This window comes from Pteronotus mesoamericanus, unplaced genomic scaffold (assembly GCF_021234165.1).
Source record: "Pteronotus mesoamericanus isolate MK-2021 breed Mesoamerican mustached bat unplaced genomic scaffold, CSHL_Meso_final contig_50, whole genome shotgun sequence".
Taxonomy (NCBI): domain Eukaryota; kingdom Metazoa; phylum Chordata; class Mammalia; order Chiroptera; family Mormoopidae; genus Pteronotus; species Pteronotus mesoamericanus.
Genome location: NW_026555186.1, coordinates 28,940,439 through 29,084,617, shown reverse-complemented (window position 1 = coordinate 29,084,617; position 144,179 = coordinate 28,940,439). Strand labels below are relative to the sequence as shown.

The following is a 144,179-nucleotide window of genomic DNA, read 5'->3' as shown; positions in this document are numbered from 1 at the left end:
ACAGGAGCCCCTCCCATCTGGGAAATGAGGATTCCATATTGCACCCCCGTGTTCCTCAGTCTCCTTGCGTGACTCTTTAGTGCTGGGAGAGCAAGTCTAGCATGCCCGCCCTGTGTGTTGGGGGAGGGGAAGCATCAGGGGAGGCCAAGTGAGAGGGCTCGACCCAGTCATATGGCTGGCTCTCTTAAGGGGGCTCTGTATAATGTTAGGTAAGTCACTCATTCTCTGGGCCTCTCTGCTCTGCCATTTATCCAACAAATACTTATTAAATGCCTTCCACGTGCCAGGCATCATTCGAGGCACTGAGGATACAGCAATGAATAAGCCCAAACAAGTCCTTGACCTTAAAAGAACTCACATCTGGAAGAGAAAAAAGACAATAAATCAAGTGAACAATATCTGGTAGAATTTCAGGTGGTAATAATGTCATAAAGAAACCATTCGTTATAGAACAAAGCAAAGTCGACAGGACCACAGGAGCCATCAGCATTTTTGGTGGATGCCAAGGAGGACCAGAAATGTGTCACAACTCTACCAGGCCACTCATGTTAGACAATATAAAATTCTTATATTTGGGGTCTTTTGATTCAAGAGATATATGTGTCAATTTAATTTTTCAATTACAAAATCTTTAATTCTCAGTGATATTGATATGGCTACAATCCATATCAATTAATATCAAATCTGGTTTTTATATAGATGGATTGGAAATTTATCAAGTCAAATCCACCCAAATAACAGCACAGGGGTTGGGAAAAGAGAGAGGCCAAACTTATTAGCAAATCTGACAGTTTTATTAAACGAAGTGTGGCTGGAGTAAGGGAAGTGCTGAAACCAGAAGCATAAAAGTGAATGAATGAATGAATGAAAGAATGAATGAATGAATGAGCGAGCTAGTCAATACCTGCTCCCCTCCCCCACAAAAGAGCTGTACACTGTCTCAATAAAGGAAGTACCCAGTTTATAATAGTAAATAAGAGAAACAACTACAAACAACTACAGTATGTCATTCATTGCATAAACAGGTACTGACTACCTATTACTGTATGTACCAACGCTGTCATAAATGATGAAAGATACTTCTTTCATCATTTGAAACTTGGGAAGTTCAACATGTTTTTGTATTTAAAGTACCCCTTGTTTTATTTTTCTGATTACAAAATAATAACTTGCTTTTTATAATTTTGAAGCTTCAAAAATTGTAAGTCATCCTTTAAGCCAGGAGTGTGGGAAGGGGAGAGGGGATGCTCTCAGACTGGAAAGTGCTACTGTAAGCGACCCACTCTGCTTACACAATAGGAGGCTCAGACGTGAAGGCCTATGGAGAGACCCCATTTGTCCTCCAACCAAATAAGCAGGAGATTTGCTCCGGAAGAGTCCTTCTACTCCTTGATACCACCACACCAGCCCTCCAGAGAAAGGCAGTGCTGTCCCAAGTCTGGACTGCAGGACAGAGTAGGGGGTGGGGAAGGACAGGCTTGGGCTCTGCTAAGGGGATCAGTGAGCTTCTGGAGCTTACACTGCGTGCGTCATAGCAGCTGATCCAGGCCTTGCCCCAGACCTGCACTCCTCCAAATGAGCTTTGCTAGCAAGCCTGGGAGAAAAGCTTCCCCTGTGCGAGGCTCACATACCCACATGGAAGTCCAGCAGTCTGTGGCTGCCCTAAGCCAAGCGGATTAAGACTGTGCCCGTCCGTCTTGAGCACTGTACTGAGAGAGTCTCCAAAGCTGGGAGCAGGGCACGCCTGCCTGTCTACACCCTGCTCTAAGGACTTTACAAAGAGTCCATTGTGCACAATCTAATCTAAGATAGAACCGACACACCCATGTGGCCATTCACCCCATCAGTTTTGGCCAGTTCTTTGGAGCAAATGCTGGTTATGTAGAAGCAAACATTTTCAGTTAATAGAAAATGCCAATGTGAGCCCAAGTCAGGCACAGCATTTGTACGTACCTGTAACCTGGGTCCTGATTGCTTGGAAAAAGAGGGAAATTACTTTCATGTGTTACCTATTAGTGACTCAGCTTTACTGGTTTCCAGTCACAGAAAGGAGAGCTGGAGGAAGAGGGAAAGAGTGAGAGAATTCAGGTTCTGCTTTTATTCATTCATTTCCTGAACACGGGATGAGTCTCCAGTGTGTGCCCAGCATTGTGCTCTGTGCCTGGGGAGAGGTTAGCTTTAGATGGAGTCATTCAGGGTTCGCAAAATTAAAAACTTCCAGAGCTGGATAATGACATATAAATGAGGGGACCATGTTTATGCCACTCCTCAGCTCCAGTTGCTTGTTGCCATAAGGGCTACAAGCCAATTTTGTCAGCTTTTCTGAATTTTCCAGAGAAATTGGAAAACAGGGTTTTTGTGTAAAATCTTTTAATTTTTAAGCATAGACTAGAATTTTAAAATAAAAACAAAACCAAAAAATCCCTGCGTGGACAAAACCAACCCAGTCCCAAGCCTTCAAACTATAACCTCTGCATTAGAGATGCTGAGGAATAGTGGTTAAGAGTAAGGAACCTGGAAGGGGCAAGCAGGATATTTGGCTCTACCCGTTTGCCATGTGGCCTCGGTTAAGTTACCTAACCTCTCTGTGCCTTACTTTCTTCATGTATAATATGAGTATGATAAAGCATACTGTAGAGTATGTAGCTCAATAAATGTGAGCTATCATTTTCCAAAGTTACCTGGCCTACTCTCCCAAAGATCTTTTCACAACAGCTTGGACAGTTGAACATTTATTCATGCTATGAGCTTCCTGAGACAGGGCACTCATGCCTTTTTAGGGAATGCCAGCTGTATAACAATCGCCAAATCTCAGTGGCTGAAGCCAATTTATAGTCATTTATTGCTTATGTCCCAGTCTAATGTGGGCAACGCATAGGGTGCTTTATTACACCCTATGCTCTGTGGATCCTTGCACCTTCTATTGGTGGCTCTGCCAACCTCCAGGACCTTCCCAGAATCCTCTACTGGGTTCTCTGCTTTCGGCTAGCTAAAAGAGAGAGAGATTAGGGGGTGGGGTGGGTATCAGGTATATCACATCTGCACATTCCCATTTGCCAGAATCCTGTCACAAAGCCCCAACCTAATTGTAAAGGAAGCTCAGGCAAGAAGTTTCTCTCCACATCCAGGAAGAGAGAACAGCATTGGTGAACATCTAGACAATGTGCAGACTCAGACTGTCTACCTCTCAGTCCCAGTCTTGCCCTTTGGTGCAATACACACGGGACAGCAGAAAGACACAAGCTGCGCGTAGGTATGGATTTGAATCTCAGCTCCAATATTTGCTAGCTTTGGACCCTGAGCAAGTTCCTTGAACTCTCTGTGCCTGTTTCCTCATTTGAAATACCAAGATAGTCATTACCTCCCTGAGTTGTAGTTAAGGATGAGATAAGATAATATATGTGCTAGTTCATTATCTTATCTCATCCTTACAACAACTCAGGAAGGTAATGTCTATCCTGGTATTTCAAAAGTTTAAGGAACTTGCCCAAGGTCCAAAGCTAGCAAGTATTGGAACTGACATTCAAAGACTATCGGGTGATTTATCAAAAGAAACTTTGCAGGCCCTGAAGGGACTGGCAAGTATTCAAAGTGATGAAAAGCAAGCACCTACAACCTAGATTACTCTATGTAGCAAAGCTATCATTTAGAATTGAAGGGCAGATAAAGTGGTTCCCAGACGAGGTAAAACTAAAGGAGTTCATCATCACCAAGAAATTATTATATGAAATGCAGAAGGGAATTATATAAGAAAAAGAAGAAGATCAAAATGATGAACATTAAAATGGCAATAAATTCACAACTATCAATAATTGAATCCAAATAACAAAATAAGCAAACAAGAACAGAAATAGAATCATAGATATGAAGATTGCTTGGAGGGTTACCAGTTGAGAGGGGAAAGGAGGAGAATGGGGTAAAAGGTGCAGGGATTAAGAAGCACAAATTAGTAGGTACAAAATAGACAGGGGGATGTTAAGAACAGTATAGTAAATGGAGAAGCCAAAGAACTTATATACATGAACATGCCCTAAGGGGGGAATTGCTGGAGGGAATAGGGGTACTCACTGGTGGAGGGCAAAGGGGGAAAATTGGGACAACTGTAATAGTGTAATCAATAAAATATATATATTTTTTTAAAAAGGTAATGTATGTGTTAGCATACTGCAAATATCTAGTACATAAACTAGAATGGGCTCAATTAATGCCGGTGTCTCTTCTTCCACATGAATTCTTCCCAGATATTTAAAGATGACTATGATTTCTTCTTTAAGTTTTTACGTCTCCCAGTTTTCTAGTCTATTTTCACTGTTTTTATATGATGTCATTGCCAGTCCCTTCACTCTCCTGATGGCTGTTCCATGATCATACCCCAGTTTGTCAAGAGACCAAATGTGATACCTGTCTTGGTTTAGTTTTCTCTGAAAGCAGAACCTGAGACGTGACTGAGGCACAGGTAATTGGGGGGGGGGGGGTTGTAATCTCAGGAAACAGAAGTGAAGAAAAGGGGTAAAGGAAAAAAGTCAATAAATGAGCAGGTTACAGATGTGGGCAACTGGAGATCAATCCCATAGGGTGCTCTGAGGAACCATGTAGAGGCACCTTAGAATTGTTCCACATTCTCTGTCCTATAGGATAAGAAGGGTGAGCCATTTGTCTCTGAAATCCTTTTCTCACTGGTTCAGGGCTGCGTCCAACCCAGGGGTGCTAAATGCCTTTAAATTACGGGTTGTGCCTACCTGTAGCTGAGTAGGCTTCCCAGACTCCTAGAAAGCAAAGGTAAGGGACACTGTGGCATGAGCTCATATGGATGCTGGCAAAGTGCATGGCAAAGTCCTCCACAGTCACCTTGAAAGCTGGTGGCTGGAAGATGTGGCTCAGTACATCACAAGCTCTTTTATGGTGCTTCTAGCAAAATTCGAAGGATCCACCCCACATATTCATAAAGGTTGTGTCTGGGCATAGGGATTATACTGATAGTTATTATCCTTTTCATTTTTGTTTCTGTTTCACAAGGAACATGTAATGGCCAGAAATAAATACTATGATCGAAGAGAGCATCTGACGAGTGCAGAATGCAAAACATAACAGTTCATTAAAAGAAGACTGGAGGTAAAGAAAGTCATACAACTGCTTATATTAATAGATGAAATCATCCCACAAATAGAAAATCCAAAGGAATCCACATACAAATTGACTAGAACTAGTAAATGAGTTTAGCAAGGTTGTAGGATACAAGATTAATATTTAAAAGTCAACTGTATTTCTATACAAGCAATGACAAATCCAAAAATGAAATTTTTAAAGTCTATTGGCAAAGCATAAACAGAATAAAATACTTTAAGAATTTAATTAAAGAAGTACAATGCTTTAAAAAATTATAAAGCATTACTAAGACAAAAATAATAAATAATCAAATAAATGGAGAAACAGTCCCATGTGTGGACTGGAAGACTCAATATTGTCAAGATGGCAGTTCTCCCCAAATTGATCTATATATTCAACAATTGATCTATATATTCAACACAATCCCTACCACAATTTCAGCAGGAATTTTTGGTAAAAATTGACACATTGATTCTAAAATTTATTTGGAAATGCAAAGCATAGTCAAAAGAATTTTGAAAAAGAACAAAGTTGAAAGATGATTGGAAAAATTTACTATAAAGCCATATGAATCAATACAGTGTGGTATTGGTGCTAGGATAAATATATGGATCAATGGATAAGAATTGGGAGTCCCAATATAAAGCTTTGCATTATGGTCAATTAATCTTTTACAAAAGTGCCAAAATAATTTAGTAGGGGAATGGGGAGGGATTTTTTTTCAACAAATGGTGCCAGCACTATTACATATCCACATACTAAAACATGATCTTAGGCCTTCCTTTCTCTATCTTTCTCTCTCCCTCTCTCTCTTTCTCTGTGTATGTATATGTTGGGTGTATATATGCATATGTGTATCTATGCATATATATGTGCACATATATGTAAACTGGATTCTCTGTTTTTCTGACTCCTGGGCCAGGTGTATGTGTTTTGCTCCATGATGAAGGACCCCAGCTTCCATAGGATACTCTTGTCAACAAGGGCAAAAGCAATAAGAACAAACAGGTTTTAATCTGTTCTTGTGGGCTTCTGGCTTATGTTCATGGGGTCCTGGCCTGCTTGTGATCTTCCCTTCCTGCCTTTATTCCTATGGATTTCAAAGGTTTGACTGCGGTCAGATCTGCTTCCACATTCATGCAGCTATTAGAGACTTGTTTCTGGTAGATTGTCAGACTGAGAACCTCATTTTATTGCTGACTATCAGTTGGAAGCTGCCTTCAGCTCCTTGCCGCATGACTCTCCCATATGGAAGTTCACAACATGGTAGCTTGTGACAGCTGGCTGGGGAGGGGTGGGGGTTTGGGGCTGGTGGGGTGGAGAAATTGTGAAAAAAAGAGAAAAAACTCATGGATACAGGCAACAATGTGGTGTTTACAGGGGGGTGGGGAGGTGGAGGAGGGTATAGGCAGGATAAATAGTGATGGATGGAGACTTGACTTGGGATGGGAAACACACAATACAGTATACAGATGATGTGTTGTGGAATTGTGCACCTGAAACCTGTATAATTTTGTTATAAAATTATAACAAAAGCCAGTGTCCCCCAATAAAGTCAATAGAAAGGAAAAAAATAAATAAAATGCAAAAAAATAAAAATAAAAATATGGCAGCTTGCTCTTTCAAAGCCAGCAAAGGAGAGAGGGTCTCCTAACAAGATGAATTACAGTCTCATGTAATACAATGATGTCAATATAATTACATATATCCCATTACTTTAGCAAATTCTACTAGTTAAAAGCAAATCATGGGTCCCATTCATACTCAAAGGAAGAGTTCAGGCAAGGGTTGAAACCAGGAAATAGGGAATGATATATAAGGGCTCCCCTAGATTCTGCCCATCACAGGCCACACTCTTTGGGTCCCCAATAATTTGCGTGCTTCTCACATGAAAAATACATTCATTCCCTCCCAAGTTCCCTGAGAACTCCATGCCATTATGGCATCTGCTCATAAAGAATCCAGAATATAGATTTTAGAATCTAGAATCTCAAATATAGATTCTAGAATCTTGACTAGATTCTAGAATCTAGAATCTCATCATCTAAATCAGGTCCAGATATAAATGAGTTTCCTAGGATACAGTTACTCTCAATCTATAAAGTGGAAGACAAGCTACTTGGCTCCTAACATACTCAACGTGCAATGGAGGAACAGGTATAGTAAAACACTTATAGACATTCCATTTGAAAGGAGAGAGGGAGGGAAATGGAAGGTAAAAAGGAGTTACCACTCCAAAGTAGTTTTGAAATTCGGCTTAGCAAACTCTTGCCGATTCCTTGAGTAGATTCCAAGATGTGGGAATAATCCACAACAGTTCTTGGTTCTGCCTTCTGAGTCATCTTTTCTTTTTCATGAAAGGTAACATGCGTTTGCTGCTGAGTAGTTTTATCATCCTGATTCCTGCTGGTAGAATCTGGAGTTCCGATAGCCTCCTTTGGTTTTGCATTCTCTTTGTCCCTTTCAGTTTAAGTTGGCAGTGCTTGTGCTGAAATAAACTTCTTAAATATTTTGTGGGTCTCATGTCAATTTCCCTTTATATAAAAGCAACATCCACAGTTCTTTTTGAGACAGGAGCGCCTTTACCTAGGGTAAAGATGCTGAGATGGTTAAAGGACAACCCAATTAAACTTCCAAAAGGCCTCACTTAAGAAGTTGTATGAGGCATACCCCAAAACTCTGCACAAGGCTCTTTGTGTGACTGAACACTATTCTGATCCTTTGATCTTCTTGTAGTCTTAACAAAAGCTTGTACAGTCACCACTTGCCTTTTTCTCTAGGCCAGGGTTTATCTCTATGCCACATGCTTGAAAGTCATTACTTAATTTTAACATCTTTTGCCATCCAGAGAGACTGAGAATTTTCAAAATCATCAAATACTGGCTTTTTAAAAACAGTTCTTCCCTCAATTTATCTCTTCCCTCTTGCATTTGACTATATGCACCAAGAAGAAACCAGCTGGCATCTTCAACACTTTGCTTGGAAATCCTACCTAGATTAGCAAGTTTATCACTTATTTGTTCTGTTTTTCATATAACTGCAGGAGACATTTTTGCTAAGCTTTCTATTACTTCCTAACAAGAAACCTTCTTTCTCCAGTTTCCAATAACATGTTTCTTACTTCCCCTTGAGCCCTACTGACAGCATCCTTCCAGTCTGAATTTCTAAACGGCCTGATCAAGGCTACTTGGGCTTTTGCTATCATAGTCCTCAAAATTTTTCCAGCCTCCAGCCGGTTCCAAAGTCACTCCCACTGTTTCCAGTATTTGTTACAGCAACCCTCCACTTTCAGGTACCAAAATATAACCTTGGGTTCAAAGTTTAATTGATTAGATCCACTAGATTTAAATTAAGTTCACAGGAAGGGTTTGTATATTTGTAAGAAATTTCAAAACCTAACACTTCCAACCTGAGCTACTCAGAGGTGACATTTTTTTCTTTTTGCTTTTGAGTTTGATAAAATTACTCTATTATCAGAAAGGCCATACATATATAAAAGATACTGTGTCCTCAGGAGAGTATGAGAATATTTTTAAGTGTAAGTAGAGTGATAAAGGAGAAATAACTTTAAACATAAGTATCTTATAACACTTTAAGTATTAGAGTAAGCATTGCAATCATTTTGATGATCCATTTGTTTCTTTTTAAGAAGTGCTTTTTAAGGCATTTGTAGCACTTAAAAGATTCAAATATAGGATACTTGTGATTTTAGGAGAATCACTTTGAAAATGTTTAAATCTCTGGAAAAGTCATGTTCATTATATTCATAAATTTTAATTTGTTTAGTTCTATAAGGAGTGCTTGGATTTTTGTATAATGAATAAATCGAGCACTAAACAAAGTACAAATAGAAGTGATTGTGCCTCTGGATGTACAGAGGCCCCTCGGTACTCAGCTGTTAGCAAGCAAGAAAGGGTCACGGGGGAGACGCTGAAAGCAGCAGAATGAGGGAGACAGAGCCAGGCCCCTACAGTCGCCCTTTGAAGGCAGAGTGGGGATGGCGGCTCTGCAGAGCTGCTGTCCTGACTCCCTCTAGTGGTTCATGCCGCAAGGCCCGCCTTTCCTCAGCACCTGGAGAAAAATGCTCGTTGCTAGGTCACTTCTCTCTCCAAGAAGTTTCCCTTGATTAGCCAGACCAAAAAAAGAATGAGCCAGAAATTACTCAGCCAACGCTCTTGTGAGATATTCACCTGGTCTTTGCACAAACATTTCCTGCCTCACTAGGCACCGTGATCTGCTTTGAGTATCTCCAATAATTATAAAATGTTTCCTTCTTTTCAACTGACACTCTATCCCTGTAACTGGTCCTCACTGGCTCTGCATTTGCCCTCTGGAGCTGAAAGGCTCAATTCTAATCTCTCTTCCACCTGACAGCACTTCAAATATTTGAAAACAGCTTCCTGTCATTCCCCTTCCGCCCCTCCAGCCCCTCCACGTACATTTTCTCCAGGCCAACACACAGAGTTCCTTCAGCAGTTCCTCATTTGACCCAGTTTCCAGTTTCTATCCCAGTTACTCTCCTCTGGAGGCATTTCTGATTTGTCTGACAGCCCCTGAAAACACACTGATGGCAAAAACCACATCCTCTGCCCGAGATGGGGCCCACCTGTGGTGCAGTGCCATGGGGCTGACACCACCCCACGCCAATGACTCCAAGCTCTTTGGAACAGCTTTGTCAAATGATGGCCAGAAGGCTGAGAATTTCCCTTGTCTGTGTGTTTCCCACACGAGGCAATTTCACTCTTGCCTTATCTCTGTAGCCCTGAAACACTTTCTGTACTTGGGCAGAACTCATCAGTTGCCCAAATAATGTTATATTCAAACAGTCACAGGCAGGGGACCACATCAGGGTGCACTTTGCCTGCCCCTAATCAGAGAGCTTAGACCTCAAGAATGGCCTATGCCCTTGTGAGACTGAAGCTTGGCAATAACTTAAGAATGGGTTCGAATCTTCAGGTAGGGACATCTGACTGGCCTAAATTCCTTCTGCAGCAGTTTAAACTCATCTTCTCTCATATCGCCCTCTGTGGACATGGAGGAAAAAAAGACTTTGTGTCAATAATGTAATATCCCTTTACAGTCTGAAGACTGATAGTCTACTGACACCTCTCTTCTCTGAACTAATGTAGACTTTTCCCTGAAGGGCTATTTTTCAAAAACCTTTCATCATTTACTTTGTCTCCCCTGGCTCCTTTCCAATTTCTCTATAACATCCTCCACTTATGGCCCCCAGGACTGAACAGTATGTTTTAATGACTGATATTGCCTATAGATTAAAAATTATAACTGAGAAAATATTTCCATTATAACATAGCTCATTGTTACAAAGATTTATATGCCTAAGGAATCTGTGGCTGGCTTATAATAGGTTATGTTTCAAAACTTTCTTTGTAGATCAGTTAGTTGATATTTGGGCACATTTTTCTACAGACACAATGTTATATCTAGTACTTGGGTTCCCAGCCCAGCCAACAAAAGCCAATTTAAGTCACAGAGCAATAATGATATTGGGTTGATTAGAGAATAAGAAATCTGTAATCTTAAGAATAGGGATGCAGGAAGATAGAATGGAAACTTCTTCCTCAGTTTCTCAGCAGACACAGCTCCTTGGGGACATTTTGAAATGGGTGACTCTTAACTTTGGGTATCTTCTCTAATTTTTTCGGGCCTTCTCCCACCTCTTTGGGTCCTTATCCCGGTACCCCAATTCCCAATAGGCTTGTGTTGCCCGGAGTCTCGTAGGGTGCTGCCACCCTCTGATCTCCCAACATTTCCCATGTCTCCATGCTTCGAATACATCCTAGCCTTCCTCTCTTATGATCTTTGTCCTTAATTTTTACTTTCTTGATTTGGTAAAGTCACAATGTAGTATGTTAAAGCCTTCATTACCATTGTGTCTCTAACAAAGCTTTCTTTGCATATTTTGATGCATTGTGATTCAGCATTACTGATTTCCAAATGTTATATCTTTATTGTAAATTTTACCCTTTATTATTATAAAATTATACCTAATATGTGTGGAGGAGTCTAGCAATTCAGTGGGCTAAGATGTTGAAGAAGAGTTCCCCTTCAGATACTACTACAGAGAAATACTCAACAAAAGAGTTATAGACATAAATATATATACAGAAAGAAAGGGAACTCTTTGGATTCCAGAAAGAGAAGGAACTGAAAGGCTGAGCAGTAAGTCAGGGCTAATGCCACTGTAGTGCTGCAGGGTTTGGACCAGTTCTAGGCCCTGGCACCTCCTGGGATTTTAACACCCTTGCAGGCTAATAAGATCATGTCTCTGGTGTGAGCAAGGATGGCAAATGGAATTGAGCATCCTGAAAAATCTGGGTTCCTGGGGGCTATGCTGTTGGCGAAATCAGGATCAGACACGTTCCTGTACCCTCAGGTGGGAAAAAAGTTCATCCACAAAAAACTTGAAACCAAGCCTATGCCATACACCGGCATGAGTTCTGACTTTTCATGATGAAGTAGAAATACTAGGCTGAGAATAAACAAAAACAGCTGAGAACTGGTGAAGTCCCTAGAGCTCCAGCGGAAGGAAACTTGCAGCCACAGTGAAGGTGCAGTCTAACAACCCGAGGCACACAGTTCTTCTTGAGGGGAGAGAGACCCGTGCTGAAAATAAGCTCATCATAAAAATTACAGATGATAGGAGGAACCTACCTTGAGGGTCAGATCATCAAATTAATGGAAGTAATGCCCCAAATAGAGAGAGGAAATCAATCTATAGATGGCTGTAAAATAAACACATTTTAAATGACTTACAAGATGAAATAAGAAATAGAAAATATAATGAAAAATAGGAAAGCATGTAAAGAGAAAAGGCAGATCTTGAAAAGGACCAAATAGTTCTTTTATAAATGAAACTTACAGCCTTTGAAAGTCATAACTAAAATATATTTATTACCTGAATGGAAAATAAGGAAACTGGAACCGAGGAAATGATTCAGAATATAACAGAGATAAAAATAGAAAACAAACAAAAATTAGATTTTAAGAATCACAAAGGACAGAATCATAAATAACAGAAAGGTTATCCAATAGGAATTATTGAAGGGGTGAATAGAAAATAGGAAAGACAGGTTATTACATCGACAAGTACACTCTATCAGTAACTACTGCTGTGTTATAAAACCACCCCAACACTTAGTGAATTAATACATAACTATTTATTTAAATCACAGTTCTGTGGGTACACAACTTGGGCTTGGCTCAGCTGAGAGGTTGCCGGCGCACCTGGGACCAGCAGGCAGCGACCTCACTCGTGTTAGCCCCCTGAGAAAGGCAGAGGAGGAGGACCATGAGGGCTCCCTGCTGAGAATGCTCTGTTTCACTTGGCAGCCAGCACACCAGAGGCGAGTTATCCTTGCAGCGACCAAATGCCTCTGCGTTCAGATATAATGTTTTGCAGCTAGGTTTTCAAGTGTGCTGTTGTGTAGCACGTTTCGCCCTTTTATAAGGATTTTGACAGATGTTGACTTAGTGGGAACAACTTGGTTCCAAGACAAAATTTGGACTCATTTTCATTAATCACTTGAAATTTCTTTGCCTTTGTTGCAAGGTTGGGGTAACTAATTATTAGTTTTACTTATAACCATTTCACCCTCCCAATTCAGCTCAAAGTATCTAAATGAAAAACAAATTACTTTGGCCAGTGTTAAAATTTGCTCTGTTAGGATTGCAATACCAGGAACATTTTTTTTAAAAAGAAAAAATTATGATTCACATTTTAAAAATTCAAAAATCATATTTATACAGTCTTATAGATCAGTGAATGGGCAAAGTAGGAAAGATGGAGCTGGACTATGGGAAGTAAAAGCAGGTAGAAAAATTAAAAACACACATCAATTAAGAAAAAAGAAGATTTTCCTATTTTGAGCTTCCTACACCATGAATCTCCATTCCTTGCAGCCCAGTGGAAGTCAAAAAGAAATTTGTTTTTCCTGAACAAGCTTCACACTAGAGTCTTTTATAAACAGATTCATAGGAAGTAAGGAAATCTTACTCCTAATTATAATAGACTTTAGAATGAGAGCAGCTCTTTTTCTTCTGGTCTGGAAGCATCTTGGTCTGGAAGAGGTTCTCAGGCAGACAGTCCTCACCCAAGTGTTCTATACAAAATATACAAGCTATTGGCATGGGGCAGAGGGAAGGGAGGTGGAGAATTAAGGAGCGAGAGGGAAAAAATGTCACCTGTCCTAGGAAACTCCTAATTTAATCGATTTAGGATGCAAAACTAGGACCAGAGGGTGAAGGGCTGGGGAAGGGTGAGGACAGGGAACTACTGAGAAGGTGGCAGCCCCTAGCCTCCAAATTTCCAAGGACGGTGCCTATAGTTCAGATATTCAGACTCCCACCCTCATGAATGCCCTTGGACTTGTCACACTGGATGTTCAGATACACAATTTTAAAAATTTGGTCATTTTCAACACGGACAATGAGGTGCTAAGGAAATGGAAGGAATCTTTCTGCTACCTGGGTAGCCATTCTTGTTTGTAATGACTTCTGGGGCGGGCAGCAAGTCTGTGCCTTTGCTCTGGTTTGTCTGTAGCCTGGGCACCCCCCTTTGCCATCTCAGACTTTGAAGCCTCCCCTTTGCTTAATGGCAACCAATATCTAGCCCTAACACCCCCTATCTGTCACACCCTATTTAACTCCTGCAGGGAAAAAAAAATGCCCACATTGAACAAGATCCGCAAAATGTGAGGGAAAGTAAGTAAAATTCATAGCTAGAGCAAGAGTAAGACCTTGAAATTTCAGAAAGGAGGTCTTTCCTGTGGGGTGTGCAAAGGGTACTTGCTGAGTGGAATTTGACCACTGGTGCATCTTTCTTTGTGTTCAGACACTGAGAACCAGGACGCGGTATTCCCTAAGGCAGTGGCATCAAGGTGGGCCTGACAAGGCTGCTAGTAGACCTTGGACAGAAATCCATCTTGACTCTGCTTCCATCTTGACTCTGCCTTCATCATCCCATTAAGCCTAGAGCCTCTCATATCTGTTCCTTCTTCCATATCTGACTGACCCACCACCAACCCAATTACAGTTCATATCCCATCTGTGAACAGACCATTTAGAAAAGTAGCCTTTCCCAGCTTCACCCATGGTGCTCCTGCTCTCGACATTGAACCCACGTACAATTGCATTGCTGGTTCTCCCGATCCTCCTAGGTCAGGCTCTCCTGGGATAATTTACACAAGCTAGTTATGAGTTAGGCATTTACTATTTTAACATGGAAAAGGGCCTGGGGAAGACTTTCAGTTCTAATATGGAGGAAGAAAGACATTTTTTTCTCCTTTCCCCTCTGAGAAACAAGTAAGATGAAAACACAGCAGCATCAATGAAATGTGTAGAGCCTTCTGTTTTTAAATCACAATATGTGAAAACAAAAAGTAGCCGGAAGGCTCTGGCCTTTAAAAGGTGGAGAAAAGTAGAACTTAACCTCCAGAGAATGAAACCACTAAGAAGCAAACTGATTTTGCATTTCACAGCTTCTGTAAAGCTGAGGCTTTGAGACACTAGCTGGAGTGAAGCAACTGATAAAAATAGGGAGATTTGTTAAAAATATATTTAATGAGCATTTGTTCTTCACCCACAACCCAAACACAGTAATAAAAACCCTTTCATACACACACACACACACACACACACACACACACACACACACACACATATTTCTGGAAGGTAATGAACCCTCCAAAACAATGTCATATGATGGGGTTAGATTCCACAGTAAAGATATTGAATGAGATTAGAGGAAGATGGCGGAGGAGTGACTGGGAGTGACGCTGACCTCCTCCTCCCAAGACCAAACTGGAATTGCGACTAAATAGTGGAGTAATCACCTGGAAAACAATGGAACGATAGTGAGAGAGGAGCCTTGGAGCCGCGGACAGTGGATTCGACACTCACACATCCCAACGGGTGAGAAGTGCAGTGGAGGCTCGAGAGGGTGGGCTGGGTGCCCACGGGCACTGGTACCAGAGGGACGTTGAAACGGCCAGTTAGCCTCCCCTGAGAAGAATGGGGCCTGAATCATAAACAGGAACCCCTAAACTACAGCAGCTAAAACCAAGAAAATACAGACAAAATGCAACCCTGAAAAGCTTAGGGGCGCTCTCTGCCAGAGACAGGCGGCTGGGGATGCAAAGAGACATTTAAAGGGCCAACGCAAAAATTGCAGTGGTAGCCACCCTCTTTGATCTCTGGGTAGAAGCAGCAGCAGGGTGGGCTGGTGCCTGGGAAAAGACTGGTGAGGAAAACTTTGTGAAGAGAACTGACACAGCGGCCGGTGGAGCCCCGGTGATAACGCACCTCCCACACTGCAGCTACCATCTCGCTCAGGTATAAGGGAATCAGTTAACCTGCCTTTTGTGCGCTCTGCACACAGCTTGTGCGCCTGTGAGCTGCGGGGCTGAGTGCAGACTGGCTGGGAGAGCCTTGAGGAGAGACTGGAGACGGAGGCGTTGGGGAAAGAACAGGAGGAGGAACCGGGGAGTCCCAACTCCCTCCCTGTTCTGTAGTCTCCATTGTGGGTTGGAAAGGCGCGCCCCCAAAGAGGCAGAAGCGGGGCGTGCAGGAACCAGACTGCCCGCGATTGAAATGCAATCTGCACAGGTGGTGGATCCTTGGCCAAAGGGGTCACAGAACTGCCCAGAGACCCCCGAGGAGAGACTAGAAATGGAGGCATTGGGGAAAGAACAGGAGGAGGAACCGGGGAGTCCTGACTCCTTCTCCTTGCGTAGTCTCCATTGTGTGGGAAGAGGTCACACCCCCAAAGAGCCAAAAGCGGAAAAGCACACTCAGACACCCCAAAACCACCCAGTGCAGGTGCACACACTTGCGCTGAGTGCCCGGCGAGGGTTGGCGAGCGTGTGTGTGACCCGGGTGGGCTGGCAAACGCTTGCACCAGCCGGCAAGGCCTCCCACAGATTGGCACCGATATGGCCTGCGAGGGAGTGCACAGAGCATCGAGGGCAGGCGTAAATTGACCCGCCTGCAGCCCGTGATTGCGGAGCGGCTCACAGAATTAGTAGATCCCGGGCTGAAGGGGTCACAGAGCTGCCCAGAGTCCCTGGAGGAGAGACTGGAGACAGGATTAACTGGAGAGTCCTGGAGGTGACTTCCTCCCATTTCCGTAGTCCCCATTTGGCAAGGGCAAGCAATGCACCCAAAGAGCCAAAAGCGGGGAAAACACACAATAGAAGACCCTAAACTGACCAGCGCCGGGGAGCTCGCCGGCCAGGGGGCCAGATGAGTACGCGAGGTCATGAATAAGCCCCCTGGGCTGGGGCAAGCACACGCAAGCCCAGGCAGGTGGGGTATCCTGCCGGGCTGGGGAGCGCGATCAAGGAGCCCGCATGAGAGTGCAGAGCAATCCCAAAAAATAGTCCATCCCTGACCAAAGGGGTCATAGAGCTGCCCCAAGTAGGAGTCAGACACAGACAGTAGACTCCTGGAAGGCTCAAACAAACAACCCAAGGTCATATAGAGTCAACAACTGACATCATCAGAGGCAGGCCCAGAAAGAAAAGTAAAGGGGAAAATAAATAAATAAATAAATAAATAAATAAAAAGACCCACCTACAACCATAGAAGTTTAATCCACAAAGTCAGGAAATCTAGACAGCCCAATTGAAGCAGAAGCAAAAATAAATAAAAAAATAAGTAAATTACTTAACAGACTCTCACAAAAATGGGAAGAAAAAGAAGTTCCCCCCAAATGAGTGGAAAAGGGGACTCCCCACAGAGAGAGCGAAATGAAATAGAGGCAAGGGAACTATCAGATACTGAATTCAAAACAATGGTTCAAAGGAAGCTCAATGAGCTCAGCCAGCTCAAAGATAACTATGAGAAACTGCAGAGAAACTATCAGGATCTTACAACAAACTATATCAACCTGGAAAAGGACATAGAAACCATCAAGACAACACAAGAGGATATGAAGAATACCATTTCTGAATTGAAGAACACAGTAGAAGGAATCCAAAGCTGGCTGGATGAAGCCAAGGATCGAATCAGTGAGATGGAGGATAAGGTAGGAAAAAGCTCCCAGAAAGAACAAGAAATGGAAAAAAGACTCAAAAAGAATGAAGAGGCATTTAAGGAAATGTGGGACAACCTGAAACGCAATAATATCCGCACAATAGGGATACCAGAAGGAGAAGAAGAGGAGCAAGGGATAGAGAACCTCCTCGAAAAAGTAATGATGGAAAATTTCCCTAATTTGAGGAGAGAAAGGGCTCTCATGGATCCAGGAGGCACAGAGGACCCCACTCAAGAGGGACTCAAAGAGGTCCACTCCAAGACACATCATCATTAAAATGGCAACTATCAAAGACAAAGAGAGAATCCTCAAGGCAGCAAGGGAGAAGGAGAAACTAACATACAAGGGGGCCCCGATACGGCTAGGAGCTGACTTCTCAGCAGAAACACTACAAGCCAGAAGGGAATGGCAACAAATATTCCAAGTCATGAAAAGCAAGGGCCTACAGCCAAGGCTGCTCTACCCAGGAAGGCTCTCAATTAAAATAGAAGGGGAAATACGGAGTTTCCCAGACAAGAGAAAGCTAAAAGAATACATCTCTACCAAACCAGCACTCCAAGATATGCTAAGGGGACTGGTTTAAGAAGATGAAGGAAAAAAATGAGAGAGAGAGGAACACAGGTACAAAGAGAAAAGATTAGTAAGTTTCTATCAGTAATATCTCTCAATGTGAATGGACTAAATGCCCCAATCAAGAGACATAGGGTAGCTGAATGGATAAGAAAACATGATCCACACATATGCTGCCTACAAGAGACCCACCTAGAGCAAGAGACCTACACAGATTGAAAGTAAAGGGACGGAAAATAATATTCCAAGCAAATGGGCATGAGAAAAAGGCCGGGGTTGCCATACTTGTATCAGACAAAGTAGATTTCAAAACAAAGGCCATAAAAAGAGACCCAGAGGGGCACTTTATAATACTTAAAGGAAGAATCTATCAAGAAGACATCAACATTGTAAACTTATATGCTCCCAATACAGGAGCCCCCAAGTTTATAACGAAATTGTTGGATGACTTCAAAAAAAATAGAGACAGCAACACACTGATAGTAGGGCATTTCAACACCCCACTGTCAAAAATGGACAGATCTTCCAAACAAAACATTAATAAACATATCATGGCGCTGAATGACACACTGAATCAAAGAGACTTAGCTGACATATATAGAACCTTACATCCCAAAGAAGAAAAATACACATTCTTTTCAAATGCTCATGGCAGTTTTTCAAAGACCACATGATAGGACACAAAGCAAACCTCAGCAAATTCAGGAAAATTGAAATAATACCAAACTTTTTCTCGGACCACAAGGGCTTGAAACTGGAAATCAACCTCAAAGAGAAACTTCAAAAACTTGCAAACTCATGGAGACTCAACAGTATACTATTAAACAATGAATGGGTCAATAATGAGATAAGAGAAGAAATAAAAAAATTTCTGGAAACAAATGAAAATGAACAGACAACAGCCCAAAACCTATGGGACACAGCAAAGGCGGTCCTGAGAGGGAAGTTCATAGCAATACAGGCTTACCTAAAAAAGATAGAAACATTTCAAATAAAAGACCTAACACTACAACTTCAAGAACTGGAGAAACAACAACAAATAAATCCCAGAGCAAGTAGAAGGAAGGAAATAGTCAAGATTAGAGCAGAACTGAACGACATAGAGATGAAAAGAACAATTCAGAGGATCAACCAATCCAGAAGCTGGTTCTTTGAAAAGATAAATAAAATTGACAAGGCTTTAAGCAGACTCATCAAGAAAAAATGGGAGAGGACCCAAATAAATAATATCAGAAATGAAAGAGGAGAAATAACAACTGATACCACAGAAATACAAAGGATTGTAAGAAACTACTATGAACAATTATATGCCAAGAAATTTGAAAATCTTGATGAAATGGACAAATTTTTAGAAAAGTATAATCTTCCAACACTGAAGGAGGAAGAAACAGAAAGCTTGAACAGACCGATAACAGCTGGGGAAATGAAACAGTAATGAAGAAACTCCGGGCTCACAAAAGCCCAAGGCCGGACGGTTTCACAGGAGAATTTTACAAAACATTTAAGGAAGAGCTAGCCCCTGTTCTTCTCAGACTATTCCAAAAAATCCAAGAGGAGGGAAGACTACTCCCAGACTCTTTCTATGAGGCCAGCATCACCCTGATCCCAAAACCAGATAAAGACCCTACAAAGAAAGAAAACTACAGGCCAATTTCGCTGATGAACATAGATGCTAAAATCCTCAACAAAATATTGGCAAACTGCATCCAGCAATACATTCAAAAGATTATCCACCACGATCAAGTGGGATTCATCCCAGGCATGCAGGCATGGTTCAATATATGCAAATCAGTAAACGTGATACAGCACATCAATAAAAGACAAGACAAAAACCACATGATCATCTCGATAGATGCAGAAAAAGCATTTGACAAGGTACAGCACCCATTTATGATCAAAACACTCAGCAAAATGGGAATAAATGGGGCATTCCTCAACATAATAAAGGCCAGATATGAAAAACCTACAGCCAATATCATACTCAATGGGCAAAAACTCAAAGCTTTCCCCTAAGATTGGGAACACAACAAGGATGTCCGCTCTCGCTGCTTCTTTTCAACATGGTATTGGAAGTCCTAGCCACAGCGGTCAGACAAGAGAAAGAGATAAAAGGCATCCAAATAGGAAAGGAGGAAGTAAAGCTATCATTGTTTGCAGATGACATGATAGTGTACATAGAGAACCCTGTAGACTCTACCAAAAAACTCCTCAACCTAATAAGTGAATTTGGCAAAACAGCAGGATACAAAGTCAATATTCAGAAATCAAAGGCATTTTTGTATACCAGTAATGAAATAGAAGAAGAAATCAGAAAAAAAAATACCATTTTGATATAGCAAGAAGAAAAATAAAGTACCTAGGAATAAATTTAACCAAAGACGTAAAGACCTGTATGCAGAAAACTATACAACATTGAAGAAAGAAATTAAGGAAGACACAAATAAATGGAAGCATACACTGTGCTCATGGATTGGAAGAATTAATATCATCAAAATGTCCATACTACCCAAAGCAATTTATATATTCAACGCAATCCCTATTAAGATACCAATGACATATTTCACAGAAATAGAACAGACATTTCAAAAATTTATATGGAACCATAAATGATCCCGAATAGCCGCAGCAATTTTGAGAAAGAAAAACAAAGTAGGAGGGATCACAATACCAGACATCAAACTCTACTACAAAGCCACTATACTCAAAACAATCTGGTACTGGCACAAGGACAGACCCATAGACAAGTGGAACAGAATAGAAAGCCCAGAAATAAGCCCAGGTCTATATGGGCATCTAATATTTGACAGAGGGGGCAGAAGCATAAAATGGAGCAATAATAGCCTCTTCAACAAATGGTGTTGGGAGAGCTGGACGGCTACATGCAAATAATTGAAATTGGATCATCAGCTGACACCATACATAAAAATAAACTCAAGATGGATAAAAGACCTAAATATAAGTCGCAAAACCATACAAGTCCTAGAGGAGAACATTGGCAGGAAACTCTCAGATATCCCACACAGCAATTTTTTCACTGTTATGTCTCCTAAAGCAAGGGACATAAAGAAAAGAATAAACAAGTGGGACCTCATCAAAATAAGAAGCTTCTGCATGGCTAAAGAAAACATCAGCAAAATGAAAAGGGAGCCAACCCTATGGGAAAATATATTCGCTAATGATACATCAGATAGAGGTTTGATCTCCAAGATATGCAAAGAACTCACTCGACTCCACTCCAAGAAGACAAACGACCCAATCAAAAAATGGGCAAAGGACCTGGGCAGACGCTTTTCCAAGGAGGAGATACAGAGGGCCCAGCAGCATTTGAAAGAATGCTCAGCATCACTAGCCATCAGAGAAATGCAGATCAAAACCACCATGAGGTACCACCTCACACCGGTCAGAATGGTCATCATAAACAGATCAACAAACAACAGGTGCTGGCGAGGCTGTGGAGAAAAGGGAACCCTAGTACACTGTTGGTGGGAATGCAGACTGGTGCAGCCACTGTGGAAAGCAGTGTGGAATTTCCTCAAAAAGCTGAAAATGGAACTGCCTTTTGATCCAGTGACCCCTGCTGGGACTATACCCTAAGAACACCAAAACGCCAATTCAAAAGAACCTATGCACCCCAATGTTCATAGCAGCACAATTTACAATAGCCAAGTGTTGGAAGCAACCTAAATGCCCATCAGTAGATGATTGGATCAAAAAGTTATGGTACATATACACAATGGAATACTACACAGCAGAAAGAAAAAAAGAACTACTACACTTCGCGACAGCATGGATGGAACCAGAGAGCATTATGCTAAGCGAAATAAGCCAGGGGGTGAAAGACAAATACCATATGATCTCATCTATAAGCGGAACCTAACCAACAATACAAAGATGCAAGGAAAATATGACCAGCAACACTGAAAGGAAAAGAAATCAACAGAGACAAGAGGGAAGGGGGGGGGGGGGGTGGGGAAAGGGAAGGGAAGGGGAAAGTCAAGGAACACATAGCAAGGACTCATGGACAAAACCAAAGGGGAAGAGCTGAGGGAGGGAAGGAGGGAGGGGGCAAGGGAAAGTGGTGGGGGGTAGGCAGAGACAAATGTATTTGAAAAAATAAATTTAAAAAAATGAAAAAAAAAGAAACAACAGCAACAAAAAAGATATTGAATGATGCAAACATCCCTCTCAACTCAGCTGCAAAAATGCCAGCAGCTAGCCTTATGCCCTTTAAGAAGCAGATTGAAAGCATCTCCTCTCCAGACATTAATGGTCCCAGAGAGAAGTCCAATAGATACTGACATATACATTTTCCCCACTGAAAAAGCCTGCTTACTGTCATATACACTGCAGTGCAGCAGAGGGGCCCCTCCCAAGCTCACAGATTTTCCATTTAGCTGGTTAGTATGAGCCTGACTCTTAAATTAGAACAGATAGTTGGGAATCAATAGACATTTAGGAAGTTTCCTGCATGAAAGGCAGAAACAAAAACCCAACCAAAGCAACCCAAAAAAAAACAAGCAGAAAAGACCACTTAGAAGAAGTAGAGACAATGGAGGAATAAATAAACGTTTCAAAGACCAAAAAAAGCTAGAAAAAACCTCCTTAGATAGATATGAAGAGAAAGTGCACTCCTGAAGTAGAAACAGGATACTATAGGAAAAAAATAATTAGAAAATAAGAATGAGCTCTTAGAAATTAAGCATAAGAGAACTGAAATTTTGAAGTTGATAGCAAAGTTGGTTAATAAAGTTGAAGAAGTCTCCCAGAAAGTAGAATAAAAAGACAAAGATATGAGCAACAGAAGAGAAAAGACAAGAAATTTAGAAGCTTGATTCCGGAGATCCAATATCCAACTAATAGGAGTTCCAGAAAGAGAATTCTGGAAAGAAGTTTTTAAAAGAATAAATAAATTTTTTTATCCAACTGTAAGTCTTGAGTCCCTTAATTGAAATGGTCCCCCAAGTGCTTAGCACAATGAATGAAAACCACAGCAAGTCATAGTGTATCAATTGCTACTGCCAAAGAATACTGTGGGATGATAGATCCTTGGAGCAAATATCAATACAAGATTAGAGAGTAGGTTGGGAGACCCTTCAGACCACATTGTAGGTCTAAAACCTGTGAAAGGAGGGAGGAAAGAGAGATTTGATAGAAGAGGTTGCAGACAACAGCACAGTTCAGTAGTCTCAGCCAGGCCAAAAGGGAGCCTCTGAGCCAAAAGTTGTTTGCTAGAGGAGCCTCTAGCATCAGGTAGGCATTGCCTGGCTATAGCACCCTCACCCTATTTAGTTACGGGCTGGAAGTTGCCTAAGGGAAGTATGGCCTCTTTGTTCATAGGGTGGACTTAGAGGTGTGGCAGCCGGGCTGCCATTCAACAATGCCTTCCAGGGCCGATTGTCTTAATGGGACATCTAAGCAGTGTGCCTGCATGACTGAAAAATCCATGTCTTACCATGCACAGATCTAATTCTCCTTGGTTCCTGTGGGCCTCTCCCCACAAGGAGAAACAAGAGGAAGTTGGTAGGAAGAACTCTAGCCCCTGATGCTGGCATTTGTGTTGAGATCACAGCTGCTACTCACCCTTTCCCACCTGCACCATCCCATCTAGACTCCGCTCCCCCTCAGCCATTAATTCTGTGGCTCTTGGCAGCTTACCTGGTAGTATGACCCCAACTTTCATTTTAGAGGGGTCCTAGTAATGACAAGCTTTACAGGTAGGATTTGTTGCTCATGTCCAACCAAAGACACAGCAAGGCTGCAGAAAGAGATGCCCGTGAGGATCACCTGGGATCCATACACATTTCCCCTGGCCCCTATTGTGTGAAAGCAGCCCACCATCCTCCTGTTCATTAAGTTCAAATACCTCTGCCAAGGTGATGACTCCTCTTTTCACCTGCTGGTCTTTGGCCATAAGGCATCCAAAACGCCCTGGTGGCAGCCATAGCATATAGTTCAGTGGGACTCTTTCAGTGCCTTCTCTCAAGAGTGCACCTTATAGGGGTAGCAGGACCTGCAATCCCTCAGAGCCCAGAGTTACAGAGATAAGAAACACAAAGTTCCCCAGTGGGTCATTGTGAGTGATAATTGGTGGGTCTGCTCCTGCTTCCACCCTTTGGTTCCCAAACCCATCATATAAAAGACTCGACTAATGTGTATGGTGCCTCCTGAAGGATGGCAGCCCATCCTTTCAGAGTAGTCTCCAAGTTGGAGCAGCAGCTGTGCCGTGGTAACCATTCCAGTGCTATGGAGGCTGGCTCCTTCTAGACAATGTGTCTGTGTCATGACCAGTGCAGCCATGGTGACGCGCCTACTCTCACATCTCTTTTGGTATGAAATGGGTCTCCTGGTTGATATGATGTTGAGTGGGATTCCATGACTGTAGATCAGGCATTTCTTGAGCCCCTAGATAGTGGTGCTTGCTGAAGCCCCGGGGGTAAGAAAGGCAAACCTATAGCCAACACAGGTTCTCTAACCCTGTGAGGATGAACTGTGAAGCCTTCCGGGACACATTAGTTGACCTGCCACTAAGTAGCCATCTGGAGACGAAAGAGTTCTATTTTTCAACATAGCAAATCCCAGAAATTCTGGGCTCTCTCTATTCCATATATATTTCCTTGAAAAATGGCTGTTTTTTCTATGAACCCATCTCTTATAGTCTTATTATATGCAGCTAAGTCCAACTAGTCACACTTACATCATTTTGTCTGGAGACTCCTTGGAACAAATCCAAATATTTTAGGTGTATATTCTAACTTCCAAATTATGAAATATTTATAAAATATTTCATCCTTACATAACACAGATGTCCATTTTCTTTCCAGCCTCTTATTTAGCTTTCTTGTGCCCACCACTTAGTCCCTAAACCAATGCTGCTTATGTTTTATTTTTCCTATTATCGATACCAGTTTCTCATACCAATTAGATACAAATCTCTCATACCAATGTAGCATTGTAGCACTGCCACCAAATGCTACAATGACAAACATCCAAAAAAACTCAGTGGCTTAAAATAACAGTAATTTATTATCATTGATCTGTGAGTCAGCTGAGGCTTGGAGGATCTCAGCTGGGCTCAGCTTGGCAGCCCTGCTGATTTAGGTTGAGCTTGGCTAGGAAGGATTGGCTTTCTTCCACACATTATTCATCCTCCTCCTCCAACCAATGGACTGCTCATCAGCATGTTCTGCTGCTTCTAATGACACAGCATAAGATAGAAAATTCAACCACACAAGTGCCTTTAAAGCCTGTGTTTGCAGCCTATCTGCTGATATCCCATTCATTAGCCAAAATAAATCAGGTAACCAAGCCTAGAATTAAAGGGCAGGGAGGGAAATGCCACCCACATAAATGGGGGGAGGGGCCAAGGGAAAACTGTAAATTTTTTTGAGCAATAATCTAATCTACCACATGCTATTACGGAATTTTGGATCACCTCCAAAGTGGAAAAGTCATCAAGCACAAAGAATTGGGAATTAGAATGCCACAACTTCTTGGAGCAATACCAGAAGCTAGAAGACAGTAAGAATGTCTACCAAATTCTGATTGACGTGATTTTAAACCTGGAATGCCATATCCATCTAAACAGTCAGTCAATTATAAAGCTAGAATAAAGGCATTTGAGAAATGCATGGTCTCAGTTAATTTACTTGTCATACATACTCTTCCTCAGGAAGCTCCTGGAGAGTAAGGTCCACCAATAAAAAGAAGGAGGAGGAGGGACCAAGAAAGAGAAACCAAGAAAGAGAAAGATGGAATTCAGGAGATAGGAAATCAACACAGAAGTGGGATGAAGCACATTTCTAGGGTGCTAGAACATGGAGGATCCACACTGTTGCCTAGAGAGCAAAAAGACCAACCTGGAGCAGAAGAATAAAGGGCTCCATGACTCTCTGCAGTGGGGGGAATGTAATTGTGTAGAAAAACATATAAAATGCTATTGTAGAGAGTAGGAAAACCCAAGTACAATACAATAAGCAAATGAAAAAAGTGGCACAAATATTAACTGGGAAAATAAAAAGAGATGCATACAAAAAGAAATCTAATTGGTGTTTACTATGGTTCAGCTGTAAACAATATTTCATATTATGAGTCACAAAATTCTATTGGGATAATGGGTAGAGGAAAGTGAAATCCTCATCTACCATAATAAAGTCACTAGATATTATCAACATTGATATATCAGGAGAAAGCAATATAATACATATTATTTAGCAATATAAAAGAAATGTATTGACTCTGGAGAGTGGACTCAGAAAATATGAAGGACGGGAAATGGGATTGCTATTTTTACAAGTCTTTTTATCAATATTTGACTTTCAAAAAAAATTTCTGCCTATACTATTCTGATAATTTTTAAAAGCCTATGGAGAATTAATACAATGACCCTGAATAATACTTTGGTGAAAACAAATGGCATCTATTTTATCATTTACTGAATAAATATTTATGCTTAGTGCTGGGCATCAAAATAATTATTACCACACAGCATTTAGTGATTGCAAAGCAGGTTTGCATATATTTAGCCTTATGCTTTAATGTTAACCATTCTGTAAGGTTGATACAGAAGCAAATTTACCATGATCCTAATGAATCTTAAGTTTCAGGACGCTCCCATGAATGGGCCACTTCCTAACTCCAGGAAGGAGCCCTAGCAATAGGTTCCTATGTCATATGTTTTTGTAAGTTATATAAAAAACAGTCTTTGTTAAGCTGACTCTTTCTTTCCAACCCAATTTCCAGTGCATCAAACCTCACCTAATGTGGCCACGAGCATTGTTTCTAAACAAATACATTTTGTACCCATTCAATTTGTATTCACAGCTTTATATTCTTTGTTTAAAAAAAGCTCTCCCAAATAGTCTAAACTTCAGTCTCCATAAAACCTGAACTCGTCCCTGGATAAGTATTATCTATCCCATTTTATAAATTGAAAAGTGAGGTTAATTGGTTTTGCTCAAGTTTGCACATTTGAACTTAAACCCAGATATCTGAATGTCTAAGCTGATTTTCTTTCTGCTACTCCATAATACATCCCTAGATGGTGGAAGAAAAGTTAAAAGGCATTAGAAAATCAGTTGTGAAACATGGTGGAAAGGTGACAAACTTGACCCATCAGGGTTCATGTGGCATTGTTCTGGGTAACTGTGAGAGTGAAAGATTTAAAAAAAAAAAAGCCCCTGAAGACCCATCATGATGACACAACTTCCATCTTCAGCTGGCTGTGCCTAGTGGCTGGGGAGCCACTGCACTAAAGTGCCTTCTGTGAGACACAATTCACCTACTCCCTCTTCTTCACCTGAAGAAGAGGGAGTAGGGCTCCAGATGCCTGTCATTTCAAACTGGCCTCTGAGATGAGACCCTGGTATCTCTCTGGGAAGAGCCTGAGGCTGCTTGAAGTCAGAGGTCAGGAAATCAAAGACTTACAGGGCTGGAGGAGACATCTGTGGGGGACCTACCCAACCCCTCAATGAGAGGAAGCAGAGGATAGTGAGAGGCGGCACATGTCCTGGTTGAGAGTGTGGCTTGAACTTGGCCTCTGGGTGGAAGCTGTATAACTTGAAGCAAGTTATTTAATCTCTATGCCTCAGTTTCTTCCTTTGTAAACTAGGAATAGCAAAATGAGTCCACATTCCCTTACCTACAATTCAAAATCCATAAACCTAAAATTATTTAAAAACTTATTTGGTGGAAAGAACAGATCTGAACTCATTTGGCAGCAAAATCTAACCCAATTCATGTAAAAGTATGTATTCCATTTAATGTAAAAATTCATATACCCCACCGCAGAAATATATCTGTGATTATGAAGTACACTCCCGTGGGGGTGTTTTCTAACATGTGTCATGTACCTTTCTAAAAATCCAAAGAACTTACAACCACCTCTGGTCTTACGGCTCTGGGATAAAGGCCTGTAGATCTGAAGTGCCTATCATTCAGTCTGTCGTGAGGATTAAATCACAGCAGTTCACCTTATTCATGAGGGATCAGCCCAAGACTCTCAGGGATGCCTGAAATCTCAGGCAGTATCGAATCCGATATACTGTTTTTTCCTATATACAAACTTATGATAAAGTTTAATTTATAAATTAGGCACAATAAGAGATTAGCAATAATAACTAATAATAAAATAGAACAAGCATAACAACATAGTGTAATAAAAGTTATGTACACATGGTCTCACTCAAAATATCTTATTGTACTATACTCATCTCTTCATTTAAAAGAACTGCTTGATGGTTTCTCTTTGACATGCCTGGATTGCCAGCATCACTACCCCCATGCTGTAGGGCCAATATGAAGTAAAATAAGGGTTATTTGAACACAAGAACTGAGATACCATGACAGTGAAGCTGATAACCAAGATGGCGACTGCTCCATGGCTAACAGGTGAGCAGCGTGTACAACGTGGAGGCGCTGGGCAAAGGACTCATTCGCGTCACGTGCTGATGCAGCAGGACAGTGTGATATTTTATCACACTATTCAGAATGGCATGCAGTTTAAAATTTATAAACTGCTTATTTCTGGAATTTCCTACTTAATATTCTTGGACCACAGAGGGTAACTGAAACCACGGACGGTGAAATGACAGATGAGTGGGACTGCTGTAGTAACATAGGAAAGGTGTTTGAATGGGACTTGGCACACAAATAACGGCTCCAGCCAAGTTTGCTGTTATTACCAGGAACTCCTCTATCATTATAATCCTGAGAGATGTTCTCTGGCATTTATCTGACTCCTAGAGAGACGAATTCACTTCTTTATGAGATACCTAGTTTAAATGTTGAACATCTCTAAACTAATCTTACAAACTAGAATTTTCCTTCCTCTACCCCTCCCTCCACTGGTCATTGTTAAATTTCAAATACAGCTTTGCAGATAGCTACAGTGTCTCTCCTGGGTCTTTTCAGCATGGTTAATTGTTCATTATGCACAGGGTAGGGCAAGAGTAGTTATGAGAATGCAAAACACAGTTTACCCTTGTACTATTATTCATTAATTACTGTAATATTTTTCACATGAACAATTGTGAACCTACTTTTGCCCCACCCTGTATTGCTCCCAGACCAACCTGTTGGCTCTCCCCTGCCACACTCCAGTCTGCCAATATACCCTCTCATATGCATGCCCCAAAATATACCCCAAAGTCCATATGGATTCCGATCAGAACAGAGTACAGTTCACACTTTCTCTATGGTCCAGACAGTGAAAAACAACTGCGTTTCAGTGTGAAAACACAATGAATTGGGAGATTTGGGAAAACATAATGAAGGCAATCACAGAGTTTCTTTAGAAAGACATACTAAAAATTTCAACTTCAAAGCAATTTTTTTCCAGTTTCCCTGAACTAAGATGGAAAACAGTAAGCAGCCTAGACTGATCAAAATGCAAGAGGCAAGTAATGTCCAAGTGAGGTTGGTGATGTTATGCCAATTCATTTACTGTGAAATACTACAGATGGTAATGCTGGAGCCCAAGTGAAGGTCACAGACTGTATCCCACAGTCCAACAAAAATGAACGATATTCCAACAGGAGAAGAATAGAGTTCAATAAAACTCTGACAAGTTATCAGCACGAATTTACAGCAAATTATGAGAAACAGGAGGACACTGCTCCCTCTGGTGGGCACAGGTAGACCCTTCCTCATCTCTAGCCTTGACACCCCAGGGTTAAAAAGAGCCTAAGCAAGCAAACCCACTGAAGGGAAAGAAATCCATTTCCAGAATGAGCATTGCGATTATTCACTCTAGCTGTCATGGGAATAGTGAGAAAATCATTCTTCTCATCTTGACTACCTGCAATGTGTGCCTAGAAGTCTAGATTCCTTTGGAGTCTTGGTAAAGATCCTTAAGAGCTAGCTGGCGGGTAGGTAGGGATTTGTTATTCTACTCTTTCTATTTTGTATATGTTTAAAAATCTCCATAATAAAATGTTTTGAGCCCTGGCTGGTGTGACTCAGTTGGTTGGAGCATCATCCTGTAAACCAAAAGGTCACGGGTTCGAATCCTGGTCAGGGCACATGCCTAGGTTGTGGGTTTGGTCCCCTGCTGGAGTGTATACAAAAGACAACCGATAAATATTTTTCTCTCACATCAGTGTTTCTCTCCCTCTCTCTCCCTCCCTTTCCCTCTCTCTAAAATCAGTGAGCATGTCCTTGGAGGAGGATAAAAAAATAAATTTTAAAAAATATTTTGAAAAATCTTTAGGCAATAACTTTGTAAAAAAAATTTTTGACAATCTAGTAGTTGAATCTGTCTTCCTTTCCCCCATACTGAGGATACTTTTAGTAGGTACCACCATTAATAAACTGGGAAAATGTTGGTAATTTTTTATGTAGATGGATTAGATCATATAATAGCTTACATATCTAATAACTTAACAAGGAAATAAACTATTCAGACAGTTTTGAAACTAAAAACTGTGTTCAAAGTTATGTTGGTGAATGAAGACCATCAGGTTAGTGTCTGAGAAAGGCAAGCATGTTAGTAAACTTGGGAATCTTCAGCATGGTTTTTTCCTTAATCCACTGATGAATGGATTTGTGATCATGGTCCTTGGACTCAGACCAAACCCAGTACCAGAACCACACAGATAAAAGAGTAGTCAGAAAATTGACTGGATGAATAGACTTTGGCCTAGTTCTGGTCCAACACATCTAAGAACTGACCTGCAATTTACCTTGGTTCAAGTAAACACTTGGAATGGGCTGCCAATGTTTTGTATACTAACACTTAGCGGGAGGCAGGGCCTCCCCTGTACCATGACTCCTGAGCATCATTTCTGGTTCTGGCCCTGCCACTCACTCCAGCCACTGTTGTGGGCAACCTGTCCATATAGGCTTTGTCCTGCTCCACAAAGTGTAATGTGATAGCACCTCAGTCCACAACACGGACTTCTAGATTTCACTCCAGGGCTTCTCTGATACTGAGATCTGTGATGCCTATGGAAAGCAGCTTGGTAGTCACACTACACAATCCAGAAGTGTTGAGCAATTACTGCCTTTGAGGATTCCTTTGGAGAGGATGTTGTAAGTGGACAGAAATGAGGACCCTGCAGGTGCAGGGAATACTGTCTGAACATTAAGCCAATGATTTAGTCAAAGGTGACAAAGTTAAAAGGAGACAGAATGCAAAGCCTCAGCAGGTCTCCATTTCAAGGCCCCTTATAGGAAAATGTGAAGATATTAAGACATGGGATAAGGTAAACAAGTCCAGAATACTGAGTCACTAGATTGATTTTAATCCTCTAAGAGAGCAGAACCAGCCTTCTTCCCCTTGCTAGAAGAGAACAGCCTCACTCGGCCAGGAGGTCCTGAAAAGACCTGGCCTGAACCTAGCCTTGCAATGTGATTCTTGTCTTCAAGGTCCTCTCCTACCTCCACTCACTGTTTCCAGGATCATTAGAGCCAGGTTTTGGCTCAAGCAGGAGGAAAAATATGTCCCTCCTCCTGTAGGAAATAGTTTACTGAAGGAATCAAAGGCCCTGGCAAATCCTTGCAGACAGAAACCTGAACATGCTGGTGGGAGTGGTCCTTGAGGATGTTGGGCCAGGGTTGGTGAATGGATACGGAGAATTTATTGACATGGGAGTGCTCTTCCTTGATTTAAACTGTCCTGGCAAGGACACCTGGAGCAATCCACTGCAAGCATGGTTTCTTGAGGCTTGAAAAGAATAATTGCCTGCAATAAATAAAGTTCAGTTGCTGCAACTTCACTGGCACAGCTGAGGACGGAGTCAGAGAACTCGCAGGTAGAAATGTTAGAATAGACATTTTTCTTTTGATTATTTGTTTATGACAGATTACATAAAGTGTTCATTAGGAATTAATAGAGGCAAAAGGTAATTTGTTTTTAAAAGTGTGTAGAAAAGAGAGAGGCCACTTTACATTGGTTAATAAAATTTTATTGGTTTCAGGTGTACAATTTAACTGCTACTTCTTCAAATATATTTTTTATCTCTTCTTTCTCTCCTTTCCTTCTGTTACTTCAAATGAACATCATTTTTGTGTTCTTCCTTCATCTGTGAGAACACAGAACATATTTCTAATAGCTGTATTAACTCCCTTGTCAGTTAATCCCACAGCCTCTGTCATTTCTGAACCTGAGGTTGTGACTATTTTTTCTCTTGGTCATAATTTCTCTCTTCCTGATTCTTCATACATCTATTAATTTTATGTTAGATTCTTGATATTATAAATTTTCCATTGCGGGGTGCCAGACCTTGCTGTCTATCTTCAATGAGCATTGGACTTTTTCTGTTCCACTTTTACTTAAAGATTAGTTTTATCTTTTTGAGGTATGTTGTTTGGCTCTTCTAGTGTGGTCTAGAACAGCATTTATTTGAGAGGTAACTTAGTCCTACTTCCAGGATTACTTCTGAATTTCATGTGTTCAACAAGATCTCTTACTCTGGCTGGAGGAAACTCAAATGATTTTCAGGCCCGTGTGAACTCCAGTTGTTATTTATTTGTCTTACCACTTAAACATAACTGGTTTTTTCCTTGGGAGTTGTTCTTGCCCACACTTCTGGAACTTCACTCTATTCCTCAGTAGACTGGTATTCAAACAAAGACTCCTTGAGCTGTTTCTGTGTAGCGTTTCCCCTCTCAGTTACTCTGCCATACAAGTTACAGTTACCTGGGCCTTCTTGAACTATAATATCTACTTACTTAACCAGCGAGAATGCCATACTCTTTATGGTTTCTCTCCCTGAATCACATTCTTAGAGCTACCTAACAGCAGGAAGTCTCTGTAATGATAGGTTTTGTTCCATTTGTTTTCATTTTCTCAGGGATCATAATCTTGTCTGACTCTTGTTCAATGATTGAAAACAATTATTTCCTATATTTTGTTTAGTTTTCTAGTTGCTTACATTCCATGGTAATTCCAGACCGACTTACTCCCTCATAGCTGGAACCAGTTCTTGGAGTCATTTTTAAAAAATATTCACCAGAGGATATGCTTATTGATTTGAGAGAGAGAGGAAGGGAGAGAAACAGGGAGAGGGAGAGAGAGAAGAGGGAAGAGAGAGAGACATCAATGTGAGAGAGAAACATTGAGCAGCTGCCTCCCACAACCTGGGCATGTGCCCTGACCAGTCATCAAACCCACAACCTTTTGGTTTATGGGATGACACTCCAACAAATGGAGCCATCCAGCCACATCAAGTCATTTTAATAATTCAACTAAAGTGTCAGCTCAGGGACAACATCCTGTTAGGCCTCCAGAATACTGTATGTATGTGCTAAAACAACAGCTGGTATATGGTACCATGTGCCCAGTGTATAAGAACATTGGTCCAGAAAGAGTGAGTTGAAATTAGAATTGCCCCTCCCACCAGCATTCTACCTGATCCAATTAAAACTTCATGTTTCCCATCCTACAATCTTAGATTCTGCTTGCTTAATAATCCTACTTCCAGCTAGGAGAATGTTTCCAACAGGAGAAAAGTTAGGGCTCCCACTGAACTTGAAGTATGGCTACACCTGTTATCTTTTGTCTCCTTATGACAGTAGATCAGCAAGCAAAGTAAAACGTTACTATACTGGCAAAAGTAACTGACTCTGAGAGCTAAAGGCTGCTCTTAAGTAATGTGCTCAGGGAGGAGTGTGTCTGGAACACGAAGATTCACTGGGATGTCAACTGATGATTCCATGACTGCAATGATGAAATAGGCAACTGCAGTGACCATGGCCTTACGAAGACAACCAAAGGCTCAGGCCTCAAAGAGATGAAGGTCTGAGTCATCTATCAGGAAAGTGACCTAGATCAGCCAAAGCATTGGCTGAGGCTAAGGAAAACCTAGAGCAGATAGTGGGTAAAGGAGATGAATTAGGTAATTGCCAGGGTGGGGCAACCGGCACCTGTGGCTCTGTGTAGGGGGAGGATTTGGAGAGGGGTCTGTGCTGCTGCCTGGCTCTGGGCATTTGTCCAGCACTTGCCCTGTTTCCAGTCACTTTACCCACATCCTGTATGCGACTGGCACCCTTCCAGCTGTTGCCCTGGTGTTGAATTCCAGAATGGGTAGGTTTGCTTATGTTTTAAGATCCTGTGGGCCCTCTAAGCAAAGGGTTTTCTGAAAATCTGGCAGTTTCTTCTTGCCACCCCAACCCACACTGGTTTATACAGCCAGAAGTTATAGGGATTTATCTTCCCAGTGCTGGAACCCTGGGCTGTGCAGTCGGAGCCAGGGGCTGGGATTGCTTGCTCCCAAGGTATCCCTCCTGATTTTTATCCACTACAGATGAATGTGGGGCTGCCTGGGCCATTCCACTGCCACCGCCACCGCCACCGCCACCACTTCTCTGCGCTACACCGCATCTCCTTGCCTCTCTACTCTGTCTCCTCATCTCTGCCCCTCCTACCCATCTAGATGATTGTGGCTTCTTTAAATCCTTGGTTGTTGGACTTCCATACAGTTCAATTTTCTGACAGTTCTGGGTAATATTTGTTTTGAGATTTAGTTGTAATTCTTTTCATGGTTGTGCAAGGAGGCAAAGCATGTCTACTCACAACTCCATCTTGACCAGAAGTCCCCAATCCTAATAGCATTTTTTGATGAGCAGAAGCAATAGTTTTGTAAAAGCTCAATTTCCTAAGTAAATCTCATAGTTTATGGTTTTTATGTCCTATCTAAGAAATATTTGTCTATACCAAAGTTGCAAAAATTTTTTCCTTAGGTTTTCCTCTAGGAGTTTTAGAGCTTTCACTTTTACATGTTGTCTACTATATAGTTTGTTAATTATTGAGTGTGCTGTGAGGCAAGGGTTGAAACAGATATCCAATTGTTCCAGCATCATTTGTTGAAGCATCCTTTTTCCCCATTGAAATGCCCTGTAGATTTGTAGAAAATCACTTAACCATATATTCATGGGTCTATTTCTGGACTATCTCTGTCGCTTTGATCTACATGTCTATCCTTTTGCTATTATCACACTGTCTTTATTACTATAGTTTTAGAGAAAGTCTTGAAAAACTTTGATTATTCTAGGTCATTTTCCTTTCCATAAAAAGTTTAGAATCAGCTTGTCAAGTTAAAACCTGTGCATACATTTTACATGCTTTGTTACTCCAAAGTATGTCATGTATTTTTTTTGTAGTATTGTAAATGAAATTATATTTTTAATTTTACTTTCCAAATGTTCATTGTTGGTATACAGAAATAAAATCGAGTTTATATAGTAATCTTGTATTCTATGACCTTGCTAAATTCAACTTATTAGTTCTAGTAGCATTTGTGTGTATGTGCGTGTGTGTGTGTGTGTGTCTGTGGTGTGGGAGGGAGGCATAGATCCCTTGGCATTTTTATGATACAATAATGTTATCTGTGAAAAACAATTTGAATATTCATCAACAGGAAAATGTATAAACAAATTGTGGTATATCTATATAATGGAAAAACTCAGCAACAAAAAGATACATGCAACAAATGGGTAACTCTCAAAGCAATATGATAAAAGAAGCCTGACACATTCCATTTACTATGAAATTCCAGAAAATGCAAACTCTTTTATAGTAACAGAAAGCTAATCAGTGGTTGCTTAGGAGTGGGAAAAGGGAGAGATCAACCAAACAGGATTTAAGGGAACTTTGGAGGGTTATGAAAATATTCTGTATCTGGACTGAGGTGGGGCTTACATGGCTGTATACATTTTTTTGAAACCCATCATAAAGTATATTTAAATTGAAGCATTGTGTTATATAAAAATTGTACTGTAAAATTCATGTTTAAAAAAATAAAAAGCAAGTCCCTAAATGCTCACCTAGCTGCCTATTGTCACCTAGGGTGTTAGGTTGTAAAGGTAGCATCTACTTTACTGAGGACTTTCCAGGAAAATACGGGCTTGGCTCCCAGGCTGTCCCGTGGTCTCTTACTGTGGCAGAGAGGACTAGCCTGGCATGAACCCACAAATGAGGCTTGGACCAGAGGCAGGTGTAAAGCCAACTCTGTGCTCCCCCATCCTGGGAGCATACTCTGCTTTCTAGGTGAATGAAGGGTACTTCCTCCTAAGCAGAATGCTCAGCAGGTCTTAGGAGGTGGCCACCAGGCTTCCAAAGAAGTAAGCTAGAAGGGGGAAAAGGGTGCAAGAAAGAGAAGATACCCTAGTCATCTCTGCTTTATAACCCACTCAGGAACAATAACCATCACTTAGGGATGACTCACTCCATGCAAAATGTGTGCTACCTTATTCAATTCTTACCATAACCCTAAGTGTAACTCCTGTTATGCCAGTTTAGAGAGGAAAACACAACAGAAGCAAAGAAACTAAGGAACCATCCCAAGCTTTGGAGCTAGTATAAGGCAGAGCTGAACCCAAGAGCAGGAGGTCAAAGCCTGTATTTTTAACCGCAACGCTGCCCCTGCTGGTGAACTAGGTATGCTCCTGATCTCATGCCCATCCTCCCCGCCTCTCCCTGCCTGAAGCACACACACAGCTGGGGACAGGCTCTAAGGCCGGTGGTGCTCAGGGCAAAGAGGACCCAGGCCCAGGACACAGAGTCCTGTTCTCTCTGTTCCAGCTACATCAAAAGCACCCAAAGTTTAGAATCCTATTTAGTCATTTTCTCTATAATTCAAATACAGATGTACTTTTAAGAGGCACATAGCTATTCCCATGAGTTATAAATATATAATTTATAGTGAAAATGGGAACTCTGTGTTATATTCAAATTGAGAACTGTTTAAAGAAAGGGGGAAAATATCCCATAATACTGAGTCATGGGGAGAATAACTCCAGTATATCATACTAGTAAAGAGGAATGTAAAAATAACTTCTGTTTGGAAGTTTGCGTTAAATGTTAATGTAGCCTTGAGTTTATTTCAAGTATTTTTCATTAAGCACTTTCATTTTTCCTGTTCATTTTCACTTTCACAACCTGGTAAGTTCCCCCGACATTAAACCAAGGTCAAATAATTTTAGATGCCAGCTTGAAAAAAACTTCAGATCAATGTGCTCAACTCCCTTTGAAAAGAAGAAACATAAGGCAACTATTCTTTGAAAACAAACTATCATGCCACATAGCTCATTAGTCACTGAAAAACAAGTTCCTTGAAGGTGGGACCCATGGCTGATTTTTCTCTTTTTTTAAATTTTTATTGAATTTATCGGGGTGATGTTGGTTAATAAAATTATATAGGTTTCAAGTGTACAATTCTGTAATACTTCCTCTGATTGATTTTTCTTTGGTTTGCTCGGAGCATGAAGTTCAGTGTGAGGTGGACACCTAATTTTTATTTGCCCAACACTCTTTTTTCTTTCTTTTTCCAGGAGTCAGCAACCTCTTTATTTTGGAAACTGCCCTCCCCTACTCCAACATCAAGGTCAAGTGAGAGCAGCCACACCGGGCATCCTGACCACACAGGTGAGAAGGCCAGCCAAGCAGGGTCTCTTCGAGTCCTTTCCCAGGATGTTTTTGGACAGAGAACACATCAGGGAACATGTGTTCTGTCTGAGTGGGGATGGCCAGTCTGAAAGAGCCCTAAGTCTTTAACTTTCCCAGCTGGGTTGCTCCTGTGGCTGCACCACCAACCTCGTGCCCTCCAGGGGTTTGGTTACCTGTGGGATCACAAGTCCCAGACAAGGCACTATTGGTCTATCAGTATCTGTGGTCTACTTTCATTCTTCTCAAGTCTTTGAAGAGACAAAATCAAAGAACTCTCAGCTGTCATTCAGAAATAATTAGCCATACTTTCCAGCTTCTATTCTGTTTCAGGTGCCCTACGAGGTATTTCACGTAATTCATCCCAGTTAATCCGCACAGCCACCCCACGGAGGAAGGGGCTATGTATACTTATCCTCATTTTCCAGAGGAGAAACAAAACCAAACAAAATTATAGGCTCAACTTTTTAAGACCCTAAGTGACTAGCCCATATTCACACCATCACTAGCCTTTTCCCATTACTCTGAGGGCAACTATAATACTGCTTGGTCGAGATCTGGACTCCTTCCTAAGCATTCTCATGAAGGTATGAATAGGGGAAAAAAATCTACACTAAAAGCCTGATGCAAATGTTTCAATGTCTTAAAAAATGGAGCTAGCAAGTAGGACGCTGAGCAGGTATCTGGAGGCTGTCCAACAAGCCCATCAAACTGGAAGTTTCATTCACATACAGATATTGATCCTACACATGGGCACCAGTTGAGGGTCGACTTAGGGAAAAGTCTAAGATTTCTATAGTATGTGCCTTTTTAAAAAATCTATTTTCTGTTATGGTAAAATATTCATAAAACTTACCATTTTAGCCCCTTTAAAGTGCACATTTTAGCAGCACTAAGTATATTCATATTGTTGCACAACTGTCATCGCCATGAATCTTCTGAACTTTTTCATCTTTCCACACTGAAACTCTGTCCCCATTAAACATTAACTCTCCATTCCTCCCACGCCCACCCCTGGCAGCCACCCTTCTTTCTGACTTTATGGATTTGACTACACTGGGTACTTCAAGTAAGTGGTAGACTATGTGCTTTGAATTTTTAGCCCCTCCAAGTACTTACTGAGACCTCCTATTTGCTCAGTACTGTGCCAAGCTTTGGGGGGGAAATACATAAAATATGGAATCTGATTCCTGCTACTGACATCATTATAGCCAAGCCAAGAAGACAAGCCTAGGCTCCTAAGAAACAACATGTACACGCATGATGTTGACTTGGAGGGCCGGGGAAATTTAGGTAACAGAGACACTTGTAAGTTGGTATAGTCTAAGAAGTCTTCATAAGAGGACAGAGGATGAGGTTTGATTGGGCAGAGAGGAAGATTCTGAATTAATTAAATCATTCACAAATCCAGGCAGGCTGGATCATCCCAAGTAGATAGGCCAAAACCAATGGGCCACAGCATTCTGATCTGGTTTCTGAGGACAGGATGATAAACCCTAAATCTGTGGATCAGACTTCTGTTCGTATCCCCAAATCACACATACAATGGTTTCCTTTTCTCCTATTGCGAAAAAGACACAAAAGAAAATCAAAGGTTTTCTGTTGTTGTTGTTATTCTTTATGATTATATCAGAAAATAGCCAAACCAGCTCTTTGGACAAGTGTGTCTTTGGCAAAAGGAGTTAGTAAAAGACCTCTGAGGTTTGTGTGTAATGTCTGGCCACCAGGGTCAGGTCATATAACCCTGACCACAGCTGGGGTCACGAACCCCTGGAGTTGTGAGGAGCAAGATAAGCCTCCAGATGCTCTAACTGGTCATTCTAGTCACACTGGCCCTTTAAACAAGCACTATGGAATACCTCCGCCACCCGCACCCCTGCCAGCACTCTGAGCAGGAGGCCAGCAGAGCGGAGCAGCATGCTACAAAGCTGTGTGGGGTTGCCTGCCACACCCCTTCCCACATCTCCTCCTGCGGGGTCTGCTTCCCAAGCATAAGCCTCAGCTCGGGACCCGGTGTACGAGTGAGAAGAGGAAGACTGGAAGGCCTGCAATGCTGTCACCCATTTTCTCTCTTTCCTTCAAGATGTGGTAGTAAAAAAAAAAATGCAGTCTCTACTTTTAGACATAAACATTCCTTGGGGTCTCAGAGCATGTAGGTTTGATTCTGACTATCCTTTCCACTTTATGTATGTTACCAGAAATTGTAAATGTGGGGCTCAGGGAAGCAACCAGGAAGTGGACTGTGGGTCTTTACGTGGCACTTTACAACCGTAAGAGAAGAAAAGTGTGAAAAGGCACCAAGTGGGTCCTGCCTGGATAACCTGCACGCCCCCCACAATCATAGGCGTACAGCAGCGTACAGTGAATGGATGCATATAAACCACAACAAAATACAGGAAGAGGGGTTAATGGATTCTGTAAAGGGGGTGAAATTCTGAGATAGATTCTTACACTATTTCCTCCTAATAGTTCTGAGAAACAGGACTCAGTGTTTAATGCCTTTCTCAGAATTCCCATAGAAAGGGAGCCATTTCTTTCTGTTTCTAGTGTTTCCCTCTCATTCCAGTGACCTGGGAAAGGTCACCAGGGAGCATGGCTCTCTAGAGCTGAGTACCACAGGGATGATGCCCTTTGAGCCAAAGCTTAGTCTCCTCGAGGACACATGACCAATAAAAGACATCAGGGAGACATGAGAACTACACACCACATTGGAGTTGCTTCCTACCAATTCCATTATCCATCCACTCTCTTGTTTACTACTTTCTGCTACATACAAACAGGTTGAATCTTGAAAATACGTCAAGTTCTGGCCCACAATATTGCAACAGTCAAAACAGTCTCTAGTCTGTTTTTCTCAAACATATTCCCTATATTTCCCTGAAATGGTATATTTAAAATATTAATCTCACTATATAACTTTCTTGCTAAAAATTACCTCCAGGATAAACTCCAAGCTTGGTTATGTTTCAAATAAAAAAGACACTTGCGTATATGAGTGGGGACCCAAAAATACCTGGAATTTATTTATTAAAAAATGTGTATTTATTCTTACGTATTTAAACTTTAGCCACCCTCAAAGCACTCTCCAGTGGATGCAATACACTCTTGACACATTTTTTTCCACTGTGCAAAACAGTTTTTGAACTTGTTGATTTTGATGCCTTTTAGTGTCTCTGCCATTTTTTGTTTCACCTCTTCCACATCAGCAAAATGTTTCCCTTTGAGGAATTTTTTCATCTGGGGAAACAAACAAAGTTACTGGGGATGAGACTGGGTGAAAAGGGAAGGTGGGGGAGGGATCATGCCGTTTGGGGGCAAAAACTGCTGAACACTCAGTGTGGTGTGGGCGGGTGTGCTCATAAATCACCCATCATGAAATGGGCAAACATGCTGAAAAAGTCTTCAAAAAAAATAAATCCACCGAAGCCCAATGCAGCCTCTCACAACAGTGTCAGCTGGTACACTGACACAGATGGATCTCTAGAACACTCACCTAGCAAGGGAAGCCTGTACTACAAGGGGCCCATCCTCCAGATGATAATTCTGTTGTGTGTGTGTGTGTGTGTGTGTGTGTGTGTGTGTGTGTGTCCCCTCCTATATAATTACAGAGAAGACATCAAGTTTCGAAGATAAGTTTTAAAAATTTCATTAGTCTCGAAGCCAAAAGTCAACGAACGAAATGAACATAAAGTCTATGTTAACATTTTTCTAACACTACATAATTGAAAATGAGGAAATTTGGTCTGATAAAGCTTAGAGGTAAAGATTAAAAACAGTTTACAATGCAGAATAACTTTTGTTACAACTGTAATTACAAATATAAAACAAAGACATTATTTAGAAGACAATGATAGTTCTTAAAAGCCTCTTTATTTTGGCATGCATTTCTTTCGTTATTCCCATTACTGTTCCCCCAGTCCTGACTCCTGTGATCACCTCTCAAACTTCCTGCATCCTAGTCCTTGTTTTAGTTACACCATTTCAGGGAGCCCAAGCAAAGAAAGTAAGTACCAGAGTCGCGCTAGAAAGTAAAATCTTAGGACCTCTGAAACACCAAACGTCAGGATGGGATTCTGGACCTGTATTACTTACCCATCAGATGGTGACAAGGATCTTATTTCTAGTGGTAAGTGGAGTGATGGTAGCTCTTAGTGTGCTGTAAAATTAAGATTCTTACCTGCGATGGATTAAAATAAGGAACAGATGAAAGTGGAAATATTGGTTTATTCAGTAGCTTTGGCTGACCGTATAAAAATACACAGTTGACCCTTGAACAACACAGGTTTGAAGTGTGTGGGTCCTCTTATATATGGGTTGGTTTTTTGGGTTTTTTCCCCCCCAATAAACATAGAGTTGGCCCTCCACATCCCTGAGGTTTGCAAATTTGACCAATTGTGGATACAGAAAGACAAATGTATGCTTTGTTCTACACCATTTTACACAGGGCACTTGAGCATTGTGGATTTTGAAAGCCAATGCCCTGTGGATGCTGAGGGATGACTGTAGTTAAATTTGGGGAAGTCTAAAGTTATATGCAGATTTGTGACTGTGTGGTGGTCAGCACCCCTATCTCCTGCATGTCCAAGGGTCAGCTGTACATCCAGTAGCAGCTAACATGACAGACTGTTAGAACAGCTTATTAAAATTTCAGCTAAGATGTCATTTGGGGAATAACATTCTACAGAATGGATGCTATCCTCCAGGGTAAACTGTATGCATCAAATCAATGATTTTTGGACCTGTGTCCCCAATAAATAGAATACCTGGGTCCTCAGCACTATAATAACCTTTCAAGCACCACAAAACCCAGATCCATACTGTGCCAGTTAATGTGGGCATTAAAAGTTGCTAGCTCACACCCTTTTTCTCCTAATCCTCAGCCTCTCAAACTATCTTCCAACTTTTCCTCTGTCAGTTAAGCTGTAGGCAGCTGGTAACCACTGCTCCCATCCCCCCAAAAGAGTAACACTGAGGCTCTGATGAAGCCCATACATCAAACGCACTTTTCTGTCAACTTCCCCACCCCCAGTTTTCATTCTTGCAACTCTGTTCCGAAATTCCATGTCTGATTTTTCTGGAGCAAACTTTCCTTCCTCCTTCCCTTACTCTCTTCTGCCTTTTCTTCCCTTCCTTCCTCTTTCCTTTCTGTCTTATTTCCTTCCTTTCCTGCCAAAATGCATATAATTAAGGAAAATCTAAGTAATCCATGGAATCATGACAAAAGGAAAATATAGGTAGAGAAATAAAATATTAGCACAGAGAAAAGTTGACATTGTGATGAGCTGAACCATGCCTGCCTCCCTAAAAAAGATACTGAAGTCCTAACCCAGGTACCTGTGAGATCTTATTTGGAAATACAGTTTTTGCAGATGTAGTTAAGATGAGGTCATCAGGGTAGGGCTTCATCTAACATGACTGGTGTCTTTATAAGTAGAGGAAATGTAGACACTGACACGCAAGAATACTGCGTGGCAGAGGCTGAAGTAATACAGCTCCAAGTCAGGAATTGCTGGCCATCGCCAAAAGCTAGGAAGAGGCCAGGAGAGACTTTGCCCTACAGATTTCAGAGAGAACGTGGCCCTGCTGATACACTTATTTTGATCTTCTTACCTCCAGAACCATGAGAGAATAAATTTCTGTTGTTTTAAGCCACTTAGTTTGTGGTACTTGGTTACAGCAGCCCTAGGAAACTAACAGAGTAGGCACTCCATATTTGACTCTTAGCTTCCCCAGCAGCTAAAGCAAGGGAGTGGCCCGTTACGCGCTCCACAGCGCCCATGGGATTCAATGATCCTGTTTGTGCAGTGGCCGCGGGGCCTTTCACCACCTGAGGGACCAGAGAACGGCCTCCTCTGGGTCAGGAAAAAAAAGCTGTGGGAATTGGTGGACAGCTGCAGCGAATGACATCAGGACACTAGTTCTGATAATAAATTTTATTCAGCTGTTTCCTACAAGGTGCCTCACTGCAGGCAGATGACATAACCCCCAAGGGACAGCTCATTAAAAGCAGATCTAAAAACCAGAAATGGCTATTAGCAACAAGACTGGTAATACCAAGTGTCGGAGAGGTTGTGGAGAAAAAGAAACCCTCGTTCGCTGCTGGTGGGAATGTAAACTGGTACAGTCACTATAGAAAACAATATGGAGGTTCCTCAAAAAATTAAGAATAAAGTTACCATATGACCCTTCTGGGTGTCTACCTGAAAAAATTGAAAACATTTATTCACAAAGATATATGCACCCCTATGTTCACTGCAGCATTATTCACGGTGGCCAAGACATGGAAACAACCAAAGTGTCCTCTGATCGATGACTGGATAAAGAAGATGTGGTCCACACATACTACAGAATACTACTCAGCAGTGAGAAAAGATGAAATACTGCCATTTGTGACAACATCGATGGGCCTTGAGAATACCATGCTAAGCAAAGTCAGTCAGTCAAAAAAAAGCCAAGAACCATATGATTTCACTTATATGTAGGGATAAAAAGCTCAAACTCATAGACACAGACAACAGTATGGTGGTCAGAGGGAAGGGGGAAGAGGAGTAGGGTAAAGGGAACCAAATATATGGTGACGGAAGATGATTTGAGTGGTGGGCACACAGTGCAATGCACAGATTATCATAGAAATACACTCTTGAAACCTATATAACCTTATTAACCCAGGTCACCCCAATACATTTAATTTAAATTTTTTATGTTAAAAATTAAAAAAGAAACAGAAATGAAAGAGGAGACATTACTATCAACCTTACAGAAATCAAAAGGATTATAAAAGAATGCTATGCACAGTTATATACTAACATACTAGATAATTTGGATGATTATGGATAAATTCCTAGAAAGATTCAAGCTACCAAAACTTACTCAAGAAGAAACAGACAATTTGAACAGAACTATAACAAATTAAGAAATTGAATTAGTAATTTAAAAAAACAAAACTACTCCAAGAGAAAAGCCTAAGCCCAGGTGGCTTCACTGTTAAATTCTACAAAATATTTGAGGAAGAGTTAATACCAAGTCTTTATAAATTCTTCCCAAAAACATAAGAGGAAGGAATATTTCTCAACTCACTTTGTGAAGCCAGTATTACTCTAACACCAAAACCAGAGAAAAACATCACAAGAAAACTACAGACCAAAAGCACACATAGGATGGACCAAATGAGTGTGATCCAAATACACTGCTCTGTAATCTCATGTTTTTGAGGTAATTTCCATAAATAGTTTTCTCAAACTGGGTTTTGGGTAAGAATTAGACAGCAAGTTTCAAGGCTATAATCTCTGGCAAGAATCTGGAGAGAAAATATTCTGCACTACCAGTAAAATGCATGCCCTCATGCTTTGCCAACTTCCAGGGGATCGGGTAGAATTGCGGTCTTCTTATGAAAATTAAATGTTGTTTATAGTTAAATGCACAATGAAAGTTAGGGGAACTTCCACTACCAAAGTAAAAACTGAGTGTTTTTCTTGCTGAAGGCTGAACAAAGAATGTGGGGCAGAAAAAGAGAGTTATCAGATATTTGAGATGTATTGTTATAGTTTGATTTAAAATTTAATATAAAACAATAAGAAAGATTTTGGATTATAAGAAAGCTTGACTCAAACACAGAAAAGTCAGGCTCCTTTTCTCTGCACTTTAAAAATAAATCCAAAACACACCCTCCTAGGATAGTAAGCATTCCAGGAATCTAAATCCTACCCCTTTTTAGGTCTTGTTAAATGCTGCCACCTTCCAGAAAATGTAGCTGTTCTCAATTTGGTGTGGCACTACAATGTTTCTTCTTATACCATTTTTCACTTTCTTCTTGCAGTTGCATTTGTGTCTCTTACTGAAGTATAATCTTGAGGTCAGGAATGATCCCTTGAATCTCCAGATTCTTCTTCAGGTTTAGGGTAGTGCTTTGCCCATAACCCGCATTTACTAAAAACTGTCTTACGAACTAATGAAAATATCGTGTATCTCATTACATGGTCAGTTTAAAGCCAAATGGATGTTTAAGGTACTCCAAGTAAAAAGTCTCTCGTTAAAAGTATTACCACAATTAACTTTAAACATTTGTTTATTAATTAAACCATGAATAAGAGATGGCTTTAATCTAATTCATTGATATTGCTTTTCTTTCAATCAGATGTCCACAGCCATCAATGTTCTCTTGGCTGAGAAGAAGAACATTAACCTAATAGTTAATCTTCACATTATAAAATTATCCGTTTGAAGACACCCAACCAGTTTCTTCTCCTTAAACCATTCTTAGAATGGTAAGGTGAAACTCCTTTAATGGACTTTAAATCTCTATTTTATAGAAAGGATGAGGTTAAAAAAAAAAAAATTCCCTGAACCAAAGCATGTAAAGTAGATTATATTTTTGTAACCAGTGTTCCCTGACCTCCTTTTAACAGGATTATACCATCTCTGCCCATTGTCATGATTTTGCAAGGCTGCCTTATGAGAGGAGTGTACTTTCAGGCCCCATTGGCAGCAGACTTTGTCATGTGACTTGCTTTGGCCAATAGAATGTGAGCTGTTTCAAGGGCAGCACCTGACAGTGGCATGCGAGAGCTGATTGTTACATTTCCAGAAACTTGGCAAGACACTTGTTAAACTGTCAGTTGCTTGAAATTGGCCACAGTGGGAGTATTTACATGATGGAAACAGCAAATAGTACAAATCAGGACTCCTCTTCCCTCACCGTTGGTGCTCGCACACACTGAGTGTGTCTCCTGAAAGCTGACCTTTCAACCTGGAGCGTGGAATAGAGGAAACTGGTGGAGTGGTGCCAAAGCTGCCAGCAGCAGAAGCTATTTGCTTCAACATCGGCAACAGAATCCTGGTTGTAAATCACTGAATACAATGTATCAAAAGCTGACTGATACACCATGCTGGTGTTACTAAGTTTTAGTGATCACCACTGAGCCCTACCTACCTTTATCTGTCCAGACCTTGGTTCAGGGCATTTCTTCTAACAACTCGTGCCATCACACACCTTGAACCTGAAAGGATACAAGTTGCATTCAGAGACTCCAGAGAGAAATCCAGGTCTTGGAAGGTTAATGGAAAAAGGTACATAACAAAAATGACATTTAAAAAAAAAATTCACTAAACTCTTGTTTCATTTCTAAACCTTGGCAAACATGTATCTGTCACTCGTGGACCTAGATGGTTTAGGAGTGACTCGCCCGTCCTTTTAACTGCAGTTCACACGTTGCCGTCCCCCCTGCACCCTCCAGACGTGGGAACTGAGCGCTGTGTCTTTAAGGGGGACGAGCGGAGGTTTCCGCTCCGGACAAAATGTCTGCGAGGATCCTGGAGGGACCCGCAATCCCTCCGCCAGGCTCCCTCCCGCCGTGCTCCAGGGATGATGGAGTGAGTGTGGGCCTCGAGGCTGGTGCAGCAAGTACCCAGGGCACGCTGGGGCCTCCCCAAGGCACAGTCGGGGGTGGCGCAGTGGGAGGGGGTCGGGGTGGCGAGGTCGGCTGGGGGGCTCGCCCGGGCCTGGGGCGGCAGGTGAGCCACCGCCCGAAGGCCGCAGCCCGACTTGTGTTGTTACCGTTATCACCGGCTCGCTGGGCACCGGGTGCTGGCTGCGCCTTTTCCTTCACGGTGGTCAGATTGTCGTTATTGTAAAAGATGCATTTGGCCCTGGTTTCTGCTTAAAGGCACCATTTAATTTCTTTCAGGACCTCATTTTTCTCCTCTACAGTATCCCCTCAAAAACATACTCGGCAGTACTGAAAATCGTCTGCCCTCCCTTTGTTAACAGTGCCTAGGACAGTCAGGCTTTTAACATTGTGCAAGGGGTTGGGGGCCCTCTCTCTCTAAGCGAGACTCCCTTAGTGGTTCCCACCTTGGGAAGGAGAAACCCTACCCCCCACCTCCTCGGTGCTCAAACAAAAGAATTTTCTGATCCTTTCCCAGTACAAAGAACCAATTTGCTGTGACTACTTACGCTAACCAAATGCCTGAAGCTTACCAAGCGAACTTGTTTTTCCCTCCATGAAAGAAAAAAGTAAGTACCTGCTACCTTCTAAACTTTTAATTAGCCCAGACTAAAAGACTGTGTTTAAGAGAAACTGCTGTAGAAATAGCTCAAGAAATTGATGTTTAATTAAGTTAATCATTTTCTGCACTCATCTTTATTTGTATACCCTTTTTGGCCAAAAATAGGTTGAGGCAACGCACAATAAAAAGTATTCAACAACGTGCAGAAAGGCCAAGAGCCAACATGAGGTGATTCTCAATTTAAAACTCTTGGTGTTACAAAGGCCTTCAAAGTGCAGCTTAAATCCCCTCTAATTCATATTAAATTATGCACTTTTCCAATATAAAATAGATCAACACCGTTCTTTTTAGGAATATGTGTATTAAGTAAAGCAACGTAGGACTGAAATAAAGGTCTACTTTAGGGCAAAACACTTTATAATTTTCATTTAAAAAATGCATTGCTAGAGAGAGAATACTTCTGAGCCTTTTAGCTAATGGCAGAGTTATCTACGAGTTTGGCTTCTGACATCTAGAGAACATCCCTGACTCGCTAGATAAATAGCTGCAGGTCCAGTAAATGTTTTACAGTCCATGTTTAAGCTTTTTCTAAATACTTTCACACTTGATCTTTTCCTCCCTGACCCAGATATCCACACTTTACAATTTGGAGGCATTTTACTTGCTTTTAAACTTCAGCCTGGTGATTCCAGACTAATTTTTCTAATTATCTGGATCTCTTTATAAATAGATTAATATTTGGCAGTAAGCTAGTATTTCAACAGAAATGGACAGGTTAACATGAGTGAATTGTGGTTTCCTTGATACTTCCCCTTGTCAAGGCTAATTATATGTTTTAATTATGTTCTGCTTTGATTTAAATTACTGGGGGATGAAATAAATGAAATTGTTTTTAGTGTTTTTACACAAGTCTGTATAGATTTCACATTAAGTGTGAATTTCTTAGCTTAAATCCAGATTCAACCTGCACATAATTCTGTATAACTCCAGTGGATTAATCTAAGTGAAGTGATTGACAATGGAAGGACAGATAGAGCTGCAGCCCCTCCACTTCTTTTTGAGAGCATTGCCTGATTCTTTGGCCTTTAGCCTGCCCAGTGTTTTGTATGTGTACAAGCATTAAGTATAAAATAATATAATTAACTTTTATGGGTGGTTTATAGGATGATTCTCAGTGTTTTAGTCATACGCTGTGTACACATTATCATATTTACACAAATTATTCATCCAGGTTTTGATCTCTTCCCTTATTCTCTATGTTAGTATTCAAGGAGAACATACTGAGGAATCTGGGTTTTAACCTGGTAGGTTATTGGCAGACTAGAACTTCTTCAGAGAATTTCAAATAGAACTTCAAATACAGAGGCAATTAATGTATATTATCTTCCACAGGTTTAGACTTTTTATTATCTCTTCCAGAAAATGGGCCCTTCATTAAACTCACTCACAGGACAGTTCAGAGATGCAGTCCCAGCGTTGCTATTCTCTCCCCTACCACGGCATAACTAAACTCTGCTCCCCCTCCCCCAGCTTGTTTTTCCCCTGAAATTGGGCTGAAAATGTCCACTGTTAATTTCATGCTAGTGTGCTTTTGTTTGGTTTCAAGAAATTTTATTTTAAAATATGAGCTTGGAAGCCTAGCTATTTGACTAAAGAACTGGAACTTTATGAGCCAGCACGAGTGGTAGTGTGTTTTTGTGAATTTTGTACCCTGAGGGAGGCGGGGAAGGGAAGGGGTGCTGAAGCAGCAGTGTCTGCATGAACATTTGTGTTAGGGTCCCGAAGACCCACCCCTTCCCCACTGTGGACACGATGTGATGGATTCGCCTGCCTAAGTGAACCTTTACAACGTGCACCAGAGCTACTGCTGGGAGCACCTCTCCCCACCAGACGGTGAGCTCCCAGAAGGCAGGGACCTACGATGTAGTTACCCTCTGGGCATCCTGGGCAGCAAGCAAGCGCCTGACCCTGAGCGGATGCACAATGAGCATGTGAATGAAAGAATGAATGGGGTGAATGGAAGTAAGCAAAATACTTACATTCATTGGCACCTTTCTGGTAGTTTAAAAACTGTTTAAAGAAAAATTAAGGGGCCTTTTATTTTGTTCATTTTCTTCTTGTTAACGAACCAACTAGTTCATGGATGTGCCTTTTGCTGAGTACTTGGAAAGGAAGAAATGCGTATCACAGGGCTCTGGGTAACCAGAGCTCCCCACCGCCTTCTACCTGAGTAATGAGTAACCTATTCTGCGTGAAAGTTAATTTAAGAAGGGAAAATACATTTGGAAGGGAAAAGATCTGTGATTCTTTGCTTTTTATATTCAGAAATCCTCAGGAGAATTCTTCCAACTTAAACTACCTACTTACTGTATTGAGTAATAGAATGTCAAAGAGAAAAATAATCCTGCCTTTTAGGCGCTAAGATCTTAATGTGGGCATGCTTGAGCAGTAAATATTGGGAGCTTCATTCATTCATGCCTTGAATTTATATAGCACTGGAAAGTCCAACAGTGAGTCACTTGCATTATCCAATGTGGGCCACCAGTGTAGAGGCAGATAATCTTATCTCATCCCTTGACAAGTGGAGATATGGAGACTCAGATGAACTGGGTAAGAAACACAGAGTCAGGTTCATTGCATTCGGTGCAGTGTCCCCTGAGTGCCTGCCTGTGCCAGGGAGCTCGATGGGCGAGGTGGGCTGCTCTCCCGTGGCACCCTGCATCTCCTGTGGATATAGAAAATCCTGCATGGGCAGGGCACAGCACACCACCCAAAACCAAACAACCCCACACACCGCGTTCCCTCCAGGGGCAGAGGGCACTATTGCCTCACAGAACTGGTCCCTCCAGCCTCCATAGTTAAGGCTGCCTAGCCCAGCCCGAGCTCACAGGCATGAGGAATGTTTTATAAATCTTTGTATTTATGTAGAGGTCCTACCTTAGACATATACTACCTAAGTGTATACACATGATCACGGGCAAGCTTAGTACTTTTTTCTCTCCCTTTTGTATTTACCTCTCACCCTTCTTTCACATCAGTTCTCACCCCTTCAGCCCATAATGTGTCTCCTTCCTTACCTATCTTTATATATACATAGCTATACAGATCTTTATATTATTTAATAATCATAATATCATACACACTCTTCTGAAATTTGCTTTTCTCCAAAGAAACTGAGCAGTTCCTTTAGAAATCCCTCTAGCTCATCTGGCAGAGCTCCAATCCATCCTTCTTAATGGCTGCATCATAATGGCTGAAGTAACCATGTATTATTTACCTGGCCATTCACTGATAGATATTCCCTTGTTTCTAGCTTTCTGTTACAATAAGTAATACTGTACACATATGAGTTTACACCTTAGTACTTTTAGTTCTTCGGAAAAATTCCCATGAGTGGAATTCCTGATTAAATCCATTGTTAAACAGTCAAAATTGCCAGACTGCTTTCCTAAAAGCCTTCACATCTCCACTAGTAATGCATGAGCGTACCCTTTTCTCTGCCTTCCTTCCAGCTTTGGCTGACAGACTCCTTCATTTCTGTAACTATGATGGATCTGAAATGAGATCTTATTATTACTTTAACAGCACTTCCCTGAATATAAGTGATGTTATGTATCTTTTCACAAGTGTCCTGGACATTTGATTTTATGCTTAGGTCCTTTGCGTACTCATAATTCTCGCCCATTTTTTTAAATTGGGTTGTTTGTCTCTTCCTTGTAAGTTTGTATGAGTTCTATATGTATTAGGGTTGTAGCTGAAGAGTCTACGGCTTCACTTCCAAGCCAAGGTGGTTGACTGGGAGACTTCTCTCCCTCTGCACGTACAGGGGTGGTTGAAATGAGCTCAGGGGCTGTTTAGCAGAGCTGGGCAGGCCGTTATGACCTGCGGCCCCACACTGCTGGTCTCTCTCTAACTACTGAGTCTGAAGAGAAGGTTGTATGAGCCAGAATGGAGCTGTGTGCGGAGGACTGAGAAGGTGAGGCAGTTCTGTACCGTGCTGCCTTCCGCTGGTTAAGACCTCCAAGAGAAAAGGCCTACCAAGGCAGAGGATGTCCCTCTGTCATGCTTGGAGGGGCAGCGCTGAGCTGGCCGACATTTGTGGTGCTGCTTGTCCCTGGCTCAGAACAGATGTTCTACTAAGTCTAAAGGATTAAGGCATCAAAATTAGTACTTCTCACCCTTGTTTACACCTTCACTCTTACAGAAGATGGTACCCATGTCAGCGGCACTCCTCTGGGCACCCCAAATTTTGCAGAAACCCAGACACATCTTGCAGGGGGGAATGCATGACAGTAATTGGTCACTCTGGTACTTTTAGGGGAACTCTCAGACTTTGGCACAAGAGGGTCTGCAGGTTATGTGCAATTTTCAATCCCAGCTCAAGAAAGCATATCAGAATGCAAAATGATTGTCTTGATATTACAGAAAAACTTTAAATCTCTTTTCATATATCCAATAAAAATAGGGATTCATTATACCATGTAGTCCACTAGGAAAGATAAGCTTCAAATATAGAAGGAATTGGAATTGTAAAAAAAGGAAAAAGAAGTGTAGAAAAGTTTAATATATAGATGGGTAACGAACAGCATTTCTAAGACTAAAACCTGGTTCTTTTTACTAACCATAATGCTTACTAACAGTAAAAAAAGTAATCCACCCTGACAGGTGTGGCTCAGTTGGTTGGACATCATCCTGCAAAGCAAAAGGTCACTAGTTCTATTCCCACTCAGGGGACATGCCTGGATTGTGGGTTTGGTCCCAGGTCGGGGTGCATGTGAGAGGCAACCAATAGATGTTTCTCTTTCACATTAATGTTTCTCTCCTTCTATTTCTCCCTCCCTTCCCTTCTCTCTAATAAATAAATAAGTAAATAAATAAGTTCTTTAAAATGATCTTTGTAGGTGCTCTCTAACTCCCCTCCTCCTCCCCCTATTCCCACTTTGAGGACTTTAGTAATTTAATAAATCTCTTAGGGGAAATCTAGCCTTTAATTTCAAAAGAGCTTTTATACTAATTGGGAGTAACCATATTCAAATCAATGCCTATTGTATCAGAAGATATTTAACTGGCTATTTCTTTAGTTAAAAGAGACCTGATGCTTATCTCTTCTGCTGATTCTTGTAAATTCATTATGTTTTTCAAAATGCAAGAGATGTATTAAATGTTGTGACTGATCCTAAGTAGACTTGCTTAAAGGGGAAAGGAATAATGAGGTTTAGAAAGTGGTAATTCATCTGTAACAAAGCTATTAGCAATTGAATTAAAATCTTAAAGTAAGTTCTATTGATACAGCAACTTATTTTTCCTGTTCTCATCTTTGTCTTCAGTCATTCACAGTTGCATTTAATGAGAGATTCTGAGGCTTCATCATCTCACTGCTGCTGGTTCAAACCCTGACAGTAGGAGGGGGCATTAGCTATCTCACTGTGCAGCATTCTCCCACCTTGGCCTTGATTTTCCCCCTAAAATAAATTCTCAGATGAGTTCCAAGAGGCTGTCCTGTGTTCTCTTATTATCTTTAAACTTTCAAAGCAAGTCTGTCTAGAATCACACATTTGGTCCTTTGTAAGGCTATTTCCTAAAAAATAAACTTCACCTTTCCTAGCCCCCCTTGTATGACAGGTTACTGCAGTGGTAAATTGTTTTCCTAATAGAAAAGACTTTCCAGTGATAGTACTGTGTTGTGTTTGGATCCTTTTAACGCAGATATTTTGTTGGACAAAGCAAGAAGCTATTATTTTTCTTTATTTCTCTTCCTTAATTAAAAGTATTGACCAAGCTACATCTCTTGCAAATACATAGAGGGGGTCAGTTATTGGGGATGAGCAATATAGAAAATTTATTTTATTTGCTTTATGACTCAAACACTTAGTAGGAGGTCTTAAAAAATGGACACTAGAAGGACATGGCATTAACCAGTGTTTCTAGTATCTATCTTGAAGGTTGTTTCATTGAATTTCTTTTACTCAGCTGCTTGTCCCCTGAATTTACTCCTGGCACTGCTGATGGTTCTTCAAAACTCAGGGCTAGCGCTGCAGTCTCTGCCTGAGAACCTGGGGTTGGCCGGAAACCCTGAGGCAATGACAGGGACCTCAGTGCCCTCAGGACATGGACCTCCGACTAATTTAAAGGTAAAAGTTTAGAAAGCCGCTTTGTGTATTGTTATTTCCTAAATGTGCAAATTTTAAAAATATTTTAGTGGCTTGTAGTACTGTTAATTTTCTAATAAACATTTTTACAATCGCAAAATGATACACATGGAACTAATACAAAATAATATTGAATATAAACTGTAATTGAGAAATAAAATTTAAAGTTCTTTTCTTTAAGAAAAATCACAAAATGAAGACACTTTTTATCTTGAAAGAAGTACCCTTTGAAACCTTTTTAAAAGGCTGTTCACTACTGGCACTTTCACCCCTGAAGTTTAAGAAACTCACTCCTAAAACTTTATTTTCTGCTTACTTCTAAAGCTTACTCTGCAACACTGAGAGAAAACTGCAAAAGGGAACCTTGCTCTTATTCTGGAAAAAAAAAAAAAGAATAACTTTTTGTAGGAGATCAGAGGAGACTAATTAAAACTAATATATAAGCAGACTTCCAGTCAAGGTGGAGGAGTAGGTAAACGCTATGCTCGCCCTCTCTCATGACTGCATCAGAACTGCAATTAAATTATAGAACCACTGCCACTGAGAACCATCTGAAGACTAGCTGAACAGATGTTTTATCACTAAAGATATATAGAAGAACCCACAATGAGACAGGGTAGAAGGGGCAGAGACATGGAACAGGTAGTTACCACACAAACGGTGTGGCAATTAAGAATCTGGAAGAATATCTCAGCTGCAGAGATCTCTCCTGAGGAGCAAGGGGTCCCAGCCACCCAGTAAGCTCCCCATCCAAGGGCACCAGCCCCAGGAAGAGGCGATCCCACAACATCTTGCTGTGAAAACCAGCAGGGATTACATACAGGAGGGATATGGGGCTTCTGGACACTCAAGTGTCCTCTCAAAAGGCATGTGCACATATTCACTCACTCACAGACTCACTTGTTATGAGCTCCAGTGCAGGATCAGCAACCCCAAAAGTACTAAGGACATACAGGGAGAAACTAAACTGACTAGCTTCAGGGCAAGGCCTAGAGGGTCAAGGGTCAGGGCAGCTCTCTCCAGGATGGAAGTGCTGGCAGGCACCATTGTTCCTTTGTTGAGCAATCCCCCCAGCAAACCTGCAGGTGCAGGCAGGTACCAAATCTGTGGTCTCCATGAACCTGACTAACACTACCCAGCCCTGGTGATTCCCAGAGATGCCACCCGAGCCCATCTGGTGGCTTTTTCCCATAAGTGGGCTGCCTCGGCTAGTGCTGCGAAATTTCCTAAAATTTCTCAAAGATCCACAAACCCCCAAAAAGCAGCAGCTGGCCTCAGTGTGCTCTCTACCTCTTGCTAAGTTGCCCCAAGCCCAGCACAAAGAGTGACTGGTCTCAACTTGCATCGCAACTTCTCCCATCAGGTGACCCCAATCCTGGCATAAGGGGCAGCCAGCACTGGCTTGGAACATAGCTTTAGCCAGGGGGCCACAAACCTGGAGAAAAGTGGTGGTTGACCTCAGCACACATGTGGTGCCCACCAAAGGGTCCCAAGCTCAGCACTAGCAGCATCTGGCCTTCGCTCACAGCGCAGCCTCTCCCAAGCATGTCCAAGCCAAGCACAAGTAACAGCTAACTACAGATCGCTTTGTAGCTCCCACAAGACAGCCCCAAGCCTGGCATAAATGGCAGCTGACCTGGGCCTGCACCAGAGCCTCCCAAGGGGCTCCAGAAGTAACACACATGGTGGTTGGCTTCAGACCATGGCAGAGAACTACCCACACAGCTCCACAAACAACATACCCAAAGGGCAGACTCAGCTGGCACCAGAGCCATACTGAAGTGACTCCTACTCCATGGAGTCAGCCCCCACACAAGAACTTGTCCACTGCAGTCATGGCTCACCCTCAGACTGTCAACCTGATGGTCAGTCCCACCCACTGACATGCCACCTGCAATCAAGATTCACCACAACAGGAGGGCACACACAACCCACACAAGGGATACTCCTGGAGTGCCAGTTCAGGTGACCAGGAAGACTACAGCACTGGTCCTCACAGAACACCTACTACATAAGGCCACTATGACAAGACTGGGAGGGTAGCAGATCTATATACATAGAAACAATTATAGGGAGTCCGCCAAAATGAATAGACAAAGAGACATGTTCCAAATGAAACCACAGGACAAAACTCCAGAAAAATAACAGTATGAAGACAAGTAGTAAATACAGAATTGAAAACATGGGTTATAAAGATGCTCAGTGAACTTGAGGGAAGAATAGATGAACTCAGTGATAACTTCAACAAAGGATGGAAACCATAAAAAAGAACCAATCAGAAATGAAGAATACAATATCTGAAATGAAGAATACACTAGGAGGAATAGCAGGTTAGATGAAGCAGAGGACCGAATCAGCAATCTGGAAGACAAGGCAGCAGAAAACACTCAATCAGAATAGCAAAAAGGAATCCCCCCACCAACATGAAAATAGCTTAAGGGGCCTCTAGAACAACATCAAGCATACTAACATTTGCATCATAGGAGTACCAGCAGGAGAAGAGAGAGAGCAAGGAATTGGAAACCTGCTTAAAAAAAATAATGACTGAAAACTTCCCTAAAATGGTGAAGGAGATAGACATGTAAGTCCAGGAGTGCAAAGAGTCCCAAACAAGATGAACCCTAATAGACCCACATCAAGACACATCATAATTAAAATGCCAAAGATTAAAGACAGACGGGGAGTCTTAAAAACTGCAAGAGATAAGCAGTTAGTTACCTACAAGGGAGCACCCGTAACACTGTCAACTGATTTCACAATAGAAACTGCAGGCCAGAAGGAATTGGCACAAAATTTTCAAAGGGATGGGGAAAAACGCCCCTTCAACTAAGATTACTCTACCCAGCAAGGCTATCATTTCAAGTTGAAAGATAAAGTTTCCCAGACAAGAAAAGAACTAAAGAAGTTCATCACCACTAAACCAGTATTACAAGAAATGTTAAAAGGGACTTCTTTAAGTAGAGAATGAAAGATAAAATATATGAATAAGAAAATATAGGAAAGAAAAATATTTTCACTGACAGACAATAAAAGCAGTGGATCAAACAACTCTAAAGCTAGTACTAAGGTTATAAGCCAAAAGTAGGGAGAACATGTGCATTTATAACAATAAATTAAGGGATACTCACACACACACACACAGTAAAAAATAATGACAAAAACAAACATGGAGGGGTCAGTATAAACTGAAGTGATTTTATGTGTTTGAACTTAAGCAACCATCAACTTAAAACTGACTGCTATTGGGTTGGCCAAAAAGTTTGTTTTACTTTTTTCCATACAATGGCTCTAGTAATGCTTAGTTGTTGTTAACTTCATTTGAAACAATTCTGTTAGATTGTATCGTGACAGTGTCTTATCAGTGTGCATTTAAAAAAAACATCAAAATTGGTGAATTTTTGTGCAGCCATTTTAATATTGAAGATGGAAGAAAATAAGTGACATTTTTAGCATATCATGCTTTATTATTTCAAGAAAGGTTAAGATGCAACTGAAACACACAAAAAAATTGTGCAGTGTGTGGAGAAGGTGCTGTGACTGATCAAATGTGCCAAAAGTGGTTTGCAAAGTTTCTTGGTACTATTGACATTTTGGCAAATAGTTATTTGCTGTGGGGCTCTCTTATTCATTAGAAGACATTTAGCAACACTCCTGGCCTCTACCCACTAGAAACCAATGGTGGGAGATAGCCGACATACTCAAAATATTCAAATCAATAAAGTTATTGGTGAAAATAAAAAATATGTCATTTATTTTATGGAAAAAACTAAACGGACTTTTTGGCCAATTCAATATAAACATAGCTTGATACATGTGACAAACACATGGTAACCACAAACCAAAAATCTATAAGAAAGAGAATGGAATCCAAATACTGCAACGCTATAGAGAGTCATCAACATGCAAGAGAATAAAGGAAGAGAGAACTACAAAAACAACAAAAAACAATAAAATGGCAATAACTACATACCTATCAATAATTATTTTAAATGGAAATGGACTAAATTCTCCAATTAAAAGACGTAATTTTAAAAAACTAAGTCCTGTACATATTCTGACTATAAGAGACCCACTTTAAATTGAAAGACATACACAGACTCAAAGTAAAGGGAGAGAAAAAGATATTTCATGCAATGGAATTTTTTAAAAAATCTGGGCTAACAAAACTTAGACAAAGTACACTTAAAACAAGGGCCATAACAAGGGGTAAAGAAGGGCACTTCATAATGATAGAGGGATAAATCCAACAAGAAAATATAACTCTCATAAATATCTATGCACCCAACATAGGAGCACCTAAATACATAAAGCAAACGTTGATGGACATAAAGGGTGAGATCAACAGTAATACAATAACAGTAGGGGACTTCAACGCCTCATTGCCATCAATAGGTAGGTCATCCAAACAGAAAATCAACAGGGAAACAGTTGCCTTAAATGACACATTAGACCAGACGAACACACATACTTTTCAAGTGAACCTTAAACATTTTTTTCCAGGATAGACCACATGTCAGAAAATACAACAAACAATTATATGCCAACAAATTGGACAAACTTGAAAAAATGGGTGAATTCCTGGAAACACAACCATCCATGAATGAATCAGGGAAAAAAACCCCCAGAAAATCTGGCGACTGATAACTACTAATGAAATCAAACTGGTAATCAAAAAACTCACAACAAACAAAAGTCTCTGACCAGGTGGCTTCACAGGTGAATTCTATCAAACATTTAAAGAAGAATTAATATGTAACCTCAAAATATTCCATAAAATTGAAGAAAAGAGGTTTCCAAATTCGCTTTATGAGAACAGCACTACCAAAACCAGACAAAGACACTTTCAAAAAAGAAAATTATAAGCCAATATCCTTGATGAACATAGATGCAAAAATCCTCAACAAAATATTAGCAAACCAAATTCAGCAATACAGTAAAAAGATCATATACCATGATGAAGTAGGATTTTTCCCAGGATGCAAATCAATTAACATGATATAATACATAAACAAAATGAATAAAAATCATATGATCATATAAACATATGCAGAAAAAATATTTTTTGACAAAACCCAACATCCATGTGTGAGAAAAAGCTTTCAGCAAAGTGAGAATTAAGAGAACACACCTCAACATAATAAAGGCCATATATAACAAATCCACAGCTAACATACTCAACAATGAAAGGCTAATAAAAGTGTTTTCCCTAAGATCAGGAACATGACAAAGAGGTCCACTTTCACCATTTTTATTCAACATAGTATGGGAAGTCCTGTAGCAATTGCCACAAAAAAAAAAAAAAAAAAAAAAAGGAATAAAAAGCATCCAAATTGGAAAGGAAGAAGTAAAACTGTCATCATTTGCAGATAACATGATACTATATACAGAGAACCCTAAAGATTCCACAAAAAACTATTAGAAAAAATAAATGAATTCAATAAAGTAGGATACGAAATTAATATGCAGAATTCAATTGCATTTTTATACACCAGTAACAAACTATCAGAAAGAGAAATTAAGGAATGAATGTCATTTATAATTACATGAAAAGAATAAAATATGTAGGAATAAATTTAATCAAGAAGATAAAAGACCTGTACTTGGAAAATTATAAAACTAAAAGAAAGAACTGAAGAAGATACAAATAAATGGAAGAATATACAGTGCTCATGGATTAACACCATTAAAATGTCTGTACTACCCAAAGCAATCTACAGATTCAATGCAATCTCTATCAAAATACTAATGGCATTTTTCATAGACTCTAAACAAATAATCCTAAAATTTACATGAAACCACAAAAGACCCCAAATAACCAAAGCAATCTTAACAAAAATGAACAATGCTGGAGGTATTACATGACCTGATATCAAACTATACTACAAGTCCATAATAATCAAAACAACATGGAACAGGCATAAAAATAGACACATAGATCAATAGCCCAGAAATTAACCTATGCCTATATGGTCATTTAATAAATGACAATGGAGGAAAGAATATACAATGGGATAAAGAGAGTCTATTCAATAAATGGTGTTGGGAAAACTGGACATATACATGCAAAAGAATGAAACTGGATCACTTTCTTACACTACATACAATAAAATCAAAATGGATTAAAGACTTAAATGTAAGACCTGAAACTGTAAAATTCCTAGAAGAAAACAAAGGCAGTAAACTCTCTGACATTGCTTTTAGTGATTTTCTCTTAATATCTCCCTGGGGAAAGAGGAAACAAAAATAAGCATATGGGACTACCTCAAACTAAAGTTTTTGCCCAGTGATGGAAATCATCAACAAAACAAAAAGACAAGCTATTGAATGGGAGAAGACAGTCACAGGATACATCTAATAAGGAGTTAATACCCAAAATATATAAAGAACTTACACAAATTAACACACACACGCATGCATGCACAAACAATCCAATTGAAAAATGGGCAGAGGAGCTGAATAGACATTACTCCAAAGAGGACATACAGATGACCAACAGACTTATGAAAAGGTGTTCAGTATCATTAATCATTACAGAAATGCAAATTAAAACCACGATGAGATATGATCGCACCCCTCAAAATGGGTATCATCATAAATGTTAGCAAGGATGTGAAGAAAAAGAAACCCTTGTGCATTGTTCGTGGGACTGTAAACTGGTGCAGCCCCTATGGAAAACAGTATGGAGGTTCCTCAAAAAAAAAAAATTAAAAAACAGAACTACAATATGACCCAGCAAGTCCACTTCTGGGTATTTATCCAAAGAAATCCAAAACCCTAATTCAGAAAGATATATGCATCTTTATGTTCATTGCAGCATTATTTACAACAGCCAAGATATGGAAGCAACCTAAGTGTATGACCATGGACAAATGAATAATGAAGAGTTGATACATACACTGGGTGTGGCAAAAGTAGGTTTACAGTTGTGAGTACATGAAATATGGGAGTTTATTCTGGTATTATTAATTATTGTATTATTTTTCCATACAAACAACTGTAAACCTACTTTTGCCCCACTCTGTATACAATAGAGTATCACTCAGCCAGGAGAAATGAAATTTTGCCATTTGTGACAACATGGATGAACCTAGGGGATATTATGCTAAGTGAAATGTCAGACCGAGAAGGACAAATGCCATATGATTTCACTTACATGTGGAATCTAAAGAACAAAATAAACAAAACAGAAACTAATAGATACAGAGAACTTTTTTTTCCCCAGAGAACATTTTTGTGGTTGTGAGGTGGGAAGGCAGTTGTGGAGATAGGTGAAAAAGGGGAAAGGATTAGGATGTGCAAATTGCTAGTTATAAAAACAGTCTCAGGAATATAAGGTACAGCACGGGGAATATAGTCAATAATATTGTAATAACTATGTATGGTGTCAGGTGAGTACTAGAGCTATCAGGGTGTTCCCTTCCAAAGTTACAAAAATGCCTACTATGTTGTACACCTGAAACAAATATAATACTGTATGTCAACTGTAACTGAAAAATAAATTTTAAAACTAATATATACATACAGCACTTACATAGCTAGTTCTTTTCATTTAAGAAGCTTGGCTTCCCAATTTTAGTGTAAATACACATTAGCTGGGGACCCATTTCTTAGAGAATTCTTAGGAAAAGAGAGCTGAAAATTTTTTACGTTTTTTTCCCTGAGGAATCAGTAATTAATAATACTGAAAAAGAAACCCAGGTATCTAACGAAAACTGACAGAATTTTTACCTGTAGTAAAGGAAGGCATTATTTCCACAGGCTAACTATAATCATAGAAGTTGTTTGAGTGTGTGTATATCTATGTATATAAAATTTGTTGTTCTTACCTTTTCTCCCCTCGGTATGCAGTCGCTGCAAAGAGGATGAGGAGCGACGAACTGGCAGTGAGCATGGAAGAGCCAGGTGGGCAGGACGATGCTGCTGCGCTAGGCGGCCCTTTTCCTGGCCTGGAGCCGGCGCCTGCCGGCCGCCTGGGGGCGCCATATTCCGAGGCCTGGGGGTACTTTCACCTGGCCCCGGCGCGCCCTGGACAGCCGTCGGGCTACTGGGCCACCTGCCGGCTGTGCGGGGAGCAGGTGAGCCGAGGCCCAGGCTTCCACGCGGGCACGCCGGCGCTGTGGAGGCACCTGAAGAGCGCGCACCGGCGAGAGCTGGAGAAGAGCGCCGCCCGCCGCTCGCCGCCACCCGCCCCAGGCCCTGCTGCGGCCGCAGAGGGCGACTGGGCGCGCCTGCTGGAGCAGATGGGCGCGCTGGCCGTACGGGGAAGCCTCCGAGAGCGCGAGCTGGCGCGTCGCGAGGCGGCCGTGGAGCAGGGCGAGCGCGCTCTGGAGCGGAGGCGCCGGGCCCTGCAGGAGGAGGAGCGCGCCGCGGCCCAGGCGCGGCGGGAGCTTCAGGCCGAGAGGGAGGCGCTGCAAGCGCGGCTACGGGAAGTAAGCCGTCGCGAAGGCGCCTTGGCTGCGGCCCCGCTGCAGACTCCGCTCAAAGAGGAGCCCGAGGGGGAGAGGGACGGCTGCATGATCACTAAGGTCCAGCTGTAGGTTTGGGTCGCTCCCGCCGTCCCGTGCCAGTGCTACTTTAAGTGTGGTCCGCGGACCGGCGTTTTCAGCCTCCCCTGGGGGCTGAATCTCAGACCCGCTGCCTCCCGGTGAATCGGGATCTCAAATTAGGACCTTGAAAATTGCTTCCGAGGCCTGAACAAAACCAAAAATCATTTCTACTCTGCCTGGGGTGCCTGGAAGCGCAAGCTCCAGCGGCCCCCTTTTCTGTTGGCATTTAGTGGGCACTCGTGCAGGGAGCGGTTTTCCTCCAACTGCCTTTGGGAATCGTATCTCAAGCAGCCCGTTGAACCTAAATCTCCTGAGACTTTCTACCTGGTGACTCTGAAAGGACAGCTTCCTTACACACCAAAGGCTATCACCATGTGCCTGTACACTGGCCAGGACAACCCAGGGTGAGGGTCTCTGGAAATAAGGGTAAAAAGCATTTTATCCAAAAGGAAGAGTTTTATTAATTTCCTAACGAGTAAATAAATCTTTGATGAGCAGTCTTTACCCAACACCAAGTTCAGAAAAGCGGGCCCACTTAAGTTTCCACGGCTGCTCTTTACCCTCATGATCTCTTACGCCTCCGCAGGACAATCCCGAGAAACCCTGTTTACTCTCCTCCCCACTTTGCACACCACCAAGTGCACCTTGGTCTGTTTCATCTCAGCCGTATTCTTTCCCGTTTCAGACCCACTGGCAGCTGTGGTCAATGTCCCCACTTTCTCACACCTGCTCCCTTAGTAGCAAAACATGACCTCATCCTTCCTTGCTAGGAAGAACACTGCCTTCCCCACCTGTTCCACAGTGCCCACTTCTGGCTCAAAGGAGGTATCCCTCCCACCTGAGGCAACTTCCTCTTATGTTTACATCCACTCCTTTTCCACCTTCACTGGCTCTTTGCTTCATTCGAGTTCCCCGTTTCCTCTTTATTCCCTCTCTTTACCCAGACTTTCTCTTTGTCAGAAATGCCCAGTTTCCCTTGCACTGAAAAGAAATACTTCCCCAGCCTGGACGCTCTCACCTGAACCACCATCTAAGGAGGATTAGGCCATCCTTCCTGCCTCTTCTTCTTCCCCATTCTTTGATTCCTTCATTCCATGGTCAGCTTTCTATGCTACACTGGACTCTTTAAGAAGCCACCTCAATCTCCCAGTGGCTGAATATGATTATTTATTCAAGCTTCATTTTGCTTAGTCTCTCCCTTCTTGAAGTTTCTCCATTGGTAGGGGGAAACTGCTTTTCCTCTACAGAATTCCTTTTCCTAATACAGGCTGGTTCCCAAACAATTTTTCTTAGGTCTATTTTCCCTCATTTTTTTATATACTGAAAAATTTCAAGCATCTAGAAGAAGTTGAAAGGCTAGTGCAATGAATACCTGTAACATCCACCTGAACTGAACAATTAACATTTTGTCATATTTACTTTTTCTTCCCTCCACCCCATACATACATCAGTTTTCATCCCTAAGTATTTCAGTATGTATCTGCTAATAAAGACATTTTCTACATTACAGTGCAATTATCATACCTAAGAATATAAAGTATTTCCTAGTAGTCTCTAATAGTCCTCAAAATGCCCCAATTTTCCCAAGAATGTCTTACCTTTTTTTAAAAAAAGGCTCCAAAGTTAATATGTTTTGATTATAACCCTTTTATAATCTTTTAGTCTACAACATCCCCCTTACTGCTTTTTTTCTCATGACACTCTTTAAAGAGTCCCAGCCACCTGTCTAATAGAATGTCCTACATCTGGATTTGTCTAATTGTTTGCTTAAGCCAGTTTCCGCACTCATTCTTAGCTCCTCTACCTCTAAGAGCTGCAATAATCATCTCTATGCCAACGGCTCCTGAACACTTCCAGCACTGAGTGTTCCCCCACCCCAGCCTGTCCTTCATGTCTAATCCCCTGCTGCGTGTTTGCATTTTTACTTGCATAACTGCCACTACAGATGGAAAGGGCAAATCTATTCAACCCCACATCCCCAGCCCTCACCTTTACTGGACTCTTAAAATGTATCAGGTACATACACACTTTACATGTATTCTTTTACTTCATTCTCATAGCACCTCCACAAGGAGGTACTAATATTGAGTTGGCCAAAATGTTCGTTTGGCTTTTTTCCGTAAGATGGCTCTGGTAGCACTAAAGGCGACTGTCTTTAACTTCATTTGAAACAATTTTGTTAGATCATATTGTGATAGCTGTCATGTCAATATGCATTTTTTTAAAACGTATCAAAATTGATGAGTTTTTTTGTAGCTGTTTTAATATTGAAAATGGAAGAAAATACACAAAATATGGGCATGTTATGCTTTATTACTTCAGGAAAGGTAAAAATACAACTGAAACACACACAAAAAAGATTGTGCAGTGCATGGAGGTGCTGTGACTGATCAAACGTGTCAAAAGTGGTTTGTGAAGTTTTGTGTGGGAGATTTCCACTGGAAGATGCTCCGCGGTCAGGGAGACCAGCTGAAGCTGATAGCGATCAAATTGAGACATTAACTGAGAACAGTCAATGTTCTATCTTGCGGGAGATAACCAACATACTCAAAATACACAAATCAATGAAGTTATTGGTGAAAATGAAAAATGTGTCTTTTATTTTACAGAAAAAACTAAGAGAACTTTTTGGCCAATCCAGTATTATGCCTGTTTGGCAGCTAAGGAAACTGACAGAGGAGTTAAGTAGCTTATATAAGAACTCAGCTGTTAAGTAGTAGAGCTGAGATACAAATCCAGTCTTTACCCAGATGCCAGGATCCTAGCTGCTGTATTAAGCCACCTGGCTGACACACCTGTTTCCTTCCTAACTCCAATTCCAGGTTAAACCATCAGAGACATTAACACACACTAAGCATTCACCATGTGCCAGGGCCGTGCTAAATGCTTTACAAGAATAACTGCCGATCCTGCCGCAACCCCCGTGACATAAATGCTCTTATGCCCATTTTGCAGAGGAAAAGACAGGCTCAGGGCAGCTATGTAATGTCTTCAGAGTCACATAACTACTAAGAGACAGTGTGGGACTTGAACTGCAGCCTCACTGGATCCTAATCTACTGAGTCTATTTCTACAAAATCTCACACCTGTCTTTCTTAAGATGCCACCTGTCAAACTCAAGCCCCATTTATCAGTAATCTGGAATTCATCTTCTCATCCTTGTCTTCCCCCACTGTCCCCTACCTGACACTCAACTTGGCCTGAAGGATTGTACCGAGCCAGTGCTGGTATCACTTTTCCTGCTCAAGAGCCCCCAAAGAACACCTATCATCTACAAGCTTCAACTTCGTGGCCTGACATCCAAATCCACCCACACTGGCCAGTCTTAGTTGTCCCCTCCCCTACATATTCTCCAGCCAAACTGGATTCCTTGTTCTTCCTGACATGCCCTAGTCTTGGTGCCTCTGTGTCTCTGATCACCCTGCCTCCACTTAAAAATTCCTTTAATCTGAGTATGAAAAATCCACTCATTTTTCTAAGACCAAGCCAAAATTTGACTGCCCACACGAAGCTTCCCTTGGTTCCTCCTCATTTAGAGATGATTGCTTACTGCACTGGACTCTTATAGCATTTATATCTCACATCCTTTAGAACAGACCATTTAGCATATGGCTAGGTGGGTTCTTTGCCAGACCCGGAGCCCTTGGAGTTCACTCATTCTTTTACTCCCACAATGCCTTGCATAACATAGCTGTTTAATAAATACTTGAGGCATCAAATCCACTCAGTGTGTTTAAGATTTTTATGGGTTAGTTCTCTCATAATTATTAATATAACTAATCATTTAATTCTCTGAGTAGAATTAGAAAAATTAGCCTAAAATGAAATTGCAGTAATGATTTTTTAAGCTGTCTAGTCAATAAAATCTAATTAGTATCAGTTATTGGGCTGTTTGATTTGAATCCAATCAACTACTCTAGCATGTCATTATCAGGAATGTTTTTCTTAAAACTAATTTTTTCATTACTCAAGTAATATAAATGCAATGCCCCAATCTGGGAAGAACAGCAGGGGGGAAGAACAAGGCCACACAGTCCTGTGACCTTGGTAAAACTGCTAACAACATGTTTATGTATTTCATTCTTCTTTTGCAATTTTTGCACTAATAGTAAAAATTTCTCTTAAGTACTGACACTTAACTTCTTTATATGGATTTGTAAGCTGGACTGTAAGATCTGAATTTGGACTTTTTAGAAAGGAAAAAATACCTTTACGCTATCACTCTTCTATTGGGTTGGCCAAAAAGTTCATTTGTTTTTCCCCATAAGATGGCTCTTGTAGCACTTAGTGGTCTTCAACTTCATTCAAAACAATTTTGTTAGATCGTATTGTGATAGCTGTCATGTCAATATGCATTTTTTTAAAAAATGTACCAAAATCAGTGAGTTTTTGTGTAGCTGTTTTAATATTGAAAATGGAAGAAAATACACAAAATATGGGCATGTTATGCTTTATTATTTCAGGAAAGGTAAAAACACAACTAAAACACACACAAAAAATATTGTGCAGTGCATGGAGGCGCTGTGACTGATCAAACATGTCAAAAGTGGTTTGTGAAGTTTCATGCTGGAGATTTCCCACTGGAAGATGCTTCACGGTCAGGGAGACCAGTTGAAGCTGATAGAGATCAAATCAAGACAATAACTGAGAATAATCAACATTCTACCATGCGGGAGAGAGCCGACATACTTAAAATATCCAAATCCATAATGTTTTTGGTGAAAATGAAAATCTTATCCTTTATTTTACAGAAAAAACTGTACAGACTTTTTGGCCAACCAAATATTTCACCAATTGTTAGACCCATTAAAATAAGCAAAGATTTACTTTTAGAATCTTAACCACTCCCTCAAGAAAGATAGCTTATGAGAACCTGAATAGCTGTTCAGGGACGGACGGCAGAGCGGGACGGGTGAACAGTGACCTTACTGATGACTGCCGGCTGGGGGAGCTAAGGGAAGGCATTCTACTTTCTGCGTTATACACCACTGCACTTTCATACTAGAATATAAAATTACTTGCATTTTGCAAATGAAGAATCCTCACCATTAGTGTTCAGTTTCCTCAATTAAAATAAAATCTCCAACACAAGGGCTGAAATAATCCCTACTTCCAGAAAAGCCTAGAAGGAAATGTAGCCCTTACCCAATCCAAGTCCATCATTTGACAGAGGAGAAAAATGAGTCCCAGAGTGGCATGTCCAGTACCAGGGGACAGTGGCTATGGCGGCTCACATGACTCCAGCCCCCTGAATAGGTATTCTGCCTCCTTGGCCTTGAGTAGAGCACTCAAGCCAAAGCACAAGAACTATCAGGACCAACCAGCTGAGCTGGCATCTTGATATCAACTAAACGGTGGGACTGGGGAGTGCCCACGTTGGTTTTGGGGATTGCTTCAGCCTCTCTGGCTGTAGCCTCATCTGCTCACAGAGTTGTCACTACTAATGGGTGACAGTGACAAGCCTCACCTGTATCAGCAGGGTTTCCCTGATTTATGTGACTGGACTTGCCAAGAGCAAGGCATTGCATTAGCGAGGTGGGTGGCTGGTTACTGGGATGCAGACAGCCTTGAAAGCAACTCAGCTCCTGCCATGATGCCACTGTGGGTGGAAATGTGGCATGAAGAAGGGGACATGGGTACAGCAGGGTAATGACAACCGAGCTTGAACAGTTAGGGCCTTTTAGGCACCAAAATTTGTCATCCTTGGGGGTTGGGGAAGGGAAGGGTTTGGCTTGGTTTGGGCTGAGTTTTAACTTTAAATAGCCGTCCATATCTTTAATTTTTCAGAAGAGATTCAGAAACACTGGGCTTTGTTTCGCTGCCATGGAGCCATTAAAGAATGCTATTTCTGAAGGCTTGAACTTTTTGCCTTTCCACAACTTGACTCTGTTCCTTTGTCTGGAAAATGGGTGAGGTGCCTATTAAGGTCCCCTTTGACTTTAATATGCTATGATGACATGATTACAGTGAAACATCAATTGACCTCTGAGTGAATCAGTTGCTCTGTTTAATTGGATTTTCTTGTTAACTGCAAATGTAGAAGAAAATGTTGAAGGTCACACATGTATGCTTATTATTAAAAATAAAAGTTGTGTATCAAACTACTTCTTCCACAGTACTGAGGTACTAACTCTGTCAGATTTCACTACTGAGAACTGAAACCGTGTGCAGCAGTAATCAGCACGCTCTCCCTCACTATACTCTTTCTGTGTGCACAACACTGCAGGCAGGGCAGGTATAAATGTCCACGTTTTACAAATGAGCCCCACACTTCAGCAAGGTGAAGTGGCCTGCTGAAGACCACACAGCTAGCAAGCAGCAGATTGGAGCCAGGGGCCCCACCCATGGATCCTGGTCATGTCAGGAGCCAAACAAACAGTTACGCTTCCTTCCAGGCCTCTCTTCTGGCCCATCTCTTCACCACAGCTAGGAGTTCTGTGTCCTGGCCTGAGTGCCTGCTGACCCTCAGGTCCCCTGGTGGCTATTTCCCACCCACGAGCTCTAGCGCTGGGTGCCAGCCAGCTTTCCCAGGGGAAGCAATGTTGGTCTCTGTATTAGTTTCCTGTTGCTGCTGTAACAAATTACCACAAATTTAGTGGCTTAAAACAACATGAGTTTATCTAATAGTCCTGCAAGTCAGGAAATGGATGTCCAAGTGCTGGCTCTTTCTTAGGGCTCTGAGAGAATCCGTTTTTTGCCTCTTTTAGCTTCTAGAGGTTGCCCACGTGCTTTAGCTTGTGGCTCCTTTCATCTTCAAGGCCAGCAAGGGCCATTCTCACATTGCATCGCTCAGACTCCCTCTTCCACGTTAAAAAAAACACTCTCCTGGCCCTGGCTGGTGTGACTAGTGGATTAGGCGGCAGCCTGCCAACCACAGGGTCGCTGGTTCAATTCCCAGTCAGGGCGCATGCCTAGGTTCCGGCCCAGGTCCCCAGTAGGGGGCAGGTAAGAGGCAACCACACATCGATGTTTCTCTCCCTCCCTTCCCCTCTGTCTAAAAATAAATAAATAAAATCTTTTTAAAAAGTGCCACACTCCGAACCTTATGGTTAGTTGGTTAGCAACCTAATTCTATTTAAAAATTAATTCTCCCCTGCCAGGTGACATATTGAGTGGTTCCAGGGTTAGGACACAGGCATGGAGAGAAAGTGATTATTCTCTTACTGCAGCACCGTACTGCCTGGTGCAGATCTGGGAAGGGGCGTGAGAGAGGCATTTGCTTATGAGCCTCCCTTTCCCAGAAATCAATACATTAGTGGGTATCCTAATCTTTCCCCTTCTACATCTCATTATCTCTGCCCAGTGCAGGGAGCATTTAGACTTTTGAGACAGATACCTGTGGGTATGAAGGGATGCCTCTGGGAGAAAATCACAGGCCTCCATAGTTCTGAGAACATTTGTAAATTTGTGCACTAACAAGGATCCTGTTGACCAGGAAGGCCAGGTGGTGATGTCTGAGGAGATGATCAAGCTTTTGGAGTTAGATGTGGATTAAAATACAAGCTTTTAACTACACATGTGAAGTGTCACCTTGGCATTCACTTTAAGCTCTCTGAAATCCAGTATCCTCCTTAGTAAAATGAGGACAATAAATACTTAAAGGGTTCTTATGAGGATTAAGCAAAATATGATGCAGGCAAATTCTGACATATCATTTAAACTCAGTAACTATGACTTCTAGTTATCTACATGGTTAGATATGTGGTCCTGTCCAAAATATCCCTGGAGACACAGGCTCCATGCCCAAACATCCTTGAGGTTTGGTCCTGTCAAAAATGTCCATGAGCATATTTGGTCCACGCCAAATGGTCCTTGTTTTGGTCCTGTCAAAAACATTCATGTTTAGCAAACATTCTTAGGTTCAAATATCCCATAATGTTTATTTATACATTTGATTTACAGGATTATTATGTAAAAAATACTTTCATGTTTTATTGGCCCAATAACTCTGCAGTGGCTGTATTGCCAATAACCCCTCTTGTGTTGGTAGCCTCGCTGGCCACACATGATAGTAGATGAGTCAGTGTGAATTAAATGTCTCCATGGATGTTCTGGTACCAGATCAAATAAGTATCAAGAACATTTTGGTAGGGACGAAATGTGACCATGGACATTTTGGACAGAACCAAGTGTCCTGCAAGGATCTAAACGGGAGCTCAAAACCAATCCAAAGAACCCCAGAGACTACAGGTTCCCTGGGATGGTTCCTGAGAGCAGATGTGCACAAGTCACGAAGGTCTGCCAGGCCATTTCCTTTCATGGTAGAATCATTTTTCTATCAAAACATAACTTCAAACCTGATTAGATTAAGTCTAATCAGGCCAATCAGCTAATCTTGTCAAAAACACAACATGACTTTAGACTACAAAGTACTCTGACTGATCTTACAATAACTGTATTAAAAAATACCCATCTAAGTACCTTCCCTTCGAAGTAGTCACCTTGGAAGATGGAGTGACTCCAAAAATACTCCATGCTTAAATGCTCTGGAACTCCTCTTTCAGAGTAGTTCTCACAGTTGCTGGCATGCTCTTTAAAAAACATCCTTAAGTTGGCAAATATCATCTTTCCAGGAAAAATGTGATTTTTTTAAAAGACCTGACAGTTATTCAGAGCCCAGTCTGGTGAATGCAGTAGATGATTAACCAAATTAACTTTTCTGGATAATAAATACAGTGTGATTATCATAAATCAATGATAACGATTTTTGAGTGGCTCGTAAATTGGCCTTCATAGTGTTGTATATTAAGGTTAAGGTAGCATGGTCATAGAGATTAAAGCCCATTTTAGTGGGTTTATGATGTGAATGAATTCAGAGAGCACTGGGAGTCATTACATATTTAAATAGCATTGAATGTTTCTTTTTATGAAAATCTTAATTATGACATTCTCTGAGATCTGATTTCATAATACTAAAATGAAAGCTTTAAGGAAAAGCATTAAATGCTAATGAAAGCTTTATTATTTCAGTATATATTCTCCTGGGCCTTTGGTCAAGATAAGTAATGATCAGATGAATGAGCTGGCAACCTTCCTGGCCTCTGAAGTCTGCTTGTAATTGGAAGCTAAGTAACACACTGTCGTGCGTAAAAATACATTTAATAATATTCCACCAACTTGTCCCTGTCTTTTGCTTTTGGGGCAATGAAATACCATGGCATTTCTACAGAGATGAAAAAAGCTGCTTTTGGCTGGAGAATTTCTGGAAAGTCATTCTTGCTCAGCAGGCAGAAGACATTGTTTGCCTTCATTCAAATCAACTTCCCCAAGTGTTTCTGTTCTTCATTCTCTACCAAGTTTTTGCTTTACATGTTCTCCATCAACTCCAATTCCAGTGACCTGATTCATGTTGCATTTTTTTCATACTTCAATGATCTATTTTTTAGACTTAGAACCACAAAACCCAAAATGTCTGAGCACGCAGAGTGACCATCATTCTCAGGTAATGAAAAGAAATATGTAATAAAATGAGGGGCTGCAGCATCAGTAAGGCTGTCCACACACCCAAATCCCTCAAAAGCCTGACTAACATTTTTTTGAAGGCAGAGTTTATAAGATTACCCTAAAAAGGTCTGGTTTGAAGAGAGATCTGAAAACATTAAACAACAACAACAAACCAAACTGCCCCTTCCCTCTCGACCCTAAGAACTTCTGGTTTATGAAAAAACTTTTAAATGAACAAAAACTATTTTGGATTAATACTCTTTTGGGAACTATCAAGGCCTTCACTGACTGCTTGACCTTTCCATTCTACCAAATAGTATCTAAGAAATAAATGTAAGCTCCAAGAATGCAAGGAGTCTTACCCAGTTTGCTTACTTGCTGTATCCCAGGTGCCTAGAATGGTGCCTGGCCCGTATTCAGCACCTCATGGATGTCTGCTGAATGAATGCATGCTGTCAAAATACCTTCATATAAGAGTGTCTGAAATCTAGTTGTTCTTGCAGTTCTCCCTGCACCTCCTTGCTCCCACAGGGTACTGAGAGCCAGGGGGAGCCTGCTAGATCTCCCTGCTGGGCCTCCAGGTAGCTCCTTTTCCAGTCATGTAGAATCCACCCCTCCTTTGAGGATTATAAGGGTCATCTACAATAGTGTCTACCCTTTCTCACTGTTTTTCTCATTATCATTCTCCTGCTCATTCTCCAATATTCATGAAGAAATCCAGCTCCTGCTCAGTGCTCTTGTCCACTCCTTTCTTCTATCATCACCTTGAGGAATGGCCCAACCACTTACCTCAGCCTCCCTGGCTTCGATAATCACTTTCTCCAGTCCTGGATTCTACTACAACTGTTCCCTTGATAACGGCAGCATGGCATAATACTTATAATTGCTAATATTTGAGGGCTTTTATTATGTGGGGGACACTGCTCAGTGCCATATAGGCCTTATTATCTCATTTAAACTTTCCAACAGTCCATGAAGACTTTAAGGTGCAGTTTTAAATAATTGTTAAACATCACTTGGCTCAGGAGTGGTAGGTCTGTAATGTGAACCCTGGGCAGTCAGACTGTTTAACCTGTGCTCTTAACCAATGGGGTGAAAATAATCAAGACTTAAAACACTAGCTCTGCCACTCCGACACACGAGCTTTTTGACCTTGAGCAAAATTAAAACCTTCCTCAGCCTCAGTTTTCTAATTTATAAAATACTGTCCAAAATAAAGAAGATGATATATGTTCAGTGCCTAGCACAGTGACATACCACAAATGTGTGTTCCATCCATCCCACCAGCAAGCACTAATTGGGCACCTCCTAAGCATCCACCTGTGGGAGGTACTGAAGACACAGCAGTGGACAAGACACTCCAGGCCCCTGCCTTCATGGGTCTGCGCCGCATCTGGCAGGTGCTCTGTAAACATTCGATAGATGAAACGAGCCTTCAAGGAGGTCTGCCAGCCTCCACTCTACCTCTCATCAATCAGCCAGTTTTCTGCTGTAAAGCAGTCTAATGAGGGCCTTTCCCTGCTTAAAATCCTTCATCAAAAAAGACAAAAATCCACATTTCTTAATATAATATGCTAGAATGGCTGTAGGTCCCAGTTCCTCTCCCCACCCCACACCACTCCACCCTCTTTTTCTTTTAGCAGTGAAAACCTTTCTTCCTACGTAATCTATTTGGAAGCCTGAACTGAAAACCAGACCAATACAGACCTACTCTGGCACAAGCATGAGAACTGGAGTCACCAGTTTGGCATCCTCACTCCTTTCCACCTCCATCAGGTGTGTGCGTGCGCACACACAGCTGCAGTTATGTAAGGAATTGACATCGGTTCTGTCAAACAGATTGAAAACCAAGCTTCCGATCAATGTTCTTCTAACTGCAGGACGCAATCTGTTAGAGGATTATGAAATTAATTTAGTGGCTGGAATCAGTGATTTGGAAAACAAAAATAAGAGTGCATTACATAAACTAATGGCTAAGTACTGGTATACAAAACCTGTTATATACGTAGACATTCAGGTACTAACTTGTGATATAAACTGTATCTCTTAGTGTGGATCATGGTCAAAATGATTTGAGAGTCACTGCATTACATTCTCTGTGTAGCCTCATCTCCTTCCACATTTCAAGTCACATAAAACTCCATCTATATCAAGCCATTTGCAGTCCCCCAAACCCATCTTGCTCTTTCACTTCTATGCCTGTGAGTGTACACGCCAGGCCTCATGATAGGCACTTACGAGAAAAACCAAGGTCTTGCCCACATGGCATTTAAGAATCTAGACAGATAAATATACTAGTCACCCTGATTAATATATAACTGTGAACCAAAATAAGCAGTCTAAGTGAAACAGATATGGATATTTATCTAAGGCAGTTAGTCTAGGGGGACAAAGGAGGTATCCCTGAAAGAGTCAATCAGCAGAATCTAAAGAGTATTGCAGAGCTGACTAGGTAAAAGGGTGGAGAAAGAACATTCCAGACATGACAGAATATAAGCAACCCTGGGATGAGAGAGGACATGGCATATTTGAGAAACTGAAAACGAGCCAGCATGACGGAGACCACAGAACAAATGGGAGAGAGATCCAAGATAACTGGCAAACTTCGCAGTGGCTAGACCAGGTAGGGTCTTGTGGGATAGGATTTTATTTTCTGTCCTCAGAGTAAGGAGAAACCATTGAGTTAAACAGGAGATGATGAAAGAGGAGTTGTGAAAACAGTGTCTGCAGTGTGGATGAGCTGGAGGGAGGAAGGAGTGGCTACCTGGAGACCAGTTAGGAGGCTGCTGAAATAGTCCAGGTGAGTGGTGACAGTGAACTAATTTAATATACTGTAAATCAGGGGGAAGGGGAGAGAGGGTGGTGGTACTGAATAGAGGCCGCCTCCTAGGTTCTGCCTTGTACAACTGGCTACATGGTGCTGCCCACAAAGTAAGCTGGAAAGACCAGGTTTGGAGAAGACTATGGATTCGATCTTGGATAAGTTGCATTTACAGTGACTTTAAGTTAGGTGTGTATCTTATCTAAAAGAACCTGGGAGTCCTGTGTATAAATGGTAAATAAAACTGAGCAGGAGAATGAGGAAAATGCCCAGGGTTGAGCCCCAAAGGCCCATTTCCTGGTGTTGTATTCCTACCTGCTATAAATACAATTTATACCCGGCTAACTATACAATTATACCTACTTTAAAGTTCAAATATAGAAATTAAAAACAAGTAGAAGTCTGTTCACTCTTTGGGTTAATTAATATTAACAGCTCAATATATGCCCATTATTTTTTTAAAAATGGGATTATGTTTTGCACACTTTCCTTAATGTTTCTTTTTTAAATAAAAGCAATGTAGTGAAAATATCCTTTTATATCAGCGTATATATAGTTCTAACCTGAAGGGTGACACAGTATTGTTAGGACTGTATCATAATTTAACGAACCCCCTTGCTGAGTTACTTGCTCATTCTACTGTCCCCCTTCTGCTTTGCTCACTGAACCCTGATTCTGTTCTTACAGCAACATGGTCCTCAGGTGATGGTTCGTGATTGGCTTAAGTCAATTAAGACCATCTTGTTGCCTACCTTTTCTTTCTTATTTTTCTTAGGTTTTAACATACTTTAAAAAAAAAAACTGTATTGATTTTAGAAAGAGATGGAGAAATACGGATTTGTTGTTCCACTTATTTATGCATTTATTAGTTGATTCTTGTATGTACCCTGACTAGGGATCAAACCCACAACCTTTGTGTACTGGGATGATGCTCTAACTAACTGAGCTACCCCGCCCTGGCCTATTGCCCACCTTTCCAACTTCCCTTGCAGCTTTGGGTAGTCATATCATCAGGTGCTGGCTAATGAACTTAGGGGAAGTCTGCTACAACAGCTTCTGAGTAAGCTTTTGCTTTCCTAATAAAAGAGAACTAATACGAGTACTACTCTCTCTATCCTTTCTTCCTATTTTGGACATAAATGTGATGACTGGAGTTCCATAAGTCACTTTGCAACTACAAAGCCATAAGTCAACACTAAGAATAGTGAAGCAGAAAGGCAGAGTGGAAGCCTGGGCTGATAAAAATACACACACACACACACACAAATACTGACTCATTTTAAAGAACCCAAATGTATTTCCGACTTTCAAGTCTAAAAAAGTAAAAAAAAACTTTTTGAATCGGAGATTCAAAGACGTAAGTGATGCCCTATAAAAATAAGAAGCACATTTAGAACAAGATGTTAGAGAAAATACTTCCAACTGTTCCTGAGAATGTCTTTACGTCTTGGGTCCAGAAATGCCTTTCTGGCTCCCTGTCCAGCACATGCCTGTGTCCTGCAACTTGACAGGTTGGCCTTTGTGCTAAATCTCTGCTACCCCTTGCTTTACTTTGTCTGAGATTTCTATCTTCTCTTGCCCTCAATTTGAAAATGTACCAAATTAAGAAATAATCTTTTACATGAACAGTTGAAAGGTTTTCGATCTGGGTGCATCATTACTTCTTAAGTGTATAACTAGAAAAAAAATGAAACATCAGAAGTGAAAACTGTTTAAAAGCAGAAGAAAAAAATTCCTCTCTTCTTGAGCTTCCTAGCTATTTAATTCTAGAAAATATTCTGTTATTTTACTCTAATGTTGATGGCTTCTTCTGTTCTCAATTTTACCAGCTTCTCACGTTTTGGCAAAAATATAAGATGTTAGATTTCTCAGATTCCACAACTTGTAGCTCCACTTAAACACTTAAAGGCTATTAAATTAATAAATTTATATTATGTGAATAAACTGTAGTTTAAAATATTAGACACAAAATGATTTTATGCGTAATCCAAATTATACACAATTCACATCTATGCTTCTAAACAGACAGAAGCTCACATTTGTACTACTTTTACAGTTTACAAAGTGCTTTTATATACATTTTCTCATTTTCTATTCAAGACAGACATGTGAGATAAATATTATTTCACAGTTGGAAATAGACCCAGACATTACGAGTGCTTTAACCACTATACAGTGTAGCCCTGAGACTTTGATCTGCAAAGGGTTTTAATAATGCAAATATCACATATATTTCAATTTTTATCATCATTTTCAAGTTTCCATTTTCTTAACAAAAGAAAACAATGAAAAATGTTTTCTGTAATCCAATAATAAAAATGGGAAATATGCACACAATATATTAACACAATGAGTAGGATCTACCAGAAGAAAAGCCTTCTTTGGTAGTTCTATATTGTTACCTATATACAGGGCACCAGTACCAAAACCACATTTAAGTGAGTAAATTTTTTTCTATTTTAGAGAAAATAATGCAGGCAACTCCTGTTGCCTCCAAGTCTAATGTACATATACATATGTATTAGGGCATGTAGGTGGCCAGGAAAGATACAGAAAATTACCTTATCCAGATCTGGAGTTCTAGGGCCTCTGATTATCCCAGCTTAGGCATAAAGGAATTAGACAATTTAGTAACATGTCTCATCTTTAGTAATATATTTCTTTTTCTTTCCCCACTCCCTTTTCTTTCTAAGCACCCTATACCATTTATACTAGAAATCCCAACCCTACTGTACTTTTTTTCCTCAGAACTTCCCCTTCCTATTCCAAATCTTGAAAACATTTCTTCACAGTAGATGAGGGAGCCATAGCTTATGTTGCCAGGAAACAGTCAGTCCCAGCATTCGTTTCCCAGCAAGGAGCTGAGAGAAACTCTGAACAGAACGAAGAGTGGTAACTGGCAGAGCAGAGACACCTGCTCTGAGAACCTGCACTCAGAAAGCTGCACTGCGGTTCTCCGAAATTTGAAGATACTCTTTTGTTGCTGCTCTGACAATTTAAGAAGGAAAATTTTGGCTGGTAGTAAGTTTAAATTGTTGGTTCAATGAATCGCTCTTTTAGATGTTATAATGTTTTTATTGCATTTGAGAACATTTTCAATAAACACTTGAGTTTGAGGCTTTGGCTAGGTAATCTGTTTGTAGTTTAGAAATCAGATTTCTGTGGCAAAATTCTTATCGCCAGCAATGGGATTTATCAAAACTACAAATGCCAGCACACTGAATATTTCAATACTGTACTCAATTGTTCTTATCTAAATATTTCAGCTATGAAACAAACCCATGTAAATGCTTACTATATAGTACAAATCAACAGATTCTTCACAGAAGAAAACATGAAAGACTAATTTCCTATGTGTCACCTGTTCATTAGTTCTTCAGTAACATTACTTACGTTATTTCAAGGATAATAAAATGTATGCACCACTGCTCATGTTTTCTTAACATTTTTTATCTAAGTTCTAAAGGGCATAAACAAGAATGTATATAATCAGAATTGTTTTTATAAACTTTTGATTTTTTGTTGCACATCTTACAATAATGAACATATGGAGACAAGGACAAAAATACATTTAAATCATTAGAGGGTACATGAATTTTGCCTATATGGCTAGTTACTTATATATGTCTTATAAATGACCGGATAAAAATAACAAAGTTTGATAAGCTTATCCATGCCCTGTGAACTTTAATCCACTCATCAAATAACTTGATTAAGTGATTATTTGTTTTGTTTTTTTTTTGAAAACTACAAACCACACTTTATTATACATTTCTGAATCATGAGGGGGTAAGCTGTGATACAGTACCCTCATGCCACCGGTTCTTTTGGAGGGAAAAGTTCTGCAATGAAATAAGAGTTTCCAGACTCTTTGTTAAAAAAACCTTGAACTGTGTTCTATGACTGACCTTCACTCTACAGTCCCTTTGACCCAAGGCACTGTCCCTGGTGCATCTTGTTGAGGTTTAGTTTCTGGGAAGTTTTCGGCAAACCTCTCTCGTGCTTTCTCCCAGTTCTTTTTGCTCTTGTTTTGGAGAAGGTGAACATCTTCAATTGAGGATGGTTTGCCTGTCCCCAAGCCTGCATGTGTCCGCCGAAGCTGAAGCTGGATCTGTTAGCAAAAGTTGAGTAGAGGACTTATTTATTGTACAAATCAAAGAACACTGAAATCTGCTGTGTCCAACTTAGCATTTTAACTACAATTGTTTGATTTAGAAAATACCAATGCAAAAGAAAAACCTGTCAAATTCATCAGATACAGACAGGAATACCTATGATTAGACATGGAACTTAAACTCATTTTTCTGTATTGTTTTACCTGTCAATAAGACAGTAACTCTGCTCCTACAACAGCACTGAATTTCACTGAAATGCTGCAGAATCTGTCATCCCACTCTGAACAACAGTAAAGGCAATAGATGTATTTAAACGTACTGTCCTAGCCTCACGTATGTAAGTGAACAGTTAGGTTAAACATTGAATCATAAAAAGAACATGACTGCTTATTTTCATAAGAAGGGAATACTTCTCATTATTTTGAGAAGCATTAAAAGCTACCAGTTACTGAGTGTCTAGTGTATGTCAGGCGTCATGCTGAGGTCTGTATCTTCATGATATCACTGAAAAAGTGTTTATCATCCCCATTTTTACTTATGAAAACTGAAGTTCAAACTTGCCCTAAGTCCCATCGATAGCAAGTGAGAGCACATATTCTAACCTAGGTCTGAAAATAAAACCCAAGTTCTTCCCATTGTATCTCAATGAAATAAGAAAGCTTACATTAAACTCACAGTGATCCATTCATTATTTCTTTAGGTACCAAGTAATTATTAAGGAAGTTCTTTAGTCATGTTATTTTGTAAGGTTTTTGTGAAAGATAATCTGAACTTTGATGAACCTTGGGCCTACAGAATTAAATCACTGTACTATTTTTCAAACATTATTCTCTCTATTACTTGTTGTTACATTCTCTGATTCCTGAACCCAAAACCTGCTAATACAGCTAATGTATTCCCCATGTAATGGTTCTCCAGCTAATACAGAACCTGCCTATTTGTAAAACAACACTGTAACTGCTCCTGCAATGTTTAGTACCAGAAATCATTAAAATCACCTAAAAGACACAGAAAAACCTTTGGCTCAGGAAATAGCATTTACTATCCTAGCGCCACTGAAGAAAACCTCAATTCTAAGAGGCTCCCTAAAAACATTAAAAACAAAACAATGTACATAATATATACTTGGTAATCATGAATACCACAAAGGCAGTGATCACATCTGTTTTTGTTTGCTACCACACCAGTGGCTCTTAAGACAATGCCTGGCACATATTAGGTACACAGTAAATATATCTACTGTAAAAGTAAAGAGTGAAAGAAAACGCAAGTCTTACCGGAGTTTTCATTCCTCCACCGTCCTTCCCTAGGCCCTCTCCTTTTTTCCAACCCATCTTCTCCAACATCTTCCGACCCTTGTTGCTATCAGTAATTTCACTTTTTAAAAAATTAAAAAAAAATTAAGATGATAGTTGATCTCTAAAAGACTATTTAGGTCACATTTATAATAAATGAATAAGTTAAAAATAATTGGTAAAACTACTCTAGAAAACCACTTTGGAAAAGTTAATACTTACGAATGAACAGATGCAGGAGCATCATCCCTTTGGAAAGTTCCTTCACTTCCAATCTGCTTCCTACGCTTTCCTGCTCTATCTTTATATTTTGGATTCTTCAATGCCTTTTCATCTTCATAGTCTGTATTCTTTATAAACACAAAATAATCATTGAAAAAAACAAAGCTGATAAATAAAAATGTCATTGTCTGTATAATTTGCCTTACTTTGCAAATATGATTCAATGTGGTCTCTATTAAATGATGAATTAAAACAAGCCATGATATAAATAAAGACAATTGTGTCATTGAATACACTATTTTTAGCCTATCCCCTTTAAAATGTTTATATTATTTGAAATTGTCCTATAACACAAATTGTATACAGAATATAAACATGTAAATTATAATATGTAATCATAATAGTGAAATACATTTTATTTTGACTTAATGCTGTGTAGTCACATTCTCATATTAACTACCAGTATTCAAACAAATATGCAGAACCTCTGGAATTGGGGGAAAAATATCTATTTCTCCTTTTCTCTAAATACCTAAAATAGTTTAATTACTGCTCCTTAGAAAGACAAACATAGAAAGTTTTAAAAATGGATAAAAAGCAAACACTCTTTTACTCTAGTAATAATAGCATTTGGCTTCAATTCAGCTCCATTTATACAATTAATCAGTCACTCAACAAGTATTTACTGAAGAAAGAGTGTGTTAATTCCAGGTTAGGTGATGGAATGCAAAGAAATTTATAATCCTGTAAGACATATATAATCTTAAGCAAACTAGAGTATAATTGGTTCAACCAAAAAAAATACATATTATGCGGCAGTGACACAAAAGAGGACATAGTCCCTTCAGCTTGTGGCATCGGAGAAGACTTCTCTCCACCCTTCCTTATTACTTGTTGAACTTTATATAAAAAGTATGACATTCCCCTGACCAGGTGGCTCAGCTGGTTGGAGCATCGCCCCACATAGCAAGGGCCTAGGGGGAGATCAATTCCTGGTCAGGGCACATACGTAGGTTGCAGGTTCAATCCCCAGTTGCGGTCCAAATGGGAGGCAACAAATGAATGGTTCTCTCTCACATGTATGTTTCTGTCTCTCCTCGCCCCTACCTTGCTCTAAAATAAATTAACATATCTTTGGGTGAGGATTAAAAAAAAGAAAAAGTATGACATTCATCCACAGAGATGCTAGGGGCTACCAGAGTAAATTCAAGGAAATTACCATGTAAGTTTTTACTTAATTTGCTTTTAATCAGAGAAGAAAAACAGAACCACTGGTCATAATGGCCCCCCCGCCCCGCCACCAGAAGATGGTACAGAGACTGAGTTAAAATTTTTGAGAAAACATTTTATTCTCTCCTTATATATCTTCTATTTTCCTCCAAAATTAGTCCCTTGGCATTTTTATTATTTCTTTCCCTTAGTACAAAAGTAACAACAAATACAATTTTGCAGAATATATATTATTTTGGTACATCTTTTCTCTCATCTTCATGAAGTGTAAAAAGCACTGGACAAATACACTCAAGACCTAGATTCTATATCTAGCTCTTTCATTTTAGTAATTGGGTGATCCTTAGGCTTTAGTTTCTCAAATGTAAACTGAAAATATTAATTACCTTCCTGATCTACTTACATGATTAAATAGCAATGATTTTTTACAGCCTTACTGAGATATAACATAATAAATTACACATAAAGTGTACAACTAGACACTTTTGAGATGTGTATGCCTATAAAACCATCACCAAAGTCAAGATAAGAAACATACTCATCTCCCACAAAAGTCCTTGCCCTTTTTTGTAATCCATCCCTCAGATCCTCCCTGTGCATCTTTCTTCTCCTATATTCAGGTAACCACATCTTACTGTCACATGTAAGTTTGCTTTCCTAGAATTTTTTTAAATTTATAAGCAGAAGTACATACTATGTACTCTTGTTGTCTGACTTCTTTCACTCAGCATAACTGAGATTCATCCATATTACACCCCGTATCAAAAGCTTACTTTTTTTATTCCTAACTAGTATTTGGTTATATAGATATACCAGTTTATTTATCCATTAATGATGAACATATAAATTATTTCCAGTTTTAGCCATTAGAAAAAAAAGCTGCTATGAACAATTGTTTACTAGTCTTTCTCTTCAATAAATATCACAGAGTAGAATGGTGAATCATATATTTAACTTTTAAAAAAAACTACTGAACTCTTTTCCAAAGTAATCACGCCATTTTATGTTTTCATCAGCAGTGTGTGAGTTCCAGTTCCTCCACATACCCAGCAACACTTGGTATGGTCAGTCTTTTTATTGGTTTTAATTTGCATTTCCCTAATGACTACTGATACTAGACATCTTTTCATGTGTTTATTTGTCATCTGTACATCATCCTCAAGTGTCTATTTAAATCTTTTGCTAATTTTTTAATTGACTTGTTTTTACTGAGTTTTGAGATCATTATACATTCTAAGTATAAGACATAAGATTTTTTATCAGATACATGATTTGCAAATATTTTTCCCAGTCTGTGGCCTATCCTTTCATTCTTTAACAGTGTCTTTGGAGAAAGAGAAGCATTGGAGGAAGTGTAATTTATTAATATATTCTTTTGTGGATTGTGCTTTTGATGTTAGATATCTAAAAAAAAAATTGCCTAACATTTTTTAAGGTTTGCTTCTAATAGCTTTATAGTTTTAGATTTTAAATTCATCTCTATGATCCATTCTGAGTTCATTTATATGTTGTGTGGTGTGAATCAAAGTTCTTGTTATTTTTGCATATGGTGATCCAACTGTTCCAGCACTGTTTGTTGAAAAAACCATCCTTTCTCCACCAAAGTGTCTTCACACCTTTGTTGAAATCACACACACACACACACACACACACACACACACACACACCCCGTCTATATAGATCTATTTCTGGATTCATTATTCCACTCCCAACCTAGTTGTTTATCTTTATGCCAATATTATGCCTTCATTACTATAGTTTATATTTATAATAAATCTTGAAATCATGCAGCGTTAGTCTTTCAACTATGTTCTTCCATAGTAACATTTTAATGCAAGTTTTTAAAAACCAGATATGGCTATTCCAATGAAGGGTACTATTATCATTTTAAAAAATATATTTTACTGATGTATGCTATTTAGTTGTCCCAATTTTTGCCCCTTTTACCTCCTCTGCCCAGTACCACCATTCCATCCAGCAATCCCCTCCCCTTACTTCATGTCCATGGGTCATGCATATGTTCTTTGGCTTCTTCATTTCCTATACTGTTCTTAACATCTCCCAGTCTATTCTGTACCTACCAATTTGTGCTTTTTAATCCTTGCACCTTTCCCCCCATTTTCTCCCGACCCCTCCCAACTGATAATCCCCCAAATGACCTCTATATCAATGATTCTGTTCCTGTTCTGGTTGTTTGCTTAGCCTGTTTTTTAGATTCAGTTGTTATAGTTGTGGATTTGCTGCCATTTTAATGTTCACTGTTCTGATCTTCTTTTTCTTATATAATTAGTTCCCTTTAACATTTCATATAATGGCTTGGGGACGATTAACTCCTTTAGTTTTACTTTGTCTGGAAAGCACTTTATTTGCCCTTCCTTTCTAAATGATAACTTTACTGGATAGAGTAATCTAGGTTGTAGGTCCTTGCTTTGCATCGCTTTGAATACTTCTTGCCAGTCCATTCAAGCCTGCAAAGTATCTTTTGAGAAATCAGCTGACAGTCTTATGGGAACTCCTTTGTAGGTAACTCTCTTCTTTTCTCTTGCTGCTTTTAAGAATCTCTCCTTATTTTTAACCTTTAGCATTTGAATTGTGATGTGTCTTAGTGTGGTCCTCTTTGGATCCAACTTGTTTGGGACTCTCTCTGCTTCCTCGACTTGTATATCTATTTCCTTCACGAAATGAGGGAAGTTTTCTTTCATTATTTTTTCAAATAAGTCTTCAATTTCTTGCTCTTCCTCTTCTCCTTCTGGCAGCCCTATGATTCAGCTGCTGGTATGTTTGGAAATGCCCCAGGGGCTCCTTAGCCTATCCTCATTTTTATGGATTCTTTTTTTCTTCTTGCTATTCTGATTGAATGATTTTTTTCTTCCTTGTGTTCCATATCATTGATTTGATTCTTGACTTCATCCCCTCCACTGTTGGTTTCCTGTAGATTTTTCTTTATTTCACTTAATGCAATCTTCATTTCTGCCTCAGTCTTTTTTATGCTGTTGAAGTACCCAATGAGTTCTTTGAGCATCATGATAACCAATGTTTTGAACTCTACATCCAATAGGTTGTCTATCTCCATTTTGCTTAGTTCTTTTTGTGAGTTTTGTTTTTTTCTTTCATTTGGGCCATATTTTTGTCTCCTCAATTTGGCAGCCTCCCTGTGTTTGTTTCTGTGTATTACATAGGCCTGCTATGACTCCCTGAGTAGTACGGCCTACTGCAAGAAAAGTGCACCTGTAAGTTGTATGGGGCAGAGCCTTAGGTTATAGCCAGGGTGGAGCAACACATCTCACCAGTCTGTGGCTCTTTGTGGGGGAGGGCTCAGAGAGGGGACAAGCCACTGTCTGGCCTCTGGAGTTTTGCCCGGGAGGAAGCTGTCTCCCAGCACTCCCCCTGTTGCCAGTCACTTCAATTTCTCCCCATATGCCCCTGGTGCCCTTTCTGGTGTTGCCCTGGTGCTGAATTACAGACGGGGTATATCTGTGTAAGTTCTGAGGCTGCAGGCCCCGTAAGAGGAATCTCCTGAGAATCCGGCAGTTTCTTCCACTGCTCCAACTCCCACTGGTTTTTACAGCCAGAACTTATGGGGACTTATCTTCCTGGTGCTGGAAAGCTGGGCTGGGCGGTTTGGTCTGAAGCTGGGATTCTTTGCTACCCCGTTATCCCTTGCTCCCAATGTATCCCTTCCAATTTTAATCTACCACATGTGAAAATGGGACTGCTTGATCCACATCTCTATGCCTCTGCAGGTCACTCTGCATCTTTGTGCCTCGCCATGCCTCTGCGCCTCTGTATTTCTTTGTATCTCTACTGCTCCTACCCATTTGGATGAATGTGGCTTCTTTAAATCCTTTAAATCCATAGAGCTCGATTTTCAGATGAATATGGGTGATACTTGTTTTGTAGTCTAGTTGTAATTTTTGCTGTAGTTGTGCAAGAATGCAAAGCCTGTTTACCTACACCTCCATCTTAACCTGAAGTCCTATTATCATTTTTCTACTTCAACAGTTAAGGTAATATTAAACTAAAAGAAATGACATAAATCTCAAAATAATTCTAAATACTCTTTTTTATATGTAAAATGGACTATGTATATCTAAAGGCATTTTTACTCAAAAAAGGCACACAATTTTGAATGCATATAACAATATTTAACATCCTTACCCGCAAACCATATTTTACTCGTATTTTCTTTAATTCTTTTCTCCTTTCCAACTCTTTTTCCTCTTTGCTTAGTGTTGGACCAACTAAAAGGAAAAAGTGAGTTTGGTTTAAAAAGAAAAACTCCCTAAATCTGACAGATTTTATATAGAATACTCATATTTAATAAAACTAGTTAACAATATTAGTAGTCCATCAGTAGATTAATTAAATGTGGAAATAAACATTAATATATCGGAATCTTGGGTTGTGAAGATGTCCTTTCAATATTTTGGTAATTGAAGTCTACTTGGAAGGTAAACCAAAATGCAAAAGATTATAGGAATGTTACAGTATAGGTAACAAAATAAACACTAAACATCTTAATTTTCTGATATGAGTATTATACAAGAATCCCAAATGCAGAAATGCTGTGAATTTTCTAAAGAAACATATGCATGTGCAAAAGAAAAATCACAGAGCCCAAGATTCATGTTACTTTGTAATATGTCATACTTATTTTTATAATCTAATATCAGAAAACAAAAAATATGCAATGACCATGTGAAATTGGTATTTAGAGGAGTAAGTGATGTGAAAAAAATTTGTTTTTACTCGTTCAGAGTATCTATTTAAATTTTAAAAGCCTTAGACGAGTGGGTTTAAAGCAAGATAGCAACTTCCTACAGTGTTATTTACTATAGAAAATAATGGTATATACACAGCTGATGTATCAACATGAACTGTAAGTAGGAGAGTAAACATATCAACCAACAACTGTAAATATCTTGGCCTATTATTTTGTTACAATATTATATGACAGAGTTTAACTGTGGATGACTTTTTCAAATCAGTAAGTAGATGTTAAAAGGAAACCAATATTTATTATAGTTATGTCACAGTTACTTTTTTGAAGAGCATTTAGCTACCACTGCAGTGCTGCTTCAAAAGCCAACTAAACTAGATTAGCAAAAACAGAGCTAATGATTACCTCCTGGTCAGAAAATAACCTAATGCTATAAAAGCACAGCTAAGCGATTACATAGAATAACCAGGTACAATCATAATCAACTAACCTAGGTCTCAAGTTTGAAAAACATGTCATTTTTGAGTCTCATTTGATAACATTCATGGAAATATAAATTATCTTAATACAGTATTATATAAAAATTATTATATGAAGATATGAAGCTCATAGCCAACTGATATATTTTTAGAACACTCCAGTGAATTAAAAAGATATCATGCCCTCATATAACAATATGTTTCACATACCAAAAGATTCATCTTTCTTATCAAGACGAAGGTGAGCTCTAACCTGCCCTGGCTCGCAGCCATCACAGGTGTCACTGCCTGGGTGAATGTGAAAGGACAATACAGTCTCTCCAATTTTCACTTCATCTCCATGCTCAAGTACGTAAGGGTCACATTTAGTTTTTGGCTGAGGGGAAAAATTACCAAACAGAAATCCAAAAGATTTATATATGATTATTTTATGTCAAATGGAAGTAACGTTTGATTATAACAAAAAAAAAATTTTTGAGACTAAGTTTCAATGAAAAAGACACACGTATGCATACACATATCCACAACTCAATGACCCATGATGTACTACTATTGGATAACTGAACTGCGAAACTTCTAATTTTTGTATTATCAGACACCACAATATCCTATCTCCATGCCCAATCTCATCAGAGAACTACCTAACCCAAACTGCTAAAAATCTATTACCAAAACAAATAATCATAGTAAAAAAGATGAAGTGTTAAGGGGATAAGTGTACCATTAGTCTCCTTTTTCCCTCTTCTTTTCTCATGATAATTCAGTTTTATTTCATTTTTGATTCTTACAGACTAATAATAAGGACTCCCTTCCAGTGCCAAGCACTTTGCTACATGTTGAAGATAGAAGAGTTAATTAAATAGACGTAGCCCTTGGCTTCAAGGAATTTACAGTTTAGAAACATTTTCAGTAAAATAAATTTAAAAAAACACAAAAAAGGACCTCTCAAGTTGCTGTAAAAACATTTACTCTGAATAGCTTTAAAATGCATTTAGCTCTAAAAACAAGGGATAGATACATAATTAGAGGTCAAAAGTCAATAGTCAAGAATCCACTTATTATATACGTCTTCAGCCCTTTCTGGGAACCCCCTTCCACATAACAGATTTGGACTTGAACACTGACCTAATCAAATGATATGTATAATAACTATCAGGAATAGCCATCAGGAATAAAAATTTTAGTTCAATTTTTTAAATAATGTACAAGTAATTAATATATATGCACTCACCTGAAGAATCTGTTTCCCATTAACAACTGTACCATTTTGACTGCCTTGATCCACAAGGACATAACTTTGTAAGTCATGGTCAAAATAAATTTCTGCATGAAACTTAAAAAAGAAATCAGGTACTTACAAAGTTGCATACTTTTTTTAAACCATAGATGATAATTTCTCTATGATAGAATGCAAGAGACTTTAGTCTGATTATTTAACTTCTATTATTTATTATTTTTTCTGAATACAGAACTGTAATACTTCTGGTACAACTATGGAGGTTACAGATGAAAAAGGCACGTATAATTTCACCTGTAACTACCATTAATAACTTAGTGTGTCCTACCTTTTCTACTTCTATAATATAGTTGCGACTATACTAGACACACAATTAGAAATTGTTTTTTCACCTAATATAAGTATCTGTCCATATAATTAAAAATTCTTCTTAATACAAAAGGTGATTTGGAATATTGAAAGTCAACTTCTCAGAGAAGTTTTCCAGTTTTTTAATACTAAGGCTAATAACTCTCTCCTAGCTCCACAGCACTTTATTTATATAACACATTATATGAAGTTACTGCAGATGTGCATGTTACTGTACTGCGTACAATTACTGCTTACATTAGTTTACATTTTTACTTACCTCTCAGGACATTATAGAGTGCTTCATATATCCTGGATATGTATTCAATACATGTCTCTTTAATTGGGTAAAGAGCTGCAGAGATATTTAATTTACTATTTCATATGCAATACAATATGGTAGGAACATAAAATGGTGCAGCTGTTTTGGCAAGGTCTGGCAATTTCTCAAAAGGATAAGAGAGTTACCATACAACCCAACAATTCTACTCCTAAGTATATATCAAGAGAAATGAAAAAATACATCCAAACAAAAACTTGTACACAAATGTTAATAGCAACACAACATTATTCTTAATAGCCAAAAATTGGAAAGAATTTGAATTTTGTCAATTGACAAATCACAAAATGTAGTATATCCATACAATAGAATATTATTTAGCAATAAAAAGAAATTAAGTACTGGCATATGCTACAAAATGGATGACTATTGAATATATGTTAAGTAAAAAAATTAGTTACAAAAGATTACATGTTATATAATTTTATTTACATAAAATGTACGGAATATGCAAATCCAGAGACAGAAAGACTGGTGGCTGCCTAGGGCTATGGGGGTTGGAAGGAACTGAGGAGTGACTACTATGAAGTTTGTTTCTTTATATGATGATGAAAATGTTCTAAAATCAGTATGATGATTGCAGGACTCTATGAATATACTAAAAATCTTTCAATTATACACTTCCAATGGGCAAATAGTATTAATATATGCTATATAAACTATATTGCAGCAAGGCTGTTCTTTTAAAATTTCCATAAACATAAAATGTTTCAAACAAAAGAATATATTGAACCTATTGATCTGTGAACCAGCTTTAATAAATTTTACCCTATTTGTCTCAGGTATTTAAAATTAGTTATCAATTAATGTGTACCTCACTCTGACCATCCCCCACCCTTCCTTTTCAGAAGTTTGATGTTTATTTAATCATGATACATCTCTTTGTACTTTTACCACATATGTATGTATCCATAAACAGTATGTTTATTTTGCCTAATTGGAACTTGATATAAAGGAGTCATAGTGCATGAATTTTTTATTGAGATATAACTTACATATAGAAAATTAATAGGCCTTAAATGTATAGAGTGATGAGTTGTGATGTACGCTACTGTATGTATTTCTTTTATTTTACTTCTTTGATTTGTTACTATAAGATACATCCATCCAGTTGCTGGGCACAGTTGTACCATTTCACTGAATGGTAATCCATTGTACAGAGGTCCCACAATCTACATATTTTTCTGACAATAACATCCATATTTTTTCCAAGATTTTATCATTTTTAAAAATGTTTCTATGAATGTTCTTATACACGCAACCTTCCTGTGGACAAGGCAAGTGTTTCCCTAGGGTATATACTTAGAAATAAAATTGCTATGCTACAGTACAGGCAAATCTTAAGCTTTATTAAATACTGCCATACTGTTTTCCAAAGTGGTTGTACAAATTTATATTGCCAACAGCAGTCTGTAAGAATTCTTGTTGCTCTATATATAGCCTTAATTACACTTAGTATTGATAACATTTTAGTTTTACAAGTATAAAAATCTTATCATTGTGATTTTCATTTGCATTTCCCTGATTACTACTGAAGTTGAAATCTTTTCTTATATCTATTAGTTATTTGGGCTTCCTGTTCTGTAAATTTTCTGTCCATGTTCTTTGTACATTTCATTCAATTGGGTCATTTAGAATAATAATAGCTGTATCAAAAGGTTTAAATATTTTCAAGTCTTTTGACTTGAAACTTTATTCCAAAGAGCTGTTCTAAATTATGTTCCCAAGAGGAGTGATATTTAATAAACATGATGAGAGAGGAAATGATATCTTAGACTGATTGGTAGTTCCTAAATTACTAAAAAGATTGAATGGTTTTCATATGTTAACCATGATTTTACTCTACTGTGAACTGTTAATGTCCTTTACTCATTTATCTATTGGTGTCACAGTGGGGTTTGAAAAACTGAATTTGTATGAGTTTTAAAATGAAAGAATATGTATTTTGTCTTATTTGTCTGACTGTCCTAGCCTGTTTTTTAAACATGTTTCTTAACATACAAAGAACTTCAAAAGTGTATGGGGGATGAGGGGGTAATTTAATTTTTTTCATCTGCCCAGGTATGTGTGATGTAATATATACTGTCAAACTGATTTCACACAGCTAACAAATTGTTTACCTCAACAGTGGACATGTTAGTTCAAAAGAGAGAAAGAAAAAGCAGAATGCCACCAGAGATCTACCTGTATTTTTAGATTGGAGTGTGAGAAGGACTTCTTTGCTATTTAAATTACAGAATGTGTTTTCTTTAGGGACTAAGAAATAAAGGGTCACCAAAATCATGTAAAATATATACTTCAGATCCATAGTGTAGACCCATTAGAGACAAAATGGGAATGATTAAAGGTCAAAAAAAGAAAAAACAAAAAAAGGGGAGGGACTGAATAACCACAGGAGGGGAGAGGAAAAACGACAGAAAATATAGTAGAAAAAGATACATATATACAGACTATCAGTAGCTAAACTTTCTTTGTAACGTATGATTTAAGTTGCAACTCTGTCCTTATTGTTTGAAGACTCCACAGTTCTTTTTCCTTAAAGAAACCATTAGTGACTTAACTAGGAAAAATTACAAATGAAGAGCTTTGGGTAGGGATAGATTGTTCTTGGGCTGTAAAATACACTGGAATCAAAGTAACCCTCAACTAAAAGCAGCCTGAATCCAAGCCTGATTCATTTTTCAACTGTCATAACATCTTCCATATTTACTTCACTCAATAAATATCTTTTAAATGGGTATTACTTAAATACCTAAATCCACATTTTCTATTCCTGCTCCAGACTGTTAAAAATGAAACATAATTTAGTTAATTTGAATTGTGATAAAGAATTTTTCTTTTCTCAAGCAGTGGAATAATCCAATCTGCATCGCTTTCATTAGCAATACTACACTGACTATTAAATGGGAAAAACCCTAAGCTTTCTGTCATAATGATGATTTATAAAATTACATGGAGGTACTATACTTGTAAAAGCAAAGAGCTTACCTTACTGACACCAACTTCAGGAATTCGGAGAGTATGCTCCATATCTTTTTCTCTGCAGAGTTAAGAAAAAGTCTTTAATAATTTTTGAAGCATATATAAATATAGCACTGGGAGACATGAAAAGAATTTTTAAAATATGTTAAAAAAGATATGTTAAAATGAAAGTCTTTCTATCACATTAAGTCTAGTTTCCTTAATCATACTCTAAATTTTTTACTTGAAAGGAGGTTCCAGAATTACTTTTATTCTTTGGTACATCTATCCTGGACTAATAAACATCCAGTGAGACAAAATATCTTTGTATTAATGTCAATTATTTATTCCAGGTCTGTTGATTATGTTCCCATTTCTACAACAATATATAAAAGGAGCACACTATTCTTCAAAAATTTAAAGTTAAGGCATTGCATAAAATCTGAATTAAGGACAGATTATCTTTCCAGTTAGGAAGAAGGGAATTATTCTACTTGTGATTAAAACTTACCTCTCTAGCAAGCTGGTTATGAGGTACAAAGGGGAAAGGAAAGGAAGAAAGAAGAAGGACAATACAGGGTTTAGGTAAGTAATTTAAGTCTAAAAAAGGCAATAAAAAATGTAAGAATATGACAAAATCTCTGTGAAAGTTATCACTGAGATTTTCTCTTTACATAGGCAGCCCCCTTTTGGAACCATGAAGTCATACCCTCGACTGATTTCCAAAAGCAAGTAACGAAAGTGTCAATAATATTTTTTGAATACTATGTGTAAGTGCTTGAATAACAAGTACCATGTACATTTCAAGATAATTTCTCAGGAAATGTGCAAATCACTAAAATGAGACAAATATACAAATATCATGATATTAAACATTTTACCTTCCAATTGTAGCAGGGTTTACAGCTGTAATAATAAAAAGCGATCCTGTCTGCAACACTGGTGATCTAATAACAATTACTCTGATACAAGGGGGCCAAATTTTTTCTTCATCTGCAAAAGAAACAAGTGGGTAAATATTAATTCAAATGCTATGAAAAACAATTAGAATTGTCTAGGGAAAATAGGTGGCGTTCATAAAAGTGTATATATCAAAAGGCTTAATTCCGTTTTAAACAACCTTCTTAAATCCTGCTACATACACAATTAATAAGGCTTAACACTGTTACTAATGTAAAGTGATCAGCCTAAAGGTACTCAGCAAGGTCAGCATGTATCACAAGTACAAAATAATCAACTCTTTTTTAAAGTCTTGGAATGTGAAAATGTCACAAACAAGCATTTTTATATTAAGTTAGAACTAAGTGTACCCTTTTTAAAAATATAAGAAATTCCATTAAAGAACAAAATAAGCTCACAGACCCTAATATGAAATCTTGGGTTTTAAAAGTATGTCTCTATATCCTCAAGTTGAAAAAGAGAGAGAGAGAGAGAGAGAGATAGGGAGAGATAGGGAGAGAGAGAGATTGATTTATCATAATACCTGTGTAGCTGAATTGATGGATTACACATTTGAAAGGCCATTTGCTCTCCCTCTCTCAATTACACCTTAATACATACTTTAGGATTAGGGCATAGGTAACTTGGTTCTGTGTTCTATTGAATAGACCATTTTATGCAATGAAACTTTAAGGTCCAAGTGTTAGTCATTTATTCACATTTTACTCCCAAAGAATAACTTGTGGTAGCTCACATAACTTTCAATGACATAATTTAAAATAATCAATTTTTTAAAAATCTGTTTATTTTTTTGGCAGATGTATCATACTGACATTTTTAACTGTGTTGCTTCATTTCCAATGACCAGACTGGGTCATTTATGTAAAATTAAATAAAGATAACTCACCTTCATCCTCAGTATCTTCTGCTGTTACATTATCTTCACTGGTAATGTCTTCGTCATAGCCATCCTCAGTCTGAGAGTCTGTAATTTCACCTTCTTCTGGCTCACTATCAGTCTCTCTGATTTTCTCATCTTTAAATGAAGTCGAATTATAGACGTTTTCATTAGAAGGAGATTCTATAGTCTTTCCAGTCATCGGAACAGTGAATTTGGGGGAACTATTTTTGTAACGAACATCTATTTTGGACTTCTTTTTCACATTTGCACAATCTTCTCCCTCACTGTAGTTTTTATGATCAATTGTGGATGCTTTTTGATCTTCTGAATTCAAATCCTGGAGAAAGGTAAATGGGAGGATAATCTTAAACATGACCATCCTATAATGTTAAATGTTACAATGAACTAGTGAAGATACACGCAAAGTGAAATAACAATAGCTATCATCTGTACCCTCTCTTCTGCTCATGTTCCCTTGGCTCATTAAACACATTACCATCCACTTAGTATCCAAATCAATAATCTTATAGTTATATTTAACATCCACTTAACCACCACATGAAATCAATTACCAAGCAATACAGACTGTTTACAATTTATCCCAATTCTCTATCTATCTATTTTCAATGTCCTAATTGTCCCAGTCCAGGCCCTCATTACGTATCGCTTGGACCAGGTGACAGTCTAGACCAACGTTGTCTAATAAAAAAAAAAAAATGCAAGCCATATTTATAATTTAAAATTTTCTAATAGGAATATATATAAAAAAGGTAAAAAGAAGCAAGTGAAATTCATTTTATTATTTTATCTAACCCAGTATTTACAAAATACTATCAATATTTAATATACATTAATATTTAATCAATATAAAAACTACCAATGAAATATTTTACATGAATTTTTTGTACTGTCTTCAAAACTGAGTGTCGTTTATACTTAAACACATCTGAATTGTGGCATTTCCAGTGCTCGGTACCTTACTGGACAGTGAAGGCCTGGAGAATATCTACCCTAAATTTTGTTTTGACCTTTTAACCAATTAGCAAGTCTACACATAAAATACAGAACTGGCTTTCAGAGCAGCAGGGGTTTAAAGATCCAAATGTAACTACTGTAGTAAAACAGTAGTTTTGCTAAAATTTAGCACTTTATAGAGTTGGTTTGAAAACACGTAACAGTTTAAAGTAGAGATGAATCAGTTACATCTCTTTTATTCTAAAACTCTAGCTTACCTGGCATAGCCTTTTATTGTTTGTTGTACAATTGTATTGCGCATGCCTTTTGTATATGAGCAAATCTATTATTTTAACCACATAAGAAGCAGAGAGTTATTTTCCCCTTTTTTCTTTGGTTTGTAACACACTGAATTTTCTTTCTACCTGAGGGCCACATGATGAAGTGAATTCATATGTTCTTCTTTTACTTTATAAAATATGAAAGCATCTTAAACACATACTGTTAACGGCAGCATAAATTCAATTTGGAGACTGGCTACACTCACAGTGTGATAAATATACCCTTCTGGCAATAAAAACTCACCAAGGACAAGAACAAAGGGCAAAGAGTTGACCAACTGTGACCTTTAGAGGTCACTGTAAGTTATAGCAAAAAATTTCCCTATGTACAAGGTCTGTCCAGAAAGAATACAGCCATGTAATACAAAAAATAAAGACATTTATTGAAGAAGCTACAAGAAACACTGTACATAGGACAATGACATCTTAGGCTCCTTCAAAGTAGGCACCTTGGGACCTCACACAGTTCTCCCAATCACCATCAGCTGCACCATCGTATTTTCCTGAATCTCATTGATGGTCAGAAATCTCTTCCTTTTCAAAGGTGATTTTAGTTTTGGGAAAAGCCAGAAGTTGTAGGGCACCAAATCTGGGCAGTGGGGGTGGTGAGTCGCCTGGATAATTTGATGTTTCACTAAAACACTCTGTACGAAACATAATGCATAAGCGGGCATTGTTATGATGAGGCTGCCAATCACCAGCTGCCCATAGCTGCAGCCTTCTAGTTCATCCAAATAGTTTCCCAGGACGGATGTTCAAGCTTAACACAAAACTTTATGCATATTCATTGCTCTCCTCACTCAGTCATTTTGAATGTGACACCCACACAGTACACATACTAACTCAACTGCATCTACTGCCCCCACTGACCAGTACAGTGTAGACCTCATTGTTCACGCACGCACATTCCAGTCCACTCTACTTGGTTGCCACGTTACACCCATGTTGCTCAAGCCATTCTGGTTAATTAACAACGGTTGGACTTTTTCTAGACAGACCTCATATATATACCTTAAAGAAAGCAGTTCCCAATCTTGTATATTTTATTATTACTGTTTATAGGACAACATATGCAACGAAAAAGTGAATGAAATTGCCAGAGGTGCTACTTTTTAAAAACTATTTGTCAGAATGTGATATATTCATTAAGAGATAAGAAAGAGGGGTCTATACGTGGGAGATTGAGGCATATATGTATATTTGCATTATTTACTCCATTCGCCTCAATCTGCTCTCTTCTTTCCCCATAGTCTCCACCTACAAAGAACGAGGCTCATGAGGAACTTAAAAAATAAAGAAAACGTGAGGATGTCTTAACTGGTCTTCCATACTTCACAATATAATTTTTTGGAATTTTCAAAATTCTATCATAATTTTTTAAGTCCCTGTCCCTAGAGTTCACTTATTTTTTAAGAAGGATGGTAAAGAGGAGCAGTTATGGGAGCTAAACTAAAACAAAATCTCACTGAATGCTTTCAAATTTCATTCTCTAGTTTGTCAGGAAAGGCTTTTTGATGACCCCTATAAGTTCTTTTCTTTTTGCTTGGGAGAAGTACTTTTACAACTGATCCTCTCCAACAGTTCAACCACCAGTAACAGGTATGAGTCATTAAAACACAGTTCTTGAAAGCAAAGAGAAAAATCATTTTTAGTATTTTAGTAACGTACTCTTCTATTCCTATGTACTGTCAGTGAGAATAGCAGAGCAATAGAAACAAATCAAATAGAGAACAGAGAACAAATTCAACAGGATCCCAACTCCATATATGAACCTTGGCATTATACATTTTAAATTCTTTGTCTTTGGTTAAGAAGAGAAAAACATGAGACAAAAATTTAAGAGTATCAAATAGTTGCCACAATTCATAAAATACCAATATAACAAATAAGCCTCTTTTCCTGCCTATACACCATCAACTTTATCTGTGGAGTGAGCACAAATAAAAGCATTAATAACTTTTTAAATACTTTCCATCTTTCAATTTAACCTTCTATCGTAACTGTTTTTAAAATTCCCCTCATTTTTTATAACTACCATTTTAAGGCATAAGTAATGTTTTTTCAATTAAAAGTACTATCATTTTTTAAACCAATATTGTGTGGGCCATTTGAACTTTTAATTTTTTTCTGTTCTGATAAATATTGCTATATAAAATACAATGACATTATTCTTTCTTTGGATTTAAAAAATAATAATAAATTTCCAGAAATGAGATTTTCCAAAGGAAAACTATCAACATTTTTACAATTATTGATACAAACATCCAATCTATTTTTCAAAAAGATATCAACTTATACTCCTAACAAAGATATATCTACTCTATATTTCTCAGAAATGGAGTTTTTAAATGTTTGCTAACCTGATAGGTAAGAAATTGCTCAACATGACTGCTTTTGTTTTATTGCGAACTGTGCACTGACATCAACTTAATCAATTAAAGGCTTGAAATTCCTTCCAAATTATATAACACAAGAGTATTTCTGTATGCCCTAAATCTACCTCCTTTAAACTTTTAAGAAATTCCTTCTACTTCTATTGACTGAGAATTTGCATAACAGACTCATGTAAACACTCCTTGGTTAATAGATTCTGATACCTTGTTATCTTAGTTGATATGTTTGAAATACAGAGATACTGAATGATTTTCAATTTCATCAAAAATTTTGGCAAAATTGTTTCATAACTGCGAAAATTTAAAAAATTAGGAAGACAATACCTTTTCCTCATTTGTTGTAGAAGAATCTGGATCCTTCCTTTTCTTCTTCAGTTTTTTATCTTTACTTTGTTTTGTACCAGAAGTCTGATAAGGTTGCAAATCTACTCGAGAATGAAATTGATATCGACCACTTTCCACATCACAGTAGTAATAAATTCCAGTGGAAGGATCGTAATATAGTTGATTTTCCTTTTAAAAATCAAGAAAGCAATAAGTACTATTTATGGAAGATAAAATAGAAAAATAAACAATAAAAACCTCAAACATATTCAAATATAGTAAATGTTTATTTTAAGAATTACAGCATTTTCTGAAAATAGTAAATAAAAATGTCAGAATGAAAAATACTTGTAATTTTTCTAAATACTTTACCATTCAATATCTGCTCTAATTTTCCAAGAGTGAAAAATGAGTATATTTAAATATTAAATTGAACCATGAAATTGCCAAAATTTGACCATTTTTTAACTCACAAAGACAGCAATTTCATATGGTTCAACTTAAGAACATCAACAAAAAATTATAAAAAACTTTTTAGAAGTTATGAAAACTAAGGTATGCAACAGAAAAAGTTGAGTATATGAAAGCAATTCCAGACTTATTATCCTTAAGATTACACAATAATAATTTGGTAATATAAACCCCTGAACCCTTCTCTCACTGTCATAAAGCAAAGATTTGCCTTTTTACGTTCATGACTAAAAGTCCTAACGAAAAATTTGGAAATAACACTAAGTTCATAAATATTAAAACATAACATTCTATACAAAGAAATTGATTTAAAAACATCGTCTTCTTCCCTGGCCAGCATGGTGCAGCAGGTAGGAGCATTGTCCTGTACCTGAAGGGTTGCCGGTCCAATTCCCTGATCGGGTGCCTATGATACCCAGTCCAGGCACCTATGATTCCCAGTCCAGGTGCATACATGAAGCAACCAATTGATGCTTCTCTCACACATTGACATTTCTCTCTCTCCCTTCCTCTCTCTCTATAAGCAATGAAGAAAACGTCCTCAGATGAGAACAAAAAGAAAAATTATCTTCACTTAATTCTACCAGTAAGCAACTAAAGACTTACAAGTAAAGCAGACACCCAAAATAAACTTTGGCAAATTACGGATAAAAATGAGAAAGATAAAATTATGTAATCATCTGCAGTTTTTAGATACTGGCCAGTATCTATAAACAAGATTTAACCGAAAGTCTGTATTTTCTTTTTATCATAAATCCATGCAGATCAGACCTGTAAACATCTTATGACATACTGAGATTAAAACTTCCTTAAAAAGAATAATTTATTTTTCTAACTGTCGATACTATTGCAATTTATTGTCTCTAATCCATTTTGCAAATCTCTTACAAAAATATTTTGAATTCAATATTTTCTTTAAAAAATGGAATGGATGCATTCTTTTATTTCTAGTAATAATAGAACATTTATAATGCAAACCTTTTAATGTTATGTCTTTCAGTCCAAAACATAAACATTTTCAAAAATATTTTTACATTTTTATTTAATTAAAAGGAAATGAAAACTAGTAAAACAATGAAGTCCCTAATTTACTGAGACATATTAACCTGCAGAATGTAACTAACCATTTACAGAATAGATGGCAGGAGGAAAGACATAGAAAGGAAGGTAGAAGAATGACAGAGACTAATGTCATATACTCAGAAACTCTGTATTTTCCTAGAAACCAAGTAAGGAATAGCTACTCTCTTTAGTAATGAGTTTAAACAATTTTTTTTTATCTTCACCCAAGGACATTTTTTCACTGCTTTCAGAGGAGGAGGAAGGGAGAGAGAGAAACATGGATGTGAGAGAGAAGCATCACGTGGTTGCCTCCCAGATGCACCTGCACCAGGGATTATTCATGCCCAAACCAGGGGATCAAACCAACAGCCCAGGTATGTGAGCTGACCAGAATCAAACCCCCAACCTTTCATTTATGAGACAATGCTTCAACCTGCTGAGCCACACTGGCCAGGGCTAAACATTAATTTTCTGGGTATTAACCAGCGTTGTCAATTAGCACACTCCTGTGAAAGAAAACCCTCTCTTTACAATGGATTTACAAAATATGTATACAAAGTGCAAATTGACAAGCTAATGAAATCCCCATCTAAGGTATTTAGTATAATCATTATGTTCCCTAGATTAGTTAACAATACCTCCAGTAACTGGAATCGTGAATATCTGTTTCACTTTTGGCCACTACATTCTGTAATTCCTGACACCAGGATCATATGTCTAGACCATCAAGGTCAAGATACATGGGGATGTGAGTTCCATCATCATTGTCATCAAAAGCTGATTAAAAGTCCAATTAAGTACCAGACTTCAACAGCCATCACACTGTATTACAAATCAAGAACTTAATTTTCTGGTTCTGTCCTAGTCTGTGGTCCATTATATTCCTGATTCCACACTAATTTCCTAGTTCTCACTGTTAACAGATTGATTTTTATAAAGTGAAATGCTTAAAAGCCACAGACACAAAACACTAATAATAAACATGCTATTGAGGATTCAAGAAAAAGACTCCCTCTGTGGGAGTCTTACTTCTTAAGTATTTGAAATTAAAAAAATCTAACCCCAAGCCTAGAATTAACAATGCCACTTTCTTATAAATTCTAATAAAAGAAAAATTTAGAGTCAATATAGTTAATTGCTTTTATTAATAAATGTTCCAACATTTTTGTATGTTCCTTTATAAAGGTTATTAGACCTCTCTAAAATATAAATTTATAATAATCACAATTAACTCCTTTAATTATAAACCTAGAAGTCTAATATCATAATCTATTTTGTAATTCTTTACTCTTGTCAAACACCTTTGCAACAAACATAACTTTTAAACACAGCTTCTTTCTTTTCTTAGTTCAGCTTAGGGTTTAATATTAGGTATCAGGCACTGAAGTATACAATTACAGTATGAAGAGGTCTCAGATACTTACAGAATCATAATAGAAACCAGTGCTATGGTCAAAATACAGTCCAGTATTCTCATCATAACTAAATCCAGTCTGTGACACAGCAGCTTCTGCTGCAGCTCTCAAACTTTCAGCTAATGATGAACCTTCTAAGGATGTATCTTCTGTTGCTAAAACAGATGCCGGCTCCTAGGTAAGGAATATTCATGTCAAGTAAGACAAAAATGTCCTTACATTTTTACAAATTTACGTCAACTTAAAAGTTAGCAAAATTTGAAACAATAACTAGACTTAAAAGCTATATTAAATAATGACTTTGATTTCTGCAATGGAAAGAGTGGCTATCAATTACAATTTGCTCCACTTTAAAAAATACTTACTAGTACATAAGTTAATTCAATTTTGACCCAGTTTTGAAGACACTAGAAGTTTGTGAGTGACCATTACTCAAAGATAAATGCCGGATATCACAGGGAAGTAATCCACAAAATAAGGACTCTGAAGTATTCTTTAAGACAAATGATCTAGATTCTTCCACAATCATAGGTCCAAAGGGAAAAAATATTTTAGAAGAGAGATGGAGGAGAAAGCTATGGCTTATGTGAGATTTATTACACCATCGGCAGTTGCACTGTATGAACCTCCCTGGAATCCTGATTCAAACAAAGTATAGAAAAAATTTATAAAACATTCAAGGAAATTTGAACACTGGCAGGATATATGACATAAAAGAAGCACTAAAAAATTTTTGCTGTGAACAAGATTATCGTGGTGGTTGTACAAAGTTTTTTGGTTAAGTCAAAATATACTAAAAAATTTTATTTTAGTTTATGTACGTTGTAAGTTTTTAGAACAAAACAAAGTAAGAAACAATTAAATATATGAACAAGTCATTCTGATTTTTGTTTCTCTAAAAATGTAATATTCTGCATAATTATACACAGAATATTTACAACATTTGTATATGTTGCAATGGACCAAATAAATCAATTTGCCTAAAAACAATAATGAAGGACAAGTTTCTGGGAATCAAAAGTATCATGTTAAGCATTTTCTTACCTGTGAATTTGAGGCAAAACGGTCCTCTGGTGCACCTTCAAACTTTTCCGTTACATCAGTACCAACGTAAACATCATTTTCTATTTGTGACTGGTCTTTAGAATTGTAAGTAGAGGCTTCAATATCCTGATCTTGCTGAACTGAGAGTTCTGTCTCTTTATTTGGAAGACTAATATCCTTGTAATATGTCTGATAATAATAATCTATAGCAAAAACAAATTGTGATACATGTTAGAATAGGGTATATAAAAAGGACTTCATTCTAAAAAATTGGCACTGAATACAAAACAGCACACCCTGCAAACAAACCGTATGTTTACAACTGTACACATTTTAACAGATTAAAACTGACGATGCAGACAAATCTGCAGATGCTTTTATCTTTGATTCCAATGTCACTTTAAGTATCCTAGCTGTCAAGATAAAAAAAAAAAAAAAGGTAAGCAGATTTGGATTTTCCACAGCAAGACTAAAAACAAGGAAAGCAGGTAGATAAGTTGTATTCTGTCAAAAGAAACCCCAGTAACCTTAAACAATTTTTTACCACATACTTTAATTGCATAGAAAATGACAATGGAATAAAAACATGTTAAAGATTCATTTCTCTGTCAAGTATCTCTCATGATGCTGACTTTTTAAAAACTGTATTATCATATAGACATGTAATATTAATGCCATTGATGTGTTTAGCAATGTAGCTAAATTAGGTACTAAATAAGACAAAACGTAATGGGAAAAATCATTTCTTGTGATCTCTGTTTATTAAAACTCAGTTGCTAGGTAACTGTGCCTCACGACACAATGACAAGGCTGAGGTCATGGTAGTGGGCTCACCACTCCCACATTTTACTGAATACAATGTGAAGTGGAATCTATCAACAAGAAAACGTATGCCCCTGGTCACATGGAAAACGCAATATGAGAGTAAATGGCTCAGATCATGGCAGACATTACTCAGTGAATGTGCCATTGGCAACACAGTAGCAATACAATGTATTTACAGAAGTGACAATACATTTCTACTTTTGCATCAGAAGAGGAATTAGATTATCTTAAAATACCTAATCATATGGAGAGAAGACAACCCTGTAACAGTTCTCACATTTATGTGTCTATTTTAAATTTAAAGAAAACTCCATGTTAGTATGATTTGAATATGATAATGTTAGTCTATCTGCACTATCAACTGAATACCTGAGATTGACCAAGAAGGGTGGTTCTCTGTTTGTACTTCTACATCAGACTTCTTACTATCTTCGTTTCTCCCACAATAGAGTATTTTACTGAGCTCTTCTACCTAAAAGAAAGAAAGGCTTTAGGAAAAATAAATCATACAGGAATCTAATATGCACACCATTCTCCTCAAATTACAATTAATTTTTTCTTGATAAAAACTTTAGATAACTACCAATAACAGCTAGTTTCATTTTCAGAAAAATTAAAAATACTATCATTGACTTTTTCATCTTTCACATTTGCAGAGGGAGATTTTGGTTCTAATTTTTTACTTATTGATTTCAGAGAGAGAGAAACATCAGCATGTTGCTCCACCCATCCATGCACCCACTGGATGACACCTGTACATGCCCTGACCAGGAATCAAACCCACAACCCAGGCACATGAGGACGACACTCCAACCAACTGAGTGACCTGGCTAAGACCAGATGTTTTTAATTCTTAACTCTTATACTTCCTTGTTCAACCCCAAAATATCCCTTTTGAAAATCAGATTGATTAAATTAATACAACTTGACAAACAAAATCCTTTATTTCTAAAAAAACCCAACGTTTTTATACTAATATTTTAATTGATTTGTTCTCCTTAAAGAATGAGGGAAAAAAACATTAATTCTCATGCACTGAATTATAAAATACTTTAATGTCCATTTCTCCTTTAAATAGTAGTGTTATGACTGAATGACTGCTGCAGAAGAAAATAGAAATGACAGCCTGAGAGGGGCATCCATCCTCCCTGTGCCTCACTGACTGCCAAAGCCAGAGCAACAGAATGCAGAAATATCCATAAGCAGATGAGCAGCCTCGTCAATACACCTCAGATAGACAAGATCTAAGAGTGATGAGTCTATTACAAGTATAAAATTAACTAAAAAACAAGCTTTTAAATATTTCTTTCATGATACATAAAGCTTAAAAGGAGAAAGGTTATAAAACTGATTATATACAGATTATCTAGGCACTTTATAAATTACCAGAACTACTGGTACAACCAGAGCTAAAACTAGAGTGAACCAAGCAAGGCAGCTAGGGAGCTAGTTAAGGTGGCACCCAGTCTCATCTTTCCTGCAAGTACAGGGTCTATACTTGAGAATGTGTGCCTCCTTAAATTTTTCACCCTAGACTACTACTGATTGCCTTGCCTTAGTCCTAGTTCTGCCACCACCACTATTGCTGTGAAGTACATCATTTATTTAGTATCTGCTACATGCTAGGCACTATATTGGATACTTTGGGTAACATTTTGATTATGTTCCCCTTCTTACAACCACCTAATTAGTTCTCCTAATCCCCATTTTACCTGTAAGAAATCTGAAGACACAAAGTAATTTGCACAAGTTTTTTGTTTGGTTTTTTTCTTGCCTCCAAAGCCTGTGTATATTATGTTTTCCAACAATTCACCTTCAGTTCTCAACCCAACTTTTTACTGCTCCAGACAAAATACTACTTATTAATTTGGGGTGACAGTTAACACCCAACCTCACCACCACCAGGAGAGGCTGACCAGGACAATAAGGAACAACTGCCATTACCAGTAGAGCTGAGGCTTTCTATGCATTTCAATTTTTCATTTTAGACCACTATTAACACTAATAACCAAAATGTCTCTTTAAAGATGAGCAAATATGCTTTTTTTAAAAAAAAAAAAAATCTCTATAGCAAGCAATACTTAAAAGAATTGGGAATTATAAAAGGGTTTTTTAAAGAGCTGTCATATTTTGTTACCCTTCTCCCAAGACATTTTAACGATCTGAATGTGTAATCTCGTAGAACAGCACTTATACATGGCAGGTGTTCAAGAACTAGTTGTTGAGTAAACAAGCTCAAATTTTCTTTCATGTCATAATGTCAACATCTCTATGCAAAGAGCACAAGTCATTGCAACTCAACCGTTATTTACATAGATCATTTGACCATAAAGCATAACAAAGTTTGATATTTCAGGGTTCAGACTACACATGTGGTTTTAGAAAAAATACCAATGTATCATAATGTACTAGACAACAGTTTAATTGAAATTAATAATTAATAATTACGTGAAAACAACTTATCAGGACACAGTGTAACTGACAAACAAATCACGTTGGAAAAAAAAAGCTTAAAAGCTTTACTGTTTGTTTTTTGTAAGCATGAGTTTAAACATTTGTCCTTACTGAATTTTATAAAAATGCAGTGAGTTTAGTGTCTTTAACAAAGAAAGTTATATCTTCCCTACTTCCACCAAAGAACTCAAAATGATAAATGCGCAGAAAGGCCAACCTTACACATAGTGTTCAACAGTTTGCAGAATAGTTTCTTCACGCTTACTTTGATTTAACCTTCACCTGCGCGGTAACAGCATTCTCATTTTCTGGGCAACCGAGTATTAATATTGGTTCACATATCTAGTGATAGATGGGATTCTGATTCAAATCCAGTGCTTTAACAAATTCAAAAGAGATCTAGAATAAAATATTATATATGTGCCTACTACCAATGAGCAGTACCGACAAGTGAGAATGAAGACAATCTCAAAGTACAGTGGTTCAATTCACACCAGACATTAACTTCTGCTCACAGGCACTCATCTAAATGTAGTAACCCGAGCCCTTAGATTTGCTCCAAATGTACTTGGAATTATAATAGCACTTAACTTTTATTTCTCTCAAGTACTCTACAAAGTAGTTCTGGGTCCCTGCCAGGGATCCCTTCCGAAACTATTAGAGGCTTCCGAGGCCTCGTCTTGGGTTGGATGGGGCGCAGGGCTGGAAGCGGAACGCGCACCTGGGTGCGGAGCTCCTGGTTGTTGCTCTCGGCGCTCTGGTAAAGACGCTCTGTGTGATGCAGCAGCTTCTCGATCTCCCGCACCTGCCGCTTGCAGCTCCGCAGCTCGCGTTCCAACTTCTCCACCTTTCGCCTCAAATGGGCCAGCTCAGGCTCGGGGGAGGTGGGTGGCGATGGTGACAATGAAGGAGACGGCGCCTCGGAGGCCATGGGGTCCGGCGCGTGGCGGCCCGTGGGCGCGAAGGGGCTGCGCTCAGACTGAGGTGGACGCCGGCGGCCCCAGAAGCCATGCGAGCGTACGGGCAGCGAAAGGCGGCCTTATACCTGCCCGGCCGAGGTGGCCCTTGGCCATGACGCCCTGAACCTCTTAACGTGCCCCTGAGAGGAACTGCGGGCAGCGAGCAAAGGGAAGGCGGATGGACCCAGCCCAATCCGCCCGGCTTTGAAACAGGAAAACTTTATTGGCAATACCTTCCCTAGCGACCGAAACAGTCGCAGGATCGTTAAAGAAGTGGGAGGTCCCGAAAAGCAAGAGCCAAAACAGCTCGAGCGGTTCCTGGGCTGAACCGGAAACGACGGTAACCGCGGTGGGCGGGACCCGGGACTGAAAGGGAAGCGACGGGGGGCGGGAAGGGCCTCACAGTGCACATGCGCAATTCCCGCCGGCTGCTGGGCGCGGCGCTGGGCGGTGTGTGAGGAGGTAGGAAAGTGGCTAACGAAGACCCGGAGTGGTGGAGAAGGTCGAACGCAGCGTTTGATCTCAGGCTTTTGCCCTTTGCTAAGCGTACTACCTGACATCCTTCACTATTTTTTGGCTCTGGTTTTTTTTTAAATTTTAGTTATTTGTACGTCAGATTGTAATCATACTCCTTAGTTCACAGCATATCATCAGCGTTGGTCCATGGAACTATTGGAGGAGAGTATATTGCGTGGCGGAAGGAGGGATACTTCAGCTTTTCTTTTGTTGATAACATTCCATTTTTTTCAGTAAGTAATGAACATTCCAGAAGCCCATCTGAAACAGAAACAGTAAAACCAGTACTGTTAAAGTAAATACAAACGGCCCCAGGGACTAAGGAGTTAAAGTAAATGAATGGACAGAGCAATGAACGCCACTACTGAGTTAGGGAGAACTGCAGAACCATGTAGGAATGTAGACCCAGTGTTGCAGAGCTTCTGATTTTTTTCAATAAAAGCCAAAAATTGGATTTTTATGTGAAATCTCTGTTAAAAACAATGATTCAAATTAGATCATTTCTGTGACATCATTATTATATCCTCCTTATTGTACATGTGTGCTTCAAATACTGCTCCAATGTGCTCTCATTTTTTATCACCACTGCCACTGCTGTCTGCCCCACTCCTCCCCTTTCTTTATTTTTCAACTTGTCTCTTTCTTTTCTTCTCTCTTTCCCTTTGTTTTTTATGATTTTGTTTTAAAAAGTTTAAATATATATTTATTATATATATTTATTTTACATATAATATTGAGCTCTAATAAAAAATAGAGCTCTTTTCCAGGCAATGAATCAACCAAATCCTACAGCTAATTTAAATCTTCACTTTTTATTATAACTAGTAGATACTGTGGAAATTACAAAATTGCCCCAATATTTTACCCATCCTGTGTCCACATCCTTTACCATGTGACTTTGTGGTTCCCCTCACTAAAGAGGCAGACTCTCCCCTCCACCTTTGAATCTGGGCTTAACCATGTGGTTTGCTTTGGCCAGTTGAGTGAGGTAATTGCCAAAACAGTAGACCAGTTCCTAGCCTAGGTCTCAAGAGGTGTTAGCGTTTATGCTTGCTTTCTTGGATTCCTGACATTTCCATGAGAAAAACATACCCACACATGTCTGCTGATCTCCAAAGGAGGATAAATGACACATGGAACAGCTCTATTGCAGGTAAGACACTCCAGCTAAGCCAGCCCAGAGCAGAGGCCTCAGGAAACCCTCATGTAGTTAGCAATAACTAACTGATAGTGGAGATGAGCCAGCCCTTCAACCTCACCGCAGGCTTGGGAGAACTAATGAATGATGTTTGGTGGAAGCCACTGAGTCGGGAGTATTTTGTATGTAAGAATAACTAACTGATAATCAACCTGATCTAGAGACATTCCAGAAGCCTGTGACTTTCAGGAGGCTGGAGTCCAAGTACCTGACATATCACTACATTGCATAACAGAGGAATATTGTCCATTAAGTAAAACCTGATTTATATCCAATTTCTTTTAGAGTGTCATCAATTCTATATTTAATGAACATTTACCTGTCATAATTTATGTTGAATACAATGGGTAGCTAACTCTCTCCTATCTGATCCTACTGTTTGATGTCACACAAGTATATCTGGGGAGCCATAGCATTTCAATAGTTCTGATTTATTGTTCCATATTTTAGTCAATTGACCATTACCTGTTTCCTCCCCCTAGAGGCCCAAAAGAATAGGTGGGTGTAACACTAAAACACCTGTGTGATGATAAAGGAAGAAAGCCAAATGAAACTGGGCAGACCTCTCTGCCCCCAACTGAATAATTACATTTTGCACCTTCATTTTATGATCGTATAATGAGTAAAAAAAAATTACTATGCTACTGTAAATTTCCCCATACTCCCTAGCTCCAGGGCAGTCTATCATGAAGGAACACAAGACTAGGGTTTAGGAAGAGAAGGAACTATCCTTAGAAAAGGCAAGGAGCTAATAGAAGGACTGGTCTTATCTAAGACCAGAAGGAACAAGAGAATGGAGGAAAGAGGAAGCAGGGGACGAGGGGCTGGCATGGGAGCCAGGAAATGTTGCTCAAGAAGAGACAGCACTTTTTACAGTGGAAGAGTTAGGGCAGGTAGATCAGAGAAAGGACCGCCAAGAGGGCTATTTATTCAGGGACTAAAAACTGCTTGAAAACAGCCGTCAGAAAGTAGTGTACCCTGCTTTCATTCAAGGGAATGTCTTCAACACCAAGAGGCTCTGATAACTGCCCCCCCATGGGGTCCATGAGCACTTCTTTCCTTCAGCACCCTTCTTTACTGGTTGCAGACCATCTCCTCTCCCCCATTTTGTTGCCCAATGCATATAATAGTCCCAAGACACCTGTGAACCCATAGGAGAGAGAGGATGGGATCCTCCAGTGGAGTGGGGGTGGGGAACATCTCACATTTGTACTTGGGGTGGGGAATCAGTCTTGAAGTTGGAGGAGCCTTCTCCCCAGTCTCCCCTTGCCTCCCTAAGATAGGGCAATAGTTATTGATAATTCTCTTGTAATAATTAAAAATATAAGAAAAAAAGCTTAAATTTACCAAAGGAAACATTAGAATGCCAGGAATACATATTTACCTTCTCATTGTTTCAGTAAGGGCCTGGACATGACCCTATCAGTTATTTAAATATATGTCCTTCTCATCTCACTTTGTTTATGAGAATTTAATGTGAGACCCTGATAAATGAATAGTTAATCACCAAAGTCATAATATTGTTGGAGATTGTTGGAACAATCTCTGGAAGAAAAAAGACAAAATGTTTGTAAGTCTAACGACTTCTTTATTATCATCATATGTTTATTAAACATAGGCATGGTTTTTTGTTTGAGATTAAATGTACCTATGTATAAAATAGTGACAAACAAATTAAGATTCATCGATATATGCCCAAAACCTAGAAGAAAAGACAAAGTTGGGTGCTTACATAGCTCATTAGGGTTACAGAGGACATCAAATAGTATAGGATTAACTCGATAAACTAGTGAAATGGTTTAAAGGCAACTGAGACATGTGGGGTAGTAAAATAACAACTTTTAATTGGAGACAGTTTAAATCTCAGCTCTTCTGCATACTTAATGTTCTTGATAGGTTCTTGGAAACTGCAACTTTTATCAAAATGACACTTAGCAAAACCAGTTTTACCCTAGGCTAATTGATATAAATAAGGGTTAAGTTCTTATGACATATTTCTGGTCACAAAAATATCACCAAACTCCTAAATAAGGACCCAAAATGTTTTTAACATTAAACATTGAAATAAATGTGAGCTAGACATACATTTAAGAAAGATTAATAAAAACAAGTAAGATAGTGATTTTCCACGCTGCTTATCCCAGTTCAGGGTCACGAGTTTCCAGAGCCTGTCCTGGCAGCTCAGGGCACCAGGTGGGACCCACCCCATACAGGATACCTCCTTTTTACAGATAAAGATTGAAGCCTAGAGATTAAGTAACTTGCTTAAGATAACACAGCCAGTGAGAATCAGGGCCTGGGTTAAATTCAGGCAGCCTGCTTCCAGAGGCAGCGCTCTGAACCACAGGACATCCATCCTGCACGTGTTAGCATTATCACCGTCATTCTTATCATGAACCATAAATGGAAGGTAATTCATGAAGCATTAATGTATATATATCTGTCAGTTGATTATTAAACTAGTTTTTCTACACAACAGATATTTTCATAAAATGTGTATGTCGCATTTGCAAACCAAATTCTGTTTTAAATGCAACAGTGAAATTGTTAATGAAAAAAAGTATACATGGAATCATTCTAAAAAGGTTAAAAGATTAATAGGATGAAACATCTGTAAAAAAATTTAAGGGCTCATTAATAATTCCCTATCTTATTATTGGATTGAAATAAAAATTGTTCCATTAATACCCTGACTTGCCTCTCAAGTCAATAGAATGACCAAATGTGAAAGCACTCTGTAAACTAACACCTGTAAGTTATATATCTTTTATAAACTAACATATTCAGAATAGTATCCAGTTGTGTGATATAAATAGACATATTATATGCATGCACATCCTTGAGAAATTTCTCAAGAATTATATTCTGTCCATGTCAATTGCCACTTGGGAAGTGGGATTGCTGATTTGCTAGACTAACTTCTCTCAAATCCTTTTTCCTGAAACCTACTAACAGCAGGAAGAAATGCACAACACAAAACATATTTGACCAGAAGGTGGCAATAAAGCATTGATATTTCCCAAAGGTTCCTGGCTCAAGAACTAACTTCTGGTAGGTGTTGTATATCCAAGAAAACAAAATATTGTCTAAAGGTTCTAATCATCCAGATCCTGTGGGCAACTCCTCACTCATACCTTGACCCTGCCCTGGAGGAGCGTAGGCTCAGACAAGAGGTGATGGGGACATAATGTGGTAAGTGCTGCCATCAGAAAAGTATGGCTCTGGGAGCAGTAATTTATCTGAAAAGTGTGTCCCCATCTTAGAATCCTCATTTAAATGAACTTCATTGGATAAATGAAATGATTACTGGCATATTGTGGTATGTTACTTTAACTCTTTGATGAAGTTTTTCCTTACATCAATTTTACTGCATCTAAGAATGGGATTTCTTCCCTTTGCTCTTCATCTAAGAAATGGCGGAAATCCTGGAAGAAATTGGTATACCCTTCCTTTTGGTCCCCTCACAGCTCCACCCCAGGCAATCAAGGAAAAAAAATCCTGTCAAGTCTCCCTCAATTGCGGGAAGCATACTTTAGTTGGTGTCTAGAATAGACTTTGTCGGGGGTTTGTTAAAGAAAAAATTTTTTTACCACTTGTTAACATGGTAAGTAAGACTTTATTCATGACTATTGTGATAGGTGTAGCTATGAAGACTGTTGTAATAAAGGAGAGAGATTGGACTCAACTCTGAACTTAACAAGAACAAGCGAGGATTTATAGCTGAGGAGCAAATGGTGGGGTGGGGGGGAGGGTTAGAAAATTACCCCAGGAGCCTGATGAAAGGAGGCAGATGGGGGTATGATTTGCATATTAAAGACATTTTTACAGGCAAGTTGTTTGCTAACTCTAGGGATTAGCCAACATTGGGAGGGATAGTCCCTGTCTAGCTCTGCAAGTCCTTAAGATGTCAAAGCATCATAAAATGTAGGAAAAAAATTTAAATATGATGAAAGCAAAGCACCTTGCTTTTATCTTCTAAAATACCATTCATATCTTTCACTCAAGATGGCAGTGTAGGCAGACATGGCTTATCTCTTCACATAGCCACATCAAAATTACAACTAAAATATAGAATAACCACCACTCAAAAGTGTCAGAAATCAAGTTGAAGGGAAGTCTGACAACAACAGAATTAAAGAAACTACATCCATTCAGACTGGTAGGAGGAGTGCAGGTGCAAAATGGGCTCGTCTCATACCCACATGTGGTGGATAAAAATTTGGGAGAGATATCGTGAGTGAGGAATTCCAGCCCCACACCAGGCCCCCCAGCCCAAGGTTCCAGTGCCAGGAGGATAAGTCCCCACAACTTCTGGCTGCAAAAACCAGAGGGGATTGAGTTGATGGGAGAAACTTCTGGGGTCCCAAGCAGTTCCTTTTAAGGAACCCATACATGGATTTACCTACTCAGACTCACTCCCTCTGAGCTCCAGCACCAGGGTAGCAGCTTGAAAGGCACCAGTGGCATACAGGGAGAAATTGAAGTGTCTGGCATCAAGGGGAACAGAGGCCATTGTCCCTTTTCTAAAACCTCCCTCCACAGAGCTCACAAGCTGGTACCATGTCTGAGACAGCAACCTGGCTAACATTGTTTGACCTGCCTTGGAGATCCCCAGAGACTCCACCCCACCCACCTCGTGGACCTATCCAAGCTGCTTTTCCATATGAATGGCTGGTTTTAGCTGATAGTACACAGTTTGCTAAATCCTCTCAAACAAGCAATAGCTGGCCTCAGTGAGCACCAGGCCCAGCACTAACAACAGCCAGCCTAGATTCATAGCTTGGCTTTGCCTGGGGGTTTCCAAGCCCAGCAAAAGTAGCAGCCATCTCAGATTACTTTATAGCTCAGGCAGGGTGGACCCAGGCAAAACACAGGTAGGGGCTGACCTTGGCCTGCACCACCTGGGAAACCCCAGGGCCCAGTGAACAGCTACAGATCAGGTCAGAGTACCATCACCCTGACCCTACACAGCTGATCCTCCATGGAAGGCAGAGGTTGGTCACAGCCAATCCTTGCAGCTGACTCGTCTGGATAAATCCCTCCCACAGATGATCTGCCAACACCAATCAAAGTTCAACTATAAGAGGAGGGTGTACTCAGAACACAAAGGGAACACCTCAAGTGAGCCCTATCACTTAGCTTGGGTGATAGGGGAGGCTGTGTCACTGGACCCTACAGGACACCTACTAAATTAGGCCACACTACCAAGACACAAAGTCAAAGCAGCTCTACCTAAAACATAGAAACAAACATAGGGAGGCTGCCAAAATGAGGAGACAGAGCAACATGACCCAAATGAAAGAACAGATCAAAACTCCAGAAAAATAACTAAACAAATTGGAGATAAACAATTTATCAGATGTAGAGTTCAATACACTGGTTATAAGGATGTTCAAGAAACTTAGTGAGGACCTCACCAGCATCAAAAAGATCCAGTCAGAAATGAAAGATACACTAATTAAAATAAAGAACAATTTACAGGGAAACAACAGTAGAGTTGATGAAGCCCAGAATCAAATCAATGATTTGGAACATAAGGAAGAAAAAAACACCAATCAGAACAGCAAGAAGAAAAAAGAATCCAAAAAAATGAGGATAGTATAACCAGCCTCTGGGACAACTTCAGGAAGTCCAATGTTTGCATCATGGGAGTGTCAGAAGGAGAACAGAAAGAGCAAGAAATTGGAAATGTATTTGAAAAAATAATGAAAGAAAACTTCCTTAATTTGGTGAAGGAAATAGACATGCAAGTCCAGGAAACACAGAGTCCCAAACCAGATGGATGCAAAGAGGTCCATTCTAAGACACAACATAATTAAAATGCCAAGGGTTAAAGATAAAGAGAGAATCTTAAAAACAGCAAGAGAAAAGAAGTTTGTTACCTACAAGGGAGTTCCCATAAGATTGTCAGCTGATTTCTCAAAAGGAACTTTGCAGGCTAGAAGGGATTGTCAAGAAATATTCAAAGTCATGAAAAGCAGGGACCTAGAGCCAAGATTGCTCGACCCAGCAAAGATATCAATTAGACTCGAAGGTCAGATAAAGAGCTTCACAGATAAGAAAAAACAAAAGCAGTTCATCATTACCAAACTATTATTATATGAAATGTTAAAGGGACTTGTTTAAGAAAAAGATCAAAACTATGAACTGTAAAATGGCAATAAATATAAATTTATCAAAAATTGAATTTAAAAAAACAAACTAAGCAAACAAGAAGAACAGAAACAGATTCATGGATACAGAGAGCATTTTGATGGTTGCCAGATGGGAGGGGGATGAAGGGGAATGGGAGAAGAGGGGAGGGGATTAAGAAGTAGAGATAGGTAGTTACAGAATAGCCACAGGGATGTTAAGTACAATTTAGGAAATTGAGTAGCCAAAGAACTTACACTCATGAGCCATGGACATGAACAATGGTGGGGGGATTGCCTGAGGGTGTGAGGGGTGCTGGGTGGAAGGGGACAAAAGGGGAAAGTCAGGAAAACTGTAATAGGATAATCAATAAAATATAATTTTAAAAATTTGAAAAAAACACCACTTAACATCAGCCAACTAAATGCTTCATGAAATTAGAAAGCATTGAATAAGTGAGAATCACCTCTTTTCATTTAACTAATAATCATAATAAATGACATTTAATTAGTTCCTTCTGTATGCTCTTACACTAAGCATTTTAAATGCTTCATTGTATTTAATTCACATATTTGAATCTTGATTATAGTGGTGATTATACAAATATGTACACATGATAAAATTCCATCGAATTATACACAAAGCCCTACTACCACCCCCAAAAGAAAAATGAGAGTATGTAAAAACAGGTAAAGTTTAGTATGGTTAATTGTATCGTGCCAATCAATTTCTGATTTTGACAATATACTGTAGTTATGTAAGATGTCATCATTGGGGTATGCTAGATGATGGATTCATGGGACGTCACTATACTATTCTTGCAACTTCTTGTGAATCAATTATTTTTTTAAAAAAAGATATGAGAAAAACCCTCTAAAGCCTGTACTATAATTATCCACACTTTGCTCATGAGGAAACTGAGTCTTGCAAAGGTTAACTAACCTGGTCATTCAGCAAGTAAGTGAGATTGTGTTTCCACTCTGGAGTCCATTCACTATTAACCTCCCTTCAGCAAGATAATTTTCAAATAAAATTGTGATTCCTGCTACTCTTAGATTGTTTCTACGTCCCAATATGGTCTGAAAATATGTCAATAAATTAAATTTATTTCCAGTACTGCAGTGCTGGAAAGTAAAACTGCAGCATACTTAAAAGTAAGTATAGGACTCCCTAATTTCAAATGCAAAAATTACTGCAAAGCTACAGTAATCAAAACAATATCATATTGGCAGAAAAGCAGATACACAGACCAATGGAAGGGAATTAAGAGCCCAGAAATAAATCCACACAAATCGGATATACAAGGACAGTCTCTTCAACACATTTGGAAAACTAGACAGCCACATGCAAATGAATGAAACTAAACTACTATCTTATACCATACACAAAAATTAATTCAAAATAGGTTAAAGGTTTGGATATAACACTTAAAGCAATAAAATACATAGAAGAAAATATAAGCACTAAGCTTCTGGACATTGGTCTCAGTAGGTGTGAATTTGACTCCAAAAGCCAAGGAAACAACAACAGCAATAAACATGAGGGACTACATCAAACTAAAAAGCTTCTATATGGTGAAGGAAAACACCACCAAAAGGCAACCTACTAAAAGGGAGAAGATATTTACAAATAATATTTCCAATAAAGGATTAATGTCTAAAATATATAAAGACTCCATATAACTCAACAACAACAAAAAAAACACTAACAAACTGATTGAAAAATGGGCAGATGATCTGAAGAGACATTTTTTAAGGAAGACCTATAGCTGGGCAATGGATGTATGAAAAGATGTTTAACATCGTTAATCATCAGAGAAATACAAATCAAAACCATAATCAGGTAACACTTCACACTCATTACAATGACTATGAGCAAAAAGACAAGAAATAAAAACTGTTGGAGAGGATGTGGAGAAAAGGGAAAATCTGTGTATTGTTGGTGGAATTGTACATTGGTAGAGCCATTATGGAAAATTGTAATGGGGGTGTGTAGGGTGGGAGAGACTAATGAGGGAAATGGGGATGACTGTAATTGAACAACAATAAAAAAAGAAAGTAGTATGGAGGATCCTCAAAAAATTAAGAATAGACCTACCATACAATCCAGCAATTTCTTTTCTGGGTATTTATCCAAAGAATACAGAAACTCCAATAATATAAGATATACGAACCCCTATGTCCATTACACCATTATTTACAATAGCCAAGAATGGAAACAAGCTAAGTGTCCTTCCACAGATAAGTGGATAAAGAAGATGTGTGTGTACACAGACACACACACACACACACACACACAAATGGAATAGCACTCTGCCATTAAAAAATATATGAAATATTGCCTTTTACAATAACATGAATAGATCTGGAAAGTATTATAGTAAGTGAAATAAGTCAGACAAAGAAAGAGGAAAAAACCAAATGATTTCACTCATATGTAGAATATAAAACCAAACAATAACAAGCTAACAAATGAAAAAAACACCAAAACTTCATAGATACAGACAACAGAATGGTGGTTAGAAAAATAGCCTGGATAGATAAATGCCATAATACGTATGAGTATTATATATGGTTGGGAGATACGGGTATTTTTCTTTTAATTTTTACTTGGATATAGTTCCTAGGTTTTAAAATTAGTTTATATGCACTAATAAAATTTTAAAGAGCAAAATGAAAAAAAGAACCTGGAGCAGTAGCTGGTACTATAGAAATTGGAAAGTTGACACAATTAAATTATCATTATTCACTCAAAAAATACTCAGCAAATGTTTATTATGTATCTACTATGTGCCCAGATCTTTGTTATGTCCTGAGGCACACTTATGTATGAGTAACAACTTCTCTACTGTCACGGACTTAATCTTAGCAGTAGAGGCACCCATATAAACAACCAAAATTAACCCAGAGGCAGAATGGAAAACACAGGAAAAGAACCAACAAGATGCTGTAGGAAGACAGAAGAATGAATCAGTGACTGCTAATGAGACACTGAGGACCAGAAAGAGAAGGTGAGACGATCACCTTTAGGGGACGCTTTGGAGGTGGGCTTCAGTGCCACACTCAAACCAAACTGAGGGTCTCTGATGGCAGAGTAGGTCCCGTCTTCTACTTAAACCAACTGCCAACTTCATGCTCAGGCTCCTGAACAATTTTAGGTGTAAACTTAACAAAACAAGCAAGAGCTCTTGCTAAAGTCTGGTGTTATGCATTCATCAGGAAATATATGGATGTTTTGCTGTTTAATGGATGAAATATATTTCTCATCACTTGAACCAAGGTGCCCAACTTACCATAAACAGTAGGACAATGGCCAGCAGACAAGCTGCAAAGGTGTATGAAAGACTAATTTAGGGGTGATAGACCTGGCCACAAATTTTGGGGAAGCAGGAAGGTGAATTTTTTTTTTTTTCTGCAGGCTCCAGGTGGGTTGAACTGCTTAGGTGTCCTGTAGACTAAGAGAAAGAGGCAGTGACAATAAGCAACTCAAGGTTGTAACTGTTTATGCATCATATTACAACACTGACATTCCATCAGTAGACCAGTGGTTATTTAGCGACAGTCTGTATTCTCTTGTTTATCTAATGTTTCATATGGAGATGAACGTTTTCTGCTGAATTTCAGACCCTGCTGCAAATTTTCCTCTGTCTTTGGAACTCAGTTGCATGGTTAAAAAGAGAATTCAAATGGAATTGTTAATTATCAAAATCATCAAGAGTCCAAAGGATTGTGATAATGAATGTTCTACAAATAGCTACAGGGATTAGCATATGAATGTATCAGAATATCAACAATGTTATAAGTACAGCAAATATTCTCATCCTTGTCTCACCACATGCTTGCTTCTTTGCTCATCCTGCTTTCTTGAATTAGAGGCTCAAGAACCATCATTATCATTTTGCCAATGCTAAATGTTTATAAGTTTCCCCACTATCTGAAAGTAGAGCAAGCCTATGAAACATTTTGTAAACCAAAATGGCATAAACAGAAGCAGCAATTACCATTAATTTATATATAAACAATTTTTGAGCCCTAGCTGGCAAGGCTCAGTGGATTGAGTGCCAGCCTGCAAACTGAGAGGTCACTGGTTCGATTCTCAGTCAGGGCACATGTCTGGGTTGTGGGCCAGGTCCCCAGTTGGGGGAGTGGGGATGGGAGAGGCAACCTACTGATATATCTCTCACATATTGATGTTTCTTTCCCTCTTTTTCTCTCTCCCTTTCCCTCTCTCTAAGAAAATAATTTTTTTGAGTTTTCCAAGACCCCGAGAATAACCTACCAAACAACACATCAAATATAAAACAACACTAACATACAGTAAAAGCATAAATGATACAATAAATACATAGCCTGTATAAAGTAGAAATAATATACGTACAGTGTAGTTTCACTTATTTAAAAGACTGATTTCTCCTTAACTGTAAGATAATGGAACGCCATGCTTTATAAACCTACCCATCCACTCAAGCAATAGACTTTCCATTCTGTCCATTACTGGATGCCAACTAAAAGAGGCAACTTTGCTACTAGCAGAACCAACAGCAACTTTGGTAGCTTTCAACAATCCTTCTCTCTGCATGTAAATATTAAGAAGGGTGGGCACAGGCAAGTTCAATGCACACATAATGTCATTATTTCATTCACCACAATCAAAAAGCTTAATTATGTCCAATTTTGCACTGAATGTAACATCTTTATGAGCTTTCTTAGTCTTTTTTTTTTTTTTGATACTTTAGAACACATCTGGCTAATGGATGCACAAAAATAAATCAAGATAAAGCGCAGATGTTCACAGCCACAGTTCAAAGCTATGGTGGCTTGATGCTGGGTGTAGTTTCCAGAGAAGGGGCTTAGCGTGCTGGGGTGTTCACTCCCTCAATAATTATCATTAAAAAATGAAAGCTATTGTCAGTTTTCACCTTTCTTTGTAAAAGCAAAAATCCTTTGGGGATTTCTTTCAGTTTGTAAAACCTGGCACTAATGTAGGTCTTTCATAAAACTGAAGTGGCTGAAAACAAACTTTCAAAAAGTAGGAGATACAAACTTTGTAGCAAAACATCAGGACTGGGATCTTTATCTGATATGCATAATACCGAGTAGGGTGTCATTTGTAGCAATTTATTAAAGGTTCGGTTTTTCTGCTGCAAGGAATGATATTAAATTGATAAGGTGTGAACAAAGAAGTGGCTGAGTGTTGTGAGTGCAGCGAACCTAGGGCTGATTCCATAGTTTTGAGTACTTTTCAATAACTAACAATAAACCTGTCCATTCTATTTAGCAAGCAGGCTGATCTTTTTCTGAAACTGGTGAGAATGTTGTATTGCTGTGCATCTGTACTTAAGTAAAACTCTTTTACAGCTGGAGATAGCTGATCCATTTCTATTAAGATTAACTTGCTTCCAAACTATAATATATGCACAGATATGCCTTTCTTGATGCAATGGGTATTTTCTTGAAAAACTCACTTGACAAATAAGATTATTTCCTCACTGAATTGCATTATAATATCATCAGTGTTCAATTTTTTTCTAACATTAAACTAACTTCTAAGGGTGGATCATACATATATATTCCATTTTCTTATTACTGAGAAAAACATAAAAGTGTAAAAATATGATCCCTGTTCTCCAATATCCTAAAATCTAACTGTGGAAGCAAGACATAGAGACCTTAAAGAATTGATAAACAACATAGGAAAGCAATGATTAAGTGCAGACAATAGTTTAAAAGGAAGGGATTAGAGTAATCTGAAAGAAATGGATGTCCAACTGGACTTGAAAGACAGAGAATTAAATAAATGAAAGGAAAGGGGGCAAGCAGGGGGCTAGCCTGGGAACATAGCAGGAGTCACTGTTGAACCTGACTTACGTAGCGGTGAGAGGACTGTTTGGCAGATAGAAATACTTTATAAGTTATGCAGTGATTTACCCCATATATTAGTTTTCTATTGCTGCTATAACAAATTACCACAAATTTAATGGCTTAAAACAACACAGATGTACTATCTTACAGTTCCACCAGTTAGAAGTCCAACATGGGTCTCACAGGACTAAAATGAAAGTGTCAACAGGACTTTCATTCCTTTCATTCCAGAAAGGACTGTGTTCCTTTCTGGGGACTCAAGAGTACAATCTATTTCTTTGCCTTCTCCAGCTTCTAGAGGCCTGCCACAGTCCTTGGCTTGTGGGCTCCTTCCTCTATCTTCAAAGCCAGCAACATTGCAAGAATGCACCTGTCTGACCTTTCTTGCATAGTCACATCTCCCTCTCTCTACAACCAGGAAAGCACTTCTGTTTTTAAGCCTCTCATTGATTATATTGGACTCACCTGAACAATCCAGGCTACTCTCCCACCTCAAAATCTTTAATTACATCTGCAATTTTTTTTTCAAAATGAAGTAACAAAATTTTCTGTAATACATTTCTTCCTTTCTCATTTCCATGGTTTTATTCTAGGTTTCTACACCCTCACTTAGGATTATAGCATTATAATCCTAATTATAATTACTTGATTAATGACTCCTTGGAGGAGTTTTCCCCCGCTTCAACCCATCCTATGCATCAATTTCATACAGAGCATCGTAAAGCACTGTTAAAAAACAAAATTCAATTCTGTAGATTTTAAAGATCTCATAGGCTTTATTGAATGATTCATGAATCGGGCCACATCCAGTGTAGCAGATATAAAGGAACTTCAAGGAATTATATACGATGAAAAACTTTTACAGGCAGAAGGCAGGAGGAACAAGCAAATTATACTAGGCAAAAATAAAAAAAGAAAAGAAAAGCAAGTTAGTTATTGCAACTTTACCTTCCTTGGGGGATGGCAGATTATTACCTAACTAGTACCAATCAGGTGATTCCTGAGTAACTCATTTAAGAGTCTATTTCTGAGAGAACCAACAGGAAACTTTGCAGCTATTCAGATACATTCTGGATACACATAAAACATTTCTAAAAGGATACCTAAGAAACTGTCCACAAGCTGAAAAATGGGATGCTGTCTGGAGCAGGGTGGGAGTGAAAAGGAAACTTTAACTTTCCATTTTATGCTTTTATGTATTCCATTATATATATATATATAATATATCTTATATATTATATTAAATGAAGGTATATCATACCTTCGTTTTCCAAAAAAAAAGTTTTTGAAAGTAAGAATGGTTAGGCACCACGGCAACATTTCTTCTAAAGTGTTCCAAGTTCTGGACAAACAGTTCCAGTTACAGGGCAGGTGGGGAGATGAATACTTTCAGGTGGTCAAAGAGAAGTGACCGTGTAGCCCATTAAGTGCCTGTCCCGCCAGGTGCTGACTGGCAAGAAGGGGAAGCCAAGATGAGTAAGTCAGTCTCTAATCCAGGGAGTTAACATTCAAACATATGGCTTATTCTTTGACTTAAGAAAATTTAATAATTGTGGGAAGAATGTAACATTTATAACCTGGCTAAAATTTAGACATTAGAGTCATAGTGAATTAGCACTATGTTTTCACTTGAAAAAAGCAATGTGTAGATACAAATGGAGAAAAGTATTATAAGATTCGAATCAACGTTTTTTTCCCAGGATCTCACTCTTAGAATCAGATAACAGGATTTCAATCCAGGTTCTTCCCTGACCGGTATGGCTCGGTGGGTTGGGCAATGTCCCACAAAGTGAAAGGTGGACAGTTTGATTCCCTGCCAGGTCACATCCCTGGGTTGCTGGCCAGGTCTCTGGCTGGGGACGTGTGAGAGGCAACCAATTGATGTTTCTCCTGGGCATCAATGTTTCCCTCCTTCTTTCTCCTTCCCTCCCCGCCTCTCTAAAAAAAATAAATATTTTTTTAATTTAAATAAATCAATCCAGGTTCTGTCATTTTCTGGATACATGACTTTGGAGAAGTTATCTGACTTAGTTCTAAGTCAGCTTTCTCATCTGTAAAGCGGAGATGCAAAAAGTCCTGACCTCATGAGGTAGCTGTGGGGACTGAAGAAGACAAATAAGTGCTGCCTGTTTGGTGGAAAGAGATCAGGGACCCAGTTAATCTGTCTGGAGCTCCCAGAACAACAGCTGACACCGCAATATTTGTCAGCAAATGAATTAGACTAATACAACCTGAAACAATTTTTAAAAGAAATATTTCAAGAAGAAACAAATCAGCCCTGGCTGGTATGGCTCAGTGGACTGAGCACCAGTCTGCAAACCAAAAGGCAGCAACAGTTTGATTCCCAGTCAGGGCACGTACCTGGGTTGTGGGTCAGGTCCCTGGTTGGGGGTGTACAAGAGACATCCGATCGATGTTTCCCTCCATTCCCCTCTCTCTAAAAATAAGTAAATAAAATCTTTTTTTGAAAAAGTTAAAAAAAAAAGAAAAGAAACAGATCATTATACAATTTGGGAACTCAAATGTCCGCAGGAGTATCTAAATGAACTAGGGAATGCCCATAACAATGGAATGCTCTGCAGGTACAAAAATAATGAGAAAGTTACCTAATGCTGGTATGAAGAGAGCCCTATGACATATTATTAAACGTAAAAAGGAGAAAAATTAAAACATATCAGTCCATCAAAAATTCTTTAAGGGCATATTAGAAACTTGTTGTCAGAACTAGATGGTCAAGTTGGATACAACAATTCCATAATGAGATGGTGATGCTTTGGAGATTTTAACCTATCCCTGCTTTGGAAGAATCAGCTAACAGACTATCTGTTCCAGTCTCAGATCCCATTCACTTGCCTCTCTTAGATCAGACAGGAAGAGACTCCATACCCTATGCAGGCATGGACCATGACCTTTGTTAGCAGGAAATCAGTTGCTGAAGAGAAACTCTCCTCCCTCATCACAACATAATTTGCAAAATAACTTCATACCTCCTATTCATTATACATGCTGTGAAATAATCAGTATCCAGCAGTTGTCTTCCAAATTCAGCTTTGGTTAAGAAGTTAGTCCCCAGCTTGCTGGTCTGCAGTGTGAGACCAGAGAGATCACAGGTTCCAAGAACAACATTGTAGTCTTTGACAAACAGGAGCAGTTAAGAGTATCACTGTAGCAGGAGAGGGGTCCACAAGTGTTAAAATTAGCCACTGTTTCTGAACAGCAGTGGCCATTGAGTATTTCTTTTTCATGCCACCACTTACCACCACTTTTCAGCTGGGAAGTCTTGAGGGCTGTTTATTCTCTGCACATTCTATTACACTCAGCTCTGTTTAACATCAAAAAGAAAATACATGGGCAGAAAATGGGCAAGAGAGAAAAAGATGATGCAGAAGATAGGGCAGGGCAATAACGCAATGGCTCTGGGGGAAGGGGCTAGTGTGCAGTCCCTTCAGGAGGAACAAACACCAAGAGGAATCTCAGCCTCCACCACCTGAGGTGAATCAGTGTTTTGCCTTTTAGCCTGGACTTAAATATCTTAGGCCATTTTTTTAAATCCATATTTCTAGGCCACTGTGTCCTAGGAGCAAAAAAGCTCCCAAATTGAACCTAGAACCAGACAGCCTGAGTTCAAGTCCCAACCTTTCTTCTCACTAGCTTGAGAGAGTTAATAGTTCTTTGTTTCTGTTTTCCCATCTACCCTTACCAGCAAATGCGAGCCAGTAATAGGTAAGTTTGTTATTTTTAATTTAGAAAGAATACAGCACCTGGTACTTACAAGTTCTTAGTACATGGACGCCATTGTTTTTTCTCTCCATGTCTCTTCAGGTAAAACTTTGCTTACATTTGTCACTCACATTTAGACTAATGCACATCCAGATCTGTGGTGCATGATTCACTCACCATGTTCAAATCTGTTCTTTCTACTTTGCCTAAGAGTGGAAGGATGAGGAACATTCCAGAAAGAAAATAGCACTGGGATGTCATATATCGTGTTCCCTAGAAGGGCAGACTTTATAGAAGTTAAATTTACAGTTTAGTAACACTCCTATTTTAATCTATTTGAAGATAGTTTTAAGAATCTTAAGAACTTCAGTGTTTGTCATTATTACTTTCAGTTTTCTGGAGGAGTTATCTAGAGAATATAAACAAAGGGTCTCACGATATAGTCAAGTAATTCAATTAAACAAATATTTGTGGAATTCATATCAAATGCAAAGCAGTATCATGAACACAATTCTGAGGGACATGAAGACAACTAAGAAACAGTTCTCACTCCTTGGATTTAAACAATAAAGTCTACTGAATGTATCCAGTGACATTCCCACATAAAAATAGATGAGGAAGGAATCATTTATAAAACATTATCACATTGTCATGAATTTCTCCCAGAGGCCTTTTATCTACTTTGCCTCTAACGTCATAACATCCTAAACATCTATCTCTGAGGTTCACTTTACTACAAATATATTTTGGTGAACTGAAAGTAAATTACATGATCAGAGATTATTCTGGGTGTCATCAAAAAGAAATGAAGGTTTATTTTCTCATGCAAAAGTAAAGTGACAGTTCCATAAAATAGAATGTGTTCTCTTTCCAGCTCACCAGGATACAGAGCTGTAAAAGGCAGAGCAATTTTGTGTTAGCTGTCTGGTGAATACCCAGTATGACTTTAAGTTTTATTTCATGAAATCTTTACAGGTCTATATTGCCAATATTCATTCGGGGGGTTTACAGTAGGCATTAGTTACTCAAAACCAAAAGTGGTAGCATATAAAGCTAGGAGAAATACCTTTAAATAAAACATTTTATTACCTATAGTTATATATTTTTTTCATGTCCACCTTCAGAAGTTTGAACATCTTTAGCATTGTATAATGCTAAGTTCTGAACAGGAGCCTTCAGTGGTAACTGGTTAGCCAGTGGTCTAGAAACTTGGGCATTCTGAGTGCACTTTCTAGTTTGGTATTTAACTCACTACCAGTCTTTCCACACATTTTTCAGTCTTGTGCTTGCCCATGTATTAAGTGCATGTACCCATCTTCTGATTCACAGAGTTAAGTCCTTGCACACTGTACAGATTAAATGAAGATGCAAGAAAGTCCTTTATAAAATGTTGAAGTAATACAAGTAGTAGTAATAAATTACTATACCTATTTTTTAAAGATCTTTTACATTTATTTTTAGAGAGAGGGAGAGAGAAGGAGAGAAACATCAATGTGTGAGAGAAACATCAATTGGTTGTCTCCCACACTCCCAACCAGGGGCCTGGCCCACCACCTAGGCATGTGCCCTGACCAGGAATCGAACTGGTGACCTTTCAGTTTATTGGACTATGCCCAACCCACTGAGCCAAAACAGTCAGGGCAATCATTATACCTATTAGAACATAGCATGTGTCAAACGATCTAAGTCAGATTGATGCAGCATACATAACTATCATGCTACGCTAAGCAAAATATATCCACAATATGATTCTGCCTTAGTGGTACCAAAAGAAAGCCCTGTTGATCCTATTATAGGATTCATATTATATGGCATGTATAACTTCCTTTAATATTCAAATCCATCATTCAACATAGACTACTGCAAGTCCTTCCTGTGACAGCACAACCGTCGACAAAATAGACAAGATCTCTGCCCTCCTGGAGCTTGCATCCTGCTGGCCAAATCCCTGTCGATTGTCCTTCTCAAAGTTAATGTGCATGTGAGTCATTTGGAAGTTTGATTTAAATGCATGTTCAGATTGATTAGGTTCTGGGATTGGCTCTGGGGGTGTGCTGGTCCAGAGCACCACTTGGGATAGCAAGGAACTAGGTAATTAATGTGTTAACCTCCCAAGCAACATGAGCCCCTAGCTAAATGAAAATACTCCTTAAGTGAAGAACCCTTAGGAATGGCAGTAAGACTGGGAATTTCAGGCACCTGGTGGCAGAAGAGGAGGCTCTCAGGAGAGTTCTTTCTTGTCTTTTTCTAGCTTCTAATGCTGCTGGCAATCTTTGGCTTGTAACTGCATCACTCCAATCTCTACTTCCATTGTTACATGGACTTCTCCTCGTCTTTTAATTTTATTTTTAATTTTTTTAAGATTTTAGTTATTTTTAGAGCAGGGGAGGGAGAGAGAAAGAAAGGGAGAGAAACTTCAATGTGTGAGAGAAACATCAACTGGTTGCCTCTTGCATGTCCCCTACTGGGGCCTGGACTGCAACCCAGGAATGTGCCCTGACTGGGAATTGAACAAGTGACCTGTCATTTAGTAGGCCTACACTCAATTCACTGAGCCACAGTGGCCAGGGTTGTGTGTCTTTTTCTCTTATAAGGACATCAATAATTAGATTTGGGCTCACTGTAACTGAGGGTGACCTCATTTTAACTAATTACATCTGCAAAGATTGTATTTCCAAGTAAGGTCCCTTTCTGAGTAGACTTTGTGGGAACACTACTCAACCTTCTGCACTCTCCAAAAAATTTTTTTAACTCACTGTGGTGGGAAGTAAAAGAGAGAACCAAGAACGGAAATGAGAGCTGCACTGCCCTCCTAACCCAGATCTTGTCAGGTGTCCAACAGGACAGCAGTCCATTATGCATGGTAGACTAATTTAGAGGTGACATGGTCTGGCCACCAATTTTGAGGAAGCAGAAAGATGGATTTTTTTCTGAGGTGTGAAGAGTGGCAGGCAGCCAAAGTCAAGGAGATGCCTTAGAGAGCGAGCTTGAGACAGCCCACTTCCCTTGCCCTCAGTCAAGGTCTTATTCACAAGCATAAAATAAGTTGCAAGCAGGGAAGCTGTGTGCCCTTCCCATTTCTGCATCTATAGTCAAAACTCACCGAAGCGTAACAAATAATGAGGAGTTCCAAACAATTCACAATAGCTAAATGCAGAAGATTTTCATGCGGTGTGGGTCAGGGCTGCGGCTGAGCAGCGGTAGCTGAGACGTGGGTCCTCCTAATCAGGGAAGATGTATCAGATATTTGGTTATCAATGGTCACAAAGTGCATTTAACAAGACTGGAGTATTGATCAGGATATAACTGTTTGCTCGAGACAGGGCAGTCTTTTCCATGGGTAATAAAAGTAGTGTCACTTGAGGGCTACACCAGGGAGCACGCGTGCTCTTCCAGGGCAGTGTCATTTACCTGACATCATGGCAACAGGCTGGTCTTGGGTTCTCCCTCTGGAGCTTTCTTTTATTAATGTGTCTGCTGTCCACAAGTTACAGCTTGCTCTTTCTGTTGTGTTGCTTCACACACAAGTGACAAGATAGAAAGTGTGGTAGATTTTATTATTTAGCATAAACCTTCAAGAAAAGCAAAAACAAATAAACCAATAGTCTCCATTCTCCCTACAGGTCTGTATACCCTCCTGTTCATGGACCAGCAGCCTCAGCATCCCCCAGGAGCTGTTAGAAATGCAGACTCTCGGTTCCCACACCGAAATCAGATCTGACCCTTGCCAAGATCCCTGGGAAATTCACATTCACATTAAAGTTTAAGAAGTACTGCCAAATATAGACTTCAACTTAAATAATAACATCACCAGCAGCTGCCTACAAGGGTTTCTCTTCTGAAGCACCACTTTTTTCATTAGCCTTGGTGGCCTAATGTTTAAAAAGAAAGAAAGAAATAGTGGGAAATGGTCATTGTTTTGTGCACTAAAAGGAAGGCTTGGCAATTTAGGCTAAGTTTATCATAAGCAAATGTTTTCAGGCTGTGCCAGGTATTTGGGGCCCCAGGCTCACCTAGTCAGCTCGGAGATTCCAGTCTGTAAATCAAATACCTTGTTCCAGTATCCCCAAACAGAGGATGCTTTTGTTCTAAAAATACCTCCTGGAAACTTTGCCAAACAAGAGCTCAAAAGCAAGCTTTGTCTCATCTAACCAGAACACAGGCTTATGTCATTGCTTCTTACTCATCACAGCAATGAATTTTTTGTCTAAACTTTGACCTAAGTATCACTAAGAAAATGTTTTGCTAGACAAATTTGAAGGACTTTCCTTCTTTCCTAGCAGGCATATGAAATACTACAAGCCCAGGTCTTACAATTATAATGAAATGAAAAATGAGAAAATGACCCAAATACTTTAGTAAAAAAGCAAATCCATTGAATTATTTAGATTTTTTTCCCCCAGACTTTGGACTTTTCTTTTTTGGAAGGAGGGAAGGTGAAACCAAATGGGTTATAATGGAAGAGGAAAATGGGACTGTAAAACAGGGAGTATAAAAGAATGACGAATAATTAGAAATGAGACCTGTCATTATTGCCATACATTATCCTTGACAAAGAAATGTGAATTGTTTTTGTTTTGTTTTGTTTTGTTTTGTTCTGAAGAGAGGGAGAGAAACATCAATTTGTTGTTCCACTTATTTATGCATTCATTGGCTGCTTCTTGTATATGTCCTGACTAGAGATGGAACCCACAACCTCAGCATATTGGGATGATGCTCTAACCAGCTGAGCTACCTGGCCAGGGCATGAATTGTTTTTCTTTAAGGATGAGTAGCTGCCCTGACCAGCATGGATCAGTTGAACATCATCTTGCAAAGCAAAAGGTTGCTGGTTTGATTCCTGGTCAGGGTACATGCCTGGGCTGCGGACCTGATCCTTGGTTGGGGCATATGTGAGAGGCAATCAATCTGATGTTTCTCTCCTTCTTTCTCTCTCCCGACCCCTCCCTCTAGAAATAAATAAATAAAATCTTTTTAAAAAATGAATTTTCTGAGTTTTTCCCCCATAATATTCTGCTCTTATATTAGTTGCATCCCAGAGGTAGAGCATGTTTTGGTAGAGCTGCCCTGGGTAGAGCATGTTTTGTTAATGACCTGAGGAAACATGTTGTTCATTCATGAATGAGGGAGTGCTTTACAATTAAAAATATTGCTTTGAAAGAGACTTCCAAATTAGTTTCAGTGAGAAAAAATGAAGGAAGCTAAAAGCCTTTCACTTGAGATTTGAGAATAGCCAGAAAACCTTTGTTAATCATGAATGTTAAGTAATAACACTTAATTAACATAGGTTAAAAACAGAACATTGCTTGTAATTTATATAGACACAATTTTAAATTTCTGTGTAATTGTTGGCATTCTTTCTACAATTCCTCCTAAAAATGAGACAATGACATCTCACAACCATTTTTATTCTGGACTTTCTTTCCAAAGATAGTTTCTGTAGGTGAGAACTGAGTTTTATTTTTTCCCTTACCATCTTAAACACCTGGTTCTCAGGTAAATGGACTGAGATGATGTAAGAAGGTGCTTAGGAATCTGTCAGCATCTATTTCTTTGCCGTTTTGTACTTCTGTATATGAAAGTCAGTTTGCTTGTGACCAGGAGGCCACATGAGACTATGTGGAGAAAGAAAAAACATAATCACCTCAGCATCCTCTTTGGTAAGCAGGGATTTAGCAAGAGCTTTGTGATAGCACATTATGGCTGGGCACAATAGGAAAGATTTTCAGGGGAAAAAAAAATTAGTGGCATCAAGTGTGTTAGTCAGGGTTCTCCAGAAAAGTAAAGCTGATAGACTATTCTCTCTTCTTTGCTGGACCTCTCTTTTTCTCTTATGACCTTAAACTGATTAGATGAGGCCCACCCAGATTATGGAGAGTAATCTGCTTTACTCTCAGTCTACTGCTGTTAATCTTGTCTAATAAATACCTTAACAGCCACATACCAACAACTATTTGACCAAATATCTGGGTACCATGGCCTAGACAAAGTTGACACATAAATTTGCTATCATATTTGGCCATACTGTGAGTTAGAATTGGGATTGATTTGTTATAATATGCTCAGATAAATGCCCTAAAATCACTTAAGTGGTGCATTTTAATAAAGGAATAAGAACCAAAAATTATGCTGCTGTGCTGGCATAAACCCTCTGTGAAAGTAGTGCTTCATACTTTATCTAGTAATAGTCTCTGGCAGGTAGTGCAGTAATAAAGTGGGTGAGCTCAGATGTCAAACCCTGGAGGCTGAATCCTGGCTCTACTGCTTTCTGTGTGATTTGAGACAACTTTCCCTTCTCTTTGCTTCAGTTTCTCCATCCATAAAATTGAGAAAGGTTTAAATGTTCTAACTCATGGGAAGTCTTTAGAGCAGCACAAGGAACATATTAAGTATTCAATAAATATTAGCTTTTATTGTCACCTGAATTGAGTAAAACTAAACATTCTCTTAATGTTTATACATCTCAGAGATAATTTTTTATTTGTTTTGCTTTTAATCCCATATCCTTATAGAAAGTTAAATCAGCCTCACCCCTTCCTACCTTTACCCAGGTGTTGGCATCTCAGTGTCCCCTAAGGGGCACTCAACAGAAGCAAGTTGTTTTTCACTAGAAAGACCAGGAGAAAGAAGAACTATAGAGGCTCCTGTTAATAAGCTCGGACATGACGGGTGGAAGGTTGGCTTTCACTGAGCAGATGACAAGGTGGTGCTATCATTTTATGCATCTTGCAGATGGACCACCCCATTTTAATGAATTGATGAGTAAATACTGTGGCACTAAGGCCATTCTAAAATATATATATATATAACAATTTGATATTACAAAAACAATCAGCTATTTTATCTTTACCAAATAAATTTTCATCAAAGAGCCACTTCTTATTTTCTTTAAATCACACACTTCCATATAGCATTTAAGATGAAATTACATCACCAAAGACTGGACTTATAAACAACTTTTTCTGGAAAAGGACACTCATATTTTTTTGTGCCTTGAATGGTGCTTGGCACCTCAAGGAGCCATCACACTAAAGAGGCCAGTGCTCCTGTTTCCATTTTGCATGAGGAAGCTGATGCGCAGAGATGTGATGACTTGCTCAAGGGCACACAGATGACTAGTGGTTGAATCAGAACTCGCCCCCATGTCTGGTTTCGAAGTCTGGCTTCCTCTCCCACCATTGAGATGCCTGAACTCGCAGGACTGGCTCTTGTTTCTAAAGCTGTATCATCGGTCCCATCTATTCTACACAGGCACGACTACATTCCAAGCTGGTGCTAGGCAAAACTAAGGAAGTACACAAAGTTTGTCTTTGCAGCTCCATAGCAAGCTGTCTTTTTTCTTATCTCTACAAACTTTGAGCCAGCTAACAGTTTCATCAGTTCCTCGCTGCCTTTTCCAATTGCCTTCATGGGATGTTCTTCTGAATCTGTCTTCTCAGCATCTCATACTCTTAATTTCACCCACCACTCTGTCCTTTATTCAAAGCTTACTTGACAATAATGTCACATTTTAATGATTAACAATACCTTATATATCATATTAATTGCTGATTTGTAACTTAACTTCATTAACTTGTTACTGCTTATGGTTCGATTCTTTTAAAACAATGAAGTACCCATGAATTACTTGCTTAATTAATAATACCTCTTAAAGTACAAAATAAAAAAGATTATAAAAGTGCAAATTTTTGTTCTATTTTTAGTCAGGTGGGTCCTTTACGGTCCATCAAATCACATCACATAGGTATCCATCCACTTTGTTTATACATTTGGCTGGCCTGATTACATCTGAACCATTAATAGCACAGAACATGTTTTTCACACTTTAGACGTCTGGAGGTGGGGAGACCATCTTCTTAATAGGCACCCCCAACGTCTGGTAACCTATCTAGTCACAACAATCATGGTTCTGTCTAACTTATACAACCATATGTCCTGGTAGTGACATTCAGTCTTCTCCTTAAACCACAAAACACTTCTCATTTTTCAGCTGCACAGAAATCAAGTACACTGGTGTTATCAAGAGCAAAGCCCAGAGTCCTATCTGGAGACCTTGATTTTCATAATGTTTTCAAACAACCTAATCAAGCCTTCTTTCTCTTACCCATATTTCCTCTCTTGCCTTCTGCTGCTTCTCTCTCCGTATAATTTATCTTAACACAAGAAGAAAAAACTTTCAAATGCAAAGAGAAAAATGGATGGTAATCATTAAAAATGATCCATTAGAACTGAGGTCATTCAATGTGTTTATTTGAACATATGAAGGTGTACCTCTTCTGAAATATGGCACTGCACAAATAAGAATGTATTCAGATATAATTTCATGTGATTACCCTATAATAGGAGTTCCTAGCCACAAATCTCTACCAGGTGTTATTAAGCACATAAACAAACTGCCTCCAAGTAAATCCTGTTTCTCAAATCTTTATTTCTCTTTCATGAAGGTTGTACTTTGCAGGCAAAACCTGACAATGTTACCCCATATTAAAATAGAAAGAAAGGAAAATTTGAAGTTAGGGGAGACCTGTAAGGATCTTTTGGCCACAGAAATTTGTCCTGTGTCAAATGTATTTCCTCTCTGAGGAAAAACTACAGAGAAGGTCAGAAAAACCCATTGTAGTAAAAGGCAAAATTAAATAGTGAACTATAAAAGCAGAAACATTAAGTTGCTATTATGGACTTATTTGCAGACAAATTAACCATTGGTGGATATATACATTTAATCCTCACCTGAGATCGGTTACCTCCTATATATTCCCTGACCAGGAATCAAACCTGCAACCTTTTGGTGTACAGGACAATGTTCCAACAAACTGAGCCATCTGGTCAAAGCTGAATATTTTTAACTAATACTGAAGGGAAGGTAGTCAAGTCTGAGAAGACTGGTCTTAAACTTAGTTTCATTAATTATTTACTCCTAGAACAGGGACTTTGGTCCTGAAGCCTTGGGTGGGCTTCGAAGACCTATGAATTTTCAGAAATCTGGGGATAATCTTGTATATTTTTTTTCTGGGAGATGATCTATAGTTTCTGTCATAATTTCAAAAGGATATATATAATCTAACAATTACTATTCTTTAAGGAATATGGAAAAGTTGGGTATAATGATATCAGATAAAGCCTGGTGTTCGTGAGGTCAAAGATATGCATCTGGGTATTTTTCTCTGGAAGACAATTAGTCAGGCCTGTCTGTACAGTGGCAATAAAACCAGTCAGGGAAATTACAGAAAAGCTGAGAAGAGAATTTGGACAGGCCTACTGTATAAAATATGGTAATATTCAATGCTATATCATTATCATCATCATCATCATCATCATCATCTCAGTAGCTTAATAAAATAAAGATTTACTTCTTATTCACACAAAATCCAATTCCTGGACAATAGGCAGCTTTCCATGTGGTCATTTAGGGACCCAGGCTCCTGTCATCCTAAGGCTCTGTCTTCTTGTATGGCCTTGAAGTCCTCTGTGAGAATGTCAATATCTTGCCAGTAGACATGGGAAGAAAGAAAAAGTACGGAGGATTACATGAGGGTTGGACATCATTTATACCCACACTCCTTCAATCAAAATTCAGTCACATGACCAAACCTAGCTGTAAGGGAGGTTGAAAAAGGTAGTCTAGCTACATTCTCAGGAGGTAAAAAGAAATGACTTTCGGCAAACACATGGCATTTCTGTTACTGAGCTCACCAAATCTGTAAGTGAGCAGACTGGGGCTGTTCACATGGCACCTTGGTGAATGACCCAACAATTAATGCTGGAAGGACAGATCTTTATTTAGATCATTCTAACTGTCGGGGAGCCTAGAGCACTCATGCTCTCAGCCCAGTTTTCTCACATGACCCAGCACTTCCCATGCTCCCCACCAGGTTACTAGCCAGAAACCCCAAAAGTAGGAGTTTCCCATTTCCTTATCTTAAGCTGGCTGTGCAAACAGTTCTCCAGTGCCCCTGGAAGGTACCAAAGTCACCATTCTCATGCAGCAGCTTTCTCCTTCAGGAGCTGGGATACGTATGCATCAGCCTCCATATAATAAGTAGTCCAGGAAAGCATTTTCTGTGTTACTCTGGATCATAGTGAAACTCAGGAAAGGCACAGGTCTTAAACTCTAGGTGAAATCCAAGTCTGCAAGGCACTATCTCGCAAAGAATTCCTTTGCAGCTCTGGAATGAGCTAGAGCAGACACAAGTGCATGGCCTAATCCCTTACTACAGCCTGCATGTCAGAAACCCTCATTCTCCTTTCTAAGCCATGTGGGGAGAGAGAGAACAAAATGGCTCCCATGCTTAGTTTAAACTCTGGCACCTCCTCCATAACCCCATTTTCATTTCCTCGCACAATTGACTACACCTGCTTGTTCTCTGGTATCTTCTGTCTTTCTCCAGCTGCCAATGTTAGTACAGGAATGCATGACCCCAGGTCACTGAATGAACAATTTCCAAGCTCTCGCACAGACACTGTAACCAGGGAACTGCCGCCTAGCTGCTTCACATGTCAAAGTCAATCCAACTTCCCTGGCTCTTCCTGCCTCAGCTTTTTAGCATGACTAAAACACTAGCCAGTTGTTAGTGATATGTGAAGTACTTTTCAATGGCTGTCCTCCACTTCTCCCTCCCCCAAGCCAGGTTTCTAGGGACTTCTCCATTTTTTGGAGATCTCTAGCTCAACATCCTGTTTCATTTCTGCCCTATCCTCTTAAATGAAGTGAAAGTCTCAGGAAAAGCTTGGAGGTGCAGAAGACATGCTTCTTTATAGAAAGATCAACATATTCCACAGAAAATAGATTAGGAAACAGTGGAGTAGGCAGGCTTATTGGAGGTAGAAAGGTGTTGAGAGTGAAGAGCACAGTGACCCAAAACATATGAGCAGAAGTGTCCAGGATTTTAGGCATGGAGGCAGGAGAGATTAGGGAATTCAGTGATCAGTGGTAGAGTGAGAGTCACCTAGTTGGTATTTAGGAAGATGTGGGGTTAGAAGTGGGAGATAAGAGTAAGGTCAGGCAAGAGTTAGGGAGAAATAATCAAGAGATATGAAGATTACAGAGATGGGGACTGGGCACAGGATAGAGAGTCAAGAAAATTTGTGAGGTGATTCTTTTATGACTAGCATGTTGGACAAATGCTGTTCAAATTTCCCCCATCCAAGGTCAGGGTTGGTCCTGGACTAGTGCAGAGCCTACAGATAGGGGTCAGCTGTGAGGAGAAGCACATTGAAACCTGGTAGGGCCTGACATGATGCATCCTTAAATGTTCCCAGTAATCTTAATCTCCTTCTTCATCACAGACAACCACCTAACTAATCCTAGCTTCTTCACAAATGTTATGAACCAGGACAATCAAACCAGCACAAAATTTTCAGAGCACAAAGCACATGTCCCACTATGAGTATGGAGGACCTGGATGGCATATCTGCTTAGGAGAAATAAAAATAAAAATAAAAATAACAGGAGAATCAAGATGGCGGAGAAGTGTGTGGAAGTCACACTGACCTCCTCCCAGGACCAACCTGGAATTACAACTAAATTGTGGAGAAACCACCTGGAACAAACAACAGAACAATAGTGAAAGAGGAGCTTTGTAACTCCGGAGAGAGAAGAATCTGCTTTAGTGCAATCTAACTGGTAAGGAGTGCGGTACAGACCTGAGAAGGTAGACAGGGAACCAATGGGCGGCAGCACCAGAAGGATATTGAAGAGGCCAGTGGGATCCCTGAGAAGAGCAGAGTCTAAACCAAAAGCAGGGATCTCCAGCCTACAGCACCAGAGCCCAAAAAGTACACAGAAAACAGCCCGCTGCGAAAAGCGGCAGGGTTGCTCTCTGCCAGAGACAGGTGGCTAGAGATGCAAAGAACCATTTAAAGGGCCAAAGCATAAATTTTTATTTGCAGCCACTTACCCTGGTCTCCAGCAAAGACAGGGGCAGAGTGGGCTAGAGACACCTGTGGAGAGATTGGGGAAGGACGCTTTGGGGAGAGAACTGTGAGTAGTGGGTGCTAACTCATACCCCATGTGGCATCAGCCATCTTGCTCAGGCAGAGACCACTCCCCCTGAGCAGTGGCAGCATCAGAGGACCCAACAGCCCTGCCCTCAGATGGGATTTCACCCTGCCCTGTGCAGTCTAAGCCACCTGCTGAATGCATAGTGGCAACCACAGATAGTAGATCCCTGGCTAAAGGGAGAACAGAGAGGCCTGGAGACACTTGAGGAGAGACTGGGGATGGAGGCTTTGGGGAGAGAACGGAGAGAGTAGCCAGCAGGATCCCAGTGCTGATTCCTCCCCCATACGGCAGCAGTGTGAGAGGACCCAACAACCCCATCCCCAGGAGGGACTCTGCACCGCCATGAGCTGTCTAAGGCAGCCTGCTGAGTGCAGAGTGACTAGATTAATATCTGAAGGAGACAGCCACAGACAGTAGATTCCTGGAAGTCTCAAACAGACTGCCTAAGGTCAGACAGGGATGACATCTGACATCATCAGAGGCAGATCCAGAAAGTAAAAACAGCAGTCTCCAATCACAGAAATTCACACCACAAAGTCAGGAAATCAAGACAGTTCAACTTAAGAATCAGAAGCAAAAGAGAAGAGTCTCACAAATAATGGGAAGATGAAGAAATACCCCCCAGTCGAAGGGAAAGGAGCAATCCCCAGAAAGAAAACTAAATGAAATAGAGACAAGTAAACTATCAGATATTGAGTTCCAAACAATGGTTCTAAGGAAGCTCAATGAGCTCAGTGAGCTCAGAGAGAATTATAAAAAACTACAGGGAAACTATGAGGAACTTACTGCAAACTATATCAGCATGAAAAAGGACATAGAAACTATCAATAACAGACAAGAGGAAATGAAGGATACAATTTCTGAATTGAAGAACACAGTAGAAGGAATTAAAAGCAGGCTAGATGGAGCCGAAGATCAAATCAGCAAGCTGGAGGACAAGGTAGAAAAAAGCTCCCAGAAAGAGTAAGAAAATGAAAAAAGACTAAAAAAGAATGAAGAGGCATTTAGGGAAATGCAGGACCTGGAACATAATAATACCCGTATAATAGGGATACTAGAAGGAGAAGACGATGAGGAAGGAATAGAGAACCTGTTTGAGAAAGTAATAATGGAAAACTTCCCTAATTGGAGGAGAGAAAGAGTCACACAAGTCCAGGAAGCACAGAGGGTCCCATTCAAGATGAACACAATGAGGCCCACTCCAAGACACATCATCATTAATGTGGCAAATATCAAAGACAAACAGAATCCTAAATGCAGCAAGAGTGAAAGAGGTAGAAACATATAAGTGAACCCTGATACGGCTAGCAGCTGACTTCTCAACAGAAACACTGCAAGCCAGAAGGGACTGGCAAGAAATATTCCAAATCATGAAAAGCAAAGTCTTCCAACCAAGATTGCTCTAATTGAGAGCCAGCAAGGCTCTCAATTAAAATGGAAGATGAAATAAGGAGTTTCCCAGAAAAAAGAAACCTAAAAGAATACACCTCCACCAAACCAGCACTGCAAAATATGCTAAAGGGACTGCTTTAAGAAGATGAAGAAAAGGAATCTATGTATACCCAGTTCCTTTCACAGACACCAATACTTGATATTACCAATATTTTTTAATATGTATTAATCTGTTTGTGACAATGGTGTGTTATTTTAATTGTTCCTTTATTATTTGTTGAAACTAAACCTGTTTTTGTATATTTCTTGCCTATTTATATTATTTTTAAAAAGTTTTAAATGACTTTTTGGTATTCTTTATCCATTTTTTGATTAAATGTTTGTAGAATTTGTTCCTTAAAAAAACAAAAAACAAACCATCAACCCTTTTCTAGACTTGTGGCAAATACTTTCCTATTCTATTACTTGTCCTTTAACTTTTTTTATATGTATATTACTGTACAGTCTTAAATGTTTAATATAGTCCTATTGTCAATATTTTACTTTATAACTCCTGGGTTTGAATATTTTACTTCAGGGTAAGAAAAATATTAGTTTGTATTTTCTCCTAAAACTCCTAAGATTTTACATATTGGTTTTTAACTCACCTGAATATTTCTTGTATAATGTGTGAAATAGGGTTCTATATTTGTTTTATTTCAAGTAATAGTGGTCCATGCACCTTATTTGTTGAATAAGCCTTATTTTACCCATTGATTTGAAATATCAACTTAATCATATATTACATTGTTATACAGGTATATATATGTTTGTCTCTAGAATGCTCATTATATTTCACTGACCTACTTGATCATTTCTGTGCTAGTGTCATGTTGATTTAATTGCTGAGACTTTATTATGGTTTTAAATTTTTTAGTATTTTATAATTAACTTTGAAATTAAAAATATCAATCTGCATTTAAGAAAGAAAGAAAGAAAGAAAGAGAGAGAGAGAGAGAGAGAGGGAGAGAGAGAGAACTCCTACCTTTTGCAACAACACGGATGGAACTGGAGAATATTAAGCTAAGTGAAATAAGCCAGTTGATGAAAAACAAATACCATATGATCTCACCTATAAATGAAATCTATTCAACAAAATAACTAACAAACAAAATAAACCACAGACATGGAAACATGGAACAGACTGAAAGTGACCAGAGGGGATGGGGAAAGAGGACAATGGTGGAAAGAAGGGGAACGGACTAGACAAAGAACATGAATGAATGACCCATGGACATGGACAACAGAGTGGGAATTGACTGTGGGAGGAGGGGTGGGGGTGGGATGGATGGAAGGGGGTAAAGGGGTAAAAATTGAGACAACTGTAATAGGATAAACATGATTTATAAATTAAAAAAATAAGAGTAACAGTTCATATATGCAAGACACAGTTCTTGGGCTTTAAATATACTTAACCATTAATCTTGACCAAAAATACCTTTATTTTAAGGATGTTTCTTTATTACCTCAATATTATAGATTGAAAACTGAGCAACAGACACATTAGTGATTTTCTTAAGTAAGTGGCAGACCTGGGGTTTAAAAAGATCCAGCTCAAGAGTCAACAACCCTTACCCCTATGGATACTGCCTTTGTTAGAAAGCCATCTTTGGCCAAAGTTTCATATAATATTTTACTTGATTATTGGAGGTGCCATTGAAGACACATCCTTTAACTCTCCCCCAGAGATCTTATCTACAATTTTCTTTCCAGAAATCTGCCTCATCCTTTGGAATGAAGACCAAGCCATGGAATTCCAGAATATAAATCATGGACAGTTCCCTGGAGTGGCCATCTTCTCAAAGAACATACACTGTTATGCAATAACAAGCTTTTAAATAAAATACATCATGAATGAAAGACCACAGAATGTCAAGGTTAGAAGAAAATGTAGGGACTACAGTCCTAACCGTTTTAGTGCAGAGAGGCTAAGTAGCTTCCAAAATGTCCCTTAGGAATAAAAGCAGGTTGCCCTAACTTCCATGGTAAAATACTTGCCTCCTTGCCTCAGGCCATTTTCTCTATGTAGCATAAAGGTATCAAAGGGTTAAAAACCAGAAACTTCTGACAATGGTATAAATTAATCTGCACTGAATGTTAGGTTGCTAGAGGTACTGTGAAAAAGATAAAAGGGTTCAACTTCATAGAATTTGTTGTCTATGACATAAGGAACACAACATCTTATATAACTAATCAGGAATTACATATCCATCCATTCAGGCATTTATTCTTTCATCCCAGGATTTATCCCAGCATCCATCCATCAATCCACTGGGCATTTATTCATTCATCCCAACTTCATCCCAGCTCTATTCATTATCCATCCATCCAACCATTCATTCAGGCATTTACTCATTCATTAGCTATAGCATTCACTCATTACAAAATACTGACCCAAAATTTGTGCTAATTCCTGGGCACTTTTAGCACTTTTGGTCAATATTTTTCTTTCTACCTGGTTTTCAGATTTTGTTAACCAGCCTAATGTGTGCAATTCCACTGCATTCCATTATAAAATAAACTTTATATTAAATATATCAGGGACTATAATAAGGTGATTGTTTATGGCACAGTTTGCAGCTTCCCTCCATTCAAGAAAACAAGACCCACAAATACACTGCTTCCAAGAAACCCATCTCAGATCAAAAGATACATACAGATTAAAAGTAAAGGGATGGAGAAAAATATTTCATGCAAATGCAAAGAAAAACAAAAGCTGGGGTAGCAGTACTTATATTCAACAAAATAGACTTTAACCAAGACTATATATAGTAAGAGACAAAGAAGGACACTACAAAATGATAACTGGAACAATCCAAAGAGAGAATATAAACCTACTAAACATTTATGCACCCAACACAGGGGCATCTAAATATGTGAACCAAATCTTGAGAGACATAAAGGAAGAGATCTACAGAAATACAGTCATACTCGGGGAATTTAACACTCCATTGTCTTCAATGGATAGATCTTCCAGACTGATATTCAACAAGGGGACAGCAGCCTTTAATGACACACTAGATCAAATAGATTTAATTGATATATTTAGAACATTTCACCCCAAAGCAGCAGAATACACATTCTTTTCAAGGGCACATAGTACATTTTCTAGAATATACTGCATGTTAGGATGCAAAACAAGTCTCAATAAATTTAAGAAGATTGAAATCATATCAAACATCTCCTCTGACTACAATTTTATGAAACTAGAAATAAATCACAAGAAGAACACTGAAAAATATGTGAAGACACGGAAGTTAAATAACATGTCATTAAACAATGAATGGGTCAACAACAAGATCAAAGAAGAAATCAAAAGATACCATGAAACAAATGAAAATGAGGACTCAACAACCCAAAATCTGTGGGACACTGGGAAAGCAATCATAGAGGGAAATTCAGAGCATTACTGGCATATCTCAAAAAAGGAAACAAAAAGAAAACCTCAAATAAACAATCTAACTTTACCCTTAAAGGAACTTGAAAAAAAACAACAAACAAAGCCCCAAACAAGTAGAAGGAAGGAAATAATGAGGATCAGAGCAGAAATAAATGAAATAGAACCTAAAAATATGATACAAAAATCAATGAATCCAAGGGTTGGTTCTTTGAAAAGCTAAACAAGGTTGACAAACCTTTAACCAGACTCATCCTGAAAAAAATAAAGAGCACCCAAATAAATAAAATCAGAAATGAAAGAGGAGAAATAACAACTGACACCAAAAAATGCAAAGGATTGTAAGAAAATATGATGAACCATTACATGCCAACAAACTGGATGACCTGGACAAAGTGGATAAATTCCTAGAAACATACATTCTTCCAAAACTAAATCAGGAAGAATAAAGAGAATCTGAATAGACAGATAACACCTAGTAAATTTGAAGCAATAATCAAAAAACTCCCAACAAACAAAAGCTCTGGACCAGATAGCTTCACAAGTGAATTTTTCCAAACATTCCAAGAAGAACTAATACCTCTCTTTCTCTAGCTATTTCAAAAAATTCAAGGAAAGGAAAGGCTCCCAAACTCATTTTACAAGACCAGCATTATCTTCATTCTAAAACCAGATGAAGACACTACAAAGAAATAAAATTATAAGCCAATGTCCCTGATGAACATAGATGCTAATAACCTCAACAAAACATTAGTAGACTGAATACAGCAATGCATCAAAAAGATCATACACCATAATTGAGTGGGATTTATTCTTGGAATGCAAGGTTGGTACAACATTTGCAAATTAATAAATGTGATTCACCACATAAACAAAATAAAGGTAAAAACCACCTGATCCTGTCAATAAATGCAGAAAAAAGCATTTGATAAAAATCTAGCACACATTTATGATAAAATATCTTGGCAAAGTGGGATTAGAGGGAACATACCTAAACATAATAAAGGCTATATATAACAAACCCACTGCCAGCATCATACTCAGCAGGCAAAAAATACAAGCATTCCCCTTAAGATCAGGAACAAGACGGGGATGTCTGCTTTCACCTCTATTATTCAAAATAATGCTGGCAGTCCAAACCACAGCAATCAGACAAGAAGAAGAAATAAAAGGCATCCAAATTGGAAAGGAAGCTGTAAAGCTGTCATTATTTGCAGATGACATGATACTGTACATGGAGAACCCCAAAGATTCCACCAAGAAACTACTAGAACTGATAAATGAATTCAGCAAAATAGCAGGATACAAAATTAATATCCAGAAATCAGTTGCATTTTTGTATGTCAATAACAAATTAACAGAAAGGGAAATTAAGAAAACAATCCCATTCACAATTGCTTCAAAAAGAATAAAACACTTTGGAATAAACCTAAACAAAAATGTTAAAGACCTGTACACAAAAAATTATAAGACACTGAAGAAAGAAATTGAAGAGGATACAAATAAGTGGAAGAACATATAGAGTTCATGGATAGGATGAATTAACATTATTAAAATGTCTGTACTAGCAAAAGCAATCTATAGATTCAAAGCAATTCATATCAAGATTCCAATGATATATTTCACAGAACTGGAATAAATATTTCAAAAATGTATATGGAATCACAAAAGGTCCCACATAGCAACAGTGATCCTGAGAAAGAAGGACAAAGTTGGAGATATCATGCTACCTAAAAACCTAATATCAAACTATATTATAAGGCGAGAGTTAGCAAAACAGCATGGTACTGGCATAAAAACAGACACATAGAACAATGAACAGATTAGGGAGTCCATAAATAAACCCACACCTTTATAGTCAATGAATTTTTTAAAAATATTTTATTGATTATGCTATTACAGTTGTCCCATTTTTTTCCTCCCCTTTATTTCCCTCCACCCTACACTGTCCCAGTCCCCTGTATCCCCCTCACCTTAGTTGATGTGTATGGGTTGTGCATATAAGTTCTTTGGCTTCTCCATTTCCTATGCTATTCTTAACCTCCCCCTGCCAATTTTGTACTTACTATTTATGCCACTTATTCCCTATACCTTTTCCCCCATCTCCCTCCAATGATAACCCTCCATGGGGTCTCCATTTCTGTTATTCTGTTCCTGCTCTAGTTGTTGGCTTAGTTTGTTTTTGTTTTTGTTTTTTTTAGGTTCAGTTGTTGATAGTTGTCAGTTTGTTGTCATTTTATAATTCATGGTTTTTTATCTTTTTCTTAGATAAGTCTCTTTAACATTTCAAATAATAAGGGCTTGATGATGATGAACTCCTTTAACTTGACCTTATCGGGGAAGCACTTTATGTGTTGTTCCATTCTAAATGATAGCTTTGCTGGATAGAGTAATCTTGGGTGTAGGTCCTAGCCTTTCATGACTTTGAATACTTCTTGCCAGCCCCTTCTTGCCTTCAAGGTTTCTTTGGAGAAATCAGCTGATAGTCTTATGGGAACTCCTTTGTAGGTAACTGTCTCCTTTACCCTTGCTGCTTTTAAGATTCTCTCCTTATCTTTAATCTTGGGTAATGTAATTATGATGTGCCTTGGTGTGTGCTTCTTGGGTCTAACTTCTTTGGGACTCTCTGAGCTTCCTGAATCTCCTGGAAGTCTATTACCTTGACCAGATTGGGGAAGCTCTCCTTCATTATTTGTTAATAAGTTTTCAGTTTCTCACTCTTTCTTTTCTGCTCCCGGCACCCTTATGATTCAGATGTTGGAACGTTTAAAGTTGTCCCAGAGTTTCCTAAACCTCTCCTCATTTTTTTTTTTTTTGAATTCTTGTTTCTTCATTTTGCTCTGGTTGAATGTTTATCTCTTCCTTTTGCTCCAAAGTGTTGATCTGAGTCCCAGTTTCCTTCCTTTTACTGTTGGTTCCCTGTATATTTTTCTTTATTTCACTGTGCATAGCCTTTGCTTTTTCCTCCATTTTGCGACCTTACTCAACCAATTTAGTGAGCATCCAGATTACCTCTGTTTTGAACTGTACGTCTGATAGATTGGCTATCTGTTCACCACTTAGTTCTATTTTTGGATTGGAGCTTTGATTTGTTCTTTCATTTGGGTCATTTTTTTTTTTGTCTCAGTGTGCCTTGGAAATCACTGGAAGGGGCAGAGGCTTAGATATTTGCCAGGGCAGGACAGAATTGTGATGCTGTCTGTGGGGGAGAGGTCTGAGAGGGAACAATGTCGCTTGCTTGGCTTTTGGCTGGCTTTCAGTCACTTCCCCCACTACCTACAAGCTGACTGGGCCCTTCTGGTGCTGATTCCTGGGTGGGTGGGTTTGTGTATGTTCTAGGACCCTTTGGGCCTCTCCAATGGACTCTCCTGTGAGGCTGGGAGTAAGTGAAGCAACCCCCACAGGTTTACAGCCAGAGGTTTTGAGGCTTTTTTCCCCCTGATCTCTTGCTCTCCAGCTCTTCCTCTGGTTTATCCACATGCAAATGTGGGACTGCCCAGTCCCCCAGCCACCACCGCGCTGTGTGTCCTCTCCACCCTGGCTGCCCATCTCCGCCCCTGCTACAGGTCTGGATGAATGTTTCTTCTTTAGCTCCTTGGTTGTCAGATTTCCATATAGTTGTATTTTCTGGCAGTTCTGGTTATTTTGTGGTTTTAAATTTGTTGTTATCCTTCTTTTGGTTGTGTGAGGAGGCAATGTGTATTTCCCTACACCTCCATACCTCCATCTTGGCTGGAGGTCTATAGTCAAAGAATATTTGACAGGGAAAGCAAGCATATACAATGCGCTAAAGATAATGTATTCAATAAATAGTGTTGGGAAAATCGGACAGATACGTGCAGAATAATGAAAGGAACTAGACTACCTTCTTGCATCACACACAAGAATAAATTAAAATGGATCAAAGACTTAAATGTTAGGCCTGAAACCATAAAAATTGTAGGAGAAAACATAGGCAGCAAAATCTTGGACATTGCTATTAGCAATATTTTATCAGATATATATCCTGTGGCAAGGGAAACAAAAGAAAAATAAACAAATGGGACTACATCAAACTAAATAGTTTTTGCACAGCAAAGGAAATCATCAACAAAATAAAAAGACAACCCACAAAATGGAAGAACATATCTGCTTGATACATCTGATAAAGTGTTAATAGCCAAAATATATAAAGAACTTAAAAAATTCAACACCAAGAAAACAAACAACCCAGTCAAAAAATGAGCAAAGGACTTGAATAGACACTTGAACTGGCTATCTGTATGCTCTCCAAAGGGGACGTACAGAGGGCCAATAGACATATGAAAAGATGCTCAATGTCTCTAATCATCAGAGAAATGCAAATTAAAACCACAATTAGATATCATCTCACACCTGTCAGAATGGCTGTCATCAATACATGGACAAATGACAAGTGCTGGCGAGGATGTGGAAAAAGGGGAACCCTTTTGCACTGTTGGTGGGAATGCAGACTGGTGCAGCCACTGTGGAAAGCAGTGTGGAGATATTTAGAAAAATTAAAAATGTATCCGCCTTTTGACCAAGCAATCCCATTTCTGGGTATATATGTGAAGGAACTCAAAACACTAATTCAAAAGAACATAAGCATCCCTATGTTCACTGCAGCATTATATATATTATATATAATAATATATGTTATAAATATCTGTATTAGTTATATATTTATATTTATATTATATTATATATTATATTAGACTAAAACAGCTATGGGACATTTATACAATGGAATACTACTGGGCTGTAAAAAAGAAGAAAATTTTTCCCTTTATGACACTATGGGTGTACCAGGAGAACATTAT

At 39.0% G+C, this 144,179-nt stretch overlaps 2 protein-coding genes and 1 non-coding gene across 4 annotated transcripts; 2 read left to right on the top strand and 1 right to left on the bottom strand.

The window, feature by feature from the left end:
- Window positions 1-46,280: 46,280 nt before the first annotated feature.
- Window positions 46,281-65,846, top strand: ZBED3 (zinc finger BED-type containing 3). Of its 2 annotated transcripts, XM_054578509.1 has the most exons (4): window positions 46,281-46,478; window positions 47,031-47,121; window positions 53,085-53,245; window positions 61,112-65,846. In XM_054578509.1, exon 4 carries the CDS (start codon window positions 61,126-61,128, stop codon window positions 61,798-61,800), a length of 675 nt encoding a protein of 224 aa, XP_054434484.1. In that variant the 5' UTR covers window positions 46,281-46,478; window positions 47,031-47,121; window positions 53,085-53,245; window positions 61,112-61,125; the 3' UTR covers window positions 61,801-65,846. The 2 variants fall into 2 exon arrangements, with proteins under 2 accessions (XP_054434484.1, XP_054434485.1); XM_054578510.1 differs by lacking the exons at window positions 46,281-46,478; window positions 47,031-47,121 and adding an exon at window positions 48,911-49,007.
- LOC129074744 (small nucleolar RNA SNORA47) lies at window positions 51,076-51,213 on the top strand. Its single transcript, XR_008529562.1, has one exon. It is a non-coding gene; the product is annotated as a small nucleolar RNA SNORA47 (small nucleolar RNA).
- Window positions 65,847-75,947: 10,101 nt separating the features above from the next.
- AGGF1 (angiogenic factor with G-patch and FHA domains 1) lies at window positions 75,948-105,433 on the bottom strand. Its single transcript, XM_054578508.1, has 14 exons — window positions 104,866-105,433; window positions 102,060-102,162; window positions 100,866-101,068; window positions 99,831-99,995; window positions 96,874-97,062; window positions 92,868-93,198; window positions 91,903-92,014; window positions 91,049-91,100; window positions 87,367-87,468; window positions 86,346-86,511; window positions 85,095-85,177; window positions 79,707-79,834; window positions 79,467-79,566; window positions 75,948-78,185 (listed from the first exon to the last, which is right to left on the bottom strand). The coding sequence occupies exons 1-14, from the start codon at window positions 105,073-105,075 to the stop codon at window positions 77,985-77,987; spliced, it is 2,145 nt and encodes a 714-aa protein (XP_054434483.1). The 5' UTR covers window positions 105,076-105,433; the 3' UTR covers window positions 75,948-77,984.
- Window positions 105,434-144,179: the final 38,746 nt, after the last annotated feature.

Coding starts and splice junctions, on each gene's coding strand:
- ZBED3 (XM_054578509.1), top strand. CDS start 61,126: ATGAGGAGCGACGAACTGGCAGTGAGCATGGAAGAGCCAGGTGGGCAG.
- AGGF1 (XM_054578508.1), bottom strand. CDS start 105,075: ATGGCCTCCGAGGCGCCGTCTCCTTCATTGTCACCATCGCCACCCACC. Junction 91,101..91,902: donor AACCCTGCTACAATTGGAAG/GTAAAATGTTTA, acceptor TTAACTCTGCAG/AGAAAAAGATATGGAGCATA. Junction 79,835..85,094: donor GAGTAAAATATGGTTTGCGG/GTAAGGATGTTA, acceptor GTGTTTATAAAG/AATACAGACTATGAAGATGA.